General features: G+C 24.6%; 19 protein-coding genes across 22 annotated transcripts in view; 9 read left to right on the forward strand and 10 right to left on the reverse strand.

The window, feature by feature from the left end:
- Positions 1-13,027: 13,027 nt before the first annotated feature.
- Positions 13,028-14,185, reverse strand: LOC128955254 (major facilitator superfamily domain-containing protein 4A-like). Its single transcript, XM_054300904.1, has one exon. It carries the CDS (start codon positions 14,183-14,185, stop codon positions 13,028-13,030), a length of 1,158 nt encoding a protein of 385 aa, XP_054156879.1.
- Positions 14,186-20,756: 6,571 nt separating this feature from the next.
- Positions 20,757-21,935, reverse strand: LOC128955484 (major facilitator superfamily domain-containing protein 4A-like). Its single transcript, XM_054301161.1, has one exon. The coding sequence runs from the start codon at positions 21,933-21,935 to the stop codon at positions 20,757-20,759; it is 1,179 nt and encodes a 392-aa protein (XP_054157136.1).
- Positions 21,936-22,560: 625 nt separating this feature from the next.
- Positions 22,561-24,357, reverse strand: LOC128955485 (major facilitator superfamily domain-containing protein 4B-like). Its single transcript, XM_054301162.1, has 2 exons — positions 23,365-24,357; positions 22,561-22,641 (listed from the first exon to the last, which is right to left on the reverse strand). Exons 1-2 carry the CDS (start codon positions 24,355-24,357, stop codon positions 22,561-22,563), a joined length of 1,074 nt encoding a protein of 357 aa, XP_054157137.1.
- Positions 24,358-36,329: 11,972 nt separating this feature from the next.
- LOC128955486 (arrestin domain-containing protein 3-like) lies at positions 36,330-38,174 on the reverse strand. The gene is made up of 6 exons (XM_054301163.1): positions 37,865-38,174; positions 37,560-37,623; positions 37,204-37,345; positions 37,003-37,062; positions 36,766-36,808; positions 36,330-36,682 (listed from the first exon to the last, which is right to left on the reverse strand). Exons 1-6 carry the CDS (start codon positions 38,121-38,123, stop codon positions 36,330-36,332), a joined length of 921 nt encoding a protein of 306 aa, XP_054157138.1. The 5' UTR covers positions 38,124-38,174.
- Positions 38,175-39,522: 1,348 nt separating this feature from the next.
- On the reverse strand, positions 39,523-41,061 carry LOC128955488 (arrestin domain-containing protein 3-like). The gene is made up of 5 exons (XM_054301164.1): positions 40,809-41,061; positions 40,476-40,539; positions 40,221-40,362; positions 39,996-40,098; positions 39,523-39,917 (listed from the first exon to the last, which is right to left on the reverse strand). Exons 1-5 carry the CDS (start codon positions 41,059-41,061, stop codon positions 39,577-39,579), a joined length of 903 nt encoding a protein of 300 aa, XP_054157139.1. The 3' UTR covers positions 39,523-39,576.
- Positions 41,062-46,621: 5,560 nt separating this feature from the next.
- On the forward strand, positions 46,622-51,304 carry LOC128955273 (lysophosphatidylcholine acyltransferase 1-like). Of its 3 annotated transcripts, none has more exons than XM_054300926.1 (13): positions 46,622-46,667; positions 48,573-48,675; positions 48,759-48,901; positions 48,978-49,063; positions 49,139-49,279; positions 49,381-49,500; positions 49,618-49,957; positions 50,035-50,231; positions 50,331-50,398; positions 50,510-50,573; positions 50,664-50,778; positions 50,884-51,056; positions 51,156-51,304. In XM_054300926.1, the coding sequence occupies exons 2-13, from the start codon at positions 48,589-48,591 to the stop codon at positions 51,275-51,277; spliced, it is 1,656 nt and encodes a 551-aa protein (XP_054156901.1). In that variant the 5' UTR covers positions 46,622-46,667; positions 48,573-48,588; the 3' UTR covers positions 51,278-51,304. The 3 variants fall into 3 exon arrangements, with proteins under 3 accessions (XP_054156901.1, XP_054156902.1, XP_054156900.1); XM_054300927.1 differs by lacking the exon at positions 46,622-46,667 and adding an exon at positions 47,473-47,485; XM_054300925.1 differs by lacking the exon at positions 46,622-46,667 and adding an exon at positions 48,278-48,300.
- A 1,261-nt stretch (positions 51,305-52,565) lies between these two features.
- LOC128955489 (sodium/potassium/calcium exchanger 3-like) lies at positions 52,566-56,269 on the reverse strand. Its single transcript, XM_054301165.1, has 5 exons — positions 55,771-56,269; positions 55,290-55,404; positions 54,478-54,778; positions 53,093-53,637; positions 52,566-52,993 (listed from the first exon to the last, which is right to left on the reverse strand). The coding sequence occupies exons 1-5, from the start codon at positions 56,170-56,172 to the stop codon at positions 52,566-52,568; spliced, it is 1,791 nt and encodes a 596-aa protein (XP_054157140.1). The 5' UTR covers positions 56,173-56,269.
- A 2,213-nt stretch (positions 56,270-58,482) lies between these two features.
- Positions 58,483-61,439, forward strand: LOC128954897 (prostaglandin E synthase 2-like). 2 transcript variants are annotated; one of them, XM_054300504.1, is made up of 4 exons: positions 58,483-59,129; positions 60,193-60,405; positions 60,474-61,034; positions 61,129-61,439. In XM_054300504.1, the coding sequence occupies exons 1-4, from the start codon at positions 58,647-58,649 to the stop codon at positions 61,330-61,332; spliced, it is 1,461 nt and encodes a 486-aa protein (XP_054156479.1). In that variant the 5' UTR covers positions 58,483-58,646; the 3' UTR covers positions 61,333-61,439. The 2 variants fall into 2 exon arrangements, with proteins under 2 accessions (XP_054156479.1, XP_054156480.1); XM_054300505.1 differs by having other exon boundaries at positions 58,483-58,913.
- Positions 61,440-61,740: 301 nt separating this feature from the next.
- On the reverse strand, positions 61,741-63,225 carry LOC128955490 (uncharacterized). Its single transcript, XM_054301166.1, has 2 exons — positions 62,910-63,225; positions 61,741-62,039 (listed from the first exon to the last, which is right to left on the reverse strand). The coding sequence occupies exons 1-2, from the start codon at positions 63,223-63,225 to the stop codon at positions 61,741-61,743; spliced, it is 615 nt and encodes a 204-aa protein (XP_054157141.1).
- A 2,910-nt stretch (positions 63,226-66,135) lies between these two features.
- On the forward strand, positions 66,136-68,824 carry LOC128955388 (uncharacterized). Its single transcript, XM_054301054.1, has 3 exons — positions 66,136-66,250; positions 66,641-67,103; positions 67,847-68,824. Exons 2-3 carry the CDS (start codon positions 66,688-66,690, stop codon positions 68,793-68,795), a joined length of 1,365 nt encoding a protein of 454 aa, XP_054157029.1. The 5' UTR covers positions 66,136-66,250; positions 66,641-66,687; the 3' UTR covers positions 68,796-68,824.
- A 1,093-nt stretch (positions 68,825-69,917) lies between these two features.
- On the reverse strand, positions 69,918-71,705 carry LOC128955307 (zinc finger protein 724-like). The gene is made up of 5 exons (XM_054300969.1): positions 70,950-71,705; positions 70,774-70,875; positions 70,533-70,710; positions 70,397-70,450; positions 69,918-70,318 (listed from the first exon to the last, which is right to left on the reverse strand). The coding sequence occupies exons 1-5, from the start codon at positions 71,676-71,678 to the stop codon at positions 69,978-69,980; spliced, it is 1,404 nt and encodes a 467-aa protein (XP_054156944.1). The 5' UTR covers positions 71,679-71,705; the 3' UTR covers positions 69,918-69,977.
- A 672-nt stretch (positions 71,706-72,377) lies between these two features.
- LOC128955491 (zinc finger protein 771-like) lies at positions 72,378-74,253 on the forward strand. Its single transcript, XM_054301168.1, has 5 exons — positions 72,378-73,240; positions 73,319-73,420; positions 73,495-73,672; positions 73,772-73,825; positions 73,910-74,253. Exons 1-5 carry the CDS (start codon positions 72,506-72,508, stop codon positions 74,251-74,253), a joined length of 1,413 nt encoding a protein of 470 aa, XP_054157143.1. The 5' UTR covers positions 72,378-72,505.
- Positions 74,254-75,907: 1,654 nt separating this feature from the next.
- On the reverse strand, positions 75,908-79,124 carry LOC128955492 (hybrid signal transduction histidine kinase D-like). The gene is made up of 3 exons (XM_054301169.1): positions 78,375-79,124; positions 76,164-77,794; positions 75,908-76,022 (listed from the first exon to the last, which is right to left on the reverse strand). Exons 1-3 carry the CDS (start codon positions 79,122-79,124, stop codon positions 75,908-75,910), a joined length of 2,496 nt encoding a protein of 831 aa, XP_054157144.1.
- Positions 79,125-88,906: 9,782 nt separating this feature from the next.
- Positions 88,907-91,877, forward strand: LOC128955493 (activated Cdc42 kinase-like). The gene is made up of 5 exons (XM_054301170.1): positions 88,907-89,078; positions 89,140-89,507; positions 89,569-90,091; positions 90,290-90,341; positions 91,760-91,877. The coding sequence occupies exons 1-5, from the start codon at positions 88,907-88,909 to the stop codon at positions 91,875-91,877; spliced, it is 1,233 nt and encodes a 410-aa protein (XP_054157145.1).
- Positions 91,878-95,777: 3,900 nt separating this feature from the next.
- Positions 95,778-99,877, forward strand: LOC128955494 (probable G-protein coupled receptor Mth-like 3). Its single transcript, XM_054301171.1, has 3 exons — positions 95,778-96,327; positions 98,555-98,773; positions 99,345-99,877. The coding sequence occupies exons 1-3, from the start codon at positions 95,778-95,780 to the stop codon at positions 99,875-99,877; spliced, it is 1,302 nt and encodes a 433-aa protein (XP_054157146.1).
- Positions 99,878-108,076: 8,199 nt separating this feature from the next.
- LOC128955495 (G-protein coupled receptor Mth2-like) lies at positions 108,077-111,509 on the forward strand. The gene is made up of 4 exons (XM_054301172.1): positions 108,077-108,653; positions 109,412-109,655; positions 110,593-111,052; positions 111,475-111,509. The coding sequence occupies exons 1-3, from the start codon at positions 108,077-108,079 to the stop codon at positions 111,035-111,037; spliced, it is 1,266 nt and encodes a 421-aa protein (XP_054157147.1). The 3' UTR covers positions 111,038-111,052; positions 111,475-111,509.
- A 15,890-nt stretch (positions 111,510-127,399) lies between these two features.
- Positions 127,400-131,844, forward strand: LOC128955496 (G-protein coupled receptor Mth-like; the record flags this gene model as incomplete). Its single annotated transcript, XM_054301173.1, has 3 exons — positions 127,400-127,615; positions 129,835-130,141; positions 131,152-131,844. Coding segments are annotated over 3 exons (1,104 nt in total), but the record flags the coding sequence as incomplete, so codon positions are not given.
- Positions 131,845-135,096: 3,252 nt separating this feature from the next.
- LOC128955497 (ATP-binding cassette sub-family G member 1-like) lies at positions 135,097-138,741 on the reverse strand. Its single transcript, XM_054301174.1, has 6 exons — positions 138,553-138,741; positions 137,867-138,458; positions 137,411-137,612; positions 137,243-137,322; positions 136,293-136,751; positions 135,097-135,620 (listed from the first exon to the last, which is right to left on the reverse strand). The coding sequence occupies exons 1-6, from the start codon at positions 138,739-138,741 to the stop codon at positions 135,097-135,099; spliced, it is 2,046 nt and encodes a 681-aa protein (XP_054157149.1).
- Positions 138,742-143,186: 4,445 nt separating this feature from the next.
- The window catches only part of LOC128955499 (cholinesterase 1-like), a 1,715-nt gene continuing 722 nt past the window's right edge, over positions 143,187-144,179 (forward strand). Inside the window, exon 1 of the mRNA XM_054301175.1 lies at positions 143,187-144,179. This exon is cut by the window's right edge and continues 7 nt beyond it. Coding sequence (XP_054157150.1) covers positions 143,187-144,179 — 993 coding nt within the window.

A 144,179-nucleotide genomic window follows, 5' to 3' on the forward strand; every position in this document is an offset into this window, starting at 1 on the left:
ATAGTTAAAATAATTCATAAAACTTAAGTTACTAATAATAATTATAATAGTAGTAGTAAAATATAAAAATTACTAATCATCATTTTTTATTTGTTAAAGTTTTTATGTTAGATATTTATTTATTTTTTATATATTTATTATTTTTTATACATTTATTTTTTTTATATATTTGTACTTGTACATTTTTTATGTGAATAGTACAAATACTGTATGATACAATTTTTTTTTAAAATTATGAATGACTATATATATATAGTATATATAATTTTTATTAAAACAAAATTTATAAAATATTTTGTCACATTTAAAAAAAATATTTATATGTATTATCCGATTAATGACATCTAAATATTATTTTTATTAGTATACTTTTAATCTGTTATATAATATTATATTTGTTTGTTTATTTATTTAACAAAATAAGTTATTTTTATTATCTATAATTATTACTTGTAAAAAAATGTGATAATAATAAAATTTAATTAATTTATCAAATAAAATAATAACATATCTTAATATATTAATATATGAGTTATAATATAAATTAAGTAAAACATTGATCTCAAACAAACAATACAAACAAATTGATTGAATATGATGTGATTGTTGTCTGTATATAGTGACCCCCAATACGGTCGACATTATGGCCTAAAAAATAAATTGGTTAAAAATATAGTGATTGCCCCGAACATGTTGGTCACCGGGAGTTTCAGTAATTGATAATACGATGCCTGTATGGCCGTCCCAGTCCTGCACCCATAGTCAACATTATCCGACCATAAAATAGTTAGATAACTGTTGTTAGCATATATGAGAAACAATACGACCGATACAATCAACAACAAAAAAAAACGAGACAACCATTTATACGGGGAATGGGAGTCACTTATAAATAGACAATGGTATGAAACAGTCCTCGACTAAACTGTAAAAAATTGACAATTTGATTGACATTTACGATATTATTGGCTAATTGTTTGCTGATTATATGCTGTTTGTTATCCGATGAAAACAGTATTTACAACTTATACAATCAGTAAAAAAAAAATTTCCAACAAAATAAATAAATAGTTATTCAATATAACTATTTTCTTTATATTTAAATTAATTCAAATATATAAAAAAAATATTCAAAAAAATATCTATATTATTAAAAAATATTTTTTTTTAAATATATAATCATGATATGATTTTTTATGTTTATTATTATTATTATATTAGTACATTAATAATTTAATTTTTTAATTAATAATTGAATTAAATAAAATGTAATAAATGCAAAAAAAATTTAATATAAAATTCAATATAACTATTTTATATTTACATTATTGCTTTAAATTAATTAATTTACTAAAAACTAAGTATACCGGTAGTTATGTTTTACCGGTTAATTTGTTTATCAATTATTATGACACATCTAGTATCGATATCTACCGGTGCCGTTACTGTCATGATTTCTACTACATCTATAGTAGTATTTTTATTTGTGTTCATATCATAGTTGTACACATTTTTATTATTTTTATGGATTTTTTTAATTTTTCACACCAAATAATCGCTACAACAGCCAAACCCGTTACAATGAAAAACAGGTTAACATAGATCAGTATAAATACATTGGTATCGATAAATCTGCTCATAATTATCGGGGTTATGGCGGCTATCAGTCCGCTCATAAATATATAGAGTACACCAATCGTGTTGGTCATCGGTGTTACCGTTTCGACAATCTGATAGCCGACGGCCTGCATCGGTCCCAAACTGAACCCGAATAAAACGTGGGCCATCCATACACCGGTTGAGCCGATATTTGTGAATATAATGTAAATAATTTCGGCGCCAAACAATAGGACCAAAAATAATATGGCAATAAGTTTGGCGCTGACAAACTTCGATACAATATAACCGCACAGCAATACAATGGCCGTTAATAGAGACTGCGGTGATTGACCACTGGTTGCTACTGTGAACCGTTGTCGCCAATTACTGTTTCCCTTAATATTGTTGCTAACAACAACTCGTCCCTCATATTTGCGATAGAAATAAGTGCAGCCAATAAACAGGCCGAACGCTACCGATAGGCCACCCAATATGCCGTACGGTATTTGTATTGTCGACGGTGTGATTATCACTATATCGGTCCCGTCGACCGCCAATCCTTGTGTATTGTTTGACACAACCACTGATATATTTTTATTTCCAAAAAAGGACCGAAAATTTGTGGCGTTATTAGATTTAGCAATACTCCCACTAAAATGTACGGCTTGTATATATGGGCCGCACTTTTGGCCCCACATTTCCACTACCCATACGTTGAGCAACAGTTCAATACCACCGCTGATAAAACCGTTGACCGCATTGTTAACGTATAGAAGCGGTAAATAATAGAGGAATGGCGTCAATATCATTGTCAGACCTATTATGACATGACATGTCAATAGAGACAGTTGTTTGTTGATTATGTCAAATGCAAATCCATCTATAGTTACAATAAGTATATTAAATATGATTTAATTAGAAAATAATTTTTAATTAATGTTTGCAACAATTATTTTAAACTTATAGTGAATTGAAAAATATTAAATTATTGCTACATTTTTTTAGTAAATTGATTTTTTGTTAGAAATATATAATTAATTACAATTTATTTTTATATAATTCAATTCAGTAACTATTTTTGTTGTTGTTATTTAATCATTGATTAAAACTAATAGATTTTATTCAATATATTCATTCAATGTATAATTGTTGTATAATATATATACTTATTTTTTAAAAAGTGTACATAAAATATTACATTTTTATATACAAAAAAAATAGTTTGAATTATTTTGATTTCAACAACAAAAAAAACATTAAGTTATGTATTATAAAATAGAAATAAAATTTATAGTAAACTCCTTAGAAACAGTTTACACATAAATAATTTAATATATAAATATTTTTGTTTATAATATAAACTATACTTGATACAAACAATTGATGTATACATACTAATTGATCTCAGGGCAAATGTAAATTTTACTAAATTTTTATAATATTGAATAATAAAAATTACCTAAAATTTTTCATTGTTTGATTATATCAATAATAAATTGCTAACTATTTTTCCTTTAAATATTTAACATTATTATTAAATTAATTTATTAAAAAAAGTAATTATATGTTGTATTTTATTTTAATTTTAAATTTAACTTAATTTAATTATAATATTGATTAATAAAAATTACCTAAAATTTTTCATTGTTTGATTATATCAATAATAAATTGCTAACTATTTTTTTCTTTAAATATTTAACACTATTATTAAATTAATTTATTAAAAAAAATAGTAATAATATGTTGTATTTTATTTTATTTTAATTGTATAGAAAAATGTACTTGATAATATTGATAACAATTGATAATATACATACTAATTGATCCCACGGCATAAGCAAACGCCCTGATTGTATTAATATTGGATATCTGTTCATAAGTACACCGATAGATATCTTGCAAGTCCTTCAATGTTTGGCCAATAATATAGTTATTAAATGTCTTTTAAATATATTGGAAAAAAATGTTTTTTAAAACAATAATAATAAAAAATAATAATTTTAATTTTTTAAAAAAAAACTATAAATAATTAGTATTTTATTTCATAATAAATGCTATTATTATTTGTATTTACATATAAAAAACAAGACATAACACATGCTATCGTCAAAAATAGTCGATATTTTTCGGTCAGATTTCCCGAAACACAACTGTCAACTGTTTGGCCGATCATTTTGATTGAAAAAATAAATAAATTTATACAAAAATTTTTTTTTTTAATAGTAATAATATTGACAACAATTGTTTAGTTAGTTATTCTCAATGTTATCCTATTATATAATCTCAACATTAAATAAAACAATAGCTATTAAATAAAACAAATATTATATATATATATTATATAATTGATTTTTATTATTTAGCAAATAATCATGATATGAATAGAATTTATACAAAATTAAATAAAACATTTTAACAAAAAAAAATTAATATTTAATATTTAGCAATACTTTCTAATTTGAAAAAAAGGTGACTGGTAAATATTTTTTGACGTAAAATAATTTTATTTATTTACTTTTTAATTATAAAAAAAGTTCATAATTGATAATGATAATAAGCATTGCCCAGTTGCAAACTTTAATATGAAGTAATAATTAAACGTAACATATACTGTAAATACCCCCCCTTCCTAAATATGGGTATCATTCAAAATATCTAATTCAAAAATATCCATATAATTATTTTTTATATAAATCAAAATATCTAAATTTATTTATTATATTATAAATATTTATAATAATAATAGGCATTAAATTATTACTGTAAATTGTAATTACACTAATTTTTTTTGGATATTTTTAAATTAGATATTATGAGTTTGGATATTTTGATTTTTTAGAAATTTTAATTTTTTAGATATTTTTATTAAATTAGATATTATAAGTTTGGATATTTTGGATGCGATAGCCTAAAAATTCAAAAATAATTAAAATAATTTATTAACTATTTAATAACTAAAATATAATAACTTTCTTATTGATAAATTAATCTAAAATAATTAATAAATCTTAATTATTTCTAAAAATTTATAATAATATGACATCATATAAATATTTTATTTTTTAAATATTTTTTAAAATCTGTATATTTCGTATAAATCATAGTATAACTAAAATATTTTTTTATTATAGACAAACAAACAGACAAACAGATATAAATTTTTCAAAGTTTGTTTGATAAAAATAAATATTATGATTAAAATAATTACAATAAGATAATAGCATCATAAATAAAAACAAAAATAAAAACATAGTTATGTAATTAATTAGAAATAATTTTAATATAGTATAATATTAATAGTACATTGTATTGCTATTGTCAACAATAAAAACATAGTTTATAAAAAACAAAATATATTTTAAAATACTATATTTAATATTGAAATTTTTATTTATACAATAATAATAGAAAATATAATTATATATATTATTAATGTAATGTAAATTATAATATATGATAATTAAAAGTTGTTTTATTTTAATATAATACAATTTTTTTATTTAACATTTTAACATGTTTATTATTTAAAATAAATTTTCTATCATATACAGTATGTATATTGAATAACGTGTTATGATTATAAAAGATTATTATTATTATTATAAATATAAACAAGATTAAAATTAATTAATTAATTAATATAGTTAAAATATAAAATAATTCAAATAATAATAATTACTAATCATTTAATTATATCAATTTTAATGTTAGATATTTTTTTATACATTTATACTAGTACATTTTTTTGTGTGTGAATAGTATTACATTAAACAGTATGATATAACTTTTTTTGAACTAGGAGTTATATATATATATATTTAATTTATTTATAATTATTTGTAAAAACTTAATAAAAAATTTAATTATCATCAAAATAAATAACATATTTTAGTAATATATGTGTTATAATAAATAGTAAAACATTGACCGATACAAACAATACAAACAAATAAATAAATATTATGGGATTGTTGTCTATATAGAGACCCAATATGACCGACATTATGGCTTGAAATAAACCGCTTAAAAATATAGCGATAGCCCCGAACATGTTGGTCACCGGTAGTTTGCCTTTCAGTAATTGATAATATGATGCCTGCATGGGTCCCAGTCCTACACCCATAATCACATTACCCACCCATAGAATAGTTAGCGAACTGCTACCGTATATGAGAAACAATACGACCGATACAATCAATAAACAGAAACAACCATATATACGGGGTATGGGAGTCACATATATAGACAATGGTACGAACAGTCCTCGACTAACTGTAAAAGCAATTTGATTGACATTTATAATATTGTTGGCCAATTGTTTGCTGATTATATGGTGTTTGTTATCCGTGGAAAACTGTATGTATGGCATCCAATAGGCTGACCAATACCATTGAATAGTAATTAGCAATGATAACTGTAAACATGTTATCAATATGACGGCGCAACCTATTTTTGATGGATAGAGTTGTTTGACAAACAATCGGTGGGTTTTGTTAATTAAATTTCTAAACCATTTGACGGTTAAATTTGAAGTGTTGTCGACTGTTGTTAGCAAATCGTTGTTAGATTTGTTATTATCAGGCGATGAATAATATCTATTTCTATAGTAAGCAATACCGGCAAACAATATACCGGTCAGTATATTGATAACACCGACTAATAAATACGGTATCCATATTCTGGACGGTGTTTCCATAGTATACAAACCATCAGTTAATGTATTATTATTATTATTGGATCTATTAGTATATATTGTTGTCGATAGAAACTGATTAGCCAATGGTGTTCCCACTATCTGACCCATAGCCTGGACAAAATGTAGTGCCTCTGTAAACGGTCCGCATTTGGACTGCCATAAGTCGACTATCCATATAGTTAGAAAGCTATCAACAATACCGGTATCTATACCATTGATACCGTATACTACATATAATAGGCTCAGATATTCCAGATTAGCAAACGGTGCTGTTGTCAGACCATTGATAAACAGGCATAACATAAAACCAATATATCTATTAAACTTGCTATAGATTGCAACACCTGTATGTTTTTTTATATATAAATAAATATTTGTAAAATGTTTTATATTTTTAAAAATATAGCCAGGTATTAAATTAATTTTTTAATTTTGTATACCTAATGCACCCACCAAATAGGTTATACCCCATATGGTATTAAGATAGGATATCTGTTCAAATGTGCACCGGTATATTGATTGCAGGTCAAGCAAAGTGGGTCCCAATAGCTGATTTTGAACAACCTATTTAAATAGTATTTATAAATTAATTATTTGCTATTAATAATTTGATTGATAAATTTACAATAAATAAACCACTAATATATATAGCAGACGTCAAAAACAATTTATAACGTATCGATAATTGTTTGCTGTTATTAGTATTAATAATGTTATTATTATCACTATTATCACAATTATTAATATTTTCCATATTAGTATTTAATGAATTTATTTAATTATATATATATATAGTAATTATTTCAAGTATTAATATAAGGTATGATAATCTGCTAAATCATTTGATAATAAAAATAGTAAGAAAATTATTTTATTATTTTTTGTGACAAAATTAATATTTAATTATTATCTATAAATTAACAATAACAAAAATATTTATTCTATAAATATATATTATATAAAAATATTTTTTTTTAAAAATTATACATAAAATAATAATTTTAAACATTTATAATAAATGATATTATTCTTGTTATTAGTTTTAAAAATAAAAATAATATTAATTAAAAAATTATAATCTAGTAATTGAATCATTTGATTTGACATTGATAATTTTATTAATGAGCACATGTATTATAATAAACAAAATCAATAGTACGACACAACAAAATATAGTATAATATGACAATTGTTAGCAAATATCTATAGTTTTTAGATATTTTTTGGCGATATGGTTATAGTTATGATTATATAATTAAATAATAAATTTTTAACAACAAAAATTACAATAATATTTTTTTTTTGAAAAAATAATTTAATTAATATTAAGTAATTAATTAATCAAAAATTAATTAATTAAGCATCATAATTACTTTAACATTTTTTATGAATTATTATTAAATAGTATAATATCTTTATATCGATAATAATAGACAAAATTAAAATTAACAAAAATAATAATTTAATAAATGAATAATATTTTTTTTTGAAAATTATATATGTATATTAAATTAATATTTTTTTTTAACATGATAAGTTTGAAATAAAAAAAATTTAATATTTACAATAAAAAACAAATATTATACGCTATGTATTTCTAAGGGATAAGCAAGGTTTTGGATCTCATATGGGGGTATAGAGTGGGGTGTACCTTTTTATATTATTATTAAGCAAAAATTTTCAAAATCCAAGGGGGGGTCAAAATATAATTTCCATTTTTTGAATAAATATATATATTTTATTTATTTATAATTATTTGTAAAAAATTTGATAATAAATTTAATTATCATCAAAATAAATAACATATCTTAATAATATATGAGTCATAATAAATAGTAAAACATTGATCGCTACAAACAATACAAACAAATAGATAAATATGAGGGGATTGTTGTCGATATAGTGACCCAATACGGCCGACATTATGGCCTGAAATAAACCGCTTAAAAATATAGTAATGGCCCCGAACATGTTGGTCACCGGGAGTTTACCTTTCAGTAATTGATAATACGATGACTGTATGGGTCCCAATCCTAAACCCATAATCACATTACCCACCCATAGAATAGTTAGCGAACTGTTACCGTATATGAGAAACAATACGACCGATACAATCAATAAACCGAGACAACCATATATACGGGGTATGGGATTCACATATATAGACAATGGTATGAACAGTCCTCGACTAACTGTAAAAGCAATTTGATTGACATTTACGATATTATTGGCCAATTGTTTGCTGATTATATGATGTTTGTTATCTATGGAAAACTGTATGTATGGCATCCAATAGGCTGACCAATACCATTGAATAGTAATAGCCAATGATAACTGTAAACATGTCATCAATATGACGGCGCAGCCTATCTTTGATGGACAGAGTTGTTTGACAAACAATCGGTATGTTTTGTTAATTAAATGTCTAAACCATTTGACGGTTAAGTTTGAAGTGTTGTCGACTGTTGTTAGCAAATCGTTATTAGATTTGTTACTATCAGTCGTTGGATAATATCTATGTCTATAGTAACCAATACCGGCAAACAATATACCGGTCAGTATATTGATAACACCGACTAATACATACGGTATCCATATTCTGGACGGTGTTTCCATAGTATACAAACCATCAGTTAATGTATTATTATTATTATTGGATCTATTAGTATATATTGTTGTCGATAGAAACTGATTAGCCAATGGTGTTCCCACTATCTGACCCATAGCCTGGACAAAATGTAGTGCCTCTGTAAACGGTCCGCATTTGGACTGCCATAAGTCGACTATCCATATAGTTAGAAAGCTATCAACAATACCGGTATCTATACCATTGATACCGTATACTACATATAATAAGGTCAGATATTTCAGATTAGCAAACGGTGCTGTTGTCAAACCATTGACAAACAAACATAACATAAAACCAATATATCTATTAAACTTGCTATAGATTGCAACACCTGTATGTTTTTTTAAAAAAATAAAGTCATGTATTAATTTATTTTTATTTAATTTTGTTGTTGTATACCTAATGCACCCACCAAATAGGTTATACCCCATATGGTATTTAGATAGGATATCTGTTCAAATGTGCACCGGTATATTGATTGCAAGTCAAGCAAAGTGGGTCCCAATAGCTGATTTTGAACAACCTATTTAAATAGTATTATATAGTATTTATGAATTATTTATTTTTAATTAATAATTTGATTGATAAATTTACAATAAATAAACCACTAATATATATAGCAGACGTCAAAAACAATTTATAACGTATCGATAATTTTTTGCTGTTATTATTATTATTATTATTATCACTATTATTAATATTAATATTATTATTAATAATATTATTATTATTAATATTATTATTATTAATATTATTATTACTATTATTAATAATTTCCATATTATATAAAATTTTTAATACAAGTAATACAAATTTTTAATTATTTTTTAATTTAATATTTACATGAATATTTCTTTTATTAAAATTTTATAAAAATTTCTAATAAAAACAAAATTTTACTAAAAAAATATTAGATAATCTGCTAAATCATTTGACAATTAAAATATTTAAAATATTATTTTATTATTTAGCAAAAATAATAATTAATTATTATCAATAAATTAACAACAACAAAAATATTTGTATTGTAAATATAAATTATATTTAAAATTTTAAACATTTATAAATATTCTTATTATTAGTTTTGAAAAATAAAAATAATATTAATTAAAAAATTATAATCTAGTAACTGAATCACTAGATTTGACATTGATAACTTTATTGATGAGCACATGTATTATCATAAACAATATCAATGGTACGACAACACAAAATAAAATAATATATATGAAAATCATAGGACACTGTTCGAGATAGGCTCCCGATAGCAGTGAAGTTATTGTCATATAAACACCGATTGTAAATATAAACAGTGCGCCCACCAAATTGGTTACCGGTGTTATCGATTCAATCAATTGATATATATTGGCAAATATAGGTCCCAAACCAAAACCAATCAGTACACTACCCGTCCACATAATAGCTATAGATGTGCCTTGAAATATAAGAAACAGTATCTGTGATACCAATAGTACGGTAAAACAGGCATATGTTACGGGAATAGGGCTAATATAATAGGATAGTACTACACAGATAGCACGGCTCAATGAAAAAGCGGCCCACATTACTATCATAATATTGTTGGCCATTTGGTTGGTCAGTCGTGCCTGTGATGATTGGCCAAATGATAGCCAATAGCTATTGTAGGTCCACATTATTGCCGTAACCAAACCAATAGTATTGGCCGCTAATATGAGTAGTATGAGTTTGGCGGGAGTAGACCGGAGTTCAGTGGCCAACATTTTGACCAATTTGTTACTCCTATTGTTTACTGATTGTTCATCGGATTGAATTACTCGCTTGACGTACGGCCTGTATAGGTATAGACCACCGATTATTGCAGCGCATAATATGTTAAGACCACCGATAAATAGATACGGTATGTATACGCGTGTAGGTGTGCGCTCAGTGATGGCTATTGTAGTCGAGTTCACTAATGTTAGATTTTGAACTACATTTCCGGTATTGGTTTTCATGTAGTTAATAATTGAATGGGAATAGTTGTGTTTATTAATGTTGACTAACTCAGTGATAGTTTCCGATAGGAAAGGGTTGGACACTAGCGGTGATATTATAGCTGATAGGCCTAACGCTATTTGCAATCCCTGTGCAAACGGTCCGCACAGATCTTCCCACATCTCGACTATCCAGACACTGGACATTGTGTCGATAGCACCGCTGGCCAGACCGTTGACGGCAAATGTAGCAAAATATCCATTGAGTCCATCATATGGTATAATCATTGTAGTGACGCCAACAGCTATCAGGGATACCATGTAAACAATTTGCAAGTTTATTATGTTAAATAATGGACCACCTACAATAATTTATTATATACATTATATATATATATATCTATACAGTATATTTTAGTCTAATTGTATACCCAATGCCCCGATAGTGTATGCGACACCCCATATGGTAACACCAAGTGATACCTGGGTAAACGTACAGTTGTATATATATTGCAGATTGATTAGTGTGGGACCAGTTATCATGTTTTGAAAACACTACAGATTTATGGTTTGTATTTAAAGATTAATAAAAATTTTAGATTAAAAAATTAATTTTTTTTGAATACTTTAAACTATACTTACATAACAAAAATAACATAAATATATGACAATTGTTAGCAAATATCTATAATTTTTAGATATTTGTGGCGATATGGTTATAGTCATGATTATATAATAAATTGATAAATTTTTAACAACAAAAAAAATAATTTTTAATTAATATTAAATAATTAATTAATCAAAAATTAATTAAATAAGCATCATAATTAGTTTAACAATAATATTTTATTTTTATGAATTATAATTAAATAATATCTTTCTATTGATAATAATACACAAAATTAATTATAATATTATAATAATCATATATTATAAAAAAAATTAATAATTTAATAAATGAATAATATTTTTATTGATAATTATATATGAATATTAAATTAATAATTTTTTTTAACAAGATAAGTTTGAAATAAAAAAATTTAATATTTACAATAAAAAACAAATATTATACGTTATGTATTTCAAAGGGATAAGCAAGGTTTTGGATCTTAGGTGGGGGTATAGAGTTGGGTATACCTTTTTATATTATTTTTTAAGGAAAAAATTTTCAAAATCCAGGGGGGGAGGTAAAAATAAAATTCCCATTTTTTGAATAAATAAAGCATTTTTATGTTTTATTTTCAGTTACACTTTTTTGTTATTATTATAATAATGTTTTATTTTATTAACAATATATACAGTATTAATGTAATGTTATTGTATAAAATAAATATAATTATCATCATCAATTTTTAGGGGTGGGGTGGGGTAGGTGGATTATTTCTCACAGTTTTTAAGCGACAATTTTACTAATTTGGTCAAAAAAAAACTGGGAGAGGGTTAAAATCCAATAAATCGTTGACCTAGGGGGGGCTATTTTAGCCATGCCCCTACCCTTTCTATACCCATGTTTAACCCTGATAATTAACTATTAAAAACTGCTTACTAATGCAGTTTTATATATATATAAAATATTTAAAATATTTATTGTTTATATAATGTTAATTTTATACAGTAAATACAGTATAATAAAACATAGTTAACATTTTAATAGATTTTTAAAAAATTTAATATACAGTAAATATAAAATTCCTACATTTTTATATATTATTTTTTTAAATAAATATTTTAATTTCTAAACTGTAATACATTTAAATTATATTATTATTTATATTTATAAATTAAATGTCAAAATAAAATTAATTCTAATAATCTTAAAATAAAATGTTAGAAAATAATAATAATAATAATAATACATTTATAACATACACTTTAAAAATTATTAATAATATAACATTATTAAAATTTAAAAAAATTGCAAACATAAAATTTAATAATTATTTTTTGTTGTTGATATTTATAGTGAATAATAATAATAATAATAATAATTAAATAATGTTGGAAAAAATCCAATTTGTCATTATTAATAATATATGCTTTTTTAAATTTTAATATTAATATTATTAAGTAACAACATATTTTTTGTGTAAATATATATATTTTTTAAATTATTAAATAAAAATATATATAGTTCATCTTTATTTAAAATTATAATCTAGTAATTGAATCACTAGATTTGACATTGATAACTTTATTGATGAGCACATGTATTATAATAAACAAAATCAATGGTACGACACAACAAAATAGTATCATATATATGAAAATCATAGGACACTGTTCAACATAAGCTCCCAAAAGCAATGAAGTTATTGTCATATAAACACCGATTGTAAATATAAACAGTGCGCCCACCAAATTGGTTACCGGTGTTATCGATTCAATCAATTGGTATATATTGGCAAATATGGGTCCCAAACCAAAACCAATCAGTGCACTACCCGTCCACATAATAGCTATAGATTTGCCTTGAAATATAAGGAACAGTATCTGTGATACCAATAGTACGGTAAAACAGGCATATGTTACGGGAATAGGGCTAACATAATAGGATAGTACTACACATATAGCACGGCTTATGGAAAAAGCGGCCCACATTACTATCGAAATATTGTTGGCCATTTGGTTGGTCAGTCGTGATTGCGATGACTGGGCAAATGCTAGCCAATAGTTACTGTAGGTCCACATTATTGCCGTAACCAAACCTATAGTATTGGCCGCCAATATGAGTAGCAATAGTTTTGATGGTGTAGACCGAAGTTCAGTGGCCAACATTTTGGTCAATTTGTTAGTCCAATTGTTTGCTGATTGTTCATCGGCTGCCGATTGAATCACTCGCTTGATGTACGGCCTGTATAAGTATAGACCACCGATTATTGCAGCGCATAAAAGGTCGAGACCACCGATGAATAGATACGGTATGTATACGCGTGTAGGTGTGCGCTCAGTGATGGCTATTGTAGTCGAGTTCACTAATGTTAGATTTTGAACGACATTTCCGGTATCGGTTTTCATGTATTTAATAATTGAATGGTAATAGTTGTGTTTATTAATGTTGACTAACTCAGTAACAGTTTCCGATAGGAAAGGGTTGGCCACTAGCGGTGAAATTATAGCCGATAAGCCCAACAGAAACTGCAATCCCTGTGCAAACGGTCCGCACAGATCTTCCCACATCTCGACTATCCAGACACTGGACATTGTGTCGATAGCACCGCTGGCCAGACCGTTGACGGCAAATGTAGCATAATATCCGTTGAGTCCATCATATGGTGTTATCATTGTAGTGACGCCAACAGTAATCATGCATATCATGTAAACAATTTGCAAGTTTATAATGTTAAATAATGGACCACCTATAACAATTAATTATATACATTATATATATATATCTATACAGCAAATTTTAGTCTAATTGTATACCCAATGCCCCGATAGTATATGTTACGCCCCATATGGTGTTACCAAGCGATACCTGGGTAAACGTACAGTTGTATATGTATTGTAGATTGATTAGTGTGGGACCAATTATCATGTTTTGAAAACACTATAGATTTGATGATTTTTTTATATTTTTAATAATTTGAAAATACTTTCAACTATACTTACATAACAAAAATAACAAATATATACAACAATTGTTAATAAATATCTATAGTTTTTAGATATTTTTGGCGATACAGTTATAGTCATTATTAAAAGATATAATTAATTACAATATATTTTTTTCAAAAAAAAACAATTTAATTAATAAATTAATTAATAAAAATAAATTAACTATGCATCATAATTAGTTTAAAAATAATTTTTTAATCAATTATTATTAAATAATCTCTTTAGAGCTTAATAATAATACACAAAATTAATAAGTCAATTATAATTAAATTTATATATATATTATTTATAAAAATAATTAATAAATAAATAAAAAAATATAAATACAAATGTATATTTTTTTAATAAACTGTGAAGTAAAGTGTGATATATATTTTTTTATGCTATGTATTCATAATCCAAGGGGAAAATTCAAGGGGTAGAGCAAAAAATTCCTACAAAATTTTTTAAATTCTCGAAAATTCCCATTTAAATGGGGAGGAAATTTCCAAGGAAAGTAGGAAAATATTCAAAATAAATTTCTTAAATTAATAAATACTAATTTCAATCTAATTTATTTAAAAAATATATATAATTATCACATATTTATATACATATATAATTATAATATATATAATAATCAACACAATCTGCCTTTAAAATACAATAACTTAATATTTTCATAATTATCTTAAAAATTATCTTAAAAATTTTGTTATTAAAATAATGTTAAAAATTAAATGATTAATCTAATATTTTTTTTTAAAATTCCAACCCCCCCCCTATACATCCCTACCCTCTCCTAGTTTAACCCTTGTATTTCTAAACTATAACTAAAACTGCTTACTAATGCAGTTTTATAGAAAATATTTCAAATATTTGTGTTTTAGTTATAGACTGTAAATATTTTTTTTATAAAATATTAATTATTAATTAAAATATCTTAAATATTAATAACAAAAAAATCGTAAAATAAATTTAAAACAAATAAATTCGTAATTTTATATATCTATATATATATAAAAAATAAAAATAATGCAAACAAATATTAATCAATTAAATATTAAATGTTTCTTAATAATTATTAAAATATTATTATTAATAACCTTGTTCAATTAAACACATGTATAAAAAATATTAATGTTAATAAACTTAATAATTAGAATAATAATAATGTCTATTTATAATTTTGTTGTTTGAAAATTACAACTATTATTATTATTATTATTATTAAGTTTATTTATAGTATCATCATTATCATTAGTTATAATGTTTTCAATTGATTGTCTAGAATTTAAAAAAGTGACATTGATCACTTTGATCAATAATACATGTATTATTACTAAAAAAATCAATGGTACGACACAACAAATTAGTATAATATATATGAAAATCATAGGACACTGTTCAACATATGCGCCCAAAATCAGTGAAGTTATTGTCATATAAACACCGATTGTAAATATAAACAGTGCGCCCACCAAATTGGTTACCGGTGTTATCGATTCAATCAATTGGTATATATTGGCAAATATGGGTCCCAAACCAAAACCAATCAGTGCACTACCCGTCCACATAATAGCTATAGATGTGCCTTGAAATATAAGAAACAGTATCTGTGATACCAATAGTATCAATAGACAGATATACGTAACGTATAAAGGATTAACATAATAGGATAGGACTACACAAATAGCACGGCTAAGGGAACAGGCTGTCCACATTACTATCGAAATATTGTTGGCCATTTGGTTGGTCAGTCGTGCTTGCGATGACTGGGCAAATGATAACCAATATCCACTGTAACTCAACATTATTGCCATAACCAGACCAATAGTATTGGCCGCCAATATGAGAAGCAATAGTACCGCACGAGTTGGCCACAGCTCAGTAGTAAACATTGTGTTGATTCGGGCAAACATTTTGGCCAATTTGTTACGCCGATTGTCTAAAGGTTTCTCATCGACTGCCGATTGGGTTACTCGCCTGATATATGGCCGGTAAAAGTAGAGACCGCCGATTATTGTAGCGCACACTAAGTTAAGACCACCGACGATTAGATACGGTATGTATATACGTGTAGGTGTGCGCCCAATGATGGCTATTGTAGTCGAGTTCACTAATGTTAGATTTTGAACAACATTTCCGGTATCGGTATTCATGTATTTAATAATTGAATAGGAATAGTTGTGTTTATTAATGTTGACTAACTCAGTGATAGTTTCCGATAGGAAAGGGTTGGCCACTAGCGGTGATATTATAGCTGATAGGCCTAATGCTATTTGCAATCCCTGTGCAAACGGTCCGCACAGGTCTTCCCACATCTCGACTATCCAGACACTGGACATTGTGTCGATAGCACCGCTGGCCAGACCGTTGACGGCAAATGTGGCATAATATTCATTGAGTCTAACATATGGTGTAATCATTGTAGTGACGCCAACAGTAATCAAGCATATCATGTAAACAATTTGCAAGTTTATAATGTTAAATATTGGACCACCTAAAACAATATTAATTATATACATTATAAATATTTATACAGTATATTTTAGTCTAATTGTATACCCAATTGTGTATGTGATAGTGTATGTGACACTCCATATGGTGTTACCAAGCGATACCTGGGTAAACGTACAGTTGTATATGTATTGTAGATTGATTAGTGTGGGACCAGTTATCATGTTTTGAAAACACTGTGATTTATATTTTAATATCACTTTTTTATACAAATAAATATTTTGTATATTTTAAAATTTGAACAATACTTACATAACTGAAATAACACACATATATGACAATTGTTAGTAAATATCTATAGTTTTTAGATATTTTTGGCGATACAGTTAAAGTCATATTTACTTCAAAAAAATAAAACAATTAATTAATTAACAAAAATAATTGTTAGCTACTAATCACTTTATTTAAAAAAATCTATTTTATAATGTTTCACTAAACATAATATAAAATGTTAGTTAGTATAACAATATAATTAAATAAAATTTATGTTATTTTTTATGTACTATTATTTAAATATCTACAGTAGATATACGGTATACATACAGTATATATATATATAAATATAGATATTGATAATAATCATAATAAAAATAATTATTATTTAATACAATAAGATATCAGATATCACAATTTGAAATAATAATATTAAGTAATAATTTATTTTTTTGAAACTTAGTTTGAACTAAAATATAACATAATCATTAGACATTTTATTTTTTATATTAAATAAAAAAATGCTTAATAATGCATAAGTTTTATATAAGTTTTTTATTTAATTATTAAATATCAGCTTATAATTTACAAACTAATAATAATAATAAAGTTTAATATATAAAGTTAATTAGTTAGCATTTTATAGTCATTTATTAAATATATAATTTATACCGAAATTAATATTAAATATTAAATTTATTAATTAGTAGATTATATTAAGGTATTTATTAATTAATAATGATTTGAATATCCATTTAAAAAAACAAACTTAAATATTTTAGTTTTAAACTTTTATAATAAATTATAATAATTATCTGCTTTGAACATGTTTGCCAAACAATAAATTTAATATTCAAAATATTAATTATAATCTTATTGTTTGAAAATTAAAACTATTATTATTATTACTATTATTACTATTATTATTACTATTACCATCATCATAATCATTATTATTATTATTTGCTATAATGTTTTCAGTTGATTGTGTATTATTAACAAAATTGACATTGATTACTTTTTTAATAAGCAAATGTATAACAATCAATAAAATCAATGGCACGATAACACAAAATAGTAATATATATATGAAAATCATAGGACACTGTTCAACATATGCGCCCAAAATCAGTGAAGTTATTGTCATATATAAACCGATTGTAAATATAAACAGTGCGCCCACCAAATTGGTTACCGGTGTTATCGATTCAATCAATTGATATATATTGGCAAATATAGGTCCCAAACCAAAACCAATCAGAGCACTACCCGTCCACATAATAGCTATGGATGTGCCTTGAAATATAAGGAACAGTATCTGCGATACCAATAGTACGGTAAAACAGGCATACGTTACGGGAATAGGGCTAACATAATAGGATAGGACTACACATATAGCACGGCTTATGGAAAAAGCGGCCCACATTACTATCGAAATATTGTTGGCCATTTGGTTGGTCAGTCGTGATTGCGATGACTGGGCAAATGCTAGCCAATAGTTACTGTAGGTCCACATTACTGCCGTAACCAAACCTATAGTATTGGCCGCCAATACGAGAAGCAATAGTACCGCAAGTGATGGCCGGAGTTCAGTAGTAAACATTGTGTTGATTTGATCAAACATTTTGGCCAATTTGTTACGCCGATTGTTTGGCAGTTGTTTATCGACTGCCGATTGGATTAGTCGCCTGATATATGGCCGATAAAAGTAGAGACCGGCGATTATTATAGCGCACACTAAGTCTAGACCACCGGTAAATAGATACGGTATGTGAATACGTGTTGGTGTTAACTCAATGATGGCTATTGTAGTCGAGTTCACTAATGTTTTGTTTTGGATGACGTTTTCGATAGCGATGGTCATGTTATTCATGAATTCAAGTGAGGAATGGTTTGATCGTTGATTGATACCTATAAACTCAGTTACCGTAACCGATAGGAAAGGGTTGGACACTAGCGGTGATATTATAGCTGATAGGCCTAACGCTATTTGCATTCCCTGTGCAAACGGTCCGCACAGATCTTCCCACATCTCGACTATCCAGACACTGGACATTGTGTCGATAGCACCGCTGGCCAGACCGTTGACGGCAAATGCGGCATAATATCCGTTGAGTCTAACATATGGTGTTATCATTGTAGTGACGCCAACAGTAATCAAGCATATCATGTAAACAATTTGCAAGTTTATAATGTTAAATATTGGACCACCTAAAACAATATTAATTATATACATTATATTTATATAAATATAGTATCATATATTTTAGTCTAATTGTATTACCCAATGCCCCGATAGTGTATGTGACACCCCATATGGTAATACCAAGTGATACCTGGGTAAACGTACAGTTGTATATATATTGCAGATTGATTAGTGTGGGACCAGTTATCATGTTTTGAAAACACTATGATTTATGTTTTTTTTGTATAGAATTTAATTTTATATACAAATATAAATTTTGTATATTTTAAAAATTTTAAAACAATACTTTTAAAAACAATACTTACATAACAGAAATAAGACACATATATAACAATTGTTAGCAAATATCTATAGTTTTTCGATATTTTTGACGATACAGTTAAAGTCATATTTATATAATAATAATAAATATCTATAAAATAAAATATTTAATTAAAAAAAAAATAATTGTTATTATTACTATTATCCACTTTATTAATAAAAACATCTATTTAATAATGTTATTCAAACTAAAAACTGTTGTTTCACTAAACATAATAGAAAACATTTAGTTATAGTTTGTATAACAATATATTAATATAATAAAAATTTTTATGTGATTTTTTTATGTGCATTATTATTTAATTGTATACAGTTTTATATACAGTTCATACAATCAATTTGTTAATTATGATTAAAAAAAACTTAATTATTTAATCCAACAAAAATATGAATTTTGTATTAATTATTTGAAATAATAATTTGTTAATTTTAAATCAAACATAGTTTAAACAAACTAATATATGACTCAAAAAAAATTATACGTTTATTTTTTTACATTAAATAATTTGATTACTAATGCCTGACTAATAATTTTTGCTAATTAAATATCGATTTATAATTTAATAATAATAATAATAATAATAATAATAATTATTATTATTATTATTATTATTATATTTTAATATACCAGTTAATAGTTATCATTTTATATCACCTATTAATATAATATATCAATAAAACTCATAAACAATATATATAGAAATTAATATTAAATATTAAATTTATTAATTTTTAGATTATATTATGATACAGGTATTTATTAATTAATAAATAATAAAAAAAACTAAATTAAACAAACTTAAATATCTTAATTAGTAGTTTTATAGTATTAAAACTTTTATAAAAAAATTATTATAATATTATTTTTTGAGACACAATAAATTTATTAAACAATAAATTAAATAGTAGTTATAAATTATAATCTTATTGTGTTAAAAAATTAAAACTATTATTATTATTATTACTATTTTTATAATTACCACCACCATTATCATTATTATTATTTGCTATAATGTTTTCAATTCATTGTGTAGCATTAACAAAATTGACTCTGATTACTTTTTTAATAAGCAAATCGATAACAATTAATAAAACCAATGGTACGACACAACAAAATAGCATAATATATATGAAAATCATAGGAAACTGTTCAACATATGCGCCCAAAATCAGTGAAGTTATTGTCATATATAAACCAATTGTAAATATAAACAGTGCGCCCACCAAATTGGTTACCGGTGTTATCGATTCAATCAATTGGTATATATTGGCAAATATGGGTCCCAAACCAAAACCAATCAGTGCACTACCCGTCCAAATAATAGCTATAGATGTGCCTTGAAATATAAGAAACAGTATCTGTGATACCAATAGTACGGTAAAACAGGCATACGTTACGGGAATAGGGCTAACATAATAGGATAGGACTACACATATAGCACGGCTAAGTGAAAAAGCGGACCACATTAATATTGAAATATTGTTGGCCATTTGGTTGGTCAGTCGTATCTGTGACGACTGGGCAAATTTTAACCAATAGCCATTGTAATTCAACATTATTGCCATAACCAAACCAATAGTATTGGCCGCCAATAGGAGAAGCAAAAGTACGGCACGAGATGGCCAGAGCTCAGTAGTAAACATTTTGTTGATTCTGGCAAACATTTTGGCCATTTTGTTACGCCGATTGTCTAAAGGTCTCTCATCGACTGCCGATTGAATTACTCGCCTGATATATGGCCGGTAATAGTAGAGACCGCCCATTATTGTAGCGCACACTAAGTTAAGACCACCGACGAATAGATACGGTATTTGAATACGTGTTTGTGTTAACTCAATGATGGCTATTGTAGTCGAGTTCACTAATGTTTTGTTTTGGATAACGTTTTCGGTAGCGATAGTCATGTTATTCATGAATTCAAGTGATGAATGGTTTGATCGTTGATTGATACCTATAAACTCAGTTACCGTATCCGATAGGAAAGGGTTGGCCACTAGCGGTGATATTATAGCAGATAGGCCTAACGATATTTGCAATCCCTGTACAAACGGTCCGCACAGTTCTTCCCACATCTCGACTATCCAGACACTGGACATTGTGTCGATAGCACCGCTGGCCAGACCGTTGACGGCAAATGTAGCATAATATCCATTGAGTCTAACATATGGTGTAATCATTGTAGTGACGCCAACAGTAATCATGCATATCATGTAAACAATTTGCAAGTTTATAATGTTAAATATTGGACCACCTAAAACAATATTAATTATAGACATTATGTATATAAATATAGTATCATATATTTTAGTATAATTGTATACCCAATGCCCCGATAGTGTATGTGACACTCCATATGGTCACACCAAGCGATACCTGGGTAAACGTACAGTTGTATATATATTGTAGATTGATTAGTGTGGGACCAGTTATCATGTTATGAAAACACTATGATTTATGATTTTTTAAATGTATAGAATTTAACTTTATATACAAATATAAATTTTGTCTATATTTTAAAAATTTTAAAACAATACTTACATAACAGAAATAAGACACATATATAACAATTGTTAGTAAATATCTATAGTTTTTCGATATTTTCGGCGATACAGTTAAAGTCATATTTATAATAAATATATATATATATATATAAAAAATAAAATTTTTAATTAACAAAAATAATTGTTAATATTACTATTATTCACTTAATATCTATTTAATAATGTTACTTAAACTAAAAACTGTTGTTTCACTAAACATAATAGAAAACATTTATTTATAGTTTGTATAACAGTTAGGGTTAGATCAGATTCCCTCCCTCGTCTTTTATTCCATAAGTTCCTTATATTCCCTGTTCCCTGGGAATTCCCTGGGAAGACATTTCCTTGTGGTACCACCTATCGTACCCTAACTCACATTACATGAATTTATTTATGTTTAATTAAAAACACGTTTGTATAGTAAATATCTACAAAATGTATTTAATGTTTTTACTAAATGTTTAATAATATTTGAATCATATTTTGATTGAGTTATTACTAACATAATGGTCCCAATTGAAACACATAGTCATTGAGATTAGGTACTTTTTAATGTATGACAAATTATATATTCCCTTTCTAACGATCAAGGTAGGGAATATAATATATTTTCCATATTTTCCGGGAAAATTGGAGGGATTTTATTTGGGAACTTCCCTCCCTGGGAATCTCAATCTAACCCTATTATTAACAGTATAATAAAAAACAAATATTATATAATTTTAAATGTACTGTAATTGTCTACATTATATTATATAATTTATATATGACATGTTTGACAATTAATAAATTAAAATAATACAGTAGTTATAAATTATAATCTTATTGTTTGAAAATTAAAACTATTATTATTATTATTATTATTATTTTTATAACTACCACCATTATTACCATTATTATTATTATTATTTGCTATAATGTTTTCAATTGATTGTGTATTATTAACAAAATTGACATTGATTATATTTTTAATAAACAAATTGATAACAATCAACAAAATCAATGGTACGACACAACAAAATAGTATAATATATATGAAAATCATAGGAAACTGTTCAACATATGCGCCCAAAAGCAATGATGTTATTACATAGTAAACACCGATTGTAAATATGAACAGTGCGCCCACCAAATTGGTTACCGGTGTTATCGATTCAATCAATTGGTATATATTGGCAAATATGGGTCCCAAACCAAAACCAATCAGTGCACTACCCGTCCACATAATAGCTATGGATGTGCCTTGAAATATAAGGAACAGTATCTGCGATACTAATAGTATAACGAGACAGACATAAGTTACAGGTATAGGCTTAACATAATAGGATAGGACTACACAAATAGCACGACTGAGCGAAAATGATGACCACATGGCTATCATAATATTGTTGGCCAATTGATTGGTCAGTCGTCCTTGCGATGACTGGGCAAACGATAGCCAATAGTTAGCGTAGGTCCACATTATTGTCGTAACCAAACCGATCATATTGGCCGACAATATGAGAAGCACAAGTATCGGACAGGTAGGTCGTAGTTCAGTGGCCAACATTGACTTGATATTAGCAAATTGTTTGGCCAATTTGCTACCGTCGGGTTTGTTAGTAATTATGTTATCTGTGTCCGATTGGATCGTACGATTGACATACGGTTTGTATAGGTAGAGACAGCCAACAATTATAGCGCTCAGACAGTTAAGACCACCGATAAACAGATACGGTATGTGAATACGTGTAGGTGTGCGCTCAGTGATGGCTATTGTAGTCGAGTTTACTAATGTTATATTTTCGACAACATTTCCCGTAACAATAGTCCTATTATTAATGAATGAATTTACGGTATAATTTGATTGTTGATTGATGTGATGGACAAACTCGATAACCGTTTCCGATAGAAAACGGTTGGCCACTATCGGCGATATTATAGCCGCTGATCCCAATGCAAACTGCAATCCCTGGGCAAACGGCCCGCACATATCCGTCCACATTTCGACTATCCATACAGTCGACAGTGTGTCGACAACACCGCTGGCCAGTCCGTTGATAGTAAAGGTAACATAATATCCGTAGAGTCCGACGTATGGCATGATTATAGTAGTGATGCCAACAATTAACATACATATCGTATAAAATATTTGTATATTTATTTTGTTGAAAATTGGTCCAGCTACATTTTTAAAAAAAAAATAAATTAAATTAAATTAAAACTATTAATTATTGATAAATGTTTATTTTTATTATTTTTTTGAATACTTTATTTTTGTATATTAAATAACATTTATTGTTGTTGTTGTTAAATATATATAATAAATTACCAAGTTCAATAACTGTATAGGCTATACCCCACATGGTGTTACCCAATGATATCTGGGTAAACGTACATTTGTATAATAATTGCAGATTAATTATTACGGTACCAAATATCATGTTTTGAAAGTACTGTTTAGTTAGTTTTTAATTTGATTAAACAAATAAATTGTTAATTAATATTTTAAATATAAATTTTATATATAGATTTAGTATATATATATATATATATGAAAATATATATTTTAATTAATACTTACATAACAAAAATAACACATATATATGACAAATGTAAGCAAATATTTATATTTTATCGACATTTTTTGTGACTCCTGTGTAGACATAGTTTTATATTTATATATAAATATTTTTGTTTTATTTTATTTATTAGTATTAATGTATAAGTAGTAAAACCATAGATTGTAAATAAAGTTTTGTTTAATCCAATGTAATTGAAATATATATATATATATATATATTAACTATTAATTTAATTTTTATTATAATTATTATAGTTTACACACAAATATATAGACAATTATAATTTAATTTTTTTTAAAACACACAAACATGAAGGGTCACATAATTTATATTTTAACTAATAATTCAATAATAATTTTTTTTTTAATTGTAATAATAAAAAGTTATTGTAATAAATATATATACAGTTTATACACTTTAAATGACTAGTAATTTTTGATTTTATTTACTTTCTATAATTAATATAAATATCTAATAAAAAATAATATTTTTTTTTTGTCCAATTAATTACCTTTTTTTTATTAATAGTATTAAAAATAGTCAATTTTGCAATTATTCTATAGTTTAAGTACCAAAAGTTAATGTACTAATAGAAAGAAAGAGAGAAAAATTATTACAACAATTATTTTTTGTTTGCAATAAATTTATTATTACAAAAAACAATATTAACTATTATTACAATAAAAATAATAATTAATTAAATATAATTAAGCAATAGTGTAAGTTATAGTTTATTGGGTTTTTATTTCAACAATAAAAATGTGAAATATTTATATTTACAAATAATTTTTTTTGTTTGTGATTAAGTTTGTTTGTTAAACAGCAATAAATTAGCTTGTTAAATTGTTTGCAATGATTAAACAAACAAAAAAAAACAAAAAATAAAAAAACATTATATCAATTTATAAATAAAAATAAAATTCAAATAATTATGTTATTTACTTTATAAACATTTTTTATTAATTTTTTTTTTAAAATTAATACATTAGACATTTATAATAAAAAAAATTGTATTATCATTATTACATATAAAATCAATGGCCCATCATATCACCTACCGGTGCGACTAAATCACTAGTGTTGGCCAACACTTACTATTGTTGTTGTTTAATCCAGTCGACAAACTCGGATACCCGGCCGTAGACATCGGGTTCGTGCGGTTTGGCACACGGGTCCGGTCCGTACGATTGAACGCCCAACTGATACCATCGCTGCTGGTCGTCGCCACTGATGCATTGCAGAGGTCCGCCGGCGTCCGCATCGCACGCCGACGCACCGCCACCGACGGCTCCGCCCGCACACAACTCCAGGTCGTCTCTATACATGCTGTACGCTTTGTAACAGTTTAGGGCGGCCACTATCGGCTGCCTCAGCTTCTGGAGATTCTGAGGTCGTTGTCCTTCTGTAGATACATGAGCTCAACCATCATATGTATCACACATGAGATCAACAATAATAAAACAACACTTACCAGTATCTACTGAACCGAAACCGGTGGCCATACAGTTGCGTACAGTTTTGTTGCTATGTGTGGCCAAACATATCGGCGCTAAATGTTTATGTTTACCACTGAAGTCTAGTCGTTGGCTGAGCTTAACCAGAGCCAAGTCATTGGTTATATTACCGACGTTGAAGTCCTTATGCGATATGATCTGCGGTTTTTAAAAATCCAACATATTTTTTGATATATAAATTGGTGACCACTTTGACCGTAGATTTCTCGTTTTGTTACTTACTTTACTAACATTGACCATAACTTCGGTAGCGGGATCAGTGGCCAGTCGATTATGGACACCGAGTCGGACGTAAACTGATTCGGGATGTCTGTAGAAGACTACACAGTGAGCGGCGGTCAGTATCCACTGGTCAGCTATTATAGTGCCGCCGCACGAGTCCCGCGTGTCGGGTTCGGTTTCGCCGGTCATAGCGATGATTGCCTGCCACGGAAACTCTCCGGGAGCAGCATCACCGCCGCCGACAATCTGGCCATTGATATCAGTGATGGCCGCAGCCCGAGATTTGCCGCAATCTGTCGGCAATTCAATGCTCAATGCATTGATTATATACAAACATATTGTTGTTAATTGTAATAATAATTTTGATAACATTTTTTGTGATTTTTTTAAATTATAAAAGTTTTTCGTTTTGTGTTATATCTAATACATATATGTCATAGATTTCACAGTTTTTTATGTATATTAATATAATTTATATCAATTTTTTTTAATAATTGTATTTATAATCTATTGCTGGGATTGTCAGCACATGTATGTGAGTTTCAATAGATAAGTGCTATGAAAATCAAGATATAATATTTATACAATTAATTATTGTTTAGTTGAGGTTTAATTATTTTTTATTTTTTGAGGACAACTGTCCGATTTGTTTTGTTTTAAATGGCTTTATATTATTATAATTATGAAATTTTTAAATAATCTTAATTTATAATCACTTGTACCGGTAATCATTTGATAACACAATTTAATTTTTTTAATTAATAATTATATAAAATAAATATTATTAAATTAAATTAAATATTAATATTTGACACTAACTCAGTACATATTATTATTAATAATATTATAATTTGATTATATTAATATTTATTAATAAAAAATATTGTTTTTTAAATTTGTAAATTGAATTTATAATAAAAAAAATTTATAAAATAAAAAATATAATAAAATTTAATTATATTTAAATATAGATACAAATAAGTGTAATAATAATAATTATTATTTTTTTAAATATATTTTAAATAATACAAATTATTTAATAGTTTTGCGAATCCATTGGTTAAATGCCGACACTTTGGTATAGACATCGGGAGCACCAATAGCACAGGGACGTCCATAGGAGACGATACCGATTTGTTTGTAACCACCAGTGCCCGTACGACTCATGCACAGCAGCGGTCCGCCCGAATCGCCATGACAGGTACCTTTACCTTTATGGCCACCACCGCAAACATTGGTCACCGGGTTGACCCTATCAAAGTCGCCTCTAGTACGACACTCGTCGATGTCCTCAATCAATGGTTCGTCAACTTTCATCAGTCCAGTTGCCTCACTGTTATCGTTAATACCTTTTTTACGACTACTGTAGCCGGTAAGCCCGTAGCCGGTGGCCACACACGATTTACTGTCAATATCCGAATCATCATCGGCGGTGGCCAACTGTACAGGTTTTATAAATTCGGTAAATTTTTCGATTTTACCGACAATTTTGATGACACCGATATCGTTGACCGGTCCGTACGGATCGTTATCATAGTCTTCATGATATAAAACCTTTAATTAATTAATAATAATAATACTTAATTAGTTAATTATATTCACAAAAAAATAAATACCATTTCGACATGTTTGGTGACCGCTATTTTATTATCAATATCAACCAAATCGCTAACATTATAGTGGACAGTATACTGTTTAGGGTCGGAGCTCTGGGCTAGACAATGGGCTGCCGTCAGTATCCATTGGCTATTGATAACTGTGCCGCCACACGATACCCGATAGGTTGAACCAGATTGTCTGAATAGACGCTCGACTAGTACTTGGTAGGGAAACTCGCCCGGGTAGGTGGCATTACCGCCCACTATAGTCACATTTATCTGTCCAATGGACTTGTTGTTGTTGTTGATGTTATCATATTTGTTGTATTTGGATAGTAGTCCTCCTAAAGCCCGATGATAATTAATGATCACAATAGTAATAATAATTGTGCAAATAATTAACTTATATGACATTTTTTTTTGTTGGTTACTGCTATTTCAATACAATATTACAACAACAAATATAATAATATGATAGTAATAGTAATAATTAAATAGTAATAATAATAATTATAAAGTATATAATTTATTTACATTACAATTGAAAATATCTGTAAAAAAAATTCTTATAGTATTACTTACATATAAATAACTTTTATTTTTTGTGTTTCAATTATTTTTTTTTCACTGATAACCACTGTATTGTAAAAAAATAAAGTGTTAATATAATATATAATAAATATATATATATATTGTTTGATAAATTATCAATTAATTAGAGTTGCTTACGTGTTATCTTAATATTTTATAGATTAGATTATTAGTTTGCATTATTTTTTTTGATATACATTATTTTTATTATTTATTTATAGTATTATATTTGTATTTTTTTAAATATTAAATTTCCCAATATATATAAATATGTAAGTAATTGAAAGCGAAATTTTTTTAAATGTCAACAATAATGTAATTAATATTTAAAATTCAATTTATTTTTTATATTATTATTATTATTATTACTAGGAATCATAGCATTAATAACTATAATAATTAGTGATATTATGTAATTTAATGTTCATTAAAGTTGAATAACATTACAACAACAACAACAACAACAACAACAATAACAAAAATAACTATATTAATAATAACTTACATTTTTTATATATTATAAATATTTCTAAATATAAATAAAAAAAATTAAAAAATTAATTAATTAATTAATTATATATATACTAGTTAATAATTCTAATACTAGTTAATAGTTATCATTTTATATCATCTATTTTTCATACATTTTTAAAATAATTTAATTAAATAATTTATTAGTTATATTCTAAATTTAAATACTTTACTTTATTAAACAAATACTGTAATTTAATATTAGAAATATTTATTTATTTATTTAGTATTTAAAGCAACGTTTGGATCGTAATCGGATGGTTGGGTGACCGACTCTTTTACATAACCGTGTTTTGTACCGTTAAACTCCGTGATTGTATCCAAATCTAACAGTTCCGGCTTAAACTCGCTAACCATATAGCACCAGGCAGTATGTCGGGTGCCATCGGCTGCTAATAGCACCTGTATCTCATATCTATCGTATTTGAACGTACAGGGCAGCGCTTCCAGATAGTCCAATCGGTCGCGCAATTTATTATCAACACGTATTAGTTCACCTATAACGTGCTAAACATAACAATTTATAATTATAGTAAAATTATTTTTTTTAGTCAATAATTATTAATTGTTAATATTAACTGTATATATATATTATTTATTTATTTAAAAAAATTACCTTGCCATAATCTTGCTTATATAATATACAGGGTATCCTAAAATCTGATAGCACCAACAGTGGCCACTTGTCGACAGTTTGGGCCCGACCCAGATACTCTAGCTGACCAAACTCATCAGGGTTACTACTGGCAATATAATGATGATTGACTTCATCACTTTTCAGTGTACCATACATAAAAAATAAATGTTTCTCGGACATTTTTATTTAGTTTAAAAATAGTTTTAATTTTATTAAAAAATTAATTAATTAATTTAAAAAAATATGACAATGTATTTAATACAAAAACAAATAATTATTATTTTGTAATTAACTCTACAATTAATTACTTTTTAATAGTATTTATATATAAATTTATATAAATTATTTATCATTACATGTATATCATATAAAATACTATTTATTATTAATACTATTTAATCCCTATTGAAAATACAAAATCAAAACGCCTATTTATTTAATAAAAAAATGTGATAAATACCAATAAAATAGTTATTTATATGATATATTGCATGATATTAACTATTAATAGAAAACAAAACTAAATAATTTATTTTAATAATAATAATAATAAATTAATTCATATAATTGTTTTATGAATAAAATGTCAAATTGATAATTAATAAATTATTTTTTAGATGTAAAATTTTATAATCTTTATTTATATTGTATTTATTATTATTATTATTACTATTATTATCATTATCATCATTGTCGTGGATGTAACAGTTATATAAAAAATATTATAAATATTTTAATTGACATTTAATTATGTTTTAAGCAATAATACATAAAAAATATTAATTTATTTTCAAATCATAATTATATTATATTTAATAAATAAAATAACAAATACATCTTTTATTGAAAAATAATATATATTTTTTTAAATAAAAAAATTTACTAATATATTAAAAATAGCAAAATTACATAAAAAATTCAAAAAAATTCAAAAAAATTCAAATAAAAAAATTTATAATAATTTATCAATAGTTTGTTTGATCCACTGCTGAAATGCGGCCACTTTTGTGAACACATCGGGAACGTTAGCTCGAGCACAGGGAACTCCATATGATACAATGCCCACCTGATACCAGCGTCCGTCACCACCAGCGCCCTTGCACTGTAGCGGTCCGCCCGAGTCGCCCATACAGGTACCGGTACCTCCGTGACGGGTACCGCCAGCGCACACATTGGTCAGGCCATTGAAGGAACGGTATATACGAGCGCATTGACTATTATCGACTATAGGCTCGTTGACCTTTTGCAATAACTGTGCAATGGGACCGTCTATTTTTGATATTAAATGGATAAGCGAATCATTAGCTATTAATATATAAATATATTTAGATAGCTAACTAACCAGCATTTGTATAGCCGAAACCAGTGGCCACACATGTTTTGGTCACTGTTAATGTTGACTGATTGGCCAAACATATTGGCTCCAAATGTTTATGTTTATTGAGAAAATCTAACCGTCCTTTTAGTTTGACCAGTGCTATATCATTGACTGTTTCGACCGGTTCATAATCATCATGGTACTTAATCTAATTAATTATTTTTTTTAATATATCTAAATATCATTTTTTTAAATAATTTTTTTATACAAAAAAAGTCAATAATCTATACCATATCGACATCTGCTTTTACTACCCGACCATCATCATCATCCCGGTGCTTAAGATCATGAACACCTAATATTACCGTATATTGACGGGTATCGGAGCTCTGGGCTACACAATGGGCGGCCGTCAATATCCATTGATCGTTGATAATAGTGCCGCCGCAAACTGATGCCACCAAACGACCTCCCGGTTCTAGTTTATAGACTCTGGTCAGCAGTACCTGCCAGGGAAACTCGCCGACACTGGCACCGGTACCGCCAACTATCCTTAAACCGGCTGCGTTTTTGGCCACAATCTTGGATTGTCCGCAACCGGTCGCCCGATCCAAGCATATGGTCAAACATATTGTCAATAATAATGAAAATATTATTTTATAAAAATACATTTTTTTAAATTTAATTTAAAGTATATTTCAGTATAATAATTATAATTACTGTTAATATGTTTTAGTTTTATATATATATTTTATTTTGTGAGTATTATGTTTTAATTTATATATAATTTAGTTTATATTTGTTTTAATATTATTATCTAATATTTATTTCATATTATTTTCTATAATTGTATTAATGTTTGTTTATTTTGTCATTAAAATCCTATTTATTTATTTTTTTTTAGATAAAACCAAAAGTTTCTATTATTATTAACTTATTATATATTAATTAGCAGTTATTACAGTATCTAAATGTTAATTAAAATGTTTGATTAATCTAATAGTATTACATATATAGCATACAAATATTTATATGTTATAAAGTTAATGATCGTAAATATATTTATAGTTATATATTTCACTTTGATTTGATAAATAAATAAATAATTTTTATTAGTTTCTAAATATATAATGCAATATATTTATAAATATTGTAAAAATCTTTGATCTCATTTCAAATGTAATGTATTTTACCAATATTTATATATATATATTTTTTTAAAAATACAATCAATAAAACATATATATTTATATTATACAAAATCAATAACTTTATTGAACAAAAAATTAATATTAGAAAAAAAATTACAAAAAAATGTTTCTTAAATATTTTATTAGTTCAAAATTATTAAATAGTTATATTTTTAATGGTTATCAATAGTTTATTTTTTTTAATCCTATTTTTAAATTAAACAAGATCAATTCAAAATTATCATAGTCATTTTTATTATAGTGTATTTAACATAAGCAAAATATGATAAAATAAAATGAAAACATAAGTTACAATAATTAATTACAGTATAGTATAATCATTACATTTAGTATAATTAAATATAGTTTTTTATATTACATTAATTAACAGTTTAAATAAATTAATTATAATTAGTTTGCATATTATATATGTTGTATACAATAATTAATCTATTTTTTTAATTTTAGTTTTTTTTAAATACAGACATTAATAATAATATTTTTGTCATTCATGTAAATTCTTTAGTCACTTATATATTATATAATTATTATTATTTTAAAAGACATATTATTATTATTATTAATACATTTATGTAATAAATGAAAATAATTCTTACATTTTAATTGTCATTATATTTACTAAATTACTAAAAAACATTAAACAGTATTTTTTAAAGAAATATTGACAATTAATCAAATTTAAAAAAACATTCAATATTTAATAATTAATTTTTTTAAAATTAATATTTTGCTAAAAATATTATTTTTAAAATTCAATTAAATTTTATTAATAATTTTCTAAATATGTATTATTTTTTTAAATAATTATAACTAAACAAAAATTTATTTTCAGTATCTTATAAATTGTATTATTATTATTATTATCAATAAAATACACACTATGTTATGATTATTATTAAATAATGTAAAATTAATTATTACTGTAAACATAGTTTGTATGTTTAAAATGTTACTTAATGTTAGATAATAAATGTTATGAATAATTTAAAATGCTAAATTTCAAAAATTTTAAATTAATTAAAAATAAGTATGCTAGCAACAAACAAAAAAAGGTATGGGAGAAAAAATGCATGACACCCCTCCCCCGATCCCCACCCCTACCCTCACCTCCCTGTCCATACACTTAACGACGCCTACGGCTACTACTCTTATATGAATCAAACTCGTAGTACGAACTAACGGGAAAGTTATCATCAATGATATAGTCGGTGCCTTCATCGTCATCATTACCGACGCCGACGCCGTCATCACCGGTCAATAGGTTTGTCTCATTGAACTGGACAGGACTGACATGGGTTTCATTGTCGTTGTTGTGGTAGTTAGTGTTGGTGTTGGTGTTGTTATCAATTGTCATGTTTAGTGATGATAGTATGGTCTCGTCTACCAAAACACTGGCCACTACTACACGGCTTTTGTTGCTATTGTTATCAGTTTCCAGTTGTGATCGTTGTTGTTGTTGACTAGTATTGGCCAACAATTCGCCGACGATTGTCGTATAGATAAAGTCCAAGTTATTGGTATCATCATCATTGACAACATCACTATTGTTGTCGTTGTTGTTGTTGGACAGTTGATCATCACTTTTGGTAATGTTGTTGCTGTTGTTGATGATGGGAACTGGTATAACAACATCATCGACACTGCGTACCAAACTGTTTCCTAACCGGCCGTTATATTGGATGTACTCATAGGGCGATAGAGGAGTTGGTGGTGGCGGCGGCGGCGGCGGCGGCGCCGGCGGTAAACAATTGTTAATATTTATTAACAAAAATATTACAAAAAATATTAGTAATAATAATTTCATAGTTTTTTTTCTTCAAAAAAATCTTATAATTATAATCCACTAAAATAACATTTTTTTTGAATATATTTTTTGAATATATTTTTCAACAAAATAATTATATAATTTTTTTTTTAATTATTTTAGTTCAATCAGTAAAACTTGTCAACTGTTTCAGTTGACTTTTTTATTAAAAAATAAAAATCATACCACTCCTCAAAATAGTTGTCTCCAAAAATTTTATATATATATATATATTGTAACGATTAGATGACACACTGGTGTCTCTGTTTCTTTTACATGACTGTCTCATCTATCTATAAGTGCTCTTTCTCTAAGTGCTATCTAACATCTCTCTCTCTCTCTCTCTCTCTCTCTCTCTCTCTCTCTCTCTCTCTCTCTTTCTCTCTATTTTATGTGTCTCAATGACAGGCATTTATCTTATGGGACAGACATAAATTATCCGGGGCACCAAACCATCCCCAAAATATATATACAGTATATACTCTCTATATATATAAATGTATCGATTTTAGATAATAAACGGGTTTATGTGTACTGCGCGGGATTGATGTCATTAATCTATTATTGCGCTAACAAATAAAAACCAACCAAAAAAATAAATAAAATAATTATTTAAAAGAAAATTTCTATATATATATATAGATACAATAATTACTGTAATAATACAGTAGAAACCTAGACTTATATAATAAGTTATTTGTTTGTTAATAAATTTAATACAAACTAATTTATATTTGGGGAATAAATGCTAGTTATATACGGTATATATAATATATATATATAAATTTGTTTTCTATTATTATTATTATTATTATTAGTTATAGTAGTAGTTGTTGTTGTGATTCACTGTATTATATATTTTTTTTTTATTTAGAGATCACTTTATTATTTATAGTTGTATACTTTTTTTTAGGGCTGTCCTCTCAATAGTGGCATATAATATATAATAGAGTCGATAGTCATAGTAGTAGTAGACATACAACAAGAAAAAAATAGTGATATTAACTCAAAGAGAGATAATTAATGTTTCATTTATTGGTCTTAAGTGTAGATAAAATGTATGATTTTCAAGAGTCAAGTATTTTTTTCGGCTGAACTTTCGATTTTTTGTATGACTTTCCTCTCTCTCTCTCTCTCTCTCTCTCTCTCTCTCTCTCTCTCTCTCTCTCTCTCTCTCTCTTTCTCTCTCTCTTTCTCTCTCTTTCTCTGTTATAATTCAAAAGATAATGTAATTTATAAGTCAAGCAAACATTAAATTATTATTTTTTTTTTTGGTATGTTATGTCTAATATAACATTTTATTTGTTGTCAAAAAATTTTTATTTTGAAGACAATATTTCTAAAGAAGATATATTAGAATATTTAAGTGAACAAAAAAATATATTAAAAAAATAAGTAAATGACTAAAAAATTACATTAATATTATTTAATAAATTATAATAATAATAAAAAAAGATATAATTTTAATATAATAACAATTTAATTATATTAAGAAATATAAATATATATGAAATTTATATTTAATTACTATATTGCATATAATGGATATACGCTATATATATATATATATAAATTATATATATAGTATAATACTGTATAACTTTATTGCATTGTAACAGTGAAATAGATAATTAAATATCAATATTTCTAAAATTTTTATATATATATTAATATACAATATAATTTGTAATATCATAATACATATATTAAAGGGTATAATACTAATAATAATATTAATAAAATGTTTTTATGGTCTAGAAATTTATGGATAAAATATATAACTTTGTTATTAAAATAAATATATTTATAGATAATAAAATATTTTATTTTTTTTGTTGTTGCAAATAATTACTAATAATTGTGCGATATATTGTATGTGTACTAATATTTGTTAATATTATTATTATTATTATTATTATTAGTAGTAGTAGTAGTAGTAGTAGTATTAGTATCAATAAAAATTATAGCCAAATTAAACATTAAATTATTATATATTATTATATGTAACGTATATAATATCATTTGTAAATTACTGGTTAATATTATATATCATTAAAAACATCAATTAGTCATTATTGCTTAGATTAAACGCTGAACCGGTAGTCACAATAATGGGTAGATTGACGTGTAGGTCAATGGCATGGGGTATGTCAAGTGTTACGTGTATGAAATATTTGATAGTAATTATCGGACTTTTGATGCTCAGGGATGCTTCGGCCGGCATACGCAGGTAAATAATTTCATCGTTAGATGACTCGGCGCTCACTAGGGTGCCGACCAGTGGATTGGTTAGCGGTACTTCCAGACCCTTGTGTCGTTCACCACACATATACACTTGTGTCTGATATAATGTAGCCCTGGGTGTAACGTCTACCGATGATTTATTATCGACTGTTACGTGTACTTCGACCAGTTCGCCTGGGTGGAGGTGGAGGACATGGAGTTAAATATACGGTTAGCTATATATTAGAAAAAAATTAAATATATCATAACTTAATTACCAGATAGGAAGCCCTTTTTGGTGACATTGGCAATCAATGTGATCTATAGATATATTATATATATAGACACGGGTTGAATACAATAAAATACATATTCAGAGAGAGAGAGAGAGAGAGAGAGAGAGAGAGAGAGAGAGAGAGAGAGAGAGAAAGATAGGACAGGCCTACTAGCCATAGGTATACAAGCAAAAAAAATATGTGTAGTTATGCTAATAATAATAATCATAATGATAATACATGTCCAGAAGCCAAGTTGATAACCGACAAGTCCTTTTCGCTACTGCCGCCAACAGATAGCTATTTAACACAATAAACAAACAAAAATATAATATATTTTTTTTGTAAAAAAAAAATATTTCATTTATATATATATATAATTATAGTATTTATTTAATTAGAAAAATTATTTATTTTAATAATAATAATAATAATACAAACATTAAGATTGTTGATAATGGGAGCCTCGACGACAATGGGATAACCGATCCGATGAACTTCATTGATGGCCGGTTCGTCTATAACTGCCTCAACAAAATAGGTAACTGAGCCGTGAGTACTCTCGAATGACGACGGAATATCCCTATTAATAATAATTATAATTATACAGTAATTATGATATTATTATTTTTTTTGGTTAAAATTTATTTTTTTTAAAAAGAGTATACAATTACATTACTAATTAATTTAATATCAATAAAAATAATTTGAATAAATTAATGTCCTGTAGTTTATACAGTATACTAGTTTATAATAACTTAATTGTTAATTAATTAAACAAAAAAAAAATTATTTACTTTTCCGGCAATTTAAACATAAACGGTATGACATGATCTCCCGGTGACAGACAATTGTCGGCGTCTATAAAAACATTTATATTGAGTTTTTTTCATTAAAAAAAATAATTAAATTAATAAAACACATAAAGGGTTATTAATACATATAGATTATATACAATTTGTTTATTTAGGGGATTAGTATACCATTTGGTAGTAATTGGGAAATCATTATGTTTTTTTTGTCTAATAATAGGATTAATTATCTCAATTGGGATCACAATCCGAAACAATATAAATAAATATATTGTATATATCGCTCATACACTTTCCTGGTATCTGATAGGTGTAGTCCAATAGTTTTCGTTTATTATGATAGACATGGCCTTCCCGATGATATCGGGTGCCCGGGTTTTCAACCCATCTGCATTCGGCCATACATACCAGTCCGATGGTTACCGCCGACAACATTAGCGGTCCTTTAATTGTTATCTGAAGCAAACCCGATACTTCGTCGGCCCGGCTAAACCGTTTCGTGTCGCCGGCCAACAATATATCCAGCTTAGTTAGATGAATTGGCTCCATGGGTGCTCTCAATATTGAATTATACTGTATATATATATTGCTGAGTTTACTGTAGATATAATAATAATTATATAAATGTATATAATATAATACATAATAGATAATTAATTATTATTATATTATATACAATATTTTTACTTAATTAAACAGTCAAAAAAATAATATTTTAAATCATTAAATTATTTATTATTATTTTATTTGTTATATATTAGGTTATTATGTTAATATATAATCATTTATATTTTAATTAACTAATTTTAATTATTAATAATATAATAAACTACTATTTTTTCTCTACTACTAATATTTATAATTATATTAAATGTTTTCATTATTACCTGAATATTACTTCCAGAATAAATCTATTGTTATTGATATTAGTATATCTTATTTATAGTAAATAACAAAATTAATAGCTAAATCATCAAATGATATTAACAATATTTCGCAAAAAATTTTTAATAAATTTATATTGATATTATAATATTTTTATTATATATATACTCATATTTACAACACAGTAGGTAAAAATGTTGGTTAGATTTCTATGGGAACCAACCCATACATATCGATCGCATTTTTAATTTAGACATACAAATAGTTTTTTGGCAAATAATTTAAAACTATAAATAGATATGACTTTATTTATTTATTTATTTTTTGACTTTGAATTTAATAAAAATTTTATTAGTGATTGTTGTAATTTTTTCGCCTTTTTTTTATTATTTGTTATTCAATTTTGTTTTGTATACTATAGTAATTTTTTTTTCAATTTAAATTAAAAGTGATTTCATTAAACATTAATTTTAAATGTCATTTATTTTTATTTTAAATATATATTTATTTTTAATTTATATAATGTATACATTCAATTTTTAAAATAGTTTTTATATTAACAAATAATAACTTAATATTATAACTAAATTTATATACAGTATTTAAAAGTATACTTTAAAATTAATAAATTATATATATATATATATATTTTAATAAGAAAAATAACTATCTTTCTATAAATTTTGTTACATTATTAACTTGAATATAATAATTTTTAAATATATATATTTAATATATGATTATTTAATTAGTTTGAAAAAATAAACAAAAAATATATAAATTATAATAATTAATAATAATAGTAATTATAATTTATATATATATATATTGATAAGTTATTGAATCATAAAACACATTAACATTACATTAATTATTATAATTATATTTTTAAATATATATATATATTATTATTAGAGATAAACATTGTTTTTCAAAATACTTGAATTTTTTATACAGTACTGTATATCCAATTGAGCCAATAATTAAACTAATAAACTGTTTTTTGAATAATCAATACAATAGGTATTGTTCAAAACTACACCTATACCTCAGCACACCCCTCTCCCCCCCCTAGCACCCACATCACCTAACACTGTATAGCGCCGCGCACCCACACCTAACCATCTAACATTTGATTGTTAGTCAATATGATCGGCAAATTCAGATGCAAATCAATTGTGTGCGGTATATCCAGTGTACAGTGTATGAAATATTTGATGGTAATGTTTGGACATTTGAGCGACATGGGTAGATCGTCGGGTATCGGTATATTGATAACCGAGTCAATAGTTTCGCCAGGTTCAACCTCCGTACCCTGAAACGGGTCGGTCAGTATGGTTTCGACGGTTTTATGTTTTTCGCCGGTCATATAGATTTCTGTACGATAGAGTGTGGCCCGGGGTGTGACCCGAGCGGTCGACTTGTTGTCTATTTGACAAATTAATTCCACTGTTTGACCTTTATATACATATAAGTGATAATTTTTTTTGTTAATTATAAATTAAAAACCCCTAACTAAATGCTAGACAAGCATACCGGGTACGTGTCCTTTATGGCCGATAAATGCGTACATACGGATCACACCGGAGGCCAGATTTACGATTCCCAGCTCTTTCTCGGCTTCGCCGTCGACCGATAGCTTTGTGTGGACAGAGAGAGAGARAGAGAGAGAGAGAGAGAGAGAGAGAGAGAGAGAGAGAGAGGTCAGTCATTAGGGGACAGTAGATTTTCTGCCGACACATTAGAGATAAATTTTCATACATATAGGTTGTCCTTAAACGGCGACTCGACAGCGATGGCCAGTTTTGTACGCAAACTTTCGTCGATTATCGGTTCGCCGATATAGGCCTCGATAAAGTAGTTGATCGATCCGTACGGGCTCTTAAACGTCGACGGGAGACCACTGTTGTGTTTCCAACCACCGGACGGGACGGGTCGGGTAGGGTTTGAGGATAAAACAAATTAAAAATTATTATTACATCTATTTTTTTATTTAAAAAAAACAACATTACATACCTATCCGGTAGTCTAAACATGAATGGTATCTCATTTATGCCGTCATCAAAATATCTGTCACGAACTGATATTTATATATTTATAAAATAAACAAAAAAAATTACACAAAAAAATCAAATTTACATACAATATATAATTATGCTATACTATACTGTAATAGTATAGTTAGTATACTAGTTATATAGATTTAATTTATTATAATAATATTATTTTTTAGTAATAATGGCTAATGAGGGATTAATTTTTTTTTGTTTAAAAATTAATTATTGAAAATATTTATACAAATAATAATTATATAAATATTTTTTTAAATAAAACACATAGTATACGTACATTCATCGGGCAATTGATAATTAAATTCAAGATACCGGCGCTGTACATGAAAACAGTGGCCATCGCTTTTAAGGCCAGGTAGTTCGGTCCATTTGACATCGGCCAAACAGTATAGCTGTATGTTTATAACCGATATCAATAGATTGCCTTTGAGTATGAGTTCCACTTTGCCGGTAATATAGTCGCCCGATTGGTATTTATCTTTACCGTCGGTCAAAACGATATTCATGTTTGTTATGTGATAGCGTGACATAATTATAATAATAATTATTATTATTATTATTGATATTATTATCAGAAAAAAATTATTTATTTATTCTGTTTGTTTGAAAATTGTTATACAATTTTTTAAATGTATTTTGTTTTCTGTCTATTATGTAAGTAAGGTATGATTGACACCAAAATAAAAACAGTGGCAATAATATTGTTGGGTTTAGGTTTGTTTTTTTTGTGGATGGCTTTTAGTATTATTGTTGTTGTTGTTGTTGTGTGATAAACACTGTAAAGTGTTATGTAATGGCAATAGTAGTCTATGATAGAGATATTGATTTTTTTATAATGTTTTTGTTGGTTAAATGATGTGATCCAATGTGATGAAAGAGATAAGAGAGAGAGAGAGAGAGAGAGAGAGAGAGAGAGAGAGAGAGAGAGATCAGTTTGGTTAGCAGCTCATGGATACAAGCAATGAAATGATAGTGTGGGTGATGCTACTGATGCTGCACTGGTAGTATAATACAACTAATGCTATAATATAGTAGTAAATAACTGTATTTATTGTGCGCCTGACCTTCACTGGAAAATTACTTCACTGGATATTGTAGTATATATTATACAATATATATATATATATATATATACTGTATATGAATATTATTTATTTATTGTTTTTATTTTCACTGAACTATGTAAACATATCATACATACACACAGAATATTCTTTAAGGTAAACATTGTTTATATAAAATCTAAATAATTATTTTTTATGATAATAATAATATTTAATGTTATTCAATAAACTGTATAATTTTATTAATATATATTTATTATTATAAAATAATTATTTATTTTAATTAATAGAATATTTGTATTAAACTTTATTTTTATTGTAATTGTAAATTTTGATTTGATTTTAATTAAATAAATATTTTTATTAATAAAAAACTATTTATATTTTAACAAAATTATGCATAAAATATTAATATATATATAGATGACTATAAATATAATTTTAATTATAAGCTTATATACAGTTTATGTGATATCATATTTTTATGACATTTTTGTTCAACATATTTACAAATAAAATTTATAGTGAAAATATGGCTATGTTTTGATATAATAATAAATACTAATAATATTATTATTATTATTATATAACATATCATATGATAATATCGATCGATTAAAATGTGTTAAATTGAAATAGAAATCAATATTAAAATATTTGTAATAATATTAATGTATTATCATTAGTATGTTATATATATATATATATAATTTAAATCAGAAATAGTTAATAGTATTAAATAAAATTTTTGCTATTTTTACTATTTTTGTTTTGTTATTATTAATCTTATTGTTTTACATTTATTTTGATATTATATTAATAGTAAAAATATATTATATATTAATATATATAAAGGACAGTAAGCGACCCCCATTACCGACCCCCGCATAGGAGTGGCTTTAAGTGTGTATTAATATATATAAAAGACAGTACACGACACTCATTAACGACACCCACATAGGAGTAGTTTTGTGTGTATAGCACTAGCACTGTGTGTGTGACTGTGAACTACAGTAAGCTATACAATACATCTACAGTACATGTATTAACATAACACACTTAAACACATTATAAGCATTGATATCATATGTGAGACATAGGCAACACTTTTACAGAGAGTCTTAAATAGTGGCGGCGGAGATGATATTAATTACAATTATATGGTCATCAACACATTTAATTAAAAAGTGACCAAGGGCAATGTTGTAGATGATTTTAAACTAAATAAAATTGTAATTGGTCATTTTTAAATTAATTGTATGATTTGCCAGATAAATGCAGTCCACTATCATTTATAAATTTTTTAAACAGTCGACTGTAAATTATTTAGCATATAATACAATTAATTAAAAAATGACCAATTACAATTTTATTTATTTTAAATTTATCCACAACATTGCTCTTGGTCACTTATTAATTCAACGTATTGTTCACCAGATAATTGTAATTAATAGCATCGCAGATAGTATCTGACACTTTCACAAAGTTTTCATAACATTTCAAAACTAATATTTCAAATTATTTGTCGCTATTGTCTCAATAAATACTATCCTTGAATTAAAATATATTTATAATAAAAATTTTGATTTAAATTAATTAAAACGGGCCGTAATTACGGGCTTTAAAGTCTTGTACAGTATATTATTAGTAACTAGAAAAATCGTTAATTAAAATATATGGTACTACATGTTACTGTACTTATAAAATATTTAAATAAAAATATAGCTAAATATAGTAAAAATTAATAATAATTTTTTAATTTAAATGTACATATAACAAAACAATATTTTTTTAAAAATATTTTATCAAAAAATTTGCATGTATACAGTAAATTAATTTTAATAAAATTGACAATCTTTAACTTTTTATTTTATTTTAATAGCCTTATTTTTTTATACAGTTTATGAAACAATTAAACTTAATATTAAATAAATAAAATAATTTAAAAAATAACCTTGCTCAATAATAATAGTAATATTTAGCTATTTAAATATAGATATCTCAATAATAATTACTATAATAATAATCATTAATAAAAAAAATAAAGCTTTAATTTTTTTAAAAGTCCTTCAAAAAACAATTACAAATTATAAATAGTATTTTAATAGTACAGGTATTATCATTAATAGTAATATTATTAGTCCAGTTTTAATAGTAGTATGAATACCCAATGTTTTAATATTATTGTTGTACATTGTAATCTATTTGGTGTTTGGTTAACAAATATCAACTGTCCTAATGGCGCGCAATTATATTAAAAAAAACACCTAAATTAAACATATTTATACTTACAGTATATACTTTATATAGAGAGAGGGAGCTAACTGTGCTATTATTATATCCCTGAGCGAGCTGTCAGCTAAATACACACATACATAGATACATAGATACTTACACACACATACATACACACACATACATACTTACACACACACATACATACATACACATACATACACACACACATACATACATACATACATACATACATACATACATACATACATACATACATACATACATACATACATACATACATACATACATACATACATACATACATACATACATACATACATACATACATACACACATACATACATACACATACATACACACACATACATACTTACATACACACATATATACATACACACATACATACTTACACACACACATACATACATACACATACATACACACACACACATACATACTTACACATACATACATACATACATACATACATACATACATACATACATACATACATACATACACACACACATACATACATACACACATACACACATACATACATATATACATACACACATACATACATACTTACACACACACACACACACACACAAGTATTGCGTAAAGTATTTATTAATTTAGTTTTGAATTTATATACAGTAGTAGTAGTAGTAGTAGTGGTGGTGGTGTCGACACTATATTGATGTGTCAGCACCAGCAGCACTGGTTAGGGCGCCTAACAATGCAAACACAACATCATACATGTACACAGTATTAATATGTATGTATGTGTCGTGTCATAGACTGTATTATTAATAGTATTTATAATAATAATAATAATAATAATACACACAATCAATGGATATTATTACTTAATAATGTACTAAATATTAATATACAGAGTACAGTAAATGTGTATTAAATATATATATCATATATGATATAAAGTTTATATTATAAACAGTGTTATTATTATTAATATTTTGTGTTAAAAAATTTTATTTTAAATATTTTTTTAAAAACATGTGACTATTTTTATTTTATTTTTTTTTTTTGATTATCACTGTAAGTGTGTGTGTGTGTAATGTGTTTTAAATGTTTAAAGTTGTCCACAATTATTATTATTATTAGTAATAGTTAATAAATAATAAATAATTATAATTAGTTAATAATAATTTTATTATTGTTGGTTACAAATTGATTGAATCAATTGTTTTTTTTATATATATGTAAATTGTTTATAAAAAGTATTACTATATTACTAAACTTGTCATTGATTTTTGTGTTTATTTTTTATTTTTATTTTTTTAATATCATAATTATAATTAAATTTAAAAAAATCAAATCAATATAATCATAATATTAAAAATTTTATTAAATTTATTTTTTTAATAATAATAATAATAAACAATTACTTATATACATTTGATTATACACACACACACAATATTTTTTTAATTAATTATTATAAATAGTAAGTTAATTATTTGATTTTAATTTTATTTTTTTAAAAAAATTAATATTTATGATCTTGATGATATGATATGATACAGGATATATGATTTAAATTTTATTTTATTTTTTTTTAAATAAACATTTAATGTATTGCATAGTAACTAACAATTTTCAACAAATAATAATATGATATTTTACTATTGATTTATAATAATCCTATGATTTATAAATATCATATATATTTTTTTTATTAAAGGAAATAATTGTTTTTATTTAATTTTTTTTTTTTTTTTAAATAATTATAAATATATGATATAATAATTTAACTTTAAAATTATTTTTAACATAGTCAAGTTACCAAATATATTATTAAAATTTATTTAACTTTTAAAACTTATGTGTATATGATATTTAAAACTAAAGCTAATTATTAATAAAAATAATTAAATTGTAACTAAAATGTAAATAAAATTACATTTATTTAGTTTGAATAATTTTCCCAATAAATTATCATCTCTAATAAGTGATAGTATTAATTAATATAAAATGTTTTTTTTAAATATTAATTTTTTTTAAAAAAAATTATGTCATTACATATTAAATGATAATTTTTTTTTGTGTATTTTTTTGGGTAAAATTCACATTATTGACAAAAATTGAGTTCATTTACATTGTTTATTGAATTTAATTTTGTAAATATTTTATTTTTTTGAGTGATATTATTTCATAATTTAGTTTTTAATATTTAATTTAATATTATAAGTTGGGAAAATTGTTGAAATAATAATAATTATTATTATAAATAATTTATATTAAATTTTGAAATAGTTTTTCATATTATTAATATATTTAAAAAGTTTTAAAGTATAAATTGAAAGTAAAATTATTTTCAAAACTATTTTTATTTTTTTAATATTTCACTTTTTAATTTATAAATAACCTGTTTTTCTCTTTTAGTTTTTTTTAATAATTTTAATAACTATTTTATTACCAGATTTTCATTTTACTTTTTTTTTATTTAATAGTTTAAAAGTTAATAATTTAGTTTTAAAATGTTTGTCACTATGTTTTTAGTTTATAATGATTAATAATAATAATAATAGTTTCTAAAATCATTGTTTGAAATTAATTTTTTTTATTAAATGTTAACAAATAATTTCAAAATACACTGTTTATAAAAATAAAATTTAATAATGAGTTGTTGACGTGATTTGTCATAACTAATAATTTTTTTTATAAATTAAATTTTATATTACTATTAATAATAATAATAATAACAATAATAAATGTAATAACAATTACATGACATTTGTTTCTGGCGTGTAATTAGTGTCAAAAAAAAAGTTTACACACTATATGTAAGTTTAAAAATCAATTTTTATTTATTATTATTATTACAGTATTTTATCATTTAGATAATTGAAAGTTTTCGCCAAACATTTAATATTATTAATAATAAATTAGTTGAAAATAATTAATTGAAACAATAAAAATAAATAAAAATGACACCAATTTTATTATTAATATACAGCTTTTGAAGTGACAATTATTTTATTTTATTTTAATCACACAATTTTATAATGTGTTTGTATGCTATGCTATAAAATTAGTTTTTTTTGGATTTACTTTTATTAGATGATAAAAATTAATTAAATATTTATAAATGTCAACTTATTATTAACAAATGGCAATTTTTTTTGTAAACATTTTTCGTTTTATTACTGTTCAAACATTTTATGATATTTTTTTTTATTTTATAATAATATATTTTATTTGTTATAATTATTATAAGTGTGTTTCTATAGTGAAACACTAGTCAATTGTCTAATCATTTAATTTTTTATGTACATTATATAAGTGATACTATTGATAGTATAATTATTTTTACTTTATTATTATATACAGTATGTTTAAACTACAAGTAAAGTACAAATTTTTATTTTTTTTAAACTGATAAATTTTTGGACTTTATATTATAAATATTATAAACCAATTTTTTTTAATTGTATTAGTTTTATATTTTTTTTAACCATAACCTTAACTAAATGATACTTTTTATCTGTGTGTATATAAATATCAATGAAAAATATTTGTTGTATAGTTATTAGTAGTGTTTGCAATGAATTTTTTTTATATATTTAATTTGTTACCAAAAATACAACCAGTATTTAAAACGGTATTTCTCTATTAATAATATGTAACTATTAATAGTATAGTTTTTATTGTATATATACTGTATATATATATATAACTTTTATATAAAACTTTTTTTTGTTGTTTCAATATAACTTGCATTACAAGTGTTGGCGCTATTTATAAAATACAAGTATTTTTTTTTGCTACTTTTTTTTAAATAATAAAAAATATTAAAGTACAGTATAGTATAGTTTAAAAATAATAATAGATTTTTTTGTGTGTGTAGTTTTATTTTCTATGGTAAACCATTTATTTATTTTTTCAAAAAAATTATAATGTTTAATTTCCTGTTAATTTTATGGTTATTAATTTGATATTTATTATAACATTTTAATATTTATTAAATGTTTGTGACATTTATTATTATGAGTAATAATAATTTATTATAACATTGAATTAAGTATTAAATTGATTATTATTAATAATATATATATATACTTATGAAATAATTTTATTTATTTTGCTAAATGTTAAAGTTATTGATAAACTTTAAATTTTTTTTTTTAAATATTAATATTTATTATTAAGCGATCATTAGTCTACACAAAATAACTAATGATTAGTATTTATATATTTAAAAAAAAAAAATATTATTATTAATATTGAATAAACACATATAAACATAAATAAATAAATTAATGAAAATTATTACTGGAAAAAATCAAGTTTTTATACATTTATATTAAAAAAAAAATTTTGTTATCTATTCAGCTCAATGACCTTAATTTATACCTTAACATAAATTTGTATTTATTATTATATATTAAATTTTGATTATTTAGTATATATTTACCGGTAACTATCAGCAATTATCACATGTTTGATAATACTTATAATAATAATAATAATAATGTTTACTAATTATATATTTATTTATTACGTTAATTAATTTAATACAAATTTAATTTTTATATAACGTTTTTTTCTTATTTTGTAAATTATTTTATTTAATTATTATTATAATATATTTAAAAAATATTATTCAAAAACGTTTTTTTCCTTGAAATTATTATTAATTATAATTTTATTATATATATATAATGTTTTTTTGTCTTTAAAAAAATTAGGTAATTATCGCACAAAATGATGACAAACAACAACATCAACAACGATAGGTGTGTCAACCCATTTGTCCATCGGTTCCGGTTTCGGACCAGCGATTACATCAGTGTAATGATTGAAATAAAATAAATTACAATTTTTTTATTATTTAAAAATCTATTGTTTATTTAATTAATTTGATTTTCATACAGATAATCATTGGCACCGTCCTATTGTTGCCCATCCGTATCATATTAATACTATCACTATTTATGTTGGCCTCTGTAATGGCAAAACTAGTAAACGTATTATTGAAACAAATGAATCTCTCAGAGGACAGGGAGGATAAGTGGAGGTTAAATATTTTGTTGTTGTTGTTGTAAAAATAGAAATTTAAATTTTATTTTTTGTATATCTTTTTTTCTGTGTAGGACTTATCTACGGATTCCAGTTGTCTATACATTCAGAGCCGTATTTTTTTTGGCCGGATTTTATCGTTTTAAAATCACTGATAAAGGTTAGCATAATTTTTTTTTCATTTTTTTTATGTTAATAATTTTAAAAATTGTTTATATGATATATATATATATAGGAGGTCCCGAAGCCGAAAAGGAGGCCCCAATTATAGTAATAGCGCCGCACACATCACCATTTGATGTGGTCTGCGGTCTGGCACTTGGCATACCGTCAGTAGTGGCCAGACACGACTCGGTAGACATACCACTATTTGGAGGTATGTTGTCTTACACACACACACACACCGATATTTGATTTCATTACCGATAATTGATATTATTATTATTATTTACCGGTAATTGTTTTTTTTGTGGACAGACATTATAAAGATGGCGAACCCGGTGTTTGTTGAACGGGACTCGCAATCGTCGCGTAGCGATGTCTACGCCAGTGTTTTACAGAAAATCAAATACAATAGGATTGTCTTTTTTCCCGAAGGTATTAATTATCCAACATTTCAACAGTTTTTTTGTGGCCATAATTTCGATATATATATATATAACCGATAATTATATTTTGTTTATTATTATTATTATTATTGATGTGTTTGATTAGGTACTTGCGGTAATCGTCGGGCACTTTGTCAATTTAAAAGCGGTGCCTTCAAACTGGGACTACCTGTTCAGCCGATGATCATGGTCTACGATCAGGGAGCCGGTCCCGACACGTTGAGCTGGACATGGGACGGCACACCCGTTTGGCAGTCCATATGGTTGACACTGTGCCGCTGGACAACTGGTTTCGAGCTCATCAAACTGCCCGTCTATTACCCGTCCGATGAGGAGAAAAACGATCCGGATCTGTTTGCCCATAACGTAACCGCACTGTTGTCCAAACAGTTGGATATGCCGTACCTGAGCTACTCGTACGACGACGTGAAATACCTAAGCTATAAGTTTGTTGTGTTATTTATTATGATTTACTGATTATCTGATTAATTATTTGTTTTAATAATTTTTTTGTTGTTATTAGTGTCTATCGAAGTCCCGTTTGTCTAAAGTTTTTGAAACTTTGCGACAAAATAGCGCAACAAAGAGCACAAAAAAATGCCTTAAAAATTAATAACAATTATCATACAAATTCTGCTACAACGACATCATCGTCGACAACGACAACAACGAAGAAGACAACCATCAGTAATGGTGTCCACAATTCTGTTACAAATAAAAGTATTATTGATTTTATATTTTAATGTTTTTTGTTTCTATTTTACCGGTAATTAAAATATTTCTTTCTTTTTTTTTGTTTTACCAAAAAATAAAATTTAGTTTATAAAAGGCAACTACTTTTAGATACAGTAAACGATATCGTCGGCGATATCATTGAGAAACTAGAGGTTTGTTTAGTTTATAATTAAATTTTAATTAAAATTTTATAATTACAATAAATTTATTTTTTGTTTCTCTCATTATAATAACAACGACACACTAAAATTTTTTACCGGTAGTTAAACTCTGTACAAGACATTGATTCAATTGACGAAATTATTTCATTGTTTGGTTTAGATAAAGGTTTGACTAATTTGATAACTTTTTTTTTAGTTATTTATATTTAATTAAATAAGTTTTTATTTATAATTATTTGTTTTTTTAAAATAACAGATTCCGATATATGTAAATCAATTACACTTAAAGATTTTTATACCTGTCTTACAAAAACAGCACAAAAGCTAAACACAGGACACTTGGCTGTCGTTATTAACTTATGTGATCTCAGGTTTGTTTGTTTTTTGTCGATTGAAATCATTAGTTGAAATCATTAACTAATTGGAAAGATAGGTCACCAAAAAAATAATTGTTTTATTTATTTTTTGTTGATTAGAGAGAAAAAATTTAGTCAACGATTGGCGACGTGTTTCAAAACGCTGTCCGATAACAAACAGATCGATGGCCACGGGTTTCGGTCGCTACTGTGGCTGGCATTCGGTATTGATAAGAGTTTGGCCGATAAACAGTTGGCAACTGATAGTGATAATGAAGATGACATCAGCTATGGTAATGTCTACGGTGTTTAACCGCCAATTGTTTACATAAATTAATAATAATTTATTATTCAATTATTTATTTATTTATTTATTTTCTTCTAAATTACAGATGAATTTTTAAGACAATTGTTTAACAATTTTGGTGATTGTGTTGAACAAAATGCTAGAGTTTTGCTAAAAGAGTTGTCCGAAACTGATTCAGTTATTGATTATCAATCGTCGTCTCATTAAATCAAATTTAAATATATTTTTAAAATATATATATTTATATATTTTTTTAGTCATTTGTTATTAACATATATTTATACTATGAAAATGCCGGTGTTTTTATTATTATTATTATTATTATTATTATTATTATAAGATATGTCTAAAAATATGTTAACGATTTTAAAAATACATACTAACATCAAGTTTATTGTTTATATATAATTATATAAATTTATTAATATAATTAGTATCATCATTATTGTTAAAATAATAGTTTATTTTTTTCATATAATAATAATAATAATAATAATGCATTAGCTGTAATATGCATTTTAGTTTATCTGTATAATTAATTAATAATTTATATATATAATTAGTTTTATAATTTAGTTTTTATAATTAGTATTATTATTATTATTTCATATCAAGTATTAAATTTTTCAAACAAAAATTTGTCATCTAATATATATATATACACTATTATATAATACTTGTATAAACCTATTGTATTAAAATTTTCGATAGTTTTAAATAATTGTTTTTAGATATAAAACAGTTTATATATATATTGATATAAAATATATACACGTATACAGTATATGTATTTTTGAAATACGGATTATTGCATGTATTTTTTTATTGAATTAGAAAAAATGAATTTTTTATATACTGTTGAAATAATAAAATACATTTTATTATAAATATATTTGTTTTTTATATATATTTAAATTATTACTAAATCTTGTATGATATTTACAGTAATGTAGAAAAAAAGTATGAAATATAATCAAAATTATTTTTTATGTAGAAATTGTAGAAATAATTTAAAACTATTGCCTTATAATTACTGTTAGATAAAAGCATTGACTAATAATAATAATAATTATTATTATAAAGTATTATCAATGTTGTATTATTGTAATATATTTAGTAATTTATTTATAATAAGTAATATTATATTAAATTTCATTCAATATTTATTTAATTATATTAGTTTTTAGAAATTATTTTATTTAACACTTAGTTTATCAATTTTAATTTATCAAAAAAATAAAGTTGTCTATAATTATTGTTATCATTATTTTTAGTTTATAAATAGTTAAATTATACCATAAATTTATTATAGTTATAATTACCGATATATATATATATTAATTTATGCAAAATTAAATTATATAATTCAAATATTGAATTTATTTTAATCAAATTTTTTAAAATAAAAAATATTATTAAAAAGTTTCTTATATGATATACAGTTTAAATAAAATAATATATATAATTAAATATTAATTTATTGATTATCATATTATTATTTATCTAATGATATCTCTAGTACTGATGAAATGATGACAAATATAATGTATATAATACTACAGACAATGCCTACTGTTAGACCTAATTTCCATTTTGTTAGTTGAAATGTGGCCAACAATGCAAATATGGACATCAATAGACAAAACGTGGTCAACGGTAATGCTGTCGAATCAATGGGTACGGCAGTCGAGGCCAGATCGATGGTACCCTTTTGAAACATCCAGATAACCGATTTCAATAGCCACGGGACACCCAAACAAAATAATATGTCAAATATGTTGGACCCGATCGAGTTACAGATGGCCATATCGGCCTGACTGGCCTTACGTACTACTAGGACACTGGATATTAGCTCCGGTACGGATGTGCCGGCGGCTAACAGTGTCAGACCCGATACAGTGTCGGGCAAACCAAATGTAAAACCTATAATATAATAATAATTAAAAAAATAATAATTTTTAATAAATTCAAACTTATTTATAAGACTAAATTAAATTTTATAAACAAAAAAAACACTTTTACCAATGATGGTGACCATCCAGACGCACACGTAGGTCAGTGCACCGATCCATACGACAGATATGGTAAATGTTAAGATGAAACACCATTTGGTCGGTTTCGGTAATGTTATCATCAGTAACAGTGTCATCGGCATCAGCATCCACTTGCAGACAACGTTTTTATTGACCCAATTGTCATCGTCCTCATCATCGCCAACATTCATATCGTTGAATACAATGCGCTTCTGGTTATGACTGCCCGCACGTGATCTGGTGGTGATTCTTGAGCTGCTGTTAAACGAGTTCATCATATCTTCCTCATCGTTATTATCATTATAGTCGGCACCACCGCCACCACCGACACTGTCGCGTCCATTGCCTACACTAGTAATACCGTTCCACTCTTTGTGAGCCTTGTCCAACAATGTGGTCCTACTATCCCTAAGCAATGGTGTTTCCTCGTTGAATACGTTATCGTCCGGTCCCAGCAAACGCATGTAATAGGTATTCATATACATGATAACCAAATACATCATAAACAGTGATATTAGTGTCAACGACTCGATCCTATATTATTAGAGAGAGAGAGAGAGATAGATAGATAGATAGATAGATAGATAGATAGATAGATAGATAGAGAGAGAGAGAGAGAGAGAGAGATAGATAGATAGATAGATAGATAGATAGATAGATAGAGAGAGAGAGAGAGAGAGAGAGAGAGAGAGAGAGAGAGAAATTATTAAACTATAAATAATACAAAAATTTCTAATATATATAAAGTTAAACATTAGTATAGCATTTAAATATTATTATATAAATATATTATTATTAGATAAATTATTTGTTTAATCTATTGTCTAATTTATTATTTAATATGTTTATCATATTGTTTAATATGTTTAGTTTAATTTTTTGTTGTTGCATTATTGTTTTAAATTGAATTTTTTTTAATATGAATTACAGTTAAAAAAAATACTGGTATAATTTTTTTCCTCTGTAACTAAAAAAAAATGTTTAAAATTATTAAGTGAGTGAAAAAATAATAAACTTTAATCGGGGACAGTTTAGGTTTATATTAGCTAAACAACAATTAATTAATTAACTATTGTTGTGTCTAGTAGTAGAAATCTTATCAGTTTACCGGTTTTATATAATTATAAATATATTGATATATACAGATTGACAAATTCCCGTCACCCTCCCCTCCCCTATCAACTACCGGTGCTTTTTTTTAATTAATGATAATCTGTACCTTTAAATTAATTATTATTAGTTAGTTTTTTTTTGATAGAAATTTCCAATCACTCAATTAATTAGTTAGTTATTATTAATTATTATTATTTTTTACTATTATATATTGATATATATATATATATATATATATATATATATAAATAAAGTACTAACCAATCTACTTGATTATCTTTAATGCATAATATGAGTGCAATAATTGTCAATATGTAGAAAATCGAGTCCCTGAGTATCGGGAATCGGCTAATTTCGGGAGTTTTCGGACAGTACAGTATGACGGCAAACCCGCACGCGGCCGGTATGACAATCAAATTGAAGACAGCCGTTCCCAGTATAGTACCGACGCCGATGTCGTCCTGCGATACAAATACGCCGATAATACTGGTAAACAGTTCGGGCGCCGACGTGCCAATGGCCATGAATGTGGCACCGGCTATGTCGGCCGGTAAGGCCAGCTCTGTATATAACAATAACAACAATAATAATAATAAAGTTTTATATTATATGTTAAGTTAAATTATTGAATTGTTTTGTTTAATTTAATTTCACTGAAATATACTGTAATTAATTGATTTAAATAATTATTTTTCAATTATGTATTATGACATCAATATTGTTATCATTGAAAGAGTTTTAATAATTATTTATTGTTTGCTTTTTGAAATAAAACTTTAGACTTTTTTTTGTTGATTTGATTTTACGATTATTAATCACTAAATAAATAGTTAATTATTTTTTTTTTAATAAACATATATTCAAATAACACGAAAAATAACAATATTACACCTTGGTTAATTTAATAATATATAATTTTTTTTAAAAATTCTAACTATCAATATTACCTCCCCCGCCCCTCCTAAATTGAAATCTCTTTTTGAAATATTATTAGTTAACCCTAAATAATTAAACTAAATAATTATTTTTTTTTWAAAAAAATTATAGAAAATTTATAGGAAGAAAAAACTTACTTTCGCTAATAATTTCCAGTGACGGTAGAAAATATAGATCGCATACAACTCCCAGTCCCACACAACAGTAGGCCAAGAAAAATATGTGAAATATAATGCCACCATTGTTTCGCAACTATGCATATAACACACATACATATAAGTAATTAATATACAGTATATATATATATATATATATATATATATTCATATGATATGAATAGTCAATTAAAAGTTTTTGTATCTGTCTGTCTGTTTGTGGGGCAATAATTGAAATTTTTTTCCGCATCTAATCTATGGTATAATTATTATTATAGTGAGGGTATTGTTGTTGTTGTTGTTGTTGATTGATGAGGAATGGCATGTATGTAAGGGTATGGTAGGGTAGGATAGGGTAGAAAGTTGATTGATTATGGGGTTTCCTATTATTATTATTATTATTTCCATTACTTATATTACTTGAAAGTTTGTATATAATATAATTTATTTATATAATACTAACCCATTCGGGCATAATATCTGTCGGAAAATTTTCAAACGCGTTTGTCATAGTATTTACGGTAACATTATAGTCATAGTAGTCAACTACTGGGGCTCCGGTAGTATTTTTATTGCCGTATAGATTGATAAGCGGATCGTATGTCGTAATAGTCATATAGGTTCCCGTGATGTTGTTGTTGTTGTTGTTGTCGACCGATGATGTAGTATTGGCCACCAAACTGTTGTTGTTGTTGCCATCATTGTTGTTGACCACCAATCCGACGGCCGCTGCGCTGGCGACTAATCTTCCGTTAGTTTTATTTTGTTTCACATCATTGGTAGTGCCGTTCAATACAATGGCCGCACATGTGAGGCCAAACTTTGCCGCTAATACCGTAACAATTAGACCGAAGATCTGTACCATCACTTGAACAGACAGATTAATGATGAATATTAATAATAATAATACAAAAATTAAAAATCAAACGCCAAATAGGTTTTGACACACAAATTATTAAAACTAATCTAAATATTAGTTTTATTTAATTAAATTTATTATAAAAATTTATTTATCGTTAAAGATTTTTTTTTATTTAAAGATAATTGTCGTACAAAGTTTTTATTAGCTATAAAAATAAAATATTTTTTTTTGTTTAATTTATGATATATTGATACTACAGACACACTATTACAGTAGATTTGTGTGTTTAAAGGGTTAACACATTAAAAAAAATTATATTAGTTTTTTTTATTGCAATTTATGATAATTTTTGTTTAATACTGAATAAAGTTATTTGTTTATAAATTGTTGAATTAAATATATATGTATATATATATCAATCATAGACACATACAGTACATGTCTACTGTATATATATTTATATAAATTATATACCAATAGAAATGAAAAACTAAATATTATATACATATATATATATAAATGTTTTTCAATCACTTGAAAAACAGTTATCAAATAATAATGAGATAATGGATAGAAAGATAATATAATAATAATAATATATATATATATATATATATTCTATAGTGTATTAATTGAAAATCAATTAAGTGAGGTCATAATTTTTATTTTTTTTCACTTAAGTATTATTTTATTTTTGCCATATTTGATATTCACATTGATATATATATATACAATATATTAAATATAATATAAAGTACTGTACAAGTATGCACACGAGTCTATAAATATGTATAATATATATACTGTATATAATTTATATAACCAGGGATAACTACTGTACGTATTAATTAGTTTGCTATCCTATTGACGTTATACACGTATATTATCAAACTTATCTATTAGTAATTATTTTTTTGGCAATAATTTATCTTAATAAAATAAAATTATAATTACGGTATTTATTGTAGTAAAGTTTATAATGGATTTTTCCAAAATATACTTATTTATTACTTAAATATTTAAACAGTATTATTATTATTATTATTATTATTTAATAATAATAACTTATGATTAATAAGTGTATGCAATTGATAATATATTTGTAAAGATATATATATATATATTAATAAATAAGATATGTTTTCAATAAATACAGTACAGGTATATTAAACACATATTATACGGATATAATAAAATTGTCTATTTATTTATTTTAATATAAAATCATTATATTTAATAATAATATTAATAATTGTGGAAATTTTTATAGTTGATATTAAAACTAATTGAAATAAATTTTTTTTTTGAATAAATAAAAAAAACAACAACAAAATATATAACATATTTAAATATCTATAATTTTATCTAATAATTTATTCAGCACAAATTTTTTTTATTTTATTTTATTTATCATTTAATTTTTTATTTTATAGAAAAAATTGTTGATAATTTTTTGTTTACTATATAATGCATAAATAAAACTATTTTTCATTGATTATTTTACCGGTATCATTTTATGAATAATGCATTTTTTTTAAATTAATATTTATCATGCCACAATTATTTCATTCAATAAAATATTTACAATAAATATTTAATTTAATCTGATATAATATTAAATACAAATTTTATTATTTTAAATTTAAAAAAAAATCTTTATAAATTGATAAAATAAATTGATCATCTTTATATTTTATTAAATTAAAACAAAATAAACTAGTCAAAAAATTATTAATTTTTTTCTTACACAATAAACTATTTTACATTTATTATTATTATTATAAATATTAATTTAATATTTAATAATTTTTAAAAAATATCAAAAATTATGCTCAAAAACAATTAATTAAAAAATATATTATAACAAAATCATTAAACAAAAAAATCAATTTAAATTAATATTATTATAGTTTTAAAAAAAATAAATAATTAAATAAATAATTCCCTATTAAAAAAAATAAAATTATAATTATACATTGTGTCTACGTAATATATATATATATATATATATATAGCATATATATTATTAATTATAATTAATTGGATTTAAAACATTTTTTTTTTAAACTACTGTTTAAGCAAACATTTAATATTAAATATACTGTACATTATATACTGTATATTACAGTGTATAATATGTATCGGTATGTAATGTAATACACATGTAATTAATATACATGTATATTGAACTGCAAGAGTACAAACGTTAAGAATATATTGTAGACACTAATGCATTGTTTAGCTATAGTTTTAAGTCAACAGTGAATTTTATTTTTCAGTTTCAAAAATGCAATTCAATATATTATTAATAAATAACATGTGTTTTAATCAAACAAAACAACAAAATTCACAATTCATTCAATGATTTATTGTTTTTGTTTTTTTTGTTAACAATTTAATTGACACTAAATTTTTTGTTTGCCATTCATTTTCATCAGTGAAGTCAAACAACAACAACAACAACGACAACGTAAACGATGGCAACGAGTCGTCTATTGTGTTGTCGATCACCGACTAATGTCTTTACCGTCGCCGCCGCCGCCAAACCAGTTGCTAGACTACCGTCGCGGCTAAACGTACGGACAATAGCATCGTTATCGCCGCCGCCTGCAGTTATCGGTCGCAGTCAATGGTTGGCCAACGGCAGCGGTTGTCGCCATCGATTACTATCGCCGATAGCATCAGCATCAGTTGAAATCATCGGCGGCGGCCGCCAACAATGGACCCGACGACCAATGAGCTATGTAAGTAATATCAATGGGCGCGCATCGGGTAGTAGCCGACGAAAACAAACTGTACGCCTGTTGGCCATCGGTGCGGCCATTGGTGCCGTAATTGTCGGCTTCGAGTCTGTGTACGAGTACTCGAAAGTTAAACTATCGAAATCCCGACGCCAACAGTCTTCGGCCGCCAAACTGCTAGCGGCTGAAGAAGTACCGCAATCGGCGGTCTCCAGACGTGTGAGTATTTATCGTTGACTAAAAACCAAACAGTTGTGTATCCGATATATGATATAACACATCCATCACCTCCTCTTGAATGACACAAATAATTATTAATTATCACTAAAAAAAAATTTGTTTTTAAATACCAATGGACCGCAAGATTCGGGGTCTCTATCACTCTATCAGTCACGCATACCGTCACCGACACTGACCACACTGTCATCACTACCCGTTCCCTTATGTTTTTTTTTTTTGATCGTATATTTGCCGTCAATTGTGTGGCCATATATATGATATATGTGTTGCAATTGTTTTTATTTTTAATTGAAGTTATTTTTGTTTTTTTAAAAATATTTCATTTGATCCAATTGTTTGGCTAATATATATACCGTATATCACATTATATTGTTTTATATAATTGTTTATTATATATAACTGTTTTTTTTAATGTGGACATAATGTGTTTGGCTTTTAATTAGTTATAATTAATAGTAGCTGGGTTGTCTATATATTAAAAAAATCACAACAACAAAAATGTAGCTAGATAAAAAAAATTGTTTATTTTTGACCCTGATTTTACGGTCCGGTAATTCAATTTAATTTAACAACAAACTAATAATAATATTAATGTTGCTTGTTAACAAATTTTTTTATTAATTTTTATAATATTATTGTTTTATTGATTTATTTTATTGTATGACTTGAAAAATTTTTATAACTACTAATATATGTTTTTTTTTGTTTGAAAAAAAATTAATTCAATTAACCGCACGTCTAATCAAATTGGTTTAATATCTACTGTACTACTAATCTGACTGTATTTGTATCTAATGTTTTCTGAACCTATAGTTTGGGTTTGTTTTCAAACAGTATTTAAAAAAAAAAAAAAAATTTGTTTAATATTTTGCACTACTATTTGCTTTTCTTAATTTTTTTTTGTTAAATATATATAAAATTTTATGAAACTTTTTTTTGATTTGATTTTTGTTTATTATTAAAAATTGATTATAATTTTTTGTTTATTTGTTTGCAATTAAATGGTCACCCCAACAACCCTACCCCACCCCCAACCAAACAGGTCGCTGGTCCTACCGATTTGGGAATGACATTCACACTATACCAGTACCAGTCGTGTCCATTCTGTTGCAAAGTTCGGGCATTTCTCGACTATTTCGGTATACCCTATAATGTTGTCGAAGTCAATCCCGTAATGAGACAACAGTTGAAGTTTTCAAAGTACCGAAAAGTACCGATTCTTTTGATTGAACGAAACGGTGAAACCGATGTTTTGGTTAGTTTTTTTTTAAATTTTAGTAGACTTTAATTAATCAATACTTATAATTATTTTTTTTTCGATAGCAAATCAACGACTCGACAACAATTGTGTCGGCACTGGCCTCCTATCTGATCAGTCGTAAGCCAGAATCGGTACATAAGGACTACTCGCTGTCGGCAATAGCCAATTGGTATATCGAACGTAACGTTCCCCGCGACGACGGCACCCGAGGCGACGAAACTATTAACAAATATTTTCTAATGTTCGGCGACATACAAAAACAGACACTCGACCGTATCGAGGGATCGGTAGCCGAGGAACGCAATTGGCGGCTTTGGGCCGACGACCACTTAGTTCATACGCTGTCGCCAAACATCTACCGAACAATGTCCGAATCTCTGCGATCGTTTCGACATTTTTCGCTGATCGGCGACTGGGATAACAATTTCAAACTATGGGAAAAATATTTGTGTCTATATGTCGGTTCCGGTGCCATGTGGTTGATTGCGAAACGTCTGAAAAAGCGCCACCGACTCAGCGACGACGTCAGGACATCGCTGTACGATTCGTGCGCCAAATGGACAAAAGCGGTCGGCAAAGATCGCAAGTTTATGGGCGGCGACAAACCAAATATGGCTGATCTGGTCAGTAGTTTTTGTTGTTGTTCAGCACCGGTAGACATTTGATGTTTGATTTTTTTTTGTTAACAATTTGTTTGTTTGGTTGTTTTTTTTGAAGGCCGTCTACGGTGTGCTCAACTCGATAGAGGGCTGCGACGCTTTCGACGACATGATCGACAAAACCCGAATCGGCAAATGGTATTATTCGGTACAAGAGTTGGTCAAAAACAAGGCCGGCGTCAATGAGATTACATTTATTAGTAGTAGTAGTAGTAATACTAATAATAATAATATTAATAATAAGTCATTATTAACCAATTGATATGATGTACGGTACTGTAATATTATAGTTATTTAGTAACTATATATTAAGTTTGAATGTATTATGAATTTGTTTGTTTTTTAATTGTAAAATACTGTACTCTGTTTTTAAAAAAAAAATATACTTAGACCCAGATAATTATTTTATAAATATATATATATAATAATTATTACAGTAATTATATTTTATTTAAATTAAGTGATTTAACAAAATTGTAATTATTAGTCAAATTATATAATAATAATATTATTATTAAAAAAAATCTATAAACCATTTGTATGTATAACACATACGCGACTGATGTTTTTAAATATAATATTTATATATATATATATACAAACTTAAATGTTAATATTATTAATTGATGATATACCTAAAAATCTACCGGTACCCACAAACATAACTATTTTAAGCTGGTAGCTTTTCTAATACATAGTTGGTCACCTCGAACAGGTAGTAATACTTGTCGATTACCTGTCGTTTTAATTTATCGTTTTGGCAAAACGGGTACAACTTTTGACACGAACCGCACGAATAGCCGTTACCCAATTCGCGACCTTTTTCGATGGCTTCCAACACATAGGTTACATAGTAATCATCGGTCGGATAGGTATCGAAGTAGCTGTTGGCCGCCCGATTGGTCTCATCCTCGCACGTGATCTCGCACATGACACGTGCCGTACATTCGGTCAAATCGTTTTGAAAGCCTTTTTTTGAGAAAAAAATAATAATAAAAACAAATTTATTTATAAATAATTATGTATTAAATACAGTATATTGTTATACAGTATAGAATATTCTTGTATTTAATGACAACAAAATATCTACACAACAAAAAATAAATAAATATACATTCAATAATTGGATTCACAGTAAACACTTAATATACTATAAAATAATTTCCGAGAAAATTGATTATAAAAATAAAAAATAAAATATATGTTAATAAACTGATAAACATTTTAATTGAGTTTACACTAGAATACATGTATATGAATAGGTACTGAAAATATTTAAATAAACAAATATTTTTATATTAAATTATCTTAGAATATATTTTTATAAAATAACAGTAATTATTTTTAACTATTATTAATATTATTGATTTTTTACAAAATTAATTGCAAAATATAATTTACAATATGATAGCAACTGGGAATTTTCATCTATAAAAATATTCAAAAATTTTTAATGTATCATAAATTTATAATTATATATATATCATCATAATGTATTCAAGTGTCTTGTTTATCAGTTTTATTAAATAATAATAATAATAATTTTCAAAAAATAATAATAACAACTAAAACATGAAGTGCTACTTAACGAAACTAAAAATTTTATAATTAGTATAAAATTTAATATATATACTGTATATATACAGTATATTATAATAAAATAATAGTTAATTAATTTTCAACAATTTCTAATTTCAAAACTTGTATTTTGTTATATAAATATTATATATGTATATATAAAGTATATATAAATATTATTGATTATCATACAGTTATAGGTCCACATATCTAAAAACATTTTTATAGACAAACATTAACACAAAACACAACAACACTTACCTATAGTGAGAAGTACCCTAAATATTAGATTTCTGCCGGCTCTCTGTTTCAATGCAGTGGCGCCCAGACTCCTGATTAGGGCATCCTTACGGTGCGGATAGGATCGGATGCGCTCCAGTGTCTCCTCTAACGGTATTTTCAAAGCGGTCGCGTGGCCAGCGTTTATACGTTTGATGGGCACATCGGCATCAGGGTCTAACAGTCCGCGGGTAATGGGACCGGCCGTTGAGCTTAATTGACAATTGATTAGCAGTACAACAACAATCAATGGGACTGTTATTATTAAGTTTGTCAGTCTATGATGGACTTCATTCATGTTATTTAAGTTTTATTTTTTTTTGTTGAGATAATTGATATACACTTTTATTGTTTGGTGAACACAATATCTAACTGTTCATAACTTTTTGTTGTTGTTGTTGTTTGGGATGCTGTGTTGGATTACACACTGCCAGCAAACAAGAGGGTCAGTTGTTTAACACACATATACCCCACCTCACTAATAACCCCTTCCCACACACACACACAAACACATACATACATACACAAAGTCAATAGTAATTAAATTACGAGATTAGGTTTATATAGTTATGAATGACTATCTATGACTTAGTAATTGCACGAAAAAAATTTGTAAAATACTTTTCATTGCATACCAACAACCCCTTTGAATGACTGAATGAATGGATAGTTAGCTTTATTTTTCAGTGAAATGCAATCAAAATAGGGTCTTAGCTTTCAAACTACAGCTAACTCTTAACTAAAAACTATATTTAACTTACTTTTAGAGAGAGAGAGAGAGAGAGAAAAGTGATATCATTAGCAACAAAAAATTATAGTAATATTATATTATTATTACTAATATAACTAAATGTCTATAATTTTTGTTTTATAAGACCAACAAAGCGTTTGTATGTCTCTTATCTATAAGTTTCTCAAAATTTTATCCTTCAATCACAACCAACAACAACAACAAAAAATCCCGTTTGTAAAGCGTTACGTGATTTTTATTGTTATATTATATATACATATGTGATAAATATATATACATATATAATAATAATGTATATATATATAATAAAATTACTACATTTTTATTTATCGTAAAAATAAAGTCAAATATCTCTATTTTTTATTAAAAAAAATGTTAATGGCCTTCAAAACAATTGCCCACAAAATTATTTTTTATGCACCCATTTAGTTCTCTCTCTCTCTCTCTCTCTCTCTCTCTCTCTCTCTCTCTCTCTCTCTCTCTCTCTCTCTCTCTCTCTCTCTGTGTGTGTGTGTGTGTGTGTGTGTGTGTGTGTTTTCTTATGTATAAAATTATTACTAATATTGTTGAGTTGTATATATAAATTTCCAGTAGTAGACTATATAGGTTTCAAATTGTATAGATATTAAGTTATCAAATAAAATGTTGAATAAAAATTAATAATAATAATAATAATAAAATGTTTGTTACGCTAAATATCAAGGATTTTCTTTATTTTTCCACCAAAAAAATAATAATAAGTCAATTACTCTCACATATGATATCTATTTAAATAAACTTAAAAAATGTTTTGTATATATTATACATATGTATAGCGTATATAAATGTTAAACTGATTTTTACGTGAGTTTCAGTCATACATTCAATTATAAAATAACTTTTGCTTCCGTTAATGAAATATATTTATTTTTTTCACGCATTGATGAGTTTTTTTTTGAAAAATATTTTTATATACATTTTTTTGTCCAAAAAAATAATATCTTTTATTATATTCATTATTACATATATTTTTTTGTTTTGTTTAATTTCTAACAAAAGGATTATTTTTTAAACAGTCTCTCTCTCTCTCTCTCTCTCTCTCTCTCTCTCTCTCATTAACTATATTATTAATTTAATGAAAAATCCTTTTAAAAAAAATCTTTATAAATTAAAATTACATTTAAACAAAAAAATATTTTCACAAACAAAAAACACTTACACAATATACACAATACAAGTAAACTAAACTAAAAAAAATGCTTGAATTTAATGAATGACTCTTAAACAGTAGACTATTATAAAATTGTTTAGTATAACTTATATTCAATTAATATATATTGTATATATATATATAATTTTTAAAAATTATAATTATAATAATAATAATAATCGCTCAAACAATAGGATCTAACTAAATAAGGGTACATTATATAAATTATTACATTAATAGTATGCATAGATAAATTGCATTAGCAACCCATTGGCATAATTAATGTATTTATTAAATACAGTAATAATAATACAGTATTATTATTATACAGATTTTTAATTGACTAGTAATTTAATAGGTATTGTATTATATATATAGATATATACAACTGTTTGGATACAATAATAATAATAATAATAACATTAGTTTAGAAAAGTTTGATTGTGTTTTTTGTTTTGTTTTTTAACTTTTATTTTGTATGTACTATATTAATGAAGTGATTGGCAAAAAAAATGTGTGCATAACTTAATGTTTAATTGAGTAATAATAATAATAATAACATCATTAAGAAAACATGTTTTTAATAATCACTAAACATATAAGTTTTTTTTATATATATATAAAAAATAAATAAATATATAATTCATTATAATTATTGCTAAATAAAATTCTTTAATAATATTCACGTAGATTGAAATAATGATAATACAATATTTTTTTTTATTAATTGTAATATAATATAATATACAATAATATTAGTATTATGATATATTTAAAAAAAACTATCAATATGTCTAATGACTAATTAAGAGTATAATATTATTATTTTTAAAAAAATAATAATAATTGAGTACTAAGTTAGTGTAAAAAAATATGTACATGTACAATTTTTATAGGAAAAATAATAAAATTTAAAAATGTTAAAGATATTAAATAAATTTCAACTTTATATAGAAAATTTTTAAATAAATAAATAAGTTAGTTGTCAAAACTATTCAAACTAAAAATTTAAACATAATACTAATATTTATATTGTATCAAAAAAAATTTTTTTAAATATTTTATTATTACTTAATATAGCTGTGTATATAATTTATATAACAACTTTGTGAAACATGTATATGAATTAATCAAATACTGTATATCAAATAATTTGTTTTTTTTGTTTTTTATTGTTTATTAATATTAATCATATATATATTGTAATTATTATTATATGTATTAAATGAATGAATGAATGACTAATATATTTCAAATACAGTAGTGGTTTTTACATCAGTTATATTATTTAGTTGATATTGAAATTATAATTTTATTTAATAATGTATGGTATATGTAATTAAACATTATTATTTTTTTGGGATAATTTATTGGGAAGTTAATGTAAGTGATAATGAATTACAGTATTAAATAGTAATAGATTATTAGTAATTGATATACATATTAATATCAATATTTTTAGACTTGAAATTATTATTATTTATTAAATTATTATAATAAATATTAATTTATTAAAAATATTTTTATTTTTCTTATTTATTTAATCTTAATTATTGATATTACCACATAGCACATTAATGTGATGAATCATATTTTTTAAAAATTTTTTTATTAATTTATTAAACTATAGTTAAATAATAATAATAATCATTATCAATTTTATGTTTTTTTTGTTGTTGGTTATACGCTAAATAATTTTATAATTTGATAACCATTTATAATTACAATACAATCAATAAAATTGTGTTATATATATATATATTTATTTATTAGTGTGACTTCTATATTTACGGGGGTAGTAGCACCGGGACCTCTACTATATGACTACCGGTGCAACAACAACAACAACACTGATGATAATGATGATCTGTCCGGTAAAAGTACGGACCACTTGGTTCCAGTCGTATACCGTTCCCATCGAGTCGTTACGCGTTGAACACAATTGGCTAATCTGTCGCCAAATGATTGTCTTTGCCGGCAATATATTGAGCATATTTTACGGCCTAATGATACTGATTGTAGCCAAATGGCTGCACACCGAAGCACAGATGTCCACATCGTCGCCATTATCATTGTCGTCGTCGTCGTCATCATCATCATCATCGACGACAACGTCGACAGCAGGTGATGATACTCATTGGGATCAGTTGGCCAAAGATATTGACAGCTCGGCGAGTGTCGGCTATTGTATAATAATGTTGTCGACGTTTGCATGCATTTCGCTATTAATTAAAAGGTAATTAATTATTTTTTTATTTATTTAAATTATTAAATAATTGTTAAAAGTAATTGCAATTACAATGCAAGTAATTTATAATATTAATAGTGATATTTCTAAAAAAATTATATATATATATATTAATTATTACTTTTTTTAAAGTTATTTGTGTTATTTTTGATAGATATTTAATTAGTTATTTATTTCGACATTTAAAAATTGTTAAATATTTTTATCTAACAAAAACAATGCTATATAAGGAAATGCAAATTATTATTATTTATTTTTATTTATTTAAATTATAAGCGTTACTAATACAGTATAACCAAAATAGTGTTATATAATAATAATATTTAAATACAGTATTATTACAGTATATATACAATATATATATATATATATATATATATATATATATATAATAGATTTAAAATTAGTAAACTTGTAATTTTGCATAACCATTATGTCATTGAAAATTATAATACAATACTAACTAACAATAAAACTTTTTATTTTATATCTTTTAATATACAATACATATATACAGTTATACTATTATATACCAATAACTATAGTAAATCATATATTTGCGGAAAAGCCTTATAGAAAATAGACATCCAGCGGAAAGCCCTAAAAATTAATTTTTTAATGGACTAACCTTTTAATATCCCTTTTAAGATAAAATATAATAATTTGAAAACAAAATTATTATTATTATTATATAATGTATTTTACCGTATTTTTCAAACATTTTTTTATAGTAACTTTAGTGTATGTCTCGATTATATTAACGATTTGGAGGCCAAAACCTCCTGTGGTGCGACCAATAACAAGGAAAGACAACCTACCGGTGCCGGTACTACTACTACTACTGCTAATAATAAACACAAAAAGATAGTCAGCTCATCGCGGCATATATTGGTGTCGTCATCGCCGTCGGCAACATTTGTCGACACAGTTGTCGACTACACAAAGAAAAAGATGAAACTATTGCGCGACTGCCTGATGGTCAGCCCTATAATGACTGTAAACGTCATACTGATGATCAGTCTGATGCCGGCCGAGTTTTCGATAGCCAAAAACGGTTACTCMTATTGTTTTGCCAACTTTGCCAAAATCTGGTCCTATCGGCGCCGTAGCGACCATTTTGTACTGTTAATGGATCTCTGTCTGACCGTACTGTTCGTATCAATCATACTCATACAGGTCTGTATGATTGTCTATGTGGGCGATCTAATCAATTCGGCTATCGATAAGAAACAGGCGGCCCGTCGGCTGGAACGTCGGCTTCGTATGGGTGTCGGCGGCGCCGATTATGCCGATCGGCCGCAAAGTTTGATAGACGACTGGCATTCGAGGAATCGCCGACAAAATCTGCGGACACAGAGAAACAAGAATATACTGTTTCATAACTTTCTCCGACAACACAATAATAGTAACAATAATACTACCGGTGCTCTGAAAACACCGTCGTCGCCAACAACTAGTTTTAAGGAACCGATAGCTAGCTATGATAGACAGCGATCATTATCCAGATCGCCGACCATAGCCATAGCCAGAGCAGACATACACGAGAGCAGCTGCGGCGGCGGCGGCGGCGGCGGCGGCGGTAGTCAACTAAATATTAGTACAACTAGTCTGAGCTCATCCACAACCGGCCAGTCTGGCGGCGCCGGTGGCGGCTATAATAAGTGTAATATTTATGTTTAAAAAAATTTATGTTTAATTAAAAAATAATTTGGGCTTTCCTTTACAATTTTGATCTCAACAACAAAAATTTGTTACATTTTTATATAATTGTTATTTATATATATAATATATATATATAAACCGCTTAATATTTGCCAAAAAAAAATATTTACAAATTTTAATTAAATTATAGTTTAGTTTAAATTGTTTTATATAACTATTTGAGCTATACAAAAAAATGTGTTGTGTAAATTTAGTTTTGTTTTTAATTTAATTTGCATACAATAATATAATAATAATAGTAATAATGATGATAATGTTAAATAATAAAAAAAATTATAATATTACAGTAAATATTAATTTTTAGAAAAACAATAAAAAAAACTGAAAAATAAATTATCAATAAAAAATAATTTTTAAACAATTATAATAAACTTGTAATTAATTTGATTTAATTAAGATTTGATTTTTATAAATTTAATGGTTAAATATATCTAATTTATATATATATATATATATATWTATTTATAATTTGTTGATAAATTATAATAATGTATAATGTATTTATGAATGGTTCAAATTAAATTATTATTATTATAATAATAATATTGTATAATAAATATCAGTAAATATTAATGATATTTATAATGAGATTGTTTTATATATATATATATATATATATATATATATATATTTGTGAGACAATGATGTATATTATCATTATTATTATTATTATTTGTAATTAGAAGACTCAACGATTAAATTAACGTATTTGCACGCAAATAGCCTCTCCTCAAAAAATTAACATTTGGTTACCCCTCTAAATGGGGTAAAATGTGTATTCGTGGGGTTAGAAAACAATTGAGGGTGGGGTAGGTGGGTGGTTGAATGTAATGTTAATTACATAAATTCTACAAAACTTCAATAGTGGGTAATGATCAAATAAAACCAAATCATTTGGTATGGGGGTTGGGTTGGGTGGGCTGTAATAGACCCATAGTTTCACATTTAGCACCTGAGACTCATTGCGCTTACGTACGATAATTCATAATTAATTATTTGTTATACAGTATAATAATAATAATAATAATAAACAATAAAAATATAGTTTATATAAATTGCAAAATAATTATTATTTGCATCGATAAAAATTTTGTTTGTTTTTTTAAATAATAATTATTTTAACTAAAATTGTATAAATAACTACTGTTCCTCTTGCGGCTCCTCCTCTTCGATGATCTCATCGGTGGCCGCAATAACTTCCTGATCTTCTCCGATCTCGTCGTACACTTCTGTTTCCATTGCATGATTGGTCTGCATATGTCGGCGCAGATGATGTCCGCGAGTGAAGGCTTTCTCGCATCCGACCACTTCGCAGACAAATCGTTTTTCTCCCGTATGTGTTATACGATGGTTGGCCACATCGCACGCCCGAACCGATCGATACGAACAGTTGGGCCAATCGCAAGCATAGGGCTTCTCTTCCGTGTGAACCAACTTATGTCGTCTCAGATGCGAGTTCTGAGTATAACTACGGCTACAACCTATTGGGTGACAAATAAAAATAAATAAATCAAACAATATTATTGTGCTCTCTCTCTCTCTCTCTCTCTATGACATACCCGGCCAATCGCATATGAAAAACTTTTCGCCGGCGTGTACTCTCTTGTGTTCGTCTATTAAAATATAATAAATAAAATAATTACCAATTATTTTAAATTATGTTGGAAAACACTAATAGTATCGGTAATAACTCACCTAAATTGCCTTTAATAGCGAACCTCCACTCACATCCGGGCCAATCGCAAACATACGGTTTCTCACCTGTATGTGTCCTCATGTGAACCTTTACATTGTTTTTCTGCGAGAAACTCAGTGTACAACCCGGCCATTCACACGGGTAGGGCTTCTCACCCGTATGGGTACGCATATGAGTCTATTAGTATTGGTTAAAATTAACGATTAATAAAATTTCATCTATTATTAATTAATTTCCTACTTTAAGAGCTGATCCCTGAACGAAACTGTGTCCACAGTCGGGCCAATTACAGCGATAGGGTTTCTCACCCGTATGTGTGCGCTTGTGGTCCTTCAGATGAACCTAAATAGCAATTAAAAATAAAAATAACTTTCAATATTCAATATATATATATATATAAATCTATGTAAACTAACCGAATGTCTGGCCACGTATGTACATGACGGCCAATCGCACGGATATTTTCGGGTAACACCTGTTGGCTTACGTCCTCTCTTTTTTGAGAGATCTTCTTCCGGTACATTCGATATGATCTTTAAATTGTATTGATTTTGTTTTCCTCGACTACTTGCTGGTGGATGTCTTCGTCTCGCTGGCGGTCTTCGCTTATTTGTCGCTACTTTCACATCGTCCGTATCGTTAGCTTCTTCATCATTGTTTTCTTCATTAGTTGACTGTGTGTTTGTTGTGGTTGTCGTCGATCCGCTTCCAGAGAATCGTTTGGCAATCGACTGATCCTTATTATGTCTCAACAGATAGTGGTTCTTCACTTTGTCAATCGTATCGAACCGTCGATTACAGAACTTACACGTATACTGTGTGACCACTACTGCTTCGGCAATAATAATATCGTCGGCTTCGGTTAACTGATCATCAGTTTGTCCGTCCAATTGTGAGTTGTTGTCTTCATCTTCTACTTCTTCTTCATCCTCATCGACAGCTGCCGTCAACTCTTCCTTAACAACACTACCATTCAGTTCGTCATTGTTGTCAACCATCATCTCTTCGTCTTCTTCTCCGTCCTCTTCTTCTTCAACCACACCATTATTATCGTCCAATTCTTCCGTATCGACGCCATTCTCATCGTCGACAAAGTCATTGTCCTCATTGTCCAGTCCGTGTACGGCCACAATTGTTTCGTCCATTATTACCGATAAAAACTTAATTAAAAAAAAACTTTCAAAAACTTTTTTTATATTTTAGTCTTTCAATTGATATATCTTTTAGGATAAAAACCAAAGTCTGGTTGTAATTAATGTGAAGTCTTATAATAATAATAATAATATTAAATAATAACGTTTTAATACATAAACAGACTGTAAATAAATATTATATCCAAACAATAAAAATCCAAAAAATTTCAATGAAAACCATTTATATATAACATCTTTTTGATACAATGTGTCGCCACTGTGTAGTCAGTTATACAGCTTTATATTATTTGCAGTATATTATAATATATATATATATATATATATACAGTATATATACTATATATATATACATATATATTGAATATCAAAATACATACAACAATACTGTCTTGTATTTGATATGTCGGACACGTTTGGCGCACATATATATTGCTTGACACTGTACACACAATAACGTATTGCTTAATATATGTAAACAGTTTGGCCAATACATAGATTCACAGACAAACACACACACAACAGTATATATATACTGATAAGTAGGCGCTATATATATAAATACATTATATATGTTAAGCTCCGCCCATCTATTATATTAAAGAATTGTTTTGTGCGTCCAATCTATCCTTTTTGATAATATATTGTGAGCCCTTTTGAACACATTTTTATTTTGAAGCGATTTTTGTGTTGTTTTTTGTGTATTGAAAATCATTTTTATTTATTATAATAATACAAAATCTCAGTCTTCAGCGCCAATTGAATAGTTTCGGCGCCGAAAAAAAAAGTTAAAAAAAAAGTTTTGTTGTTTCACAAAAGTTATGGACGAAACGATTGTGGCCGTACACGGGTTGGCCAATACAGAGGAGGATGACGAAGACTTTGTAGACAATGGTGTCGATACGGAAGAATTGGACGATAATAATGGTGTGGTTGAAGATGGGGAGGAGGGAGAAGAAGATGAGGAAGAGATGATGGTTGACAACAATGACGAACTGAATGGTAGTGTTGTTAAGGAAGAGTTGACGGCAGCTGTCGATGAGGATGAAGAAGAAGTAGAAGATGAAGACAACAACTCACAATTGGACGGACAAACTGATGATCAGTTAACCGAAGCCGACGATATTATTATTGCCGAAGCAGTAGTGGTCACACAGTATACGTGTAAGTTCTGTAATCGACGGTTCGATACGATTGACAAAGTGAAGAACCACTATCTGTTGAGACATAATAAGGATCAGTCGATTGCCAAACGATTCTCTGGAAGCGGATCGACGACAACCACAACAAACACACAGTCAACTAATGAAGAAAACAATGATGAAGAAGCTAACGATACGGACGATGTGAAAGTAGCGACAAATAAGCGAAGACCGCCAGCGAGACGAAGACATCCGCCGGCAAGTAGTCGAGGGAAACAAAGTCAATACAATTTGAAGATCATATCGAATGTTGTCGAAGAAGATCCGTCAAAAAAGAGAGGACGTAAACCAACGGGTGTTACCCGAAAGTATCCGTGCGATTGGCCGTCGTGTACATACGTGGCCAGACATTCGGTTAGTTTACATAGATTTATATATATATATATATATATTGAATATTAAAAGTTATTTTTATATTTAATTGCTATTTAGGTTCACCTGAAGGATCACAAGCGCACACATACGGGTGAGAAACCCTATCGCTGTAATTGGCCCGACTGTGGACACAGTTTCGTTCAGGGATCAGCTCTTAAAGTAGGAATTTAATTAATAATAGATGAATTGTATACGAAATTTTAATAATCGTTAATTTTAACCAATACTTATAGACTCATATGCGTACCCATACGGGTGAGAAGCCCTACCCGTGTGAATGGCCGGGTTGTACACTGAGTTTCTCACAGAAAAACAATGTAAAGGTTCACATGAGGACACATACGGGTGAGAAACCGTATGTTTGCGATTGGCCCGGATGTGAGTGGAGGTTCGCTATTAAAGGCAATTTAGGTGAGTTATCGGTAATACTGTTTTACCGATACTGTTACCGATATTTTAAATTAAAAATTATTTGTAATTATTTAAAAAATATTTATAATATTTTAATAGACGAACACAAGAGAGTACACGCCGGCGAAAAGTTTTTCATATGCGATTGGCCGGGTATGTCATTGCTCAGGGCTCAGGGATATTGTTTGATTGCGATATTAATCTTCTTTTTTGTTTGTTTGTATTAATTACCAATAGGTTGTACCCGTAGTTACACTCAGAACTCGCATTTGAGACGACATAAGTTGGTTCACACGGAAGAGAAGCCCTATGCTTGCGATTGGCCCAACTGTTCCTATCGATCGGTTCGGGCGTGCGATGTGGCCAACCATCGTATAACACATACGGGAGAGAAACGATTTGTTTGCGAAGTGATCGGATGCGAGAAGGCTTTCACTCGCGGACATCATYTGCGCCGACATATGCAGACCAATCATACAATCGAAACAGAAGTGTACGACGAGATCGCCGATGACCAGGAAGTGATTGCGGCCACCGATGAGATCATCGAAGAGGAGGAGGAGCCGCAAGAGGAACAGTAGTTATTTATTTTTTTAATAATAATAAAAATAATTGAAAGTAATATTTTTTAGGATTTTTCTTTTTTCATTCATTGAAGTTATTTTTCAATATTTTTTATTTTAAATTTTTCGTATATTTTTTGTTTGTTTTTTTTTTAATTCTCTTAATATTTTTTTGCCAAAACAGAAACAAAAWTTTTTAATTATTATTATAGATATCATTAATATTTAGTGATATTTATTAGGTATCTATTATTTTTAATTTATTATTATTATATATAATTAATAATTCAAAAAAATAATGGTAATTTTATCATCGTCATTATTATTATTATTATTATTATTATTATTCATTATCAAATTGATTATATTTACAAATAAATCAATTATATACATATAAATTATATATCTGTTACATAAACAATACAACAAAAAATTAATTAAAATTATGTCATGTTTTGGGACACATTTGTATTTTTTATTCAGTTAACTAAAACCTTACGGTATATTATTATTATTAATAATAATATTAATTAATTGATTAATTAAAAAAAATGTTTTATCATTTAATTATTTTAAAAATTCTAAAATATTTTTTGTTTTTAAAAATATTTTATTATTGCAAAATAAAATACATTAAAATTATTCATAGTTATATGTTATATTTGGTAATTATTTTTAACATTTTAAATATTTTATTAAAATTTCATAGATTGCAAAATTACTAAATAATTTAAAAAAAAATCTATTTATTTATTTTATACTATTATAGACTAATAAATTAATGAAATGCATATTAAGTACACAAATTATATTGATTAGATTAATGTAATGTAATGTAAAGCAAATAATGTTATATTTTTATCATTTTTTTCGTATTTATTATCATATATTTTACATGAATATTATGCTAAAAAAACGCAATAATGTTTAATTGGATGCATTTATAGGAATATGTATATAACAAAAATTTGTTACATTAAGTAATTTATATAAAGTTAATATTTTACTGATTTTTTTGTTGTTGTTTTGTTATTTTATTTAATTTTTATTKAAAAAATATTTTCGTAATTTAAGGGTGTGTGCTAGTAGTGTTGCTAGATGATTTACCTGGGGGGGGGATATTAATTTTTAATTATGCAATATTTTATATATATATATATATACACTTATTTTGATTATTACTTAATTTACAAACTAACATTAGGTTAATTATTATCATCATTATTATTAACAATGTTATTTAAAATTTAAATGCTAATAATAATTATTATTATTATTAAACTGTATAATACTGTACAATCAATATTATTTCATTTTTTATATATATATAAATATTAAAGTTAAGTTAACATAATTATATAAATTATTCAAATATATAATAATAATTTAAAATAATAAGTTTATATTATATCAGATTACTATCTCTAAGTGGAGGACAGTGTTGTTGTTGTTGTTTGATTGAAACCTAAAAATCTTAGGACACTATCTGCTAGTTTTTGTTGTTGTTGAGGACGTCTAGTAACCTTCAAAGGGTATTCAAGTAGCGCACCGGGAGGTCGAGTGGGTGTGAGTTAGTACATCATACCATGGTATGTGTGTGTGTGTGTGTGTGTGTGTKTCTGTTATAACAATTTTTAAGTCACTGTCCTCTACTACCCCTCCAGTAGTATAGCTAACTTTGAAAGCGTACACGTCTTTGATTATTAATATGATTACTATTATTATTATTATTACTGAGACTAAAATTGCTAACATTATTATTATTATTATTATTGGTATGATTACTACTATTAAGATGATTATGACTATTAAACTGATTATTATGATTACTATTATTATTATTATTATAATTATTATTTAAGGCCAGCGTAGCGGTAATAGTATGGACGGCCGCTTTGAAACGGTTACGTTTTTTTGTACAAAAATACCAGAACCGCCGGAACAGTACCTCGAATATCTCGAACAGTGATAGAAACGAGAAGCCAACATACATACCCAATATGCCGCCCAGGGATGAAAACAGTTTAGCGGTAGTGTAGGCTTTTTCTTGGGTAACTTCCTGGACGGTCATTGTCTGAAAATAGACGGTAACTTTGGCCAGATTCTGGAAATTCACGTTCTGTTTGCCCCGATCGAAGGTTACACGATCCTCCCGAGTTGGCCACCGGGCCATCGATACTGTTTTGTCGTAGTTGACCACTTGGCATCGGGGCGGACACTGGCAATCGTTTACCTTGTCCTCGGCCCTGAACATTACCTCTTCGACACAGCTGCGGGTCACTCGCCGGCGAGTATCGCATATCTTTAGCGTCGAATTGAGCTCCAACTGTGGCAACATTGCCGACTGACAGTTACATCGGCGCTGGATTGTCCGCTGCAGACATATCTTCAGGCACGCTTGTTGCGAGTAGGTAGCGTTTTGTGTCAGTCGACCGACCAGTGCCGACGGCCACTGATTGATACAGGCCTCCGGATATGGTTTCGGCAAACGTGTAATGTTGATCATCTTGAGTCCGATATAGGTGGCCTGCTGGGGCGCCACAAATATMGCCTCGGATGCCGAATTGCCGAACTCATCGGGATGATGAACCATTACCAGTGCACCGATTTGTGCCGATCCGGGCAAGTATTCGCTAATCTCCAGATTGAGTACCAATTCCAGGCCGTAATTGACGCCAGCGATGGACGTCTCTTCTTGTTTATTATGCAAACGAACATTTCTGTGGTGATAGTTGTTGTTGTTGTTGTTGGACGCGGTCGACGACGACGACGGCGATGACTTATACGTATAACAGTTGCCTTCGGTGGGCGTAAAGATTGGCTCAAAACTGTTCGGATGGGTACAGTTGGTGGCCTTTATGGTACACCGGAGTATCATATCCTCGAACTGATGGGACAACTGTTTGGCCAACTTTTCGTTGCTATTGTATATGACGGCCAACCAATTGGTCAGATTTTCCTGGAGTTCCTTTTCTTCGCGTTCGGTCAGTTCGTATTCTTCCACTATCGGCGGCGGCGGCGGAGTTTGTGTTGTCGGGGGAGTCGTCGGCAATGGTACGGCAGTTGATGTCCACTTTCCACGGTTAGGCGTTGGCTTAGTATTGTTGATATTGTCAGTACTGTTATTATTATTATTATTATTATTGTCGGCATTGTTTTGTCCGGTCGGATGCGACGACTGTTTATTGTTTGTTTGTCGATTGCCGACGGTTCCCGTTTGTCGTCGATTTCGGCTCAACTCTTTGTCCATATCGTTGTCTAAGTCGTTGTTGTTGTTGTTGTTGTCATGGCCTCTATTATCAAAATCCAACGGTGGCGGCAAAGGTAGATCCAGTGGAGGAGGCGGTGGTGGCGGCAGCGGCGGCGGCGGTGTCGGCATTGGTGTTTGCGGTGGCTGTGTAGGCGCTGGAGTCGGTGGCGGTGATGTTTCGGCCACTTTTTTATTTCCGCCAATAGTGCCGTAGTTGTTGATGTCGTCCTCGAGATTTGGATTTTCCGGATCRCTGTCCGCCGGTCGCGGCTTTACAGTAGTGTCTTTGGGTTTCGGGTCAATCGGTTTCTGTAAATTTTTATTTATCGATATTTATTTATTTGTTTGTTTGGGTTTTTAATTATTAATTAGTTTTTATTTTGGTTTAAATTAATTTTTATAATTAATAGTAATATTAAAGATAWTTTTTWWAAATGTATATAAAAAAACTTTTTAATTAAAAYTAATTAATTATATAAACTATTTTCTRAGTTTGTAATTYAAGTAAATAGTATTATACAGTATATAGTTTTATATGATTTTTATTARTAGATWATTTTTTTAGTTACATAATTWTGTTRTGAAATTTTTTGAAAKTTAAAAATTAATATATATTTAAAAAAAATAATTAAGTAAACATAATTAGAAAATTTTATTTTAACATTAATAATATATAATTTATAACATAAATAGGTTTTTAGWTAAGTTTTTTTTAMAAAATTTAATAAAAATTAATTTMAATGTTTTTTTTAATCACAAATTTTRTTACATTAGTGTCTTTYATTACAATTATTTTTTAAAACCCCCAGTAAWTCAATAATCAATTTTTTAAAAAAAACTAATATATCTATCTTTATAAGTTTATAATAATTAATWAACGGTAACTTACGGGAGTAACTGGCCGCTCGACAATGGCCTGAAAGGCGCACAGTTTGTCCTTAAGATCGGGCGGTATCATCGACGCATTGATTACCGATACTGATGTATTGCATAGGGCCGAGTAGCGGACAATATTCAAATTGCAAACAGTTATGGCCGGAAATAATAGCCGCCGCGAATCGCGYAGTCGGACATCGACGGTAATCGGATAGACATAGTATTCGGAWACCAATTGCGATATGTCTTTCAGGGCCAGTACACCGAAAAACAGGAACGATATTAACCAGAAAATCTTRCGRATCAAACTACGGGTGCCGGCAATATCGCGKACGCCCGGYACCGATGATTCGGCAAACAGTTTGTTGAGATCATTGGGCGGTTCTTCRAATTTRATTTGACGACTATTCGGCCGACTGTTCCGACGCCGGTATCTGATGTTTGTGTTCCCATTAAGCGGATCKTCATTACCACTACCAGTAGTGCCGGCGGCACCGGTATCCGTATAACCACTGTTCAGCTGTTGCGGCTGCGGTTTATCAGTAATCCAGTTGTACTCCTGTTTGTATAGGCTTTCGTCAATCGGATTACCCGCTATTATCATCGGCTGATGRGCYGATGCCCGTGTGTTGTTGGCCGCTACCGTTGCTCTGGTTAGCACCCGGCGCGACATYAACTTGTTGGCCACATAGGATCTGATATGATGCGAGCGACCCGTGTTTACCGAAAAATCGCTGTCCATTGGCAACTCCATCATTAACATTGCCMGYTTTTTTTWARAAAAAAACMTATGCATCCCCGATTAAAAAAAACTATCAATATGGCACAGTTAGGTTTTTTTAGGTGTCGTTTCCAAAMAACAATTGCATGGCTCTAATACTCTTTTACAATTGATTGCTGATTGTTGTAATTGTTTGCTTTTATTTTGTWATAACAAAAAAAATTAGATCTCAAATATTATTAGCAATTTATATATATATATTGYTATTATTGGTGTATTGTTATTACTAATAACTTATTAGCATTTAATTAGTTAATACTCAAATACAATATTATATATATAACTTAAACAATATCTCATATCTCAATATTAATGTAATATATATATATATATATASTGTATATAYGGTATATCAATATATATATATTTGATATAATATTTAGATGTATATATCGTGCAATACTATTGATAYATAAATCTCTTGTGATTTGAATATATTATCATTATTTTTATTTTGTGCTATTGTTTTGACAGTAAAAAAAATATATTTATATTATATGATTGAGAAATTTTTCACTATTTTATTTTTATTAAGAAAATTATGGCAATTATCACAATAATACTATATKATATTAWATTCAMATTTATAAATGTTATTTTTTAAAAAGAAAATATTATTATATTSTAGTTTTTRACTTAAATTTTATATTATTAAAAATACTTGAATAAATTATTAATTATTTAGTCAAATAATTACAATTAGTAACAAATATAAATTAAAAACTCAAATTACTTTTAAAAACTTACAATTATTAAATCTATACTTTACTTAATTAAAAAATATGAATACTGTAGTATTAAATATATTAGTTAATTATAAATTAACAAATTGAAMAATTAAATTATAAATAAAAATAATAATATTACAATAATTGCCTATCCTGTTATCATATTATACTGTATAATATTTTTTTATATAATATCGTATATGTGTACTATATATATATATTTGATTAATCAATTAAATRAATACAAATTACTATATAATAGAAATAAAAAAAACAACAATTGATGGATAAATATGTAATATTATATAATATTAAAAAACTGTTRACTAAAAAAATTATTACATAAACTATTTCAAGGTTTAGGATCTACCAAATAGATATTAATTTTATCAAAAAATATTTTTTTTTGAAAATTAAAATCATAAAATCATATATTAATAGAAAACTTGATACGTGACTTCAATTAAATTAAAAAAAAAAAAWCTATTGAAACATATTTTTTATATATTAGTTATATAAATATATAATAGTTTAACWTTTATCAAAAAAATTATATTGTAAGTCAATATYGTTTAATTTTTCAATCTATCAAATCATTATTAATTGGCAAATATATTAATTAATAAAAACATTTATATATATATAATACATTTAAATAAATTATATATAGAATAAAACATTTTTATTTTAAAAAATTAAAATTCTGTTTTAAAAATTTTAAGGTTTAATAAAATTTTGGTCACGAATTTTTTGATCTTAAAAATATTGATAAATAAATAACTAAATAAATCACACTAATAAATGCAGTGATATTTCAACAACAAAAAAATAAATGAAATGATGTTATGATTAAATYTAATGATTTATTGGTCATAAAAAAAGTATCAATTTTTTTTGCTGAAAATAATTTTCAAAATAATTTGTAAGATTACATTATATATATACTGTATATATTTATAAAAAAATAATCTAAAATAAATGAAAATAAAAATTCATGTAAATATAATTTAATTTAAAATAAAATAATTAAATATATTTACGGAATAAAATTATTATTTAATTTATAATTTATATATAATTTATAAACTATTGCATAACTATTCTGTGGTACAGAATATATATATATATATTAAACAATTATTGCGACATCTATTGTATTACATTTTAATAATAATAATAATAATAATAATAATAAAATAAATATATTATATATACAGTAAATTATAATTAAATATTTTTAAAAATATATAAAATATATATATATATATTTAAATKTAAGCTATTATAATAATATTAAAAACTATAAATATAAAATTTGATCTGTTTATTTAAATTTAAGTATTTAAAAAAATATGCAAATTTCATTAATAAAAAATTATTTTCTCCAATTTTAACCAACAAAAAAATAGTAATTTAAATAAACTCATTGACAAATGTATGACATATATATGTTATATATATATATAATAAATATTATTAATTAAAAATATCAACAACAACAACAATAAAAAAATATATAAAAGTATATATTAACTATTAATTTAATGAACAAATTATATTTTATAGTAWATTACTTGTATTTGTATAGAAATTGTTAAAATAAAATTTATTWTTATTTTTTTTTTAAATTTATTTAATTTCAATTTAAAAATAGATATCAAATTACCAATTAAAAATTATAATGATTTACATTTTATATACTTTAAATATATTGATATATATATATATATATATATATATACTGAACAATATCAGTACAAAGTTGAAAATGTTTTTTAACAATTTAATGCTTAATCAGTCAATATTTGTGTCCCAGGATTTGGGTCATCAGGAAATGTGTATTTGGCTTCTGTATGTGTGTGTAGGCCTAACCTTGCATTTAAACTCCATAAGCGCTACTCTATTATATATATATACAGTATATATATATATACTGAATAGATATTCAAGTAATTCATTCACTTTACATACCCAGACACCCACACACAATAAAATTGGTTATTATTTATACTAAACAGTATTAATATTATTATTATTATTAAATATTAAAAGTATGATTAAGAAAAAAGTTATTTATGAAATAAAATAAAAATAATATTAAAAAAAATTTAATTCTAATATATAGGTTAAAGTAATTTAAATTATTAATTAATATTATAGCTTATGATGATTTATAAACTTTGATATATATATATATATCAAYTTTATATATCAATTGTGCAATATATTCTAAGTTAAAAAAATTTATACAAAAATTAAAATTATTAATAATAATAATATTATTATTATTGCATTTGTTATTGTAAATTAATACACATATGGCATATAGTTAGTAATTTATTTATTTATTTTATTTTTACTAATATAACCAAATGTATATTAATATCAAGTATAATAATAATAATAATAATAATTATATTGGTATATATATTGATTACCATAATTGATGAAATAAAAATAATTATAATAATAATAATCTAAATCAATTGATACTACATTATTATCTTACAATTTCCATTTAGACAAAAAAAATAATAATTGTCGACATTATATGGATAGTTGTGAATATAAAAATTAGTATTTCTCGATTTTAATGAGAAAAAAAATCTAATATATATAATAGTATATTATTTTATTGGATTTTTTGTTGTTGTAGTTGTTGTTGTTTTATCAATATATCTGAATCTGTATTTCATATCAAAAATCAAATCTCTGGACATCATTTCAATTACTTTGCTGGTCATCACTAGTTATAACCTCGATTTACAATGAAATCAATACATCAATCACTTGACTTATTATATACTATACTATACTATCACTTGATGTTATTGATTGCTATACTATTGTACTGTATATATATATATATATGATATCATTTTATATCACACAATATATATATATATATATATATATTTAAATCAAACAAAAAATTTAGGACACATTGATTTAATTTTTCTTATCGACCAATAGATATATATATATATATATATATATATATATATACCGTATATATATATATAAAAAAAACCTATTATAATAGTTATATACTACAGTACAGTATACTAGTATTTTTTATATTATATTATACAATATTTATATAAAAACTATACTAGTTTTTTGTTGTTGGTTATTATGGTATAATATATATAGTATATTACATATAAATTAATAATTATATTATACAGCAGTACGAGTATATTAGTTGTCAAATATTTTTATATGTATTTTTTGTTGTTGTTGTTAGTAGTAGTAGTATATAGCTATATGTCTATGTCCTTGACCTTGCTCAACAAAATAAAAAAAAATTATGCTTAATTTATGCAATATCATCCTAGTCAATCTTTTTTTTAAAAAAAATAAATGAAAATTTTTTTTATACTAGTATTTACAGAATATATATATATATAATATTTTATTTATCAATATTATTTGCAATTCAATGCTACTTTTTTTAATAAAAAAAAATATAAGTAATTAAATTATATATTTATATGTGTGCACACATTTTTTATTTTATTAGAATTGACTGAAAAAATAATATTATATTATAAATACATATATTAAATATATAAAACTAGAATTTTTTAATTAATTAAATAAATATTTGATAAATATTTTTGTGAAAAACAAATATTTTTTATTTTAATTAATATATATATATATATATATATAATGTAAGTCAAAGCATATGACAAATGGTATATATTTTTTTATAATTATAATTAATTTACTTTATTTTAAAAATTGATTAATTAATATATGACTACTTAATAAATGATATTTATTTGTTTATATATATTCTATAGAATATATATATATATATAAAACTTATTTTTTTAATTTCATTAATAAAACATAAATTTTATAGTTTTTATATAATACACATAAACTATATAATTTACAGTATATATATTAAATTTTATTATGATAATACATTAGAAACTAATTTTATATATTGGGATTATCTATTACACATGTATATAAAAATATTTATAAATACAATTGACTTATGATATTTAAATATATATATATATATGTACTATATATTTATAACAATAAACTTTTCTTAATATATGATTTATTAGTTTTATTTTTTGAGATTTAACAATAAGAAAACCTGTCTCTCAATAATATTAAGAGAGAAAGAGAGAGAGAGAGAGAGAGAGAGAAAGAGAAAAAAACTAACAAAATGCTAACCATTTCTATGGGATATTCAATACGTTTTTTTATTATAAATATTTTTTTTGTGGATAATATAACTGTCAATTATATATCGCAACACAATCTCAGGGTTTTTTATAGACATTTTGGCTCAAAAATTGTGGAAAACTTTTTTTTAAGTTTCTCTTTCTTTCTCTCTCTCTCTCTCTCTCTCTCTCTCTCTCTCTCTCTCTCTCTCTCTCTCTCTCTCTCTTTGATCTGACATCAGATGTAAATCAAATTCAATTGGCATTCAATAGTGATTTTGACGAATCGATAACTTTTTTTTATAATAGATTTGTTGTTATTTTTTTTGTTAAGAATTTTATCATCAGATATATGGAGAAAATAAAATATATTAATATTATTATAATTAATTAATTAATATGTTATTTAATAATATGTACAGTTTGTAGATTTGATTATAGTTTAAAATATTATTAATTTGATAGTAATATACTGTATAGTCAAAATTTATTTACTATAAATACAAAAAAAATATTAGGAAATTTTTTTGGATAGTTATAAAATTAATTAATTTTTTTTAATAATAATAATAATAATAATAATAATAATAACTTATTGATTGTATTAAACTAATGAAATACTGTATAATTTAATATAATTTTTTATAATTATATAAAGCAAAAATAAAATTTATACATTTGATTAGTTTATGTAAATTATAAATATTTAACACTAGCAATCAACCTGGCGTGCGTTTCGGGTAATTTTATAGTTAAATAGTAATAACTTTTTAATTATATGAATTACAGTGTAAATATTTTAGAAATACTTCATTAATTATATGTCGATAATGATAAACAAGTTAAATTTTAATATAAAATTATGGTCAATTGGTCATTTAGTGTCAAAGTTTGCACTCATACTAAACGGGACAACGATTATCTATTTGTAACTAAAAATATGCTAACATATTTAGTATACTTTAACTCATTGTCTCAGTAAAGTTGGTCTTCAATGCATTACACGCTCCTAAATGTTGGCTTAGTAAATGAGTTTGTCTACTATGTCATTACTAAGTCATTACTGAGTCATGCTCAGTAATTATTTATTGTTATAATAAAATTATATTTCACGTAGTAATTGAAATACATGGATTGTTGTATAAAAAATGTTAACATTTGTTATACAGCAATCCATGTACATGTTTAGACATTATTTTGTTTTTATAACTTATAAAAGCTAATCATAATGCAATGAGAGTTACAACAATGGAGTCCAATGATTTTGAAAATTATTTAACTATATTTACATGTATTGTTATTATACTTAATTTAATTTTCCCATTAATTGTCATTTATATTCAAAATAAAAGAATTGATAAGTTACGAAAGTATATTGTTTTGTTAAATCAGACACAAATAAAATTTGATGATTCAATGAAAATGTTTACTATTGACAATCCATTGTATAATACAGTAATTCAAATATAAATATATATATATATATCAGTAAAATGCAAAATTTTGTTGTTTTTTGTTTCATATATTTAATGTGTTATATGATTTTTATTTTTAGTTTCATTATTTGTTTTATGATATGTGAAATACAATACAATAAGTATAAACAAAATATTGATAATTGTTCACTAAAAGTGAATATATCATTGAGTGATATCGAAAATCCATATAATGAATACAATAGAGAAATTTTTTTGTTAGATTCAACAATAAAAAATCATTTATAATATAACGTGATTTATTTCAAACATAGTGTAAATGTATTGCAATACAACAAGAGTTAACTCTTTTTGTATTGCAATACATTTGTGAAATTTAACACGTGTTGTGTAAATTAGAGAAAATGAGTAAACGAAAACATATTTTGTCTGAAATACAATTAAATGCTTTAATTGAGTTTAATTTAAGTGATTGTGAATCAAGTGATGAAGAAGAAGACGTAATTATTGAAAGTGAACATAATACTGACACTGAAGATGACTTAATTGATTACGATTCTGATGAATACATTATAGACAATACAAGTGATATCAGCACAGTTACCTCAAAAGTTACAGCAAATAATATCATCCGATTTAAAACTGGACCAACAATATGTAAAGAATCAGTTAGTGATCTTGAAAAACTATTTACTAAATTTATTAGTGATTCAATAATAAATAAAATAGTTAATTATACAAACATTGAAATAAGTAGAAAACGCCAAAATTATAAAAAAGATGTGTCTTATATTTGTGAAACAACTGATGGAGAAATTAATGTATTAATAGGATTATTACTATTGTGTGGTGTGTTTCGATCTGCAAGTGAAAACATTTATGGACTTTGGGATACCGATGGAACTGGTCGTGAAATTTTTCGAGCTGTAATGCCATTGCCTCGATTTAAATTTTTGTTATCATGTATTCGATTTGATAATAAACTTGAAAGAGACAAAAATGATAAATTTTCAGCATTTAGAATGATATTTGAATCATTTGTTTCAAATTGTCGTAAAAATTATGTTTTATCTGAAAATGTAACAATAGATGAAATGTTGAGAGCATTCAGAGGTAATTGTCCGTTTCGTATGTATATGCCATCAAAGCCGGCAAAATATGGTATTAAAATATTTATTTTGGCTGACTCTAAGACAAGTTATATGTCCGAAGCTGAAGTTTATTTGGGTAAACAAATTAATTGTGAGAGAAACCAAAATGTTGGTCAAAATGTTGTTAAAAGATTAACAAAACACATACAACACTCAGGAAGAAATATAACAATGGATAATTGGTTTACCTCTTTTCCATTGGCTGACGATCTTTTGTCTCATGACTTGACAATTGTAGGAACTATTAGATCTAATAAAAAAGAAATACCAAAAGACTTAATATCACTTAAACATAGAGAAGTATTAATATATAATTTATGTTAACATAACTTATATATTAATACTTCTGATTTTTATAGGCAGATTCTATTGAATATCGCTATTTTGGTCAAAAAGTATTGTCATCATTTGTACCAAAAAAGAAAAAGAAAAAAAATGTATTATTATTGTCAACAATGCATACACCGCCTTTCAATGATGGGGGTGACAAACCAGAAATAATCGATTATTACAACAAAACTAAAGCAGGTGTCGATACTTTGGATCAACTATGTATAACGTATACTTGTGGAAGAGCTACTCGTCGCTGGCCTATGTGTCTGTTTTATTGTCTACTAGACATTGCAAGTATCAATTCACACATAATTTATAAACACTTTTATCCTAATGATTCAAAAAGTATTAATAGACGAGAATTTATTAAAAACTTAGGTTTATTGTTAGTTAGAGATCATATGATTAATCGACTAAAAATACCAAATTTGCCACGAGATTTGAGATTTTCTATTGAAAAAATAACGGGAATTAATAGTTACAAAATAACACCAGTTCACAACTCAAAAATAGCAAAAACAGGTTATAGCAATAACTTTAGATGTGATTTTTGTAAAAATAATACTAAAGCTTCCAAACGATGTGATGAATGCAACAAATTAATTTGCCGGGATAAACACACAGTTTATTATTGCACAGATTGCAAAAATGATAACTATTTAGTAAATGATTAATTTTATAAATAATAAAAATTAATAATATAATTTGTGTTAACACAACTTATATTATTAATGTTTATTTTGTTTTATTCTTATAAATAAACAAATCTTAACTATTATATAATTTGGAAATGTTTGTGTAATATTTATGTCACATACATAGACTGACCACCCAATTTATTAGTAAACCTGTATAATAGTATAAAATTATTATTTTCACCTGTATTTTCCTGTATATTAAATATTATATTCCTGTATGTTAACCTGTACTTAAATAAATATATATTCGTATATATTTATAATAATATAAAATAAATTTAATTTGGATACTATAATTATATAAAAAGTTGAAATTATTTTATATTGAACATGAACAATTTTACAAATATTTATAAATTTTTTATATTTAAAAAAAATATTTGAAATATTTAAACTGTAAATTAAAATTACAAGCAATTTTTTACTAACAATACTTAATTCATAGTTATTTTATACTTTTATTAATCAATTAGTTTTACATATTTTAAAACTTTATATATTATTATACAGGTAGGCCCTTTCTTGTCACCTGTATTAGACCCTTGATTCCTGTATAATACAGGCGGCACCTGTATGGGTGGTCAGTCTACACATACACTTAAATTTAATTTAATTTAAAATTAGTAATTAATAAATAAAATTTGTTTATAATGATGTGTAAGCGTGTAAGTATTGTTTCACGTGTTTTGAGCTAACTATTGATACACATTTTATTACGAAGAGATCTAACTAATTAATTAATAATTAATATATAAATTTATATAATAAGTTATATTTTGTTATTAAATATGTTATAAAACATTTGACATTATTATTAATTATTTCATTAATTCAATTAATTCATGCTATAATTAACAAATAATGTAATTTTTCTTTTATGCTATGAATAATTAATATATATATAAATTCAATTATTTTAATTATTATTAATTTAATCATAAAAAATATAGTGTCTTTTATTTAATTAATAAATATATATAATTATAATAAATAAATGTTTTTATTACTATTATATATTATATAAACTGTATAATAATTATCAATCTTTATTGAAAATAAAAACATTTTATTTTAATATTAAGTTTTAAAATTTTTTCAATCATTTTATAATATTTGTATTGTTGTTATTATTGTTTGTTTTGTTTATATGAAAGTCATTTATGAATATCTAAGACAACGTCGACAACACACTTGAATTACAACAACATCCGATAGCCAATACTAATAGATGGACGGACAACAACAGCAGCAGTCAAACATTTCGGTAGGATTGCCGACATCATCAGCCGAGGCCATCGATTATAAAATGATGACTACGACCAGTACGTTCATCATCGGTGCCGATTCATTGCATATTAATAAAGAGCTCGGCGTCGGCGAGTTTGGTGTCGTCCAACAGGGTATGTGTATTTGGTTACCACCCGATTGATTGATTGAGTAGCTATCCAATCGGTCTTATAGGTGTATGGTGTTCGCCAGAAAGCAAACGAATACAAGTGGCCATCAAATGCCTATCGAGTCAGCGATTCGATACATCCCGCCTGGAGTTCCTCAAAGAGGCCCGAATTATGCACAACATATCGCACGAACACATCGTTCGCCTGTACGGCGTCGTACTGGAACCGTCCCTAATGTTGGTCACTGAATTGGCACTGTTGCGGTCGCTACTCGAGTGTCTGAAAGACCCGTCACTCGTTTGCCAGTTCCCAGTGATAACATTGTGCAATTTTGCTGCACAAATTGCCGACGGTATGTCCTATCTGGAACATCAATGCCTGATTCATCGGGATTTGGCCGCAAGAAACATACTAATTTTCGGCACAAATATGGTATTTATTTAATTTAATATTTGCAATTAAATTAAAATAATTATTTATATTTTTTTATTAGATTAAAATATCAGACATTGGTCTCTCGGCAGCATTATGTGTTAATAATAATTATTATTATAATAATATGGCATGGATTGCAACAGAAGTATCTGTATTTTTTAAATTTACATCAATGTCCGATTGTTGGGCATACGGTGTCTGCCTGTGGGAAATGTTTTCGTACGGTTTTCAACCGTGGGCTGACCTAACCGGCCAGCAAATACTTGAGGCCATAGACGAACCCAGCTATCAGCGCCTCGAACAGCCCGAGTGCTGTCCGCGGAAATACTATGCACTGATGCTCAGGTGTTGGCAACATGAACCAACCGCAAGACCACGGTTTGCCGAAATTGTATCGATTTTACCCGATTGTCTACCCGTATTGGTTCAGGCGGTCAAGATTTGTGAGAGCAGTACCGGCGACGGCGGTGCAGCTACTGCTGGAGACTACAATACCACCGGTACTACTAGTAATTCAAACGTATCGACTAAAGTGCTATTAGACTATAAAATCGGTGATATTATTACGGTTTTAGATAAAAGTATTGCCACTAATAGTAATACAACGACAACGATGTTGTCCACAAATAATTATTTTCAAACAACCAATAGTTTAAATAATAATAATAACAATAATGATAGCACCGGTATTCTATGGAAAGGTATTATATTTTTTTTATTACAAGAGTTACCGTCAAAATAAACTACAGTATGTTTTGTTATTTGTTTGTATACTACAGGCGTCCTAAACAATGGTAAAACCGGTTATTTTAATCCAAGCGATAGTATCTCGTATTTGGGCCAAAATTTGCCCACAACTTCTATGCAAAGTCATAATATTATTAAAAGTTATTTAACAAATTATCAATACTGTTATAAAGCATTAAATGCTATAACAAATAATAATAATTTTAAATTAAACGAGAAAATAATTAAATGCAATTTAAAACATAAATTCAAAATTGAGTTAATTTATAACAATGAAAATAATATAAATCATAATTTTAATATTGAATCAGATTTTTATAATTATACTATATCTATTATTAATGGAAAAAATTATTGTGCTCAAAAATTATTATATAAAATATACAAATTAAATATATTTACTGATACGGTATGTATTTATATACTATTTTAATACATTAATTGATTTCTAACCGAATTGTCGTTCATTTTTTAATTATAATTTTTTTTAATTTTAGAAAATATCAGGAATGAAAAATGACGGATTCAATTGTGTACCGATATCTTGTATGCAAAGTATAATAAATTTAAGTACTTTTAATTTTATTTATTTTTGTGAAAAACTAACAGAAAACACTAATTTTAATAATATAAATATATTTAAATCTTATAATAAATTATGTCACGAATATAAAAAATTTTCTAATAGATTACATAATTGTAATAATTTAGAATTAAAAAATCATATAATTAATTCATTAAATAACAAAAATATAAATTATATAATAGATATTTTAAATATTAAATTAGATATTATATTTAATCAAGGTTATTGGGCGGATATATTTTTAAATAAATTTTTAAATATATTTTCTGATAATTTTAAAAATTATGAAAATTGTGTAAATCCTGTATCATATTTATTTTCATTAGATTTAAATGTATATGATTTTAATATTCAAAATAATATAGCTAATTATGTTATAAATATAAATGTTAATAATTTAAACAATTATTTTTTACAAGATATAATTAATTTAAATTTAAATCTATTTAATAATATATTATTACGTAAATATTTAATAATACATTTTGATTATGATAAAAAATTTAATTTTAAATATAATAATGCTATTATAATTAATGATAATATATATTATATTAATAGCATAATTTTATGTCAAGAATTATATAATAATCTCCATACTTTATGTATAATAAATAAAAATAATAATTTTTATATTTTTAATGATATTAATGTAAATATATGTGAAAATTATATATATTTAATTGAAAATTTTTCTTATGTTATTATTTTTGAAAAATAAATATATTGTATTAAATATTATTTTTTATTTTTATATTTATTTAAATAATATTCAACTCGTACACATTGTATTGCTAATCAAATTAATGACTTATAAAAATTTGAATTCGAGGTACCGGTAAATGTGAAATAAATTTTATAGCAATTAAACAAAATAATGATTAATAATTAAAAGAAGTTTTCAAATATAATAAAGTGATTGTGTTGTGGAAGTGGTCGACTCAGACCAAAATGTTTGTCAAGAAATGTTAGCATTGCTTTGGTTGGTCTGTCGTATGCGAACTGTGCCGCCGGTGTCGACACCGACTTCATGACTAATGAGATCAAAAAATATCCCAAACCTTAATCAATGTCCAGACATGTGTAAGACATTAATAGATAAAATAAATGATTTAATCAATAAATACCTAAAATACAAAACAATTGTAAAATTATATTAAATTGCGCTTTACGGCTACAACAATGAGGTTGTTGTTCATCACTTAATTGGTCATCAAATGTCTTGTAAACAATGCCCGATGTATAGACAATTGTCGTATAAAACACATCAACCCATAAGTGCAGTCATAACACAGACATAACATATAAACAATACATTAAATATTGTGTAGACTCTATGTTGACTACTATTACATAATGATTGCAATATTTTTAAAATTACTAATATCGAAAAATAAAAAATTTCAATCAAATAAAAAATTATAAATATATTTTTTGATATAAAAATATCACGTCATTTACACGCATGACTACTTATCATGTCTTGAAATAGACAATGATTATCTTTATGTAATAATTTATAATTACTCCTGTAAAATATCTTTATTGCAATGTTATTTTTTCGGACACGTTAAAGCCTTTACGTAACACTTAATATCCTTCACTCTAAGTGTTAATAACATTAACCATTTATTGTAATGAGTTATAAAACACAGATATATAGTAATGTTTTTTTTAAAAAAAAATTTAAAGACATTGATCTTAAATACTTGAATTTTGTTGCATTATTTAAAAAAATTGTTTATAAAATCTTTTATTATTAGTATTATTATTATTATTATAAACAAATATTACACATAAACACAAAACATTGTCCTTCAATATAATTAGAAAATTTTATGAGTTTATAATTTTTTTTGTGTATTTAAATTATTTTTTTATTAATTAATAATATAAGAGATGATAACAAAATTTTTAATAAATTTCCACAAAAAAAAGTTTATAAATAAAATTAATGTTTTATATATTATAGCAAAAAAATGATTTTTTTATTAGTAAAAAAAGGGTTAAATATTTAATAGTTATTTTGTGACAACAAAAAAAACCTAATAAAATCCTTCATAATTATTGGAAATTAAAATTCAATAAAAATAATTTTTTTGTAGCATTTTTAAACCAATAATTGGCAAAAATGATTAATTAATTTAGGAAATAATAATAATAACAAAAAAGTTTATCAACCGCAACTGTTAAATACAATTAAACCGCAATTTTTTTTATTTATAAATAAAATGTCGGTATGTTTTTATAAAAAAAATAAATATATTTAGTTATCATAGATAGCTTTAAAAATTAAAATTTACTAATAATAATAATTAAATATTTAATATGTATTTTACAGTAGTTTAATGATTATATATATAAAATCATTTAAACTTCTAGATAATAGATATTATATAAATAGTATTTTTCAAAATAGATATATAAATAATAAAAAATATTGGCAATATTAATATTTAAAAAAAAAATATTTTCTATAAATATTTTTAAATTAGATAATTAGTTAAATATTTAGAGATAAAAAACCTAATACAAAAAATAATTTTCAAATATTAAAATCTATAATATAATCATTTTAATTATTATTTAACATATTTAAACATTTTATATTATAATTTATTTTTAACTTGCTGTTGCTAGACATTTAATTCATAACACTTATAAAGCGTTTTTTAAAAAAATAAATAAATTATAGAAAAAATGGTTTTTATTAATATTTTTTATAAGATTATAATATATATATATGTTGTAAAGCTATAAAAAATAAAATACATTTAAAACATTTTTTAAAAACTGGTTTATAAAACTAATTTTAAAATTTATAAGAAAAAAAATACTTGTGATTATTGATTGCAATGTTATAAAAATGATCAGACAGTGGGACCTCTCTCTCTCTCTCTCTCTCTCTCTCTCTCTCTCTCTCTCTCTCTCTCTCTCTCTCTCTCTCTCTCTCTCTCTTTCTCTCTAAACTTTATCTAACATTACTTCAATGTCTCACTCAATAACATTTGCTGCAAAAGAGAGAGAAATCCCTTTCCTGTATATATATATATATACTTTGGTAATGATTTTTTCAATTCACTGTATATATAAAAGATTTTTATATTTATTTAGTATTATTTTTTTTAGTACACATAACCAACAAATTGTGTGGTTATTTTAATAATAATTTTTTTAATAAAAAACTCCTCAATAAAAAGTCCTCAACAATTATCTAAACGTTAATAATAATAACGAGACATTCATACATTTTTTTTTTTGTATAATATATGATATAATACAATCTATATATAAGTGATGTGTACTTACTTTTTTGTAGTCTAACTATTTTATGTGTATTTTAGTATTAAAAAAAACATAAGTGTATTTTAATTTTGTACTAAAAATAAAAAAGTTTTGTACTTAAAAAAAAATTTTGTCTTCAAAATACTTGAAAGTTTGAAAAACGCTTTCTCTCTCTCAAAATGTTAGTGTGTTTTAAGATTTGTACAAAAAATATTAAAATTTTGAAAATATTTAGTTTATTATTATTATTATTATAATAATAATCTAATATAATATAATTAATTAATTTTTATTCTAAATATTTTTATTATATAATAATAATAAAATATATAAACTTTTAATTATTATAATAAATATATATATATATAATATAAAGTGAAAGTTCAATAATATTTTTATATTATAGTTTATATCTATATGTCAACTGTGAAAAAATTATTTATTAAAACATATAATGCAACTACAGTTCCCATGAATTGGGATTATTTTATTTTATTATTATTTTTTTGTTGTATGTATTTTTATAAGTCATAAATTTTTAATATGTATTTTGTGTTTAGAAAATAAAAAAAATTAAATTTCATTTTATATTATGTTATGTTGTATTAGCAGTGCTTCTCATTTGTATTGTTTGCTGTTATGTTGTAATCAGTATTTTTTACTAAGTTTTCATTAATAAAACTAATAATAATAATATAATATAATAATCCATATAAATGTTTTATTATTTATATTTTATATAAAATATATTATAGTATAATATATATATGAAATAATTCTTGAGACAATATTATATATATAAAAATAATTTTTGTTTTTGAAATAAAAAAATTCAATAAATATTGAACATAAAAGAAAGTATTTTTTTATAAATATATATATATATAAAATATAAGTTCAATATTAATATCAAACACAGATTTATTTTATTGTTTGAAAAAAAATTATTTCTATTTATTTTTTTGTTGTTAAATTTGTTTTATGTGAATTTAAAAAAACGTTTATTTGTATATATATTTATTTGTGTTCATAATGGCTATTATGTTTAAACAACTATAGTTTAGAAACATTATATATATATATATATAAATGAATTAAATATTAAATAAATAACATTTTTTTGATGTCCATTTCCAAAAACTACATTATATTTGTTCAGTATTTATATACAAAAGAAAAATATATATTTAAAATAAATACTGTATTGAATTTCAGTTCAATCATTGAAATATCAAATTTAACTTTTGATATTAAATAGTGATATTAAATATGCGTAATAAATGTTATTATATATACAGTATAGTACAATACAGCAAACAATAATAATATTGTAATAAATTTTTCATCAATTAATAATAATAATAATATTGTAATAAATTTTTTCATCAATTAATAATAATAATATTTATATTAAAAAAAAAATTTGATACAAAATATATTTAATATAAAAACTATGTTTCATATTAAAAACAATATTATGACTTTTACTTTTACATTAATTTTATTATTATTAGTATTAGTATTAATAATAATAAATTAGTGGCAATTTTGTTGTCCGTCATTACCCAAACAACAAAAAATAAAACTAACTACCGGTGCTCCTCATTATTCATAATAATAATAATAATAATATGGAGCTATTAATATTCATGAGCGCCTTTATTCACGGCCTGAACACCACTACAACCACCACCACCGGCAGCAGCAGCACTACCGGTGCATCGGAAAGGCCATCGCATCTAGTATTCAATAGCTCAGCAGCCAATGTCAACTGTACCGGTAATACCTGTGCCAACAACAACAGTGTAGCCAACAGTTATCCTCATAATAATAATAGCCATCATAATCATCATCAAATTAACAATAGTACTAGTAGTAGTGGTAGTGGTAATAATAATAATGACATTAGTGGTGATGAACCTGTACATCAAATTGTACTAATGGTGCCCTTAATGTTGCCACACATGCGACTGATGCTCGAGCTGTGCTTAGGTATATCCTGTATCTGTCTAACGATGCACCTACTGGTCTACGGTTTTGTACCTAAGCTACGGAACACACCCGGAAAGTGTCTAATGTCGCTGTCGTTAGCCTTGCTTTCCGGTGCCGTATTTTTTGTCCTATCCCTACACATTGAGCCGTCGCCCACCAGCTCCCTGTGCATATCGGTAGCCATTATCAGGCTATACTCGTTTTTAGGTAAAGTAGACTTATCAACAATATATATATATTTATATGAAAAATAATAAATATATTAATATTTTTTTATCAATTTAAAACTACATATTCTATTAACTTAAATTTTAATAAAATTTTAATTTTGCATTCATATATATAAATTAATGTTCAATATATTGCTAAATACACAAAGTTTTTATATACTGTAATTAACTATATGTTTCTAATATGACTTATGTATGTTTAGCTACCTGAGCGCTATACTCGTGTGTGTGTGTGTGTGTGTGTGTGTGTGTGTGTGTGTGTGTGTGTGTGTGGAGGTGGTACAAGTGATGATATAAATTTAAATAACAAACAAATCTTTTTATTTTTATTATTATTATTATTATCTCAAATAAAAACATTAGTTTAATTTGTTACCAATTCCTACACAAATTTATTTGATCAAAAAAAATATCTATATATATATATATATTAAATATATTTTATTTATTTTATCCATATATATACTTTATATTTGTTTATGTAAACACACTTAATTGTAAACACACTTTTGATATTAATTTTTTTTTATCTTTCAATACTATTGAAAATAATTGTCTGATATTTACAACAACAAAAAAGTCTATTTGATAATTATTTTTGTAATTTTTTAATAAATAAATATTTTAAAACCAAGCAATTGGGTTATCATTTTCAATGGATAAAAACTAGAGTTATTTTTTTTGAAAAAACTAATTGCATATAAAAATATAATTTTTGTTATATAATTTTTTTTTAGTTACTATATTGTATATTAATTTAATATAGTGTGTGATATACAGGTAATTTATATATAAGCAAGTTTTCTGGTTTTTACCAGTAAAATCTAAATGCATTTAACAATTTATTTATTTATTTTTTTTAGTACAAATTTATTTGAATTAGTACTTTAAGTATACCTCGAGGGGTATATATATATACATACAGTCTGATATGTTTTTTAATATATATAAAAACTTTTATTTTAGTTATGTATATATATATAATGATGATATTATGTGTGTGTATGTGTCTGAAAATTATATAATTAAGTTAATATTTTTTTATATATTTATTTACAACAAAAATGATGATTATGTCTATAGACTCTATATAGTATAGAGTCTCAACAACAAAAAAACATTTAGTCTAATATTTTTAATAACATATACTAATATTAAGGGATTTTTCCTAATATTAATACCAAAATTTATTGATTTGTTGTTGTAATAAATTTTTATTTGAGATCTTTATTTGATATTAACAACAGCAGTATAATTATTAAATATAAATAATATTAAAGCTATATATTTTTAGTAATAATTACTGTATATTTATTAGTCTGGCTATAATTTTTATTATTATTATTTTTTTATTAGTTATTATTTAATAGAAAGAAAAAATTATTTTCACCCAATGTTTAGGAAATACTAATAATACTGTATTAATATTTTTATTATAATTATTTAATGATATTGTATGATATATACAAATATTAGTACTGTTAATAAAATATTAATATTTAGATAAATTGCATACAAATTTAGTTTACATTTTAATATATTTTACTATTAATTTTTTTAACAATAAAATACTTATATATATATATATATATATATATATATATATATATATATATATATATTATTGTACAAAAAATGTAAATATTTTTTGAAATTCAATTATTAAATTCAATTATTTTATATATGCTATGATATATATATATATAAAATAAATTTTCATTATTAATTTCATCAAAATTATAAAATACTATACATCATAATATCAATTATATATATATACAGTATATAATTTATTTTATATACAGTACTTATAGAATATTGATATAATACTTTTAATAACTAACCCGCATTTTTACTAACTTTTTTCAATTGATATCACACACACAACTAAATTACTTTGCAATATATTTTATATAAATACTTACACTTAAATAACTAAATACTCATAAGTTGTATATACTGTATATACTGTATATACAGTATATCATCAATTGAAAAATCATTTTATAAAATATAAGATACATTAAACATCTATATATAAAATTCACACCAACAAAAAAATATCATATCCTTTATACTATACATATAAAAACTATTCAAATAATAAAAATAATATAGATATATAAATAAATGTTTTTTGTTGGTATCAATAAAATTGAAATTTATTTTTTTGTTTGTTTATTGTTTGTTTTGTTGAAATATAGCGGCATTTTTCTGGATGAATGTATTGGCATATGATGTCTATAAAACGTTTACTCGTGCCCTTAAATTTAAGATATCTATCATTAAATTGAAAGCCCAGGAAAACAGCAAATTTCTAGTCTATTCACTGTACGGTTGGCTAATGCCGGCGCTTATAGTATCCGCGACACTAGTATTGCAAATCAATATACCGGACGACTCGCCATATAATCCCTCTTATGGTATGTAATGTTATATATATATATATAACAGTTATATAAAGTAATAGTGTTTTTTTGTTGTGTATGTCTTTAAATATATTTATATATTATAGTATACAGTATTTTGGATAGTCTTTTAAGTAAAGTTAGATATAATACATATATATAATATACAGTAAACAACCCGAAAAAAACCGACATAACATTTAACATAGAAATTACATAACATTTTCAATGACTATTACAGAGAGACAACTAACTAACATAACTAAACAAAATAAATAAATAAATAAAACACAGAAAATACCAGAAAACACACAAAATAATAATATAATATTAGATAATATTTTCATTTTCATTATTTATTTGAATTGAAAGCATTAGTAAAAAAAATAATAAAAACAATAACAATAATTTATTTTGAGAGATATATTTATGGCTACTATTATGATACAAACACACACATTGAATATATACATTATATATATATATATATATATACATAACTGTCCATTTGAGGTGTACTGACCTTTTATTATTCCGCATCCATTTCCTCAATACAAACATAAAAAAAACTATTTTTTACTTCTAGGAAGAGTAACGTGCGGTATATCACACATTGCGCCGATACTCATGTTTTTCTTCATACCCGTCTCCATCATACTGACCGTCAATGTTGGCCTGTTTATCGTGACGGCCATGAAACTGAAACGTTGCGCCGAAGAAACCCGTTTCGCTACCCGATCCAAGGCCAAGGTTACCGTACGGCTGGTACTCTATATGAAATTGTTGACAATGTTGGGCGTTACCTGGATCTTCTGGTTTATAGCCTTGTTTACCCAGACCCCGGTGTTTACCTATCCGACCATCGTATTGCATGGCCTGAACGGGGCCTTCATATTCGTATCGTTTACCGTCAAACGTAATGTCTATCGGCTTATTGTCTATCGGATCAAGTATTTGCGCGGTCACCGGCATATCGGTACGGCTATCAAACGATTCAATAATCATAGGCCGGCCGTAAAATCGGTTAGTGGTGTTGGCGTCGGTGTCGGCGGAGATAAAAGTGAGACACAGTTTAGTTTGTTTAACGATCCGTTTAAAGATAGGTTTAGTTCAGTTTGAATGTGAATTATTATTAATAATAATAATTACGGAAAAATTGTTTGTATTTGTATTTATTTTTAATATATAATAATAATTATTATCATTATATTACTGTATTTATATAAATGTTATGTAATTAAACAAAACAAAAATTAAAACTCATATTGTCATACATATATATATAAATATATTTTTAACTTAATTGAAAAAATACTAATTTATTAAATTGATATTAAAAACAATAAAATACATTAGAAATGTACAAAAATAATTTTTATATAATTTATTTCAACTATATGTCACATATATATATAAAAATATCATAAAATAAATGTTAATTTTTTGTTTGTTTTATTTTTGTGTTTTGTAGTGAAAAAAATGATGAATTTTTTTATTAAATAAATTTGTTTGAAATATTATTTAAAAAAAACTTTTAAATTTTTTTGTTGTTGAAAAAAATCTAATAGTTTTTTAAAGGTCAACAAAATTGCTATTTTGTTTAATTTTGTCAATTTAACCTTGATTATGATGATGATGATGATGGTCAAGGTAACCCAGGTGAATTTTTTTTCTTGTATGTGAAAATCTAGTTTAGATTAGTTATTTTAGTGTGCAATCATCTATACACAGGTACTATATATATAGTATATACTGTACTATACTATATATATATATATATCATAGACATGTGAAATGTGTTAAACAGGCACACTCCTGTAACATGTGGACAGGTAGGTTAATAAAAAAAAATCTATACATTTATATATATAGTATATATATATAATATATTAAATAACTTATTCAACAACAACAACAAAAAAATAAGATAAACTAAGATATGAAACATTATTAATTTAAATGTTTTTTATATTTGTTATCATTTAATAATAATAATACAAATTCAATGAACTTTATCGCAAATATTTACATCATTTGGAGGTTTATTGCCTCCCCTTTGCTCGCCAGGGGTTTTTGAATAAATTATTATTAAATAATTTTCACCGAAAAAAAAGTAAAAAAAAAAAAAAGTTTATTTTAATGATATTTTGCGAAATCAAAATATTATTAGTAGATAACTACTATATCAACAACAAAAAAATTATAAAATTAAAAAAATAAATAATCAGAATATTCTAATGTATTGTACAGTAAATACACAGTATATTGATATATAAATTGTTTATTTTATGATTTGGTAATTAATTAATAAATTCCGTGTATTTTTAGTGTAATTTTTAGATTTTTATTATTTTTATAATTAATGCACACATATGTGATGTACTGCATATATAAATATATTTATATATATATAATATAATTTATAATTTTATTACTCACAGCTGAATAAACATAAAATTTTTATAATAATAATAATATAATTAGTTTTATAATTGTATACTATTTTATCTTTTAATTTGGAGTCAAAAATATCATCATTTAATATATCAATAATAAACTTCAATATATTATTTTCATTATAAAGTTACTGGAAATTGAATTTTATTATTATTATTATGATTATCAAAAATATAAAGCTGCCACGTGTCTATACAAAAAAATTTTTATTTACTAAAAAATAAGTTAATCCACGGGTAAATTAATTAAAGAAAAATTTATAAAAAAAATTATAAAGAAAAAAAATTAATTTAATAATATTATTAATTAATTATATTTAATAATATTATTAATTAATTATATTTAATAATATTATTAATTAATTATATTTAATAAAATTTTATTAATAATATTATATTATAGTATTATAATTTAAATTGCTCAGTGAACCTTGACAATGTAATTTATAGTTCAGTACATTATAAAATTTATAATACAATACTACTGTATATACTATACTAAATATAATCAATCAAATAATTTTAATTTTTATTATATTATTTGATAGCATCAAAAAAAATAAAATTTTCCCCAACTATACTATTCATACATAAACATAATTTAGTAGTAATATTATTAACAATAGTACTAAATATATATATATATATATAAAATTGTGAAATTGAAAAAAACCATAATAAATGTGATTCACCATAAAATTTATAGCAAAAATGTTAATAATATTAAATAATGAGCACATGTCTCGCAAAAAAAACATTTATGATATTATATATTATTAAATTGAGAAATGTTTGATGTGAATGAACAGAAATTTTTTTTATATTATTTCTCATCATTTGTATACTACTAATGTATTAGTAGTATATGACATATAATGTATACACAAATAAAAAAAAGAGTTTACATTAAAGTTTTGTTGATCTCTCTCTCTCTCTCTCTCTCTCTCTCTCTCTCTCTCTCTCTCTCTCTCTCTCTCTCTCTCTCTCTCTCTCTCTCTCTCTCTCTCTCTCTCATACTCATACACACACACACATAAATACATATATATATATATATATATATATATATATATATATATATATATATATATATACTATATATATGCTATCATATTTACTATACAAATACATGCAGACAATTATAATTGAAAATTATCTTATATTAGATATATATTTATATAAATGAAAAAATAAAAAGTTAAATGACTTGAAAAAATGTCTATATATATATATATATATATATATATATATACATATATATATACTAAATAAAGTTTAACCAAAAAATAAAAATAAAGATTTATTATTATTTTATTTATTTTTTTTGTTTGCAAAAATTTAAATTAGAAAATATTCCATAAAATCTATTAATTTATATCTATTTTTTGAATCATGAATTCATATATATATATATATAGTATAAGCTGATTGATAGCAATGATATATATGTATATATAAATAAATATGATACAATATATGCATTATTAGAAATTATGAAAATATTACTACTAATAATAATTTTTATGATGATATTTATGTAAATATTATTTTATATATAATTTTTATAGACTAATTTAAAATATTAATTTAAATAAACAACATTTGCATTGATGTGAACAAACTTTTTTAAATATAAATTAAGAAAAATGTTTTTATTTTAATTTAAAAGATAATTTCTACATAAAAATTATTATTATTATTATTATTAGGATTTATTACATTTTGTTGAGCATCCCATAATTATTAGGGCAATTGTCTGGGTGTCTCGGGTGGGCTCATGTAGGTGTCATATCATATGCCGAAACTATATAATAGTTTCACTCTTATAATAAAATACAGCATATATTTTGATACATATTTTAAAAAATTATAATTATTAGTATTAATATCATCAAAAATATGTGCTTTTATAACCTTGATAATATTTTTTTAAAAAAAATAGTATAAAAACAAGTAATAGCAATTAGCATTTTATTAAATTTTTGTTTTTTTAAATTTTATAATAAATTACATAGTTTGTATTTAAAAATATTATTTTTTTTATTATAAAATTAAGGGAGCATTAATGATAATTATTAACATTTATTACAATAATATTTATCGTTTAAAAAAACAATCATTAAAATAGGATTAAAAAATACAATAAAAATGTGATAATTTTTTTTGTTAAACAAATAGACATTAATTATTTAAAAAAATTTAAACAATATAATAAGTAACTTAATTGTCAAAAATTTTTTTTGTAGATTATTGAAACAATTTTCAAATAAATCATTGGATTATAAGATTATGTAGTTTTTTATGATAAAAAAATGTCAAATATTTCAAACAAATTAAAAGATTAGTTTTGTCGGTGATTTTGCTGAATAACTGGCCGATCGATATGCCGGTGCTTTTGTCGTTGTTGTTGTTGTTGTTTTAGTTGACTGGTCTCCTGAATGGCCATAAACTGTTGCCTCTCTAACATAGCATCGGCCAGCCGTTGGCCGGCCATCTCCTGGCGTCGTTGCTCTTTGTATATCAATAGCTGCCGGCGCTGTTCATACCGTTCCTCCATTTGTCTCATATATTGGTTGTCGATACCCATCTCTGCCTCTTCGATGGCATCGTTTAATGTAATGTTTGCGTAAATGTTTGACATTTTTTTTGGTTAAAACAATTTTAATTTTATATCCCAACAAAAAAAAACAAAACAAATCACACAGTTTTATACTACAATTTTTTTAGATATAATATAATACAATATAATGTTTCAGTTAAAAAACAAAATGATTTTTTAAAAATATTTCAGTTAAAAAAATTATTAATAGATTGTAGTTAAATAAAATAATAGTTACAATTATATATATATATATAGTTATTATAAATTTCAAAAAATAATTGTTTACTGTATTGAATTGGTTGATTGAAATTTTAATTTACAACTAAAATATAAATTATTACATATACATGTACTAATGAATAAATGAAAATTTAATTACTATTTATTAATTTGCAATAAATAATTAAAAAAATTTTTGTCAACTTTAGAAGCTATAAATTTTCTTAATTATTAATTAATTATATATATATATATATAATGAGTATAATATTTACATTTACATTATACTATAAATGTTGTAAATATATATATATTGATATTAAATTCAAAATATAAAAAATAAAACTGAGAGAGATAAGTTGATAATTAATATACTAAATAAATATATATAAAAAAAGTTGTTTTTTTAAATAAATAAATACATAAAACGAGTCCTTGAAAATTTGAGCAAGTTAATATTTAGTATATAAGCAATATACAGTATATATACAGTATATATATAGTTAATAAACTCATTTATAATTTTAAAACTTATTTTTCTATTTAATTGATTAGTAAATTAAATATTTTAAATAATTAATTAACTATAGTATTATTATTATTATTATTGAATATTAATATGACCTTCGTCAAAAATATTATTATTATTATTATTAGTAAGTGTTTATCTTTTTTTTGATAAAATGTTTAAGTTTAACAAAAATATTAAAATATTAAAATTTTTTATTATTTATAACCTATTGAATAGTATTGAAACTGATGATATTAGTTTAAGGTAAAAAAAACTATATATTAAGTATCAACAAAAAATAAATATTTAACAATAATTATTAGTCATAAATGTACTAAAAATTTTGTTTAATAATTAAAGTATTTTTTAAATTTAAAAAATAAGATAAAATTTTATTTTGAATTTTATATTTATTTAAACAATTTTTGAAACTATTTAGCAATCAGTGAAAAACTTTAATAATTGCACTCAAATTAATCTTTATATTAGAGAAAAGTAAACAAAAAAATAATTAATTATTTTAAATGATTAGTTTTTGTTGTTGTTAAAAAATTATTGATATTTTTTTATAATAAAAATTTTTGTAAAATTTATAAAATATTTTTTACTTAATGATCTTGACATTTAGAGACAAACAAATTAAAAAAAATAATAAAATGACATTTAATTATATAATAATATAATTATTGTTGCAATGTTAACTATAGTCAATAATTTATATGTGATGTAATTAAGTAAATTTATTTTTTTGCTATGCTATGTTTGCATAAATAATTAAATTATTTATATATATAAAGTAATCATTTAAAAAAATACTATGTGTTAGTATTTAACACTTTATTTTGTTTGTATTAAACTCTAATTAAACTATTATTTTATTGTACAGATTATATAAAATACATTATATATACATATATATATACTGTATATTTCATTTATATATCAATATATATATATATATATATATACTCTATATTGTTTGCCTATTTGACAGTCTATTATTGTGTAAATTTTAAATGCTAATGTATAGTGAATTAAATATATATATATATTATATATATAAAAAAAACTAAAATTAGATATTGTTTTAACAACTAGTTTACTCAGTTTTATATTACGGATATTATATAATTTATATATACAGTACCGGTATATGAATAAAAAAACAAAAAAAAACATTGGTATTATATACTCATAATACAGACGACACATAAGCATTGGGTAGACATAATGGTCATCCATTAAAAAAAACAGTACAATATGTTAAATAATGTTTTTATTTTATTTAATACATTTGTTTTATATCACATTTACTGTATATACTGTATATATATTTTTGTTAGTTTTGGAAAGAAAAGTTTTTAGTTGAGATTTTTATTTTAAAAATAAAATACAGTTAAAACAGTTATCTTAAATATCAATAATAAATTATAATTTATTCACTATATAATTAATATTTTTCACTATAATTATAATATGTCAACTAAAAAAAACAAGTGAAACAAAAAATTATAATAATAAATTCAAAAATGAATTTCAATTTTCAAAATTAAACAAAAAAAAAATATAAAGACTACTAATCAATAAAACATTATTTTAATTGTTGTAATAGTTTTTTTAATAAATATTTTTCTTTTAATAGAAAAAAGTTGTGAAATTATTAATATATGTGTTAAATAATTGTGTTTTTTATTTTTAAAAAAAATCAATAAATAATTACTTTAATATACCGTATATTTATTCAAATAATTTGTGTGAGCATTGATATCATTGAAAAAAACCGACAAAACAGATGTTAATGATTTTTTTGTTGTTATGATATTATTATTATTATTATTAATATTATTGTCTGTGAACTTAACACCATTTATTATAAAATTATAATTTATACTTACAATACCTATCTTTATATATATATATATATACTGTATATTGAATCACTATCTGACTATAATAAACATACTGGTGCTCTAAATATATATATATATATATTAATAATTACATAATAACCTAATGTAACATATTTTTGTATGTATACGGTATGTGTGTGTATCTGTCTATTATATATATGTGTGTGAATATTCTGTAAAATATTTTTGTATAATATAAATATATTTATGAAACGATAGTAACATTGAAAAAATTAAATTTTTGTATAAACAATACAAAAATAATTTTTGTTTGTATATATATATACAGTATTTGATAATGCATTACATAAACTATTATAACATCGTAAATATAATTTATTTAATTACAAATATAGTTTTTACATGTGTGTACAGTAATACTGTATTATAAGTATATAATGTACTAATAATACTGTAAAATATTTAATATATATATATATATATCTATCTATAAGTTATGAAACAATTTGTTGCCAATAATTATTACATTACAAGAGTTTATTAGTAGTGAAATGTTTTAAGTGATATCCACTTAATTATGTTTTGTCTCTCTTTTTTTTTCTCTCTCTCTCTCTCTCTCTCTCTCTCTCTCTCTAACTACTCGTTAGCTGGAAATTCCCATTGAATTAGTAATAAACTATTATTATTATTGTATTATTATTATTATTATTATATACAGTATATCATATACTTGAGGTTCTGTACTATACTGTAATACAAACAACAACTGTAATAACTATATGTATTTATCTAATGGTTTTGTGTGTGTGTGTGTGTGTGGACAACAAAATCTACTGATGTTTCTCTAATAAATTTTTTTTCTGGTATATAAATATTATATATTGATATATAGTTTTACCCAATCTATACATTTATATAAAAACCAATGTTGAGCTAAACTAAAGCTCTCTCTCTCTCTCATAAAAAGATTATGTCATATTATAACATAAAAATATACTGGTATTCAATGGTGTAGTTGTATATTATATATTATAAATATATATACCACTGTATAATACCAGTATAAGTGTATGTTTACTTAAAGTAATAATAATAATAATAATAATTTTATTAAGCAAAAGTTTTACCCAATTTTTATTTACTAATTTCTCAATACATTTATACTGTATTGTAAATCAATACTTAATACATAATAATAATAATACACTATAATTGTGCAATTATGGCAATTACATCAATGTATTAATCACAATTGAATGAAATAATAATAATAATAAATAGTAAAAATATAACTAAACATAAATTTCTTACAATTGTTCAACGATTATAATTTAAATATATATATATTTATTAAATGTATTATAAGTGCTATAATAAAAATAACTAATAAATTTTAAAAAAATGTTTTATAATTTATTTGTGATTATTTAGTATATTATTTGTGTACCATTTGATAAATTTTATAATAATAATAATAAATATTTATTTTCTTATGTTATAAATATAGTGTACATATAAAAATATATTATAAATTATTAAAAAAAATAAACTATTTTTTCAGCAAAAAATAAATAAATATATATATATAATGTAATTAATATAATAAACAACATTATTAATAATATATCTATTAATATAATGATATAATAATTAAAAATCATGTATAACGAGAGCGTTAGTGATAGTAATAGCACACACCTACTAAACTCCAGTGTCGGTACCGATGATTATGTCGATGACAACAACAACAGTCTACAGGAACTGTTGAAAAGTAATGAGGAATTTCTACGGGAATTCCTTATATGTTCGGAAAATTTCGGCGAAATCCAGTTCCTTATCAATCGGCGACAGATATTCCTATTCAAACTGTTTATCGGACTATCCATAACATGTCTGTTCCTTACTATCGGTGTCTACTCACTGGTTCCCCGACTGCGCAACGTTCCCGGCAAGTGTCTGATGTCATTGTCGGCGGCCAAAATTGCGGCCAACTTGTGTTTCGTTGGCTCGCAGTTTGCCTATCGACTGGACCGACCGTTTCAATTGTGCCGTACAATCGGCGTACTTCGACACTACTTCATACTGACAGTGTTTCTCTGGTCGGTTTGTATTGCCTTTGACTGTTACCGTACATTTCGGTCCGGTTCCCAATCGTTGGCCAACTTGAATCGGGTCCGTAACCACTCGTTTATACGGTATTCGGTGTTTTGTTGGACAACCCCTCTATTATTTACAGGTCAGTCATACATTCACTAAAAAAAATAATTATAATTCCTAATTAATTTAAAATATATATATAAATATTTTTATATAATATTTTATATAAAAGTAATTTATATTAATATATATGTATATTATATGTATAGCTTATATAGCTTATATGTATATTAGGATATACTCTACAACATAAGGTAAATGTGATACTAAATTATGTTAATAATATTTTATTATTACATTTACAGTTTATTATTATTATTATTATACCCAAGGTTTTGATATCTAGCATATGTGTATAATGTAAATGTATATATAAAGTGATAAATATTTGATATATAATAATTTATTATGAATACAGTTAGCGGTAATACAATTTACCGGTAATACCTTTACGCTATATTATTAAATAATAGGTATTATTATTATTAGTATTATTATGAAAATAAAATAGGAAATGGTTTTTTGGTGATGAGGTCATACCGTTGCTATTGAATTGTTGTCAATTGTTTATTATTATTATTATTTAGATACCGGTAAATTTATATAACTATTTTATTTGCATAAAAATTAATAATAATATACAAAATTACATTTATATTTGTGTAGTTGTGTAAGTAATGTTTGTTTATTTTTGTTTTTATTTGCTTATCATAATTATATTTTTATTACATTTTTTTATATAACCATATGATTACTATATGATTATTAATAAAAATAATAAATAAATTTATATAATATTTTGTATATACTGTAAATATATATATATAATTTTTGAAGGTACACTTTTAATTGTCGACATAACTGTCCAAAACAATAACAACACTGCTTATAATAGCAGCATATTTAAGCCCAACTACGGTCTACATGTGTGCAGTATTAGCAGTTGCGGGGCATTCCTAATGTTTGGTATACTGCCCATTGGCACTGTCCTAATAGCCAATATGGTCTATTTTTTGCTAATCCTCTATAAACTCTATTCAACCGGAACCGAGACTGAAATCGCCAATAAGGCATCCATGAGGTATGGGGTTAAAAGCTAGTCAGACACACACACACACACACACAGAGAGATACATACACACAGAGATACACACTCACACACACACACACACACACACACACACACACACACACACACACACACACACAGATACAAACACACACAGATACACACACACACAGATACACACACATACAAACAAATACACACACATACATATACACACATACATACATACACACATACATATATACATATATATATATATATACACACACACACACACACACACACACACACTTAATATGTGTTGACTAATTAATAAAGTAATAATATTAATATATATTTATTGATAATCTATACATTTACATGTAATGGATAGACATTATTTTTGTTTATTAATCATTACAGAATATTCTGGGATCATTCAATGTAAATTATTAATGAATAATTTTTTAAAAAATAAAATTTCCACCAATTAGTTCAAAACTTTTAGTAGATATTTCAGTAGCCAATTGTCATAAATTAATACTGTATACTATGTGTGTGTATGTGTGTGTGTGTGTTTATAATGCTATTAAAAAAAATATGAATATTTATTTTTATTTTAATATATTTAAATATACCAGCTTTATATATATACAGGTATATTAGACTTGATATTTATCATAAATAATATATTGTACTTATAATATAAATATGAAATCACATGAAAAATTATGATTACCATAAAAACACAACTACCTCTACCACTACTACTAACTAAACACTAATAAATTACATGTTTATACAGTACTCTATGTTATAATACATTTTTTTTGTTGATAATTATGTGCATATAATTTATTATTATATTATTATTATTTTGTTATATAACCTAATCTCTTATCAATCATTTCAACAACAAAAAAAACATCATCAAAATGATTAACAAACTCTTAATTAAATTATACTATAGGGAACAGTGTGTTTGGTATACTAAACTGGCCCTCATATTAGGCCTAACCTGGATCCTATCGTTGATTGCCATTTTTACACCCATAAGTCACCTGTTTTTCTATACGCACGCCTTTTCATCGCTCCAGGGAGTCATCATATTCTTGGCGTTTACCTGCAGATCAAATGTCTATCAATTACTGGTACGCCGCATACAGGCGCTCACTGATAACAATCATCAGCATCAGCATCAACATCATCGCCGGCATAGATGGCAAGGAGTAGGTGGTGGTGGTGGTGGTAGTGGTGGAAGATTACGACACCCAACATATACCAGTTCGGTCATTGCCAACAACAACAACATTAATATCTTCAACAACAACAACAACAACGACAATACCAATTTCGATACCAACGCCACAATCGTATATACAATAGCACAGGAGACAACAACAATAGCTCCCTGAGCCCTGCAATAAATAGTAAGAGAGAGAGAGAGAGATAGTGTGTAAAGAAATCTAAAGATACAACAAAAAATATTTGTATGTTTTCCATGTAATGAGGGCTTAGTTTTTATTATAGCCAACAACAAGACTCTTATGGGAAAAGACATCAATACTACATAAGATTCTCTCTCTCTTTCTCTCTCTCTCTCTCTCTCTCTCTWTCTCTCTCTCTCTCTCTCTCTCTCTCTCTCTCTCTTACGACTACTCAAACTCTCTCAGTGCTCATCCATTTATATATATATATATACACTGTATATAAATTACTAATAACTTATAAGACAACTGTCCTTTTCTCTATTACTATCTCTCACTCACTCTCTTTCCTAACCATAAGATATTGTAGAGTAGAGATGAGTTGAAGTTTTTTGATCTTCAATTGAGTGTCTCTTTTCTTGAAGATTGAAAAACGCAAGAAGAAGACGAAGAAGAGGAGGAGGAGGACGACTAAGACGACTACTACTGAGTCTGACTGACAGTCCAACCACTAAGTACTAGTAGTAGTACTGTATATATATATATATATAATACTATTTAGTTTTCATATATGATATATAAAAACTCATCGGAAAACTTCTCCTCTCTATCTCTATCCTCACTATTCATTGTGTTATTACAACTTCAAAAACCCAGCAATTTTTGTTGTTGTGTTTTACCTCACATTGTATTTACAGATTGAATATTTATATATATATATATATAAGAAAATCTTAAATTGAAAACTTTTGTTGAAAACTTTTTTTTTGGTTATTGTTTAAATCAAATATAATATAATTTTAATAATAATAAGACAATTCAATATTGTATTGATTTTGTGGATTGTTATTTTATTTGATATTAAAATATAATAATAATAATAATAATAAGTTATAAGTCTAAAAGCATATTGAAATAATATAGATATTAAATAAAGTTTTATTACAATTTATTTTTGCATCAAAATCGCGCTTATCCATCAAAAAATCATTATATATATAATATATATATGGTATATATATATTTTTTTTGGTAAGTGCTGTACTTAAAATTATATTTTATAATATTATATTATATAATGTAGTTTATTTATTTTTTAAATAAACCCTATTATATTTTTTTATTGATTTTTAAAAATATATTTAATAATAATAAGTTATATTTCATATTAATATATAAAAATTTTAATCCATTAAATATATTTATTTTTTTACATTTTTTTAAATAATAATAGTATTTTGTAATTTTTATGCCATTATTTTTAGTTATTTTAAACTAATAAAAAATATTTCTTATATTATTACTATTATTCATAAATTTAACTCAAATATCTATCAATAAATTAAAAAAAAATAATTTTCATTATAATATTAACCTCAAAAAAAATTATTAACTGTATGTTTGTTTAAATGATTTTAAAAAAAAATTTCAATGTTAATGTAAAACATTGAAGTGTATATAAATATATAATAGTATTATTGCACCAAATGTTTGTATTAATGTATTTATTTATATAAATTAAAATATTTAAATCCAAACTATTGAAACTTTTAAATGTCATGTTTATGTTAGCAAAACTGTTAGAAAACACACACACACACACACACACACACACACACACACACACACACACACACACACACACACACACACACACACACACACACACACACACACACACTGATTACATGTAAACATACACACGTGTAATGACAACATGTATAAAGATTTTTATATTATTATATTTAATTGATGTTTATATTTAAATTTGCATTTTAAATAATAGATTTATTATTGTAAACAATAATATATAAAATAATTTTTTTAAAACATATTTTTTTAAAAAAAATAAATAAATTATATTTTTCTAATTAATTTTACTGTATAAACAAAACAAAACAAAAAAATATTAAATAAAATAGTCTAAACCATAAAAGATTAAAAATTTTTATAAGATTTCTATTATTAAGTGTTGCAAAATGTCAAAAAATAAAAATCAATATAAATGTCAAATGTTTAGTTCATTTAAATAATTATTAAAAATAATTTTTAAAAAAATAAAATAATTTACTCTAGATTTATATATGGCTTATCTGAAAACTTTTAATCAATTCAATAACAACAAGCAAAACAAAACAAAATAAAAACTTATATATTAAAAAAAAGTTAGCAATGTTGTTTTATTTGAATGTTGTAAAATATCGGTTTATTATTATATCCTAAATATTGTAAAAACAGTAATAAATATTGATATAAATATATATCCATTATATATATATAAAATTTATATTATACAGTATATATATACTGTTTATATATAATATATATTATATATATATATGTAGAATAAAATTAGGAAATGTATATATATTATAGTATAAAATAACATTTTGTTAAATGAGGTCAATACTGGTGAAGGAAACTAAAATTTTTAAAAGAGTATTATATTATTATTATTATTATTATTATTTATTTTTGTTGGTTTCGGTTTCAGTTAAAAGTAATAAACTAATAATAAATTAATCTTATTATTTTCACATCAATAAATTGGGTGTAAATTCTATATATATATATATATATATATATATATATATATATATATATAAAATAAATTTTATATGATTTAGTTTATTTAATAAAACAAAAAAAATATAAATTATTAATTTCATATAAGTAAAATTAATTTTACCAACATCAATTTTCTCATTTTATCATATATTGGCAAAAAAACATAATTTTTACTTTTAAAAAAAATCTTAAACTTTTTTTTTATAGATATTATTATTATTATTACTATGAATCCATAAAATCTAATAGAAATAATTGTGTGTTTATGCTATTAATGAGACACAAAAAAAATAAAGTTTAGTTACAACTAATAAAAAAACACAAAAAAACAGTTAACACAAAAACATTGTATTGTTGATAAAAATATATATAAAAAAAGTTTATTTTTTTAATGTTATTGTTGTAGTAATAGTAGTAGTAATCGTTGTTGTTGTTGTAGATTACAGTATTATAAAAAGATTTATATTATTTGATTTTTTTTTGTTTTTTTTTGAAACGATGTTTAAAACCGATACCCATTACACTGAAAAACTATGTTTTAGTTTAGTTTTTTTATTTTGTGTCAAAACAAAATCCAATACAACAGATGTTATTGTATTTTGCATACAATTTATTTGATTTAATATTATTATTATTATTATATTTATTGCTGAAAGTACAGTAAACCTAACTTTTTTTTTGGGGGGGGGAATAAGGTTTATTTACCAATTAAACTGTATTTTTTTGAAAATAATAGTATATAAATAACTATTTGATAAATTACAGTGAATTTATATATAAATACAGCTATATATATGCTAAATAGGATAGAAAATTTATTACTACAATTTTATCATATATGATTTATTTGAATTGTTATTTAAATAATAATAATAATAATATCAATTGATAATTTATCTACTACTAAAATAGTAATTGCAAAAATATTGCAAAAAATTAAAATCATAACTATTTTACTATTTTTTTAAAAAAAATAAATGTCATTATATAAATAAAATTATAAAAAAAATAAAATTAAAGCCTAATTATTATATACCTACATTACTGATTTAATAGTGTGTCATTAATACACACACATATATATATATATATATATAACTTATTATTAATTTTAAGTACAGTTAAACTTTGAATCTGGGGAATGTTAGTCACCAACAAAAAAAAACATACTGGTGCGTGGGATGAAAACTTGGGTAGACTTATTGATTATATACTTTTACTTTATATTATTATTATTATTATTATTATTATTATTATTATTATTATTATTATACAGTAAAATGTACTGTATTTCCAGTATAGAAAACATCAAATACATACACCGAAACTTAAGATTATTTTATTTTATTTTTAAATTTATTATTATTATAGATATACAGTATATATATTTGACTTATTACTACAGTATATATATTAAATTTTTTATACTTTATTTATTATTAATACATATAGTGTATAATTTATAACATATTTATATACAGTATATACAGTACATCTACTTAAATTAATATAAATAAAATTTTTTTATAGTTTATTAATTAATCATGGGAATTAATCAATAGATTTAATTTATGCAAAATAATTATCATTTTAATTTTTTTTAACTAACTAAATAAAATATGAAAAATTTTAAATATACAAATTTTCAATTTAAATTACAACTAGTTTATTTTATTACTTAAAAAATATATTAATTTTTTTTATTAATATATACATTAAGCTAATCAAAAAATATTGTTTGGCTATTTAAGTTTTATGCTATTTTTTTAAATTAATAATATTTAATATAAAATATAGTTGAGTTTATTTTCCAAAAAAAAAATTATTTCAAATATTTAATAGAAATTTTGATTTATAATTAATTTAAGTAGTGTATAAATTTTTTTAAATCTATTAAATTTTTTGGGTGTATTTATATTATAATAAAATTAAAAATTATTAAATAAATAAAATGATTAAATTTTGTTTTGCTTGCAATACTGTATTAATATAATATACACAATAATTGTATAAATGTATGAATGCAATCAAAGATTAATTTTTTTTAAAATATAATAGTAATAATAACAACACAATATTACATTACACTATAATATGATAAACAATATATTATTATTAACAACAACAAAAATTGTCTGCAAAATATGTAATCATAATAATAATAATCATATCCAGACTAACCTAACAACAACAATAATACCACCAAAAAAATAAATCATAACAAAACTATATTAGATTTTTAGGATTGTATTCATAAGTTTTTAGTTTTTTTTATATTGATATATAAATAATTTCTAGTCTAGTCTAACATAATATTGACTAATAAATACTAACTGTCCGTTTTTATGCCAAACATTTTTTTGTTGTTTTTGATGTGTATTAGTATTAGTAGTAGTGGTGACGGAAACCTATGTCCTATAATAAAAAAAATAACCCGGAATTGACTGTATGTTTGTTTGGTTATATGTATGTACTGTATGTGTGTGTGGTAGTAGTAGTAGTAGTAGTAGTAGTAGTAGTAAATTGGTGACTAACCACCAAAATCTAACCGACCTAAAACCTAATTGAGTTTTCAACTCTATTATAGTTAAAGTATATATAATTATATACACACAGACAGAAACAGAAAGTTTTCATCAATTATCTCTTATTTTTGATGTTTTTTTTCTCCCAGTGTTGTCGATGTTGTTATGCAATGATTATCAATAAAATTGTGATATACAATACATATAACTTAGATTATATATATATAATATACTACTAGAAGATAATGTCAATCATAAAATTTAATCCTTATTTCTATAGACAATATACTGTGTATACTGTATATTATGATTGGTTTCTATATATATATATGTATACAGTAAACAATATATACAATATATCATATTATTTATTAATTACTTTATATATAATACTGTATAATAAATAATATAATATACAATACAATGGTTATAATATTAATTTATTTTCATATTCAATAGCATTTGATTTCGCAAATAAAATATTTTGCTATGTATTTTTGAAAAAATAATAATTTTGATAAATAGATAGATACAATATTAGTCTATTAATAATATATAAGTATTTTATAAATAAAAAACCCTGGTATTTTATAAATAAAAAACCCTGGTATTTTATGATTAAACTATAGATATAATATATATATATATAATTTATATACATTTATTCAAGTAGATTTTCAAAAAATTAATTTATTACAATATTTGTAATATTATAGTTAGCTTTTTTTAACTAAATTTATTTTTCAATTTTTCACATTATATATTAATAAAATAAAAAATTTCTATCATTTACTAAAACATTTATATATCTATAATAATAGTAATAAATTTTTTATATTATAAATTTCATTTTTTTACTCTTTCAATGTCTACAAACTTTTTATTTTGTTTCACAATAATAAAAAAATAATCAAAACAAAAAATAATAAGCAATACTAATGTAGTAAATAAGTTAATAAATCTAAATTTTCCACATTTTGCACAATATTTTACTAAATAACTTCAAAATCAGCGATCAGTAAACAGAATTAACTGTATGTATACACTGTATGAATATATAATATAAATTTATTAACTATTCAGTATTGTTTATCAAGTAATGATTTATATATATATATATATATTTAAATATATATATATTATATATACAGGTATTTATTTTTTTAATTAAATGACAAAAACATTTATCTCGAAAATAATGCTAATTTATAATTAGCTAAATTAATTTATAGCTGATTGAATTAAAAAAATATATTTTTTTTAATTAATTTTAAATAATCTTATAGATATAATATAATATATTTTTTTTATTTAAATTACTGTGGCTGTACTGAAATACTTTAGCAAAATAATAATTATTAATATAACTATATATATATATATACAGTATATATATATACTAAACATTGATATTATCAATAGTTGATTTTTGTATAAACATAGTATAATTTATACTTATAATACAATAATAATTATTATTTTAATTTGAATAATAAAAAAACAATATACACTCATTGATTCAATTTAATCAATAATTTTATTATTTAGTTATTTATATTTATTTATTACTTTGAATGCATTGCTAAATATGTTTAAATAAGTCATATTGTATTGATATATTGAATTAATCATTAATAAAAAATATTTATGTAATACAAGTATATATATATATATATATATATATATAACAATAATGAATAACTATAATAAAATTTATACGGCTTTCCTATAACTTTATATATATATTTATTTATTTTATTATACTGTATTACAACTAAATAATATACAGTTTGATTATATACTGTACAGTATATATACATTATATTCAATAGTTATATTAAATACAATTTTTATTTTGTTAGTTAAAGCAAACACTGATTTTTGTATATAAATATCGTATAAATATTAGATTAATTTTATTATTTAATTTATTTATTTTTTGCTCATATATATGAGTAATTTTTTTTATTTATTTTGATATCTGAATATTTCTCAGAAAAATTGATTTTTATGTTTTGTAATTTGATTTTCTTTATATGTTTTGTGTGTATTTATTATATTGACAGTGTAGAGAAATGTTGATTTATTTTTTTTATTTTTTATTTTTATTTTTATTGTTTAATCTTCTTAAATATTTGTCAAATTTTTTTTGTAATAGTTTTTTATTTAGTCTAAAATATATTATATAATATCAGTTCCCAGAATCTATGTCATGTACCGGAATATTCTTGATTTTTCCCGTATTTAATGCAATTATTATTATTATTATTATTAGTTGTATGTTTTTTTTGTAAATTCAAGTGTCATGTCTATTATACTATATATATATATATATATATATATGTATATATATATATATAATGTAAATATTTATTGCAATATTATACTCTACAATATTACAGTAAAAAATAAATTTGATTTTCAATTGAGAAATAACTATAATGTATATTATTATTATTATTATTTTTATGTCACTCAAAAAATAGGTGTATCGTATTTTAATGTATAAATATTGTGCATTAATTTATATTGATATTAATAACATCAATTTAGTTTTATTATTTAATTTTAATTATATTAAACTGATAATAAAAAATTTAATTTATAAGTTTTATAATTATTATTTTAAATATTTTTGTAAATATTTTATATGATGTTAGAAAATAAAACTAAAAACAGTGTCTCAAAATTTAATTAAATATTATTTACAAATTAATTTTTAAAATTATTAAAAATTTATACAATACATAACGTCTAGACTAAGTAAAAAAAATTTTTAATTAATTGAAAATTGTATAAAATTGTATTAAATAGTTTATTAAAGATTTTTAAAAATTACGTAAATAATTAAACCATATTTGCGTAAATATTGTTTAAAAATTAATTATCATAGACTTTAATTATCCAGTATTTTTATTAATATATTTTTATAAAAATTAATAAAAAGATATAATTTAATTAAAAATTATCTAATATATCAAATGAAATATTAGTATAAATGTATATTATCTATAAAAAAATACCGTACAAATATTATAATTAATTATACTTTATATAAACCTATATTTATAACACTTTAATATTAGTTTATACAGTATAATACTATATATATATATATTGTACGGGTATATCAATAAATATATAATAAAATAATTTAATTTATAAGCATACAAATTATATACAGTAAATATTCATCAATTGATATTTTGATTTATTAAATTTATTTATAAATTATAAAATATTATTTTAGTTATGATTTATATATACTTATGAATATATATATATATATATATATATATATATAAAATATAGTGGAAAAATCTAATTTTAATATTTTATATATTAAATATTTAGAAATACAATACAATAATATATATATATTATGTTATTTGATAACTAATATCTTTATAATAGATTTATTATAAATGTTTTGAATAACACTTAACGGAATATTCTTCAAAATTAATTTAATTTAAAATATTTTTTTATTAGTTATTAAAAAATTCTTTTATTATTTATGCATTTAAGATAATTTTTTTTAAAGTAATATAATATATAACTATTATATATAGTAGACTATAGATTAGATTAATATATAATATGCTGTCCAACATGTATTTGATTACCTATTCAATTACATATTACAGTAAAGTATGTAAGTTATATACAGTATATATATTATTATTAATAATTATATTACTGTAATATATAACTATTGTATTCATAACATATACAAGTATACCTAGTAATGCATATTATTTTATTATAACTTATTATTATATTTTATTTGCAAATACTATTGATATATATATATATATATTATTAGCTCCGGAGTCAATATTATAAAGCTTATGGATCTAAGTGGAAGTTTTTCAATGTAAAGGACAATCAGTTAGTCATATAAAAAGAGTCATACGCTTTATCATGATAGTACTGCTGCTGCTGCTGTATATGCGCGCACCGGTAGCTTTTAATAATATCTGTTCAGACACACACACACACACACACATGATTTTCATCCACAAACTAAAACTAGTGCTAAAAACATCTTTTTCAGTGATAAAACTTATATACTGTATAAACTCCATCATTGAGTTAGTACATACACACACATATTCAAAGGTGTTATACATAGTATTGTATTTATACCATAGTATTCAACCATAAAGTTTGTGAACAACAGAGAGAGAGAGAGAGAGAGAGAGAGAGAGAGAGAGAGAGAGAGAGAGAAAACTTATTATTAATATAATTTATAAGTTTTATTTGTTAATATAATATACAGTAGTTTATATGTATACTACAAGTGTATAATAATTTAAAAGTTATTGTTATTGATTCAAAATAAAAAAAAAGTTTGTCATCTAAAACACACCTTATATTATACTAATATATATATATCGGTATTAATTATAATCAATGATTTAATTTATATGTGAGTATATGATATTAATTATTATGTTTTTTTTGCGTGACTTTTATTTTAATACAGTATATTATATTATATATATATATTTATAAATGCTTTGTTCAATTTGTTAGGCAATATATAACTGTATATATAATTTAATAAATTTCAAGAATATTCTGCTATCTATATGTTTATTAAAAATAATATATCAATTTTATCACTAATAGCTAATATACTGTAATTATATTCAATGTACAGTATTAATCATTATAAAAAAAATATAATCAATTTAATTTTATATATTGTTTATAAACTGTTTTATTTAGATTAGAAATTAATATTTAATTATTTCATTTAATCAAAAAAAATCTATGTTTGTTTGGTTGTTTTTTCTTATATTGTAATTTATGCAAATTTTTTAAGTTTATTTTTTTACTATTTATTTGTTGTTGCATGATTGCCATTACTTATAATGAAACAAAAAATTAATTTGTTTATGTTTAATGAAAAAAAAAAATTTTTGTTTAATTTAAATGATAAACATAAAATCTAAATTTTTACAGACAAATTGACGCTTACATTTAGAAATCATATGATATATAATGATAATTGTTTATATTATTGTAATAGATTTAAATAATAATAATAATAATAATATATTTCACACATAATTGAATTGTAAATTTTATATATTATATATATAAATATATATATAATATATAAATTCAATTAATGTTTCGCAATGTAATTGACTGTATTATGTTTTTTTTTAAAACAACAAAACAAAATTATTGAATAAAAAAATCTACAATAATTTTAATTATTTGTGCAAATAATAAATATTATTATTATTATTATTATTATTATTATTATTATTATTATTATTATTATTATTATTATTATTATTATTATTATTATTATCTTTGTATATCACGGTTGTTCCGGTGTGATCACAGTTGTGTCGGCCACTTTTGGTGGCAGAGACACGACTGGTTAGACTCAACTCAAGTCTAGTACTTTTCTGACTGTTCTACAACTCTGAAGTATCACTGCTTTTTGCATTTCATAGATCTTAGTTTTTCTGATTTCCAGTGATTCCAAACTTAGGGCCAGATTTTTCGGTATTACGGCCATTGATGACAGGATTATAGGTATGATTTCAACTTTCTTAATGCGCCACATCTTATTGATCTCATAGGCCAAGTCTGTATATTTTCGGCGTTTTTCACTATGCGTGTCCTGTAGTTTGTGTGTTAGTGGGACCGCTATGTCTATTATGTACGCCTTATCTTGATGTTTGTCTACTAGTACTATATCTGGGCGGTTGTGGGCCACAGTCTTATCTGTTCTTATTTCTTTATCCCAGTAGAGCTTGGCTCTGTTGCTTTCCATTACACTTTGTGGCTCGTATCTATAGTATGGTAATGGTTCTTTGATTAGTCCGAATCTTATTGCCAATTCCTGATGTATGATTTTGGCTACTTGGTTGTGACGGCTTAGGTACTCGGTGTTTGTGAGTACTTTACACCCATTTAGTATATGTTCTATTGTTTCGGACTCCATATGACACATCCTGCACTTGTCTGTTGGTATATTTAGCTTTTGGATGTATTTCTGATGGTTTCGTGTCGGAATCACTCGATCTTGTATTGCCATCATGAACCCCTCTGTCTCTCCATGAAGACCGGCGTACTTCAACCATTTTGTAGACATTTCTTCGTCTACGTGTGTTTGGTTGAGTTCTGCTCTGTATCTACCGTGGAGTTCTTTTGAGGCCCATGTGTTAATCCTCTCTTTTTCATTTTGTATTTCTATTTGATGTTCATTATTGCTGAGATTTAGAGGTGTGTAATTGTAATCAAGTGTTGATGTTATTTTGTGGAGCTCTGAGACATTGCATTTTTGTTGATGGTATTTTCTCAGCAATTCTCGCTGTTTGGAAAGAAGGCTTACAATGTTTAGTAACCCTCTACCCCCATGCTTTCTACTAACACACAGTCGTGCTACAGAACATCTAGGGTGGTGTAGTCCAAACATTGTAAGTTGTCGCCTTATATGTCTTTCAATGGTCTCAAGTTCTGTTTTACTCCATTTTATTATTCCGAACGAGTATGTCAGTACAGGTATAGCCCAAGTGTTTATGGCTTTGAATTTGTTGTTTGAGTTTAGTTGAGATTTTAGTATTTTTATTATTCTTTGGTTTAATGTTTTCTTTATTTCTTCTTTAACTTCTGTCATTTTAGATTTATGCATTTGCTTAATTCCTAAGTACTTATATATATCTCCATTTTCTAGTGCCTTTATATATCCATTTTCAGTTTCGTATTGATTTCTTTCAGAATAGACTCCTCTTTTCAGTTTCATTATAGCACATTTATCTAATCCGAATTCCATATTTATATCATTGGAGAAAGTTTCTGTTGTTTTTAGCATTGCATTTAAATCAGATTCTTTTTCGGCGTATAGTTTTAAGTCGTCCATATATAGTAGATGTGTTAGATTATATTTTGTATCACTTGATTTTAGATTTACGCCTTTTAGCTTTTTAAGTAGTGATGACAGTGGGTTTATGGCTAAGCAGAACCACAGAGGACTGAGTGAATCTCCTTGAAATATTCCTCTATTTATTTTGATTTCTGTACTTATTTTTGTTCCATTATTTGTATTGACACACAATTTAGTATTCCATTTTTTCATCATATTTTCTAATGTGTTTATCAATGTGTTGTCAATTTTATATAGTTTTAATACTCTTAATAACCATTTATGAGGGACTGAATCGAATGCTTTCTTATAGTCTATGTATGCCATTTCAAGATTTCTATGTTTTTGACGAGCTCTTATTGTTATGATATTGTCTATTGTTAATTGCTCTTTACAGCCCATAGAGTGTTTTATACAGCCTTTTTGTTCTTCAGCTATTATGTTGTTGTTGCTTAAATGATTATATATTTTTGTTGATATTATGGATGTTAGGATTTTATACATTGTTGTTAAGCAAGTGATTGGTCTATATTTGCTGGGATCTGATGTATTTTCTGTTTTTGGGAGTAGATATGTTATTCCGGAAGTGAGGAAGTCATCGGTTTGTCCTGTTTGTATTATTTTATCCATTGCTATTGCCATTGGTTCATGTATTGTTGTAAAGTGTTTGTACCAGAAGTTTTGTATTTTGTCTTGTCCTGGGCTTTTCCAATTGTGGGATTTCTTGAGGGCTTCGGTTAAGTCATCTTTTATTATATTTACTGAAGTCATATGTGGTATTTCTTTATTTTCATCTTCAATATCATTTATCCAATTAGATTCTTTATATTCCTTTGGGTTACTCCAGATTTCTTTCCAATAGTTTTCTATTTCATCTATTTGTGGTGTATTGTTAATATTGCTTGAGTTTATTTTATTTTGATTTCTATAGAACATTTTTTCGTTATTATAGAACATTGTATTTTGTTTTCGTCTTTCGCTTTGTTGTTTATATCTTCTGATTCTTTGTGCTAGTGCTTGAACTGTTTGTTTTAATGTGTCGTTGTAATTTCGGATTATTGATTCAAATTCAGGTTTTCCAGGTTTTGTCTGTAATAATCGGTATATATCTTTCAATGATTGGTTAAGTCTTTTTGATTTGTTTCCATTTAACACTTGCGTTATTCTTCCAATTACTTGTCTTTTCCCTTCTATACGTGTCTCTATTCGCTTTTGCCATTTAGGTATCATATTTTCATGATTTTGTTGACATGCGTTCTATTTTGTAACCTAATAGTCTCGATACTGCTACTGCTGCACAATACGTTATTGTATTAATCGCGCTCAACGACATATTATCTTCGATGTAATCTTTAAGTATATCATTTATCGTTATTATAGTAGATCTTGTTTTAATGCCACTTCTTATTTTTGGCAATTTAGGTCTGAATTCTATTTCAAAGTCTTTATATTGTTCTAAAGATGTTTTTAGTTCATTTTCTGCTGCTATTCCCTTTATTTCATCATTTGTATCGATTCTGTTATCTGTTGTTGTAGTTGTCTCTTCTATTTCTGGCACTACTTCTACTGTGGTATTTAATTCAGTTGTTTCATTTAATGATAGTTCATGTGCCACTTGTTGTTTGATTTCTTGTAATTCAATCGGGGATATTTTATTATTTTTTGCTAAGAATCGCCGTTGGTCTGCAATCCTTTGTTCCGTTACATTTAGTTCTGGATATTTTTGTTTGAATGCTAAGTATATTTGGTTTCTGTAATCAGTCATATTTGTTTCGAGTCGAGTTGATCTGTAGTATTCGCGCATTATCAAGGTATTCATCTCATGTGTCCATCTCATGCGCTTTTGCGATTTGTCAACCAAATTGGTCAGTTGTTGCTGAAAACCAGCTTGAACTGAAACATTTTGGAGGTTAGTCTGATTTTGTTGACTAGTCTGCGGTCGCATTACATCACAGCTTTGCCCGCATAGCACATCACTGCGTGGGATATGATGCATACTTAACGAACTGCAGTCAATGCCTACCTGCTGAACGCGGGATTTATTTGAGAGGGTACCTCCCGAACACCCCCCGTTATTTCTACGACTACGTGTAATCATATTTATATATTTTGTGGCCTTTTTACGGGGTCCCGGTCCCTAGAGAAAGCTCAACACTAACATGTGTCTATTGCCACCCATTTCTCACCACTAACATGTGTTTGTTGAAATAGGGTTTTTATTTTTTTGAAACAAAAGTGGCCATTGCGTGCCATTATTATTATTATTATTATTATTATTATTATTATTATTATTATTATTATTATCTTAATAAAATATTTACATATATATAATTTTTATTTAAATTAAATTATCATACATAATATAGAAAAATTATAGTTTATATTAATTATTTATTTTTTAAAAAAATATTTTATTTAACTAAAACTATTAAAAAAAATTTTTTTTTGAACAAACTTGAGAAAATATTGCGAAATGTTTGGTAATATATATATATATGTATATATAAATATTATTTTTAAGAGTTTTATATTTTTACAACTTATATATATATAAATTATATTATACGGTATAAATACTGAATATAAATTTTTAAATTTTTTATAAACTTTTTATATAGTTTTATATTTTTTAAAGTTTTAAAATAAAATAATCATATCATTGTGTGTGCAATAGTTACAATCAAACTGTATATTTAGTATAACAATATAGAAATAAAATATTTTTATAATCAAATTATTAAATAAAAATTTTAAGCAACTATTTTCAAAAGTTAAAGAAATATATATATATATATAAACTTTTGTTCTTGAAATATATATATATATATTTCATAATAATATTAGAAATAATAATAATAATAATAAAATAGAAATATATTTTTTTTAATACCAATGCCATCAAAATTTTTATTTCATTGTCAAAATTGTCGATTTAGTTTTATATATACTGTATATATAAAGTAAAAAACAAATAAATATAAAACGTTTCTTATTTTTATTTTAACTGTCAAATAAAATTTTCATTTTAAAGATTATCTACTTTTATACTATCTTATGAAATACTATATATATATATATACAGTATATATACAGTATTATATATATATATACTGCAATATATAAGTCTTTAATAAACTATTTATAAATTTTTATATCTTTTTTTTTAATAGTTTCATAATAAAAGTGATAAGACTTTTTCTAACAGCATCTCTAAACCATAACTACCCATATCATTGGCACTGGTAGGTCATTATCATCATTTGAAGGATTGATCCATAAATTGATATTTTACTTTATATATCTTTATATATATATATATCTTTATATATCTTTATATCTTTATATATCTTTATATATCTTTATCTTTATAGATATATATATATATATATATCTTTCATATGATATGCTAGATTGATATATCATAAAATGATAAAATAATAATAATATATATATATATATCTTTATCTATATATATACAGGCGATGACTATATTGTTGAATCTACTGTATGTGTTGGGGGTAGCGGTCGATGTGATTGTCGACTAGTAGTGTCGTTGACCATACAATGACATTATATGACACCAAAAACAACAACAACAACAACAACAACATTATACTAATAATACTAATGATATCACAACAACATTGTGGCGCTAATCCATCACAAATGTCTGTAAAAATTTTTTAATATTGAATATATATTTATATTATAATAACTATATGTGAATTAACTTTATATTCAACTCAACAAATAAAAATATATTATTATTATTATTATATTTTTCATACGACTAGTAGTGTTTGTGTGTATGTGTGTGGATATAAACAGTACATAACTAATAATAATAATAATAAATAAAAATAATAAAATATATTTTAATTATTTTTCCAGACATTCATAAATATTTAATGATTAAGAATATTAAAAAAAAATTGTTTTTATTTTTGTCTCTCAGTAATGTGTAAATAAAATTCAACAAAAATAAAATATTATTTATGTCTAATAAATATTAAATTAATAGTCAACAATTAAAATTATATTATATTATAATTTTTTAAAAAAAATATGTCTAACAATATAGACAACATTAACAACAATTATCGCTACAATTCTAGCAAATCATTTTTAACTAACATTGATAATAATAATAATAATAATAATAATAAACTATATATTAATAATAATAAAACATTGAAACAATCAATAGCAGATTATGTGATTAATCGTGGCACTCATCTATTGATGATGACAACCGACACCATGGCCAGTGCCAGCACCGGCAGCATCAGCAGCTCCGGTAGCTCATCGGCCACTGATAGTTCCACTCTATTAGACAATACTATTAATATAATTACTAATAATAATCATAACAACAACAACAACACTAACAACAATAGTGGTTGGCTATTGTATACCAATCATACAGCTACCGGTGCTGGTGTCGGTGGTAGTGGTGGTAATCATCTTATTGATGGTGATAATCAATTAGCACATAATTCCATATATAATATACACAGTTATGTTGTTTGCTATAATCGCTCTCATCTAACGTTTTCATCGCTACAACAGCTAAGCCTTCAGGTATTCAGCCATTAATTAATAATATCTTATGATATCATAAGCTATCAAATAATATATAATGTATATTAAAATAAAAATATATCTATTTATAATTATTGTAAAGTATTGTACAATAAATTATTTTATTGTTTTTTTAGGGAATATTTATTTATAAGTCATATATATATATAATGTATAACTTACCCGTTGTTTGATTATTAAATTATTTTTTATTAGATATTTATAGTTAATAATAATTAAGTTATACACACAAAAAATTATTTTTATTAATAATATATAAAATTATCGAATATTACAGTATTATTGGGATTTTATTATTATTTAATATTATTTTTTTAATATATATCATAAATTAAAATTATGTATTATAGCACAAAATGTCAAAACTAATAAATAATAATAATAATAATAGTAATAACTTTTAAATAATAAAGTAAATTTATATTTAATTCAAATAGTATATAATATATATATATATATAGAGTATATTATAATTAAAGTAAAATTTATATATATATTATTTAATATTAGATCATATAATCCAAAAAGTATACATTAATATTTGAAAATATCATTAAATTACATAAACTATGTTTTATTTATATGTTAAATACAGTATTTTAAATCTTTATTAAATATATAATAATAATATAAATTATATTTATATTCAATATGACATTTAAACTGCAGTATTATTTTATTAATATTTTTTTGTATATTTATTTTTATTTCATACATATAATAATTTTTATTTACAACATAAGTTGCATACATGTTATTATAGATTATATAAGTAATAATAATAATAAATTGATATTTCAAAAAATTCCTAAAAATAATACAATAAATAACAAATATTGAACTTATATTAAGGAATATTCTTATAACACGTGTTTTGCATTAATATTTTTATTTTATTTTTTTATTAATACCTAACATATTTATTATATTATATTAATATTTGACAAAAATATATATTTTTATATAAAAAAATTTAAATTAAGCATGGTGATTACTTTATTAAAATATCTAAAAATATCAAACTACACAATGTATACATGTATACATCAATTAAAAAAAATTAAAGCAATTAAATAATACTAATAATAAAAAATTATACACATTTTGATTCATTGATAAATAATAATTTTTAAAAAAATCATTTAATTTATTTTTAAACTTTAAACTTTAAATCAAACATAATATTAAAATAAATAATATTAAAAAAATAGTTTAATATTTGAATAGTTTATCATTTCATTCATTCATTCATTAATTTGCATATAAAATGAATTCATTTATCATAATATATATATATAAAAAAAGATATATAATATATATTTTATTAATACATTTATAGTATACAGTATTTATAAATAAAATATAGTATAGTTACTAACATATTATAGTATTTATTAATTATATAGACAAACATTATAATAATAATCAGTTAAAACTTGTATTAATAATATCATAATGTCTTATAGTTATTAAGTATAGTATAGTACTCATTAAAATTTCAATTGAAATCAATTACATAAAAGTTTTTTGCTTAAATGTCTAACTTTTACGACCAATTGCTCTCTCTCTCTCTCTCTCTCTCTCTTTTTCTCTCTCACTCATTCACTCACTTACTCACTCACTGAGTAAACCACTGACACACACACACATACACAGCAAACATAAGATTTTTTTTTAGTTGATAACCATTTGTGCCGTTGTCTGACAAAATCAATTACCAAATAGTCATACGATCTATAGATTACTAGAGTATTAGAAATTTGATGGCAAACTTTTTTTTATATTATTATTTAATAATAATTTTATTCTATGTATAATACAAACAATCATTACATGAGAGTATATAACATTAATAAATCAATAATATATATATATATATATATATATATATATATATATATATATATATATATATATATATATATATACATATATAGATAGATAGATATATCTTAAGAAACATTTATTAATTTGTTTCTTACGAAACACTTAATTGCTTTCTTCATTAAATTGTTAACTCATAATCGATAATTGATAACAAAATTATTATTATTATTATAAAAAAATATTAAATCAATAATTTAATAACTATATGACACTTATGTTACTATATATATATCGAAATATTAATTAAAAACTTATCAAATTTTTTTTTGGTTGTCGTTGACAATCAATACTATTATCTATACTGTATATAGATATGTATGACAGCATCGATACTCAGTTTCATAATACAGCTGTCGGTCTACGGGTTTGTACCGAAACTGCAGAGCCTTCCCGGCAAATGTCTGATGTCGTTATCATTGTCTTTATTGGTGACCAATTTATTTCTCATACTATCCTATCATACGGAAACATCGCGCGACAATCTATGGTGTATTGTTGTCGGCATCGGTCGACACTATTTCATATTAGTAGCATTTTGCTGGATGTCGGTACTGGCCTTTGATACCCATTGGACGTTTCATCAGCCAAACCGAAACCAACTGTCCACAACAGTTAAAGGTATGTTTGTTTGTTTGTTTTTGTAATACAGTAGTTAATCGATTAGTAATGTATATTCTAGACTGAGATATATAAATTATGTAATACATATATGTATGTATGTATGAGTGTGTTTATGTGTATGTGTTTGACAGTTATCTTGATTATTATATCTATATTTAAGTTTATTTTAATATATATATATATATATATAAATTATATATAAATATATTATTTATACAAATACACACACACACACACACACACACACACACATATATATATATATATATATATATGTATTTCATATAAAATTTATATATTTCATGTTTTGATTTAGTATAATAGGTTAGAAAATCTCTAAACCTGTGTGTGTGTGTGTGTGTGTGTGTAGTTACACACAATAGTAAATACATTATTAATATGCTATAAATATTAATGATAAAAAGTCTAGTTTTTATATTATAAATTTATATTCAAATAAAGTATACTTTTTATTAGTATATGATTTACACTTAAACGTGTTAACATGCTATTAATAATTAATTGAAATTATTTTGTTTAAATACAAAAGTACTGTACTTTTATTGTTAAGTAAAAATTATGGCATTATTCAACAAAAAAAAAATAAAACAAAAATAATTATTTAAGTAATTATGGCCATAAATAACTGTTAATTTATTCCCATAAACAAAACATTTAGTACATTATACTGTATTTATATATAAATATTCTGTAATTTTTTAATTAAACAAAATTTTTATTCAATTATATTTTTCTATATAATTAAAACCTCAAAAAAATTATTATCATTATTATACTCTCTCTCTCTCTCTCTCTCTCTCTCTCTCTCTCTCTCTCTAATAATAATAATAATAATAATATCTCTATATATATATATAGTTTTATAAATTTATTTTATGTGTTAATTTATTAAAAATTTAATTATTTTTTTAATTATATTATTATTTTTTAATTATATTATTATTTTTTAATTATATTATTTTTTAATTAATCAACAATAAAAAAAGGTTACCACAAGAGGACCTCACTGTTCATCAAATACTCGGTCTACTCGTGGCTGACACCGGCCATAATCGTGGGCATTGCAATCGGCGCCGACTATACCGTAGCCGGCGATTCGGCACTCAAACCCCTATACGGCCAACTAGTTTGCGGATTATCACAGTTTTTTGCAATACTAATGTGGTCGACCATACCCTGCTGTCTGATAATGTTTGTCAACATTATACTGTTTGCCAAAACCCTACAAAAGCTGAACCGTATTACCGGTGAGACCGAACTGGCCAACAAAGCGACATTCAGGGAACGATTTATGTGGTGTTTTAAACTATCGATATTGTTGGGCATTGCCTGGGTCATTTATTTTATATCGAGTTTTATATGCGAAATCTGGTTCCAGTATTTTGCCCAACTATTCCTGGCCTGTCAGGGCCTGTTCATACTGGCCATAACAACGCTCAAAAAATCTGTATACGAGTCCCTCAAGCGTCGGGTGTTTTATCTGAGAAATCGCGGTATTCATAGACAACAGTCAAGTAAACGATCATTTCAGGCGTCGGCGTCCATCAAAACGCTACCCGTTTTCTAGTTCAGGGGTTGATATTAGACCCCTCCAGTCAACCCACCCATCCGGGTGGGTGAGGGTTGGATTAGGGGTATTTCCCTAATATCGATTGGGTTAGGACAGGGACAGACAGACAGGGAAGTGTATGTCCACTTAAATACCAATATATGTAATTATATGTCTCTCTCGTATGACATCCCATTAGAGGAAGTCATATCATAAATACAAGTCATGTGTTATTGTATAACACCAACAAATAAAACAATTTATTTATTTATTTAATATGATTTTGTTATTATTTTTTTTTTTGGTTAATAATTCAAATATACTTTATATATGTCTTTTTTTTAGAGTAGAGTACTGTATGTTTTGGTACTAATTTATATTACAGTACACACACACACACACACACTGTACTGTATATCTATCATATACTGTATATTATATACTTGTAATATTTAATTAATATATATAAATTAAATGTCAAAACAAATTAATTTACGACACATTAAATCATAACATTTATTATATATATTTTACTATAATTAATGCAGTATATTATCATTATCATCATCATCATCAACAACAACAACAAAAATAATCAAATTATTATAATATTATTATATAATTATATTTAATATAAAATGGATTTTTAAATCGGGAATTTGTGATTAGAAAAATTAAAAATATTTAAATAATTAATTATATAATTAATAATTACTAAATAATATATAAGAGAGGAAAAAAACAAACAAAAATCAAAAAGTTTTGAAAATTTTACGCTAAACTTGTTGTTAATTATATATTAAAAATTATAAATTTATAATAATAAAAAAACAACAATTTTAATGGAAAATTTTCAACAGAAAATATTTGTCACATATTTAAGTGAAAGTTAATATATAAATATATAAATGATTTATATTATAAAATAAAAATTATATTTATAATATATATATATATTTTGCTTAAATTTCTGCGAAACTTTAAAAACAATTAGCTATTGAATTGTAAAAAATTTTAATTATTATGTACTTAACGACTAAATAAAGAAAAAAATGATGATTAATTAAAATGAACAAAAAATTTTAAAAATCTATATATATTTTGCTTTATTTTTGACAGTTTTATAAAAAAAATAATAGTAAATGTATTTCAACACCAAAAAAATAAAAAACATTTTTATTTTATATGTATAACACTATACATAATTATATGTATGTAATTAATTAATTAATTAAAAAATTTAAAAAATTACATTATATCTCTATATTTTCCAGTGCTTATACAATACACACACATATATATAATATATATTATATAAATATACACAAATATACTAATAAACTGTATGTTATGTATTGTATGTATATTTAGATTTTGTAAATATTTTTGTTGGAAATAAATAATAATAAAAAAAAGATTTTTTCAATTCATACTAAAAGTCACTGTATTTTTCAAAAATAAAAATAAATAATTAATTAAAATCTTTGTTGATTAAAATCTAGTTTATATTTTTACAATCAATTAGGAAAAACATTTTCGGAAAATAATATAACATTTGTTAATAAAGTTTATTTAAAATATATATAAATAAATAAATTATATATATATATATATATTTATGATATAATGATATCTCTATGGGTTCAATATATATAAATATAAGCATTTAATACATTTCCAAATCACATGTATTTGTTATGTATGTATATATGTTTGAACAATAAATAAAATAAATATACATTCAATTATATTTGCTGTTGTCTCTGATTTTATCATTATTAAGCTATTTTTGTCTACTAATTTTAATTGAATTTAAATCAATGCTATTAATCTAATGTATATATATATAAAAAATATTTTTGTTGTATAATAATTTCAATACAAATATAATATATACAAAAGCAGCAAAAAATAAAACAAATTAAAATGCTTTTATAAATGTCTTATAATTTATATATATATATAATTATATATATATATATATATATAATTGATATACTGAATCCTAATAAATGTTTTTTTTGTTGATCACATGAGTAGTACAATACATGAAAATTATAATACAACAAAATAAACATAAATGATATATTATACGTCAGTATATATACAATAATATATATAAATTAAGTTACAATTTATAGTTGTTTTTATATTACATCATATGATCGGTTATATATATCCACTAATATATATTTTTTGCCTATAATATTAATTGTCAAGTGATTACTATTATTATTATTAATAATATTATTATTATGTAGTTTATAAATTTATAATAGAAAATACAACAATAACAAAAAATCAATTTTTACTTAAATATAAAATACTAGATTAACAACTCAAAAAAAAATCAATTATAAATTGTATTTATTTTATTATTTTGAATACTATATATGAATAATATGTGTAAAAATTTATAATGTATTTTTTAATTAAATATGTAATTATATTTTAAAGTTTTTAAATTAATAATTTAAATAAATCTAAATATATATTAAATTTTTAAATTTATTTAAATAAAAATAAAACATATTTTTATTATATCAGAATAAACAGTATAAGAATATAATTATGTTTTATTTATATATAAATATAAATTATAAATATAATAATTCTTTAAATAATAATAAAGTCGATAAACAAATATTATTAATTTAATTAATACAATCATATAGTTTTTAAAAATAAAAAAAATAGCTAATTATATAAAATTATTTTGCTTAAGATGATTATTTTTTTTAACAAATAAAAATAAATATATATAGAGATATAATTAATGATTAATTTTAAGAGATAAACAAAGCGGTTAAATAAATAGCGATTTTTTCCCTATAAATATTTTATATCCTCGTGTGTGTGTGTGTACTGTATGTATGTATATATAAACAAACAAAAAAAGTACACAAATATTAATAATATATATATACTATGATATAAAATTAAGTGTATGGGGTTATCGGCACCAGTAGTTGAAGTAAAAATACTGTACACTCACGAGGATATCAGTATAAGACAGTTCAACTAACATAACCTTTAATTTAATAATAATAATAATAATATTAACAACAACAATAACAATATAATATATTATGTATTAATTTGATAGTATGTTTAAAAGTCTAGCAAACAATCATATATATATATACTGTATATAATTTATAGTTATATCATAAATATAACTATCAAATAAAGTTTCAGTATATATATATTAGGGGTTATATAATTTACATGTATATCATGTATACAAATGTGCAACACGTGTGTGGTGTGTATGGCTAATATATGTATATGTATTAAACTATTAATATACAGTATATATATCATATAAATATTTAATATTATTATTATTATTACAAAAATATTTATTATACAAAAAAAAAGTTTATCGTTTTCGCGATAATTTCCAATTCAATACCAAATAGATTAGGACATACATGACGGACACAAAAAATATTAATAACCGTATTTCCCACCAAAACGCCTCATCGGTGTCGGCGATTTCAAATTGTGTCAAAATCAATGACCGCTCGCTATTGTTGCCGACGGCATTTTTGCCGCCAAACATTAGCATCAAATTTGTTTCCGGATCTCTGCGGCCATCGGTAGTACCGATACCTGTTTGCTCTTCGCTGGACTCGTCCGAATTGTCGCCGTCGCCCATAAACGACTGAAACTCGTACATACGTGACATTAGTTTGAGCCACTGGGGTCGGGTCAGATTGGTTGTGTCGATATCGAGTTCGGCCAAACGATTTTCGTACGGACACCGGTCGAAGCCGAATATGGCTATCAGTGTGGCGGTTAGGGAGTAGCGAAAAAACGATACATACGATATCGGTACCAAATAGCTGGGCATTAGCGACAGTTTTCGGAAAAAGCCGGCAAATATAAACAACGGTAGTATCACTGGATTTTTTTGTGGATGGGGTGGTTGGTTAGTTGGTTGGGAGGTTAGTTGGTTGGGTGGTTAGTTGGTTGGGTGGTTAGTTGGTTGGGTGGTTAGTTGGTTGGGTGGTTAGTTGGTTGGGAGGTTAGTTGGTTGGGTGGTTAGTTGGTTGGGTGGTTAGTTGGTTGGGTGGTTAGTTGGTTGGGTGGTTAGTTGGTTGAGTGGTTAGTTGGTTGGGTGGTTAGTTGGTTGAGTGGTTAGTTGGTTGGGTGGTTAGTTGGTTGAGTGGTTAGTTGGTTGGGTGGTTAGTTGGTTGGGTGAATGGATAGATTAAATGATAGATTATAAATGTTAATATATTATATAATATGCAGTTATTTTGTTGCTATTGTGTATGTGTTTGTATATACTGTATATGTATGTATGTGTGTGTTTGGGGTTTGGGAGGAAGGTTAGGTCAGAAATATCAATAGTTTTTAATATGTTACCGATGCCCGATGCAAATTGAGCTAGGTTAGCATCCTCTAGAAATAGTGCACCAAAAATTAAGCCTATTAAAAATAATAAAATATAATAACATAATTAATTGTATATTAATGTGTAAATAATATACTGTACAGTAATTAATATTATATTGTTTTTTTTAGATATATATATACTGTATATACTGAATGCAATTTTCCTATACATACCGACACTTTGCCCGGTCATGCATACCAATAGGTTAATCATATTTACATAGAATAGTCGTTCATATGTATCAAACAGTTGGCCAGTCATAAAATAGACTATAGTAGTCATCGATATACTGGTTATAATACAAAACGGCAAATCGGTAAACAATTTGCTAACATAATAGGCGAGTACACTGTAGTAGCCGTTTGTATACTCTTTTAAAACTACATTCATTTCCAATGGAAACGATAGTACCAATGATGTATACGAGGCAAACATACACATCATCATTACGAGAAACATTAGCGCCAGGTTCTCCTGTAGGCCATACCTGTCCTCCTGAAACTTATCGAACAACTCGTTTACATCCAGTTTCCATAACATTAGCTTAGTTGGCGGACAACCGGAATGTTGGCCAACACTGCTGCCAAATATCAGTCCAATAATGAATGCCATCGGAAATACCGTAAATAATCCTATAATTTAAAAAAATAGTAATAAAATTAAAAAAAAAATCAAAATTAATTTTTTTTAATCATTTAATTAATTAATTAATTTTTTAGATTTATAATAACTGTATATAATAAATAAATTTAAAAAATAGATAAATAACTAGAATTTTTCTAGGTTAAAATTTTTTCAAATAATTAATTTTTTGTTTTTGTTTTAAAATTAGCAATTTTGTTAATTTAACAAAAATAAAAACAATTAATTATCTTATTAATAATAATAAAATCCATAGTAATAGTCAATTAATAATAATAATTGTATTATATAATATACGGTACTATATAACACAAAATACAAAAAAATAAACAAAATTAACATGGTCATCTTATAGATAGATTTTGTTTGTGTATATAAACCTCTAATTGAAAAATTAATTAATTAATAAAAAATAAAATTCAATTAAAAAAATAGTTTTTAATATATTATTAATTAGTTATATATTTATATATATTTATACTTATTATGACAATATCGGGATCTCTATATGTTATCTTAAACACACGTCTAACCAAAATTGTCATCTGCTTAAAGTGAGGCCTTTTTTACAACAACAAAAAAATAAATAATCAGAGAGAACAGGTATGTTATTATAAAAACTATATATATATGTGTGCTATATATTTACATGGATTTCCTTGACTTTTCGGCCAGTATTGCATTGAGGACAGTCGTATAGGAATCGCCATCAGCGTAGGTATCGTCAAATCGTGTCTTATTGGACTCTTTGTTATAGTGACTGAGCAAATGGATAGACTGTTTGGCGTACTCACCCGATGCCACTTCAATGATAAAATCGGCCGGATTATAGTAATTGGGCACACTTAGACCTAGGTTATAATATATATTTTTTTAAATTAAAGATTAGTTAGTTAGTTAAATATTGTTAACTATTATAGTATATAATAAATTGTTAGATAATTATCTGATTTTATTAGAAATCTAATACTAAAATCTAATTACTTTTTTTTGAAAAACTAATTTTTATTTATCTATAATTTAATTAATTTTAGTTATTGTATAATTATAATTGTAATCATAATCATCAACAATAACTACAACAACGACTGACAACAATACATACCGACTAGCGATAGTGTTTGCGGCAACTCTTGGGGCGGGCCGTCAAACACGCACACACCTGTGTTGGACAGTATGTATACCCTATCGAACAATTGAAATATCCGAGCACTCGGCTGATGTATGGTAGCTATGGTGGCAATTGGTTTACGTTGTTTGGTCAACGCCAGTACAGCGTTAATGGTCAGCGTAGTGGCCGAACTGTCCAGACCGGTAGTCGGTTCGTCCAGTATGAGTACATCGACTTTGCTGACCAATTCCAGCGCAATGGACAGCCGTTTACGTTGACCGCCGCTCAGTCTAATGCACAGTGTATTGGCACAGCCATCCAAACCTAACTTTTTGATGAGAGTCTGGGCAGTGTTCTGATGGTTAACAAACCGTCGGTCGGCGTTACGTAGTCGGGAGGCAAACACCAGCGACTCGTTGACCGTCAAGTGCTCCAAATGATGGTCAAACTGTTCGACAAAACCGATTTTCAGCCTATCTTTGCCGATCATTTTGATATCGCCGGACACACCGACTGTACGTTTGCCAGATATACACTCCAACAGTGACGACTTGCCAGCACCGGACGGTCCCATCAATGCCATCATCTTATTATTTGTTTGTTTAATTTGGTTTAATTAAGTAATAATGTTATAACTTTTTAATACCTGGCCATTCACACACACACACACACACACATACCTGTCCGCTGCGTAACGATCCGCTGATGCCGTTCAGTATGGTTTTCACTCGACTCTGGCCACTTGATTTGCCCAACATTTCGGCCACCGACCGACCTCTGGTCACACAATAGGTCAGATTCTGCCAAATGATCTCCACTTGCCGTACGCTAGACTCGGTTCGCCGGAGCGGCGCTACTTTGACGTGCATTACAGGTGCAGCCAAATAGTTTAGGGCTGTCGTCCAAATAGTTGATTTGAAAAATGATTTTTTTTGGGGGTGGGTGGGGTAGGGGATAAAATATATACACACAATTAATTCATTTGATCAATTAAAAATAATTTATACTTAAAAATTTAAAATTAAATAAATGCTAATTTTTTGTTTGCTTACAACCCATTAATGTAATATAAATTAATAGATAAAATTAAATTTCTATTATATTAATATATAAATATTAATTTATATACCGGTGCAATTTGATTATTATTATATATATATGATAAATGAAAATATTGAATATATATATACAGTACTGTATATGATATATAATCACATTAAATAAGACACATATATTATATAGTATATAAAATATAAATTATATCATATACTGTATATTTTTAAATTGTATGTAAATTATTAATATATTTTTATACATAAAAAATTATTTATATCTATACCTTCAGACATTTTTATTTATTACAAATGATGATAATTATATTATTATTATTATTATTATTATTATAATTTTTTTTACTATAACGTTGATATTTAAATTAATAATAAAAAAATAATGATACTATTGGTTTATTTCAGACTATTTATAATTGATCAAAAAAAATGTGACGTTATTTCCAAATAAATTGTCATTATTAGCATTAATACTGTATTATCATTATTATTAAAAGTTGTCATAATTATATAAATTATATTTATGATTATTTTTAACTAAAATAAATAATAATATTATTATTATTATTATCACGCAAAATAAATATGTTTTGATTTATTTATTTTGTTGTTATTGTTAACAAATAAAATATTTAAATTATAGTTTAAAATAATTTTAAATATAATTTTTAAAAAATATTTATTCACAATTTTGATTAAAATTTTTGATCACAAAAAATACAAACTTAATAGTAAGCAATTTTATTATAATTTGTTTTAACTATTTGATTAATAAACCAACAACAACAAAAAATTAAAATTATAATAAAGTAATAAAATTTGTCTATTAATTTTTTAAACAAAAAATATTAGTAATACTAATTTTGTTGAATATTATTCACAACTTAATTAAATATTGTATTACAGATAATATATGCTAAAAATACATATTTGTTTTAACTTATTATTATACAATACAGTATTAATATGTGTTTTAAACAAATATATTATAATAAATATTGGAAAAAATATATAATTTGTGTGACGTTATCATTAATATATATATATATATATATACAGTATATAATACTAATGATATTTTGAAAACTACATATAATTATAAACTATAAATAAAATTACTTTTATCTTAAAGACAATAAATTTTATTAATCAATAATTTTATTTTATATTTATTAACTACTATTAGACTAGCATTGAGACTGTTCTCCAAAAAAATTGTGAGAAATATAAAATTACAAATAAAACTTAATTTTTTTTATATAAAAAAGTAATTTATAAATAGTATTTAGAAATAGATTAAAAATTTGTATAATTTGTATAATTATTATTTATAATTATATTTTACTACTGTATTAAAATAAAAATAACAATTATGATAATAATAATAATACCGTTAAATAAAAATATATCTATTATAATATCATATTAGATATCAAAAATGATTGCCAACTATTACTTTAGAGTGATTGACAGACAATTGTGGAAAATTTTTCTATGGGTTAACAAAAAAATAAATAAATACTGTAATAAATTGATTGCCAAACAAATAATAATAATAGTAATAGTAATAAAAAATTTAAAAAAACAAAATTTTATTAAAAATAGTTTGACATTTAAATATTGAATGTCGACTAATGTATACACAAAATAAACTTAATGTAAGTTTTTGTTTTGTTTTATATTTTTCAAATATATAAATATATTAATATATCAATAGTTTATATTATAGTATTAAAATTTTTTTATATTTTATTCTATAGTATAGCTTAATTAAATTAAATTAAATATAATTAGTTTTAATATTAACTTAATTATATAATATAATGTATAATCTTATTTTAAAAACTTAATATATTTGTAAATTATTATATAATTAGTTTTTATTAAAATTTTAAAAGTTATAATACATTAACATTCATATTAAATTATAAATAATTTTTTTAAGTAATAAAATTAAAATAATTAGTTAAATTTAACAAAAAATTATAAATTATAAAAATAACTTACCCGATGAATTTTAATAATATTCAACTTATAATGTTGTTATATTTTATTTATTAATATCGTACTATAATTTATTTTAAAATGTATTTTTTGTTGTTGTTATTATCACAATATTTAAATATAATATTGAATATATATTAAATATTTTACTAGAAATTTAATTAGTTTAAATATTATAAATCAACTATTCATAAATTTATTAATATATATCATAATATACTGTATATATATATTTTTAAACAAATTGCTTAAAATTATTGCATCAATAATGTGTAGAAGTCTTATTGAAAATTATTATTTGAAATAAGATATATTAATGATTTTTTTCAACTATATTTATACAAACATTTTTTTATTTTAGTTATTGAGTTAATTTTTTTAAAAATAAATAAAATAATAAGTTAAATATCATATAGTTATTTGACATTATAATTTATGCATGAAAAAATTTAATTTAAATGTTAGACATAAGTTTTTTTTAATATTAATAATAATAAAAAAAAATCAATTTAATGTTGAACTTCAAAGTTTTCAATATATATTCAATATATATATAATATAATATAATTTATATTTATTATTATTATCATAGAGTACTTAAATATCATATGAATTTAAATTAATAATGTATTAAATATATATTTGTATTATTATCATAAATAAAAATAATATAATTAAAAATAAATGGACAATTTTTTAAAAATTTATTGATATTTTAATAAATGTTTGCTAAGTAAAGATAAAAATGATAATTAATTTGTTTTAATAAAAACAAAATTGTGAAATAATAAAATTGTTTTTTTTAAATGTATTTCAATGAAATTAATTTTAATACTTTAATATTTAATTTAATAATTGAATCAAAAAATGAATAAAATATTTTGTACATTTTATATTTTTAAATATTATATAATTTTATTTCTAGAATATTGATATTAAAAAAATTATTTATAAATATAAAGAAAATATTTTTTAAAACAATATATGAAATACTATGAAAGATATTGTATATGCATGTACAGTATGTGTGTGTGTGTGTGTGTGTGTGTGTGTGTGTGTGTGTGTGTGTGTGTGTGTGTGTGTGTGTGTGTGTGTGTGTGTGTAAGTGTTTAGTTATACAATAAAAAAATACATGATATCTATGCAACAAATAATTTTATATTCCTAGTATTTATTAATTAAATATATATATATTCAATATATATATATATATATTAATTAATTAATTCAATGGCATAACTACAGTATAACATGTGCTATGATTCATAGCTTATGAATAAACAAATTGTGTAGGATACAATACAAAATAATATTAATAGTTATATAATTAATAATTATATAATTTTTGTTTTTTTTTTGATATTGTTATCACTATTCAAATTTAATCTTTGTGATTGTATTTATGATTTTTTTTTGCCTATTGTGTTATTCTACAAATGAAACATAATACAATTTACAATTATATAAATATATATATATATATTGAATTGATAAGTGACATAAAGCAACTATTTATATAATAACTTTTTAAAAATAGTTACATTAGTTACTCTAACATTTTTGGTGCAACTATTGTCTTACAATATATGAAAACTTTAATCATTAATTTTCAATAACATTTTGCTTGCATATCAGTCATCAGTCTCTCTCTCTCTCTCTCTCTCTCTCTCTCTCTCTCTCTCTCTTTCAATACACACACATCTATTGATAGTATCGGTTAATTTCAAGTGTAGTTTTTAAGTGTTTAGCAAATTGTATGCCAATTGTATATATGTTTATACTCTGTATCACAAAACACAGATACTCTATACAATATACAGTATATATATATATATATATATATATATATATATATATATAAATATATTTATATATTGAATATATATATAAGTTTGTATGTTAGCTTGAAATTATATAACAACATAAAATCAGTTTTGATAAGCATAATAATAATATTTATTTATTTATTTTTTGCTATTTGTTAACAAAATTTTTTATTATTTAACAATTAATATTATAATTATATAATAAGTGTTGACACACGTGTTTGTAATAATAGTACAGGTATTACACACACACACACTATATTATTATTAATACTAATGTATGTGTAATAAAGTTTATTAAAGTTTTAATATACAAAAATTATTTTTATATATTATATGTAAATTTTTATTGTAAGGAAAAAAATGTTTTCAATAATAAAACTTAATTCAAAGCACTGTTTTATTGTAAACCAAATGCTGTTACAAATAATAATAATAGTTTTGTTAACTTTCCTATCGTTAATAACTAACTTTCCTCAACTCATACACTGTGCCATTGATGAACCAGTTTTAGTAAAACTATCAAATAATAAGTATAATAATAATAATAACATAATCGTTGGTAAAAAACAGCAATTTCTCGGTAAAGATGTCAACGTATTCTTGGGTATACCATATGCCAGAGCACCGGTAGGTGAGTTAAGATTCAAGAAACCGGTGCCCATTGTCGACGACGACAACAACCTGAACACCAGTAGTCATACGACTATACGAAATGCCAGTCAAATGCCCAGTCCTTGTGTTAACTACATTCAAGGCTCGTTAGATGAGATGCCGTGGAGTAGTCGACAGCCGGGATCCGAGGATTGCCTCTATCTTAACATTTGGTCGCCAGATATAACCGCCGCCCAAACTGGCCTACACTCACCACCGCAGCGGTCGGTAATGGTATGGATATATGGCGGCGCTTTCCAGACCGGATCCATTGATATCGATGCGTACGACGGCCAAGCATTGGCCACTGTTGGCGATGTAGTTGTGGTTACTTTTAATTACCGAACCGGTGTTTTCGGTTTGTTCTACGACGGCAGTGGCACCGATGAAGCACCGGGTAATTTGCCAGTCCATGACCAGCGATTGGCACTTAGTTGGATACAGAAAAATATTGACCGTTTTGGCGGCGATCCCCAATCGGTAACACTGTTCGGCGAAAGTGCTGGCAGTATATCTATAGGCCTGCACTTGTTGTCCGTCGATTCGGGCCAGTTATTCAAGCGGGCAATCCTGCAAAGCGGTAGTCCGTATCATAATATCGGCGGCGTTTCGCCAGAACTGGCCGTCCGACAGTCACGGCGTATCGCTGCGGACGCCAATTGTCTGCGCAAAGATGATGATCACACCATTGACTTGAATTGTATGCGACAGCTGACAGTCGATCAGCTTATGGATGTCTACACTGATATCTAC

Source organism: Oppia nitens, unplaced genomic scaffold, assembly GCF_028296485.1.
Source record: "Oppia nitens isolate AA-2021 unplaced genomic scaffold, nextdenovo-longstitch-racon4-pilon3 scaffold2_pilon_pilon_pilon, whole genome shotgun sequence".
Lineage (NCBI taxonomy): Eukaryota > Metazoa > Arthropoda > Arachnida > Sarcoptiformes > Oppiidae > Oppia > Oppia nitens.

Excerpts from the sequence above, each read along its gene's own strand:
- LOC128955484 (XM_054301161.1), bottom strand. The coding sequence starts at position 21,935 with ATGATTACTGTTGGCGTCACTACAATGATTACACCATATGTTAGACTC.
- LOC128955307 (XM_054300969.1), bottom strand. The coding sequence starts at position 71,678 with ATGGACGAAACAATTGTGGCCGTACACGGACTGGACAATGAGGACAAT. Across the intron at positions 70,876-70,949 it reads CATACGTGGCCAGACATTCG|GTTCATCTGAAGGACCACAA; the intron begins GTTAGTTTACAT and ends ATTGCTATTTAG. Across the intron at positions 70,319-70,396 it reads TTTCATATGCGATTGGCCGG|GTTGTAGCCGTAGTTATACT; the intron begins GTATGTCATAGA and ends GTCACCCAATAG.
- LOC128955490 (XM_054301166.1), bottom strand. The coding sequence starts at position 63,225 with ATGAATGAAGTCCATCATAGACTGACAAACTTAATAATAACAGTCCCA. Across the intron at positions 62,040-62,909 it reads TAGGGTACTTCTCACTATAG|GCTTTCAAAACGATTTGACC; the intron begins GTAAGTGTTGTT and ends TCTCAAAAAAAG.
- LOC128955494 (XM_054301171.1), top strand. The coding sequence starts at position 95,778 with ATGAGCGCCTTTATTCACGGCCTGAACACCACTACAACCACCACCACC. Across the intron at positions 96,328-98,554 it reads CAGGCTATACTCGTTTTTAG|CGGCATTTTTCTGGATGAAT; the intron begins GTAAAGTAGACT and ends GTTGAAATATAG. Across the intron at positions 98,774-99,344 it reads GCCATATAATCCCTCTTATG|GAAGAGTAACGTGCGGTATA; the intron begins GTATGTAATGTT and ends TTTTACTTCTAG.
- LOC128955273 (XM_054300926.1), top strand. The coding sequence starts at position 48,589 with ATGATGACAAACAACAACATCAACAACGATAGGTGTGTCAACCCATTT. Across the intron at positions 49,064-49,138 it reads TTTTAAAATCACTGATAAAG|GAGGTCCCGAAGCCGAAAAG; the intron begins GTTAGCATAATT and ends ATATATATATAG. Across the intron at positions 50,574-50,663 it reads ATTGTTTGGTTTAGATAAAG|ATTCCGATATATGTAAATCA; the intron begins GTTTGACTAATT and ends TTAAAATAACAG.
- LOC128955254 (XM_054300904.1), bottom strand. The coding sequence starts at position 14,185 with ATGATTACTGTTGGCGTCACTACAATGATAACACCATATGATGGACTC.
- LOC128955489 (XM_054301165.1), bottom strand. The coding sequence starts at position 56,172 with ATGGTACAGATCTTCGGTCTAATTGTTACGGTATTAGCGGCAAAGTTT. Across the intron at positions 54,779-55,289 it reads ACTGGAAATTATTAGCGAAA|AGCTGGCCTTACCGGCCGAC; the intron begins GTAAGTTTTTTC and ends TGTTATATACAG. Across the intron at positions 53,638-54,477 it reads AAAGATAATCAAGTAGATTG|GATCGAGTCGTTGACACTAA; the intron begins GTTAGTACTTTA and ends CTAATAATATAG.
- LOC128955486 (XM_054301163.1), bottom strand. The coding sequence starts at position 38,123 with ATGGAGCCAATTCATCTAACTAAGCTGGATATATTGTTGGCCGGCGAC. Across the intron at positions 37,624-37,864 it reads CTATCAGATACCAGGAAAGT|ACGCCGACAATTGTCTGTCA; the intron begins GTATGAGCGATA and ends ATGTTTTTATAG. Across the intron at positions 37,063-37,203 it reads CCATTATCAACAATCTTAAT|CTATCTGTTGGCGGCAGTAG; the intron begins GTTTGTATTATT and ends TGTGTTAAATAG.
- LOC128955485 (XM_054301162.1), bottom strand. The coding sequence starts at position 24,357 with ATGCCATACGTCGGACTCTACGGATATTATGTTACCTTTACTATCAAC. Across the intron at positions 22,642-23,364 it reads TTACAATCGGTGTTTACTAT|GGTACGATAGGTGGTACCAC; the intron begins GTAATAACATCA and ends AATGTGAGTTAG.
- LOC128955497 (XM_054301174.1), bottom strand. The coding sequence starts at position 138,741 with ATGCACGTCAAAGTAGCGCCGCTCCGGCGAACCGAGTCTAGCGTACGG. Across the intron at positions 137,613-137,866 it reads GCAAACACTATCGCTAGTCG|GTCTAAGTGTGCCCAATTAC; the intron begins GTATGTATTGTT and ends ATTATAACCTAG. Across the intron at positions 135,621-136,292 it reads CATGACCGGGCAAAGTGTCG|TGATACTACCGTTGTTTATA; the intron begins GTATGTATAGGA and ends AAAAAAATCCAG.
- LOC128955495 (XM_054301172.1), top strand. The coding sequence starts at position 108,077 with ATGTATAACGAGAGCGTTAGTGATAGTAATAGCACACACCTACTAAAC. Across the intron at positions 108,654-109,411 it reads AACCCCTCTATTATTTACAG|GTACACTTTTAATTGTCGAC; the intron begins GTCAGTCATACA and ends TAATTTTTGAAG. Across the intron at positions 109,656-110,592 it reads GCCAATAAGGCATCCATGAG|GGAACAGTGTGTTTGGTATA; the intron begins GTATGGGGTTAA and ends ATTATACTATAG.
- LOC128955493 (XM_054301170.1), top strand. The coding sequence starts at position 88,907 with ATGGACGGACAACAACAGCAGCAGTCAAACATTTCGGTAGGATTGCCG. Across the intron at positions 90,092-90,289 it reads TATTACGGTTTTAGATAAAA|GCGTCCTAAACAATGGTAAA; the intron begins GTATTGCCACTA and ends TGTATACTACAG. Across the intron at positions 90,342-91,759 it reads AATCCAAGCGATAGTATCTC|TGATTGTGTTGTGGAAGTGG; the intron begins GTATTTGGGCCA and ends AATATAATAAAG.
- LOC128955488 (XM_054301164.1), bottom strand. The coding sequence starts at position 41,061 with ATGTCACGCTATCACATAACAAACATGAATATCGTTTTGACCGACGGT. Across the intron at positions 40,363-40,475 it reads ATGTTTAGACTACCGGATAG|TGGTCTCCCGTCGACGTTTA; the intron begins GTATGTAATGTT and ends GAAACACAACAG. Across the intron at positions 40,099-40,220 it reads CGTTTAAGGACAACCTATAT|CTATCGGTCGACGGCGAAGC; the intron begins GTATGAAAATTT and ends GTCCACACAAAG.
- LOC128954897 (XM_054300504.1), top strand. The coding sequence starts at position 58,647 with ATGGCAACGAGTCGTCTATTGTGTTGTCGATCACCGACTAATGTCTTT. Across the intron at positions 60,406-60,473 it reads ACGGTGAAACCGATGTTTTG|CAAATCAACGACTCGACAAC; the intron begins GTTAGTTTTTTT and ends TTTTTTCGATAG. Across the intron at positions 61,035-61,128 it reads AACCAAATATGGCTGATCTG|GCCGTCTACGGTGTGCTCAA; the intron begins GTCAGTAGTTTT and ends TTTTTTTTGAAG.